At 41.8% G+C, this 142,474-nt stretch overlaps 9 protein-coding genes across 16 annotated transcripts; 4 read left to right on the top strand and 5 right to left on the bottom strand.

Moving 5' to 3' along the window:
• Window positions 1–29,371: 29,371 nt before the first annotated feature.
• On the bottom strand, window positions 29,372–38,320 carry hbp1 (HMG-box transcription factor 1). Of its 2 annotated transcripts, none has more exons than XM_076266947.1 (11): window positions 38,284–38,320; window positions 36,780–36,960; window positions 36,217–36,436; window positions 35,805–35,925; window positions 35,591–35,702; window positions 34,472–34,587; window positions 34,040–34,196; window positions 33,649–33,793; window positions 32,938–33,231; window positions 30,653–30,794; window positions 29,372–30,360 (listed from the first exon to the last, which is right to left on the bottom strand). In XM_076266947.1, the coding sequence occupies exons 1-11, from the start codon at window positions 38,296–38,298 to the stop codon at window positions 30,343–30,345; spliced, it is 1,521 nt and encodes a 506-aa protein (XP_076123062.1). In that variant the 5' UTR covers window positions 38,299–38,320; the 3' UTR covers window positions 29,372–30,342. The 2 variants fall into 2 exon arrangements, with proteins under 2 accessions (XP_076123062.1, XP_076123068.1); XM_076266953.1 differs by lacking the exon at window positions 38,284–38,320 and adding an exon at window positions 37,084–38,161.
• Window positions 38,321–39,219: 899 nt separating this feature from the next.
• prkar2b (protein kinase cAMP-dependent type II regulatory subunit beta) lies at window positions 39,220–52,816 on the bottom strand. Its single transcript, XM_076266939.1, has 11 exons — window positions 52,329–52,816; window positions 50,300–50,335; window positions 44,815–44,867; window positions 44,575–44,658; window positions 44,040–44,146; window positions 43,709–43,862; window positions 42,389–42,490; window positions 42,223–42,297; window positions 41,917–41,985; window positions 41,427–41,562; window positions 39,220–40,740 (listed from the first exon to the last, which is right to left on the bottom strand). Exons 1-11 carry the CDS (start codon window positions 52,591–52,593, stop codon window positions 40,607–40,609), a joined length of 1,215 nt encoding a protein of 404 aa, XP_076123054.1. The 5' UTR covers window positions 52,594–52,816; the 3' UTR covers window positions 39,220–40,606.
• Window positions 52,817–57,912: 5,096 nt separating this feature from the next.
• On the top strand, window positions 57,913–60,815 carry LOC143140139 (synaptophysin-like protein 1). The gene is made up of 6 exons (XM_076300964.1): window positions 57,913–58,080; window positions 58,268–58,339; window positions 58,656–58,774; window positions 59,042–59,252; window positions 59,896–60,087; window positions 60,208–60,815. Exons 1-6 carry the CDS (start codon window positions 58,078–58,080, stop codon window positions 60,337–60,339), a joined length of 729 nt encoding a protein of 242 aa, XP_076157079.1. The 5' UTR covers window positions 57,913–58,077; the 3' UTR covers window positions 60,340–60,815.
• A 690-nt stretch (window positions 60,816–61,505) lies between these two features.
• On the bottom strand, window positions 61,506–66,218 carry LOC143138136 (cadherin-related family member 3-like). The gene is made up of 12 exons (XM_076298602.1): window positions 66,060–66,218; window positions 65,694–65,850; window positions 64,474–64,666; window positions 64,122–64,281; window positions 63,858–63,960; window positions 63,345–63,583; window positions 63,079–63,247; window positions 62,711–62,952; window positions 62,371–62,542; window positions 62,052–62,077; window positions 61,922–61,970; window positions 61,506–61,831 (listed from the first exon to the last, which is right to left on the bottom strand). The coding sequence occupies exons 1-12, from the start codon at window positions 66,216–66,218 to the stop codon at window positions 61,506–61,508; spliced, it is 1,995 nt and encodes a 664-aa protein (XP_076154717.1).
• Window positions 66,219–67,250: 1,032 nt separating this feature from the next.
• Window positions 67,251–70,699, top strand: ccdc34 (coiled-coil domain containing 34). Its single transcript, XM_076300954.1, has 7 exons — window positions 67,251–67,323; window positions 67,979–68,236; window positions 68,319–68,466; window positions 68,679–68,786; window positions 69,319–69,477; window positions 69,671–69,794; window positions 70,015–70,699. Exons 2-7 carry the CDS (start codon window positions 67,986–67,988, stop codon window positions 70,215–70,217), a joined length of 993 nt encoding a protein of 330 aa, XP_076157069.1. The 5' UTR covers window positions 67,251–67,323; window positions 67,979–67,985; the 3' UTR covers window positions 70,218–70,699.
• Window positions 70,700–71,287: 588 nt separating this feature from the next.
• Window positions 71,288–75,881, top strand: rab19 (RAB19, member RAS oncogene family). Of its 3 annotated transcripts, none has more exons than XM_076266912.1 (5): window positions 71,288–71,367; window positions 71,671–71,731; window positions 72,250–72,441; window positions 72,727–72,910; window positions 75,266–75,881. In XM_076266912.1, the coding sequence occupies exons 2-5, from the start codon at window positions 71,681–71,683 to the stop codon at window positions 75,541–75,543; spliced, it is 705 nt and encodes a 234-aa protein (XP_076123027.1). In that variant the 5' UTR covers window positions 71,288–71,367; window positions 71,671–71,680; the 3' UTR covers window positions 75,544–75,881. The 3 variants fall into 3 exon arrangements, with proteins under 3 accessions (XP_076123027.1, XP_076123034.1, XP_076123043.1); XM_076266919.1 differs by lacking the exon at window positions 71,288–71,367 and adding an exon at window positions 71,376–71,570; XM_076266928.1 differs by lacking the exon at window positions 71,288–71,367 and having other exon boundaries at window positions 72,185–72,441.
• Window positions 75,882–75,970: 89 nt separating this feature from the next.
• Window positions 75,971–79,777, bottom strand: hdhd5 (haloacid dehalogenase like hydrolase domain containing 5). The gene is made up of 8 exons (XM_076266903.1): window positions 79,477–79,777; window positions 78,695–78,898; window positions 78,430–78,542; window positions 78,168–78,261; window positions 78,028–78,061; window positions 77,720–77,894; window positions 77,411–77,599; window positions 75,971–77,308 (listed from the first exon to the last, which is right to left on the bottom strand). Exons 1-8 carry the CDS (start codon window positions 79,600–79,602, stop codon window positions 76,915–76,917), a joined length of 1,329 nt encoding a protein of 442 aa, XP_076123018.1. The 5' UTR covers window positions 79,603–79,777; the 3' UTR covers window positions 75,971–76,914.
• A 251-nt stretch (window positions 79,778–80,028) lies between these two features.
• ccdc77 (coiled-coil domain containing 77) lies at window positions 80,029–84,383 on the top strand. The gene is made up of 12 exons (XM_076300943.1): window positions 80,029–80,118; window positions 80,799–80,876; window positions 81,013–81,196; window positions 81,293–81,435; window positions 81,598–81,694; window positions 81,817–81,892; window positions 82,160–82,248; window positions 82,407–82,555; window positions 82,780–83,026; window positions 83,263–83,388; window positions 83,607–83,759; window positions 83,901–84,383. Exons 2-12 carry the CDS (start codon window positions 80,839–80,841, stop codon window positions 84,045–84,047), a joined length of 1,449 nt encoding a protein of 482 aa, XP_076157058.1. The 5' UTR covers window positions 80,029–80,118; window positions 80,799–80,838; the 3' UTR covers window positions 84,048–84,383.
• Window positions 84,384–85,326: 943 nt separating this feature from the next.
• On the bottom strand, window positions 85,327–129,612 carry ankrd26 (ankyrin repeat domain containing 26). Of its 5 annotated transcripts, none has more exons than XM_076266861.1 (41): window positions 129,530–129,612; window positions 127,145–127,444; window positions 125,400–125,514; window positions 124,631–124,804; window positions 124,014–124,120; window positions 123,462–123,599; window positions 120,632–120,789; window positions 120,415–120,450; window positions 116,331–116,367; window positions 116,160–116,232; window positions 116,020–116,080; window positions 115,724–115,911; window positions 109,231–109,402; window positions 108,897–108,961; window positions 108,717–108,813; window positions 107,562–107,723; window positions 107,422–107,466; window positions 106,769–107,071; window positions 106,446–106,544; window positions 105,854–105,921; window positions 102,218–102,459; window positions 101,342–101,548; window positions 100,997–101,024; window positions 100,757–100,898; window positions 98,882–99,095; window positions 98,544–98,727; window positions 98,086–98,232; window positions 96,847–97,815; window positions 96,550–96,702; window positions 96,172–96,347; window positions 95,671–95,764; window positions 95,308–95,334; window positions 94,749–94,826; window positions 94,382–94,516; window positions 93,190–93,302; window positions 91,077–91,221; window positions 90,407–90,697; window positions 89,085–89,320; window positions 88,509–88,755; window positions 86,354–86,399; window positions 85,327–86,188 (listed from the first exon to the last, which is right to left on the bottom strand). In XM_076266861.1, the coding sequence occupies exons 2-41, from the start codon at window positions 127,345–127,347 to the stop codon at window positions 86,040–86,042; spliced, it is 6,324 nt and encodes a 2,107-aa protein (XP_076122976.1). In that variant the 5' UTR covers window positions 127,348–127,444; window positions 129,530–129,612; the 3' UTR covers window positions 85,327–86,039. The 5 variants fall into 5 exon arrangements, with proteins under 5 accessions (XP_076122976.1, XP_076122983.1, XP_076122991.1 ...); XM_076266868.1 differs by lacking the exon at window positions 129,530–129,612 and adding an exon at window positions 128,295–128,438; XM_076266876.1 differs by lacking the exons at window positions 95,308–95,334; window positions 129,530–129,612 and having other exon boundaries at window positions 127,145–128,438.
• Between the last annotated feature and the right edge of the window lie 12,862 nt (window positions 129,613–142,474).

The following is a 142,474-nucleotide window of genomic DNA, read 5'->3' as shown; positions in this document are numbered from 1 at the left end:
AATTCCCCTCGTTGAATGTGCACGTAAGCCAACAGGGGATTCGAGCCCTTTAGAAGAATAGGCCAAGGTGATCGCCTCCACAATCCAGTGTGATAAACACTGCTTTGTGATAGGCTTACCTTTGTGAGGTCCAGACCATGAAACAAACAGCTGATCCGCTTTTCTAATTGAAAGTGTCTTAGCGAGATTCTCAGAGCGCGCACAGGACACAACATATGCAGCCGCCTATGTTCCTCCGAAGCGAACGGAGGCAAGCTCTAAGGGAAGGCACGAGTAGGACGAGTCCATGACCTTAGGAACCGGGTTCGGTCATAATGAGACTTTAGAATCTCCTGGGCCAAACTGCAGACATGATGGATGCACCGATAAGGCGTGTAAATCACCGACTCGCTTGGCTGAAACCAACGCCAAAAGCAGTGCTGTCTTAAAGCAACACCAAAGAACTTTCCCTCTGTCGCACGCACGCTATTTGTTTATCGTTTATCCAGCACCGGCTTTGCAAATAACAATGTCCACAGACAAGGTAGAATATGTTGCATGATTTATAAAAGTACAATGTATTGCGACATCAGATGCAAGTCAAATTTGTAGTTTCTTATGTCTCATTCCCTCGAACTACAGATCCGCTACCCGATCTGGCAAACATAGTGCGGTTATAGCCGATAGAGGGCCACGAAGCGAATGCAGTATTGCCGTTCACCCTGTTACGAGTTGATGAACCACTGAAACGATTGTGGAAACATTATTTTAAGGTATAAAAAAGTCTTTGGTGTGGCTTTAAGCGAAACCATTTTCACATCCACCTCGCCAGTTTTTGAGGCCAATTCGGAGCTACCAGAATGACCGTGAAGTTCTCGTCCCTCACCCTGGCTAGAGTGGGGGGTATTAGAGCTAACGGAGGGAATGCATAAAGGAGGGTGCGCAGCACGCTTGTGCCAGCGCATCCACTCCCAGCGGGGCTTCCGCGTCGTTCAGAGAGATATACAGGGGACATTGTGCATTCTCTCTGAAGGCGAACAGGTCCACTAATGGGCGACCGTAGCATGACCAGATCTGTTTCACTATCTCTGGGTGGAGTGTCCATTTCCCGTAGCGAGGGTGATCCCGCGTTAGCAAATCCGCCCCTTGATTCATTACTCCGGGCACATGCGTTGCTCTGAGAGAGAGAAGGTTGGCATCGCTCCAAATTATCAGTTTGTGTGCCAGCCTGTGTAGTTGTGGAGAGCGTAAGCCTCCCTGCTTGTTGATGTAAGCCACTACAGTCGTGTTGTCCGTTCTGACCAGGACATGAGTATTGTGTACATACGGCAGAAAATGCCTCAGAGCTAGGAAGACTGCCATTAGCTCGAGAAAATGTATATGAACCGAGCGTAGACTTGTATTCCATTGGCCATTCACAGATCTCCCTTCCAATCTCCCCTCCCAGGCCAATAAAATGTATTGATTGTGTAGGAGTCCGTACACTTTTCTTTAAGTTGAACTTGAACCCCAGCAATGACAGGTGTGTCATTAGGTGTTTGGTATGTGCGACTGCTTCCTGTTGCGACCTCGCAGCTAGGAGGCAGTCGTCCAGGTATGTTGCCAGACGAATTCCGTTTCTCTTGAGTGGTCCCATCGCAGCCTCCGTACATTTGATGAAGACACGCGGGCTGAGTGACAGGCCAAAGGGTAGGACTAAGTACTCGTATGCCACTCCCCTGTAGGCAAATCTGAGATATTTTCTGTGAGGGGGGTGTGTCAGCATTCAAAACCTGTATTGTCTTAGATGTTTGTTTAACGCTCTTAGATCCAATATAGGCCTCATGCCCCCTCCCTTTTTGGGGACGATGAAGTACCTTGAGTAGAAGCCGCTTTGGCTCTGCGTTGGAGGTACTACCTGAATTGCTCCTTTCTCTAGTAGAGAACTGATCTCTGCATCTAGAAAGTGAGCCGCCTCCCCCACCACTTGTGAATGTATTATTCTTGAGAAACGAGTGGGGGAATGTGGGAACTGGAGTCTGTACCCTCTTTCGATAGTTTTGAGCACCCAGTTTGATTCCACACACGCTCGCCAGTGGTGCACTCGCTGTGCAAGTGAGCCTACTGAGGGAGTCGGTGCGACGGTTGAAGCAATGCTGCCTCCCTGTGTCAGGCCGCATTGCTGCGTCGGGGCAGCCGAGAGTATGTGCGCAGCCTGCCCTGCTACAGGGCTTATGAGGCTGTTTACGATTTTCATGTTTTGCAACACAGAATCTAGTGCTTCAGTAGCACTATTGAGAAGATGTCGCTGTGCGAAGCACATGAGGAATTGCGCCAGTAGCATCGCCGGTTCGAATACGGCATGATGCCCTGGCCGCCGCTGTCACCCATTCATTTGGGGCAGCCCTGGCCTACTGGTTAACGTGTCGGACTTGTAACCGGAGGGTTGCCGGTTCGAACCCCAACCAGTTGGAACGGCTGAAGTGCCCTTGAGCAAGGCACCTAACCCCTCACTGCTCCCCGAGCGCCGCTGTTGTTGCAGGCAGCTCACTGCGCCGGGATTAGTGTGTGCTTCACCTCACTGTGTGTTCACTGTGTGCTGCGTGTGTTTCACTAATTCACGGATTGGGATAAATTCAGCCAAATTTCCCTCACAGGATCAAAGAGTATATATACTTATACTTAGCCTATACTTAATGCAATTTCACTCAAGTGTGATCTGTTTGAACATGATGCCATTTTTAAAGGCACAAATAAGCATGAAATAGGCACTATTCTCTAGGTACATCTGGCTGAGAGTCTGGTTTAGTTTAATGTTGACCTACTGAATCATTGTGTAATTGCTTTGTTATTATGGCTCTATAACTGATCGGGTTTACTCTCTTTACTATTATTAATGTAAATTGAGCAAAAATGCAAGAATGTTGAATAATTATATGGCCTGAAAATTTGATTACGGTAAGGTGCATTCATTGCTGCTGTATGGCATAAACTGTTACTATTTCTGTGTAACCATTTGTTACTCTGTTGTTAACGTCACATCTTGAAAGGTTTGAGCAGTTACATGTAAATAGCACCGCAAATGGCCTTAATGGCCTTTCAACAGCAGCACAAGGCATTAGGTTTTGATATGCTTTCAGTCTTGTGGCAGAAAAAAAGACATCAACCTCTTTGGTCTGTAAAATGCAGTTTTCCACTGTGTGACTCAGTGAAAGGGGGGCATCTCACATAACTGCTGTGTGTATAGATCTGTCTCTACATTTTCACATTTGCACCATTCACAATTCTCTCTCATTCGCCTGACAGAGAACAGGGAATAATAAAAGGTGTGAGCCATCCAAGGTGTTGGAGCAGGTGTCCCATACCATACTGGTGGGTGAGTCAGTGGGGGCTGTAAGATTAACAGTTCCCACAAAACCTCTGAAACAGTGGAGAGATCCCAACATTGGTTAAAGCAGACACTTTTTTTTGCATTTAATATGCCTCTGTTTCCTTATGGGTTCGAAGTGAGAAACCTCTGTTTGATTTGCCATTTATCACTGGGCTGCCCCTGGCTTCCTATCAACCTGCTGTGCCCCCCTCACCACTCCTCTCCTCCTGGGTTCACGACTGAGCCATATCCAAACCTCACTTCAAGGTTGAAATGTATTTGTTAAATAAGAGATGATGACAACAAAGACTTGTCCCTTCGAGTTGATCTTCTTCTTAGAGCTGCCACACCCTGTCTGTTTTGTTCTAATTGCAGGAGTCCCTGAAGGTTAAGCCAAACTCAATTGTCCCTGAGCTGAGTGGTTAAGTTACCGACAAGCTTTGATTGCCTCTGAGCGAAGGCCTAGTTCTAATTCAGACAAGCTATATAGTCCCTGAGCTATTGTAGCTGAACCTCAAACCCTCAGTTCCTGAACTAAGTCAGCTGCTTAGAGTATCGGGTTTGGATCCTTTATTATTTCAGATAAACCTTTGACGACAGAACAATAATCCTCTGGAAGGGCATATTGCTGATTATAACTGGTTAATAACTAATTGCCAACATATGTGGCTAACCTTCATAGTAAAATTGGCCAAGGGATTATTCTAATTGAAAACAACTTCATCAGTGCACAGAATCTACTTAATACACATTAACTGTGAGACAATGAGGTGAAAACAGGTACAGACCTAGTGATTTCCCCAAGGCGGATGATTAACTGTTGCTGTGCCAATTTTACCATGTCACCATAGCAGCCCATATCTCCATTTCAAAGTCTCTTTCTTTCTAAAACGGGTGCATCTCCTTTGATCCCTGAAGCGTTTCTTCTCTCTCTTATATCAGAAAAGCTGAACTGAGGGCATATACATATATATCTATCTATTGCCTGTTTTTTTTGTGGAACATAGTGCTCGATAAGATGTCTGCAATATCAACGTGGGGCTTTCATCGTCATGGCGCTATACGTCTTCTGGAGTGGTCATGACACTCTGACAGTGCTATCCATCACTGGGTAATTAAGATGCAGCATCAGCCCAATGAGCTGCTGTTTGCAGGCGTAGGCTGCAGTGGATGACACAGTCATAACACGTTTTCTCCTCTCCCTAAGTCTTTCTCTTTCCCCCAGAATCAATGATGGAGAACAAACCAAAGGCTTCAGATGTAGTGGGAACCTGCAGGATGTTCGATATCAGCTATAGCCTGTTAAAGTCTTATGTTATTTGTCTCATTTCCTCTAGAAGACTCTTCCCTCGATCCTGAGTGGCCATTGAGTTTCTGCTGATAAAGTCTCTATGACAAAAAGGATAGATGGAGCATTTGTTGTATTTCCTGATGCACACTATAAAAAAAAAACAATCAAAAATAATGGCATGGGGAGGCTAAAAACTGGGTTTGAGTGAGTCATGACAAACTAGCCAGTGGGACATTAACATTGTTTTTCAATACGTTTGGTGAAGATGATGGAACTTATCCGTATATGGGTAACAATCTTCTTAAACTGGTAGCATTATACAACACTAAACCACAATTAAACAATCTGACTGTGCCCAATTTCCATTCAAATCTAACAAATGCAGAGGGAAACATCATTTTATAGAGAGGGAAACGGACAAATTAAGACTTCATAAATGAAAATCTTGAAAATGGAAGGAGGCAGAGCTCTCTGGCCTGAACAGCTTCAGCCACGGCGCAGGAAGGCGAGGAGTCTCCAGAAGGCAGTTACAATTTGCTGAATTAAAAATACATGAATCTTAACTGCGCTGCTGGTGTTGGCGTTTATTGATGAATAGCATAATAAAATGAAATTACTACCTTTTTAAAATATTTAAGCAGTGAGGTTATCAAAGTTTTAATGTTTTGTAAGTGGAACTGCGATATCATCAAGAAGCGGCAAGTTATTTAAAGGAACAGGCCGTCGGTGAAAAATGGCATTTGGGGCTGGAGAAAAAAGCTCCAGTCTTGTAATTACAGTGGAGTGGGGGGCTAGTGTATTGAACACAGAACCAATGTACTGAACTGATATAGAGCATGTGATGTTACACAAGACAATAAGATACATTAGGCCTATATAAAATAATATGTTTAGGTTGAGATTGGAACATCTACTAAAAACAAATTGCCTTGTGGAGGTATTGTACTGTGACACCTGAGGCCATCTTCCCTTCCTCAAGTAAACACATGACTGAATGTCCAGATTCAGAGGTAGTTGTTAGCCAGTAGATTCATTACTTGTGCAAAAATGTTGTTCTTGTCTTAGTCAGTTCAAGGAGTCTGGGTTTTGGGAACTTTCAGTAATAGCTTACAGTGCTTGAGCATTTTGTGTCTACTTGCCCAGTTTTTTTGAGGTTATGTTTCAACTTTGAATAGCCAGACACAGAGCTGTGCTTCCTTCTTGGAACATAACGGAATGTTATCTCTTAAATACACAAGATCAGGCTGAACTGAGTATACACTTTGAGGTGAAATAGAGCCCATCTGAACATGCATGCATGGTGTTGATTTGTCGTCACTGTGTAGATTAGAATTAATTGAATCAGAGGACCATATTTGTGGCCAATTTCTCAAAAAAGGAAATGTTTCTTTCAGCCTAATTGTTTTGATTAAGTGTCTATATTTAAATGTAAGCTCTCCATGTAATTGTCTTTAATGCATTTTTTAGGTGCTAGTTGTGATGTATGGTAATTGTGTGTAATACTCCTTGTGGATGGTGTCCTTCTTGGTGCGGGTCCGGGAATGTTACTTGTATAACAATAGAGATGTCACTCATCAGATAGTCCAGTATACAATATAACACTGAACATATATAACTATCTTTTTATTTCTGTGGTTCACTGTCTCCCTGAGAAATGCCATAATTGTTTCCTGCAGGTAATCCAAGGACAGAGTGGCACTGAATAGCCTGTCAACATGTACTGTATTTCAGTAGGAATGGCCCTCCTTGATCAGCTTTTTGCCAGTAAGTATTCTTAGCTTTTTTTTATCCCAGTGACAAAAAGATCTAAATTCTCTCAACTGGCTTTTGTCTTCCATTGTCACCCTCAGGAGCTCTGTGAGCCAGCCAGGAAATAGGATATCTTTTCTCTTACCTTGCCACTCTGCTGCAAAGCATCCAATTAGAGAAGGGAGGAAGGAGTGGTAGACTGAGAGAGGGAATAAGTGCAGTCAGTGTATAAGTGAGACATGGGGCTGCCGAGAAGGAGATCACTGTTGAACCATGTCATATTAATGAAAAACAAATTCAGACTGAAAGAAAGAATAAGGACTATCGCAAAAAAGGACAGAATTGTACAAGGAAAAAGGTGAAACATGATAGAGTGGGGACACCAAGACCCCCACCCCGATCCCTGGAGTCCTCCATATTCCCAGTTGCCAACTTCCCGGCTGTCCTCTTCTGCGACTTTCCCATGCTTATTTTCTTAAGATGAGTTGCCCACTGGTGTCTCGGTCCCCTCGGCGTTCCCTTCAGTGCCTTCACCGGCTGCCTCCTCTTTGTACCTGTCAGTGGCAGTGACCTCTGAACTCAAGGCAATTTGCAGCACAGCTTAAATGTCAGCTGGCTACTCCCAGCCTGTTGATTATGGAGGAAGTACAAGGAGACAGGGAGAGAGAGAGAGAAAGAGAAATGAAGGGAGAGAGTTTATGTGTGTGAAGGGGGTAGTTGCACTTAAGAATTCCATCAGCCATTCATTCCTAGGCTTCTTGTTATCATTCCATATTATTTTTCTTCTAACCGAATTTGTGCATCTAATTCAGCTTGAACCATTTAATGTACAAACCTAATTCAACCACCATTGCGTAGGTCTTGAAAAGGACAATTGAGCAATTTTCATTTTCTATACTTTTTGAGATATTAACAGAAAACAAGCTGATTTTTTCCTCATAGACTTTGCATTAGCATTATAACATCATAAAGGGTCAAATTAATTTGCACCTGTATCAACTGTCAGCTGCTCAACTAGGCCAACTCTCTCTCTCTCTCCATTCTACAAGGATATAAGGCACCTTCCATCCAACTTTCTCTCCAACCATCTTTCTCAAACTATTCACCCATCCACCCATTAAACTATCAACATCCATTAAAAAATCTGCCTCAACATCCATTAAACTTTCTGTCTATCAACATCCATTAAATTATCTACATTCAACTTTTAAACTATCTAATTTTAAACTACCAACATTCCAACAACAACTATGTGTATCATTAAACTATATCAACATTAAATTATCTGCCTATCAACATGCATTAAACTATCTGTCCATCAACATCCATTAAACTATCTGCCTATCAACATCCATTAAAATATCTACCTATCAACATCCATTAAACATTCTGTCCATCTGTAGCGAAGGGAGAGAGCAGTGACCCCACCCGCTCTTGAACCTGGTCCCCGGGGCACTAATCCTGCAGCTTGACCACAACGCCAAAGAGCCAGGCCCGTGTGTATGGCAGTCAGAGTGCATACTCAACTGTAGTGACGGTACTCTGTCACACCATCAACATTCATTAAACTATCTGCCGTGCCTATCAACATCCAACAATCTGTCTATCAACATCCATTAAACTTTCTTTCTATCAACTATCCAACAATCTGTCTATCAACATCCATTAAACCAGGGGTTCCCAACCTTTTTTGCAGGTGACCCTATTTGTCACAAAATGTTGGCGACCCCAATCATTCACAACATGTTGTGAGAGAGAGTGCATATCATCTCTGCTGTAACATCCAGTTGAGAGCGGTATTTTTTCCAAATGTCCCAGCAAGCTAATTTGTTTGTTTGACTAACTTGTCTGGTTGTTTTGCTACTTTGTTTGGAACGTTGATCAAGCATTATAACCCATGATGATCTCATGGATGTTTATTTTACATAGCTATAGATTGTAATGAAGGATCTGATTAGTTACTTAACTTGGATATAATGGGGGTTTTCATATATTTTTATTTTAAGTATATATTGCTATGTAATGTACTGGTGAACTATAAATGCAATATCTCAGCCGACCCCATTTGAAGAAACATCCATTAAACTATCTGTCTATCAACATTCATTAAACTATCTGTCTTTCAACATCCATTAACCTATTGCCTATCAACATGCATTAAACTATCTGTCAACGTTTAAACTATCTACATTCAACTTTTGAACTATCTACTTTTAAACAACTTTCATCAACCACCATCATGTCTATCCTAGCAACACCTTAGTAACCATCTCTTCATTATCTGTTTCAACTATACAGTGCATGATATTTTCATCTGCATTTTTTGCATTTTCATGCACTGGTAATTCCTTGGAATTACATTTCTAGTTTTAGTCTGCCATCTATTATTCACTAGTGCAGTGCACGTTCAAACATGCCATTCCTGAAGAAAACCCATAGCTCAATTACATGCCCACAGGTATGCCTGCTTTAAAAATAGGATGATCGGGAAACATCATTCCAGCTAAGCATTCAATAATGAATACGGAATATTATAATATAGCCTATAATTAATGTGGCCTCTATTACATGTGTAATAAATGTAGGTCTTGGCTGCATGTGACATTTGTACAGATCAGAATGACATAAGCCTAACAACTGTTTTGAGTTAAGTGTGTATAGCTTACTGAATAACTTCCTAATGCTATTCGAAGTGTCAGTTTATTGCACATACTTTTATTTTGAGTGGTCACTACATACCCGTGTTTGATGGCGTGATAAGTGACGTCGCTCAGTCTGCAACTTGTTGTCTAACGTTAGCTATGTGGCATTAGCCTATCGCTCGTTTCAATTTGGGACCTTGCAGTCGGAATTGTCGTTTGTTTAGTCAAAGTCTCAAGTCCAAAGTAGCCTGGGCTATTCGAAGCGTCAGTTTATTGCACATACTTTTATTTTGAGTGGTCACTACATACCCCGTGTTTGTTGGCGTGCAAAATCCGCATAATCATTTCATGCAAGCAAACTGCATACAGGGAGTCTTTATTGTTGAGGTCAGACACGATAATCATCTTGCATGTTAACCCACAAGCGGTTCCCGAGTATTTTTTTAAATTGCGACTGACTATCATCAAAGTGAGACCTGTCAGTACACGATCCATGGGGTGGAGCTCCCCTGAAACTGGTCCCGTTGGAAACAGTGCAGTGCAGCGATAAACGTCCTACATAAATAAGCATATTTTGAAATATGTATTCAGAAATCTTCAAAATCTAGAGTGCACACCTTTGTGCCACGCGCGAGCCAAAATCTTAGGTCAGTCTGACAAACGGTCAGCGAGATATGCGTGCCACAGACACACAGACGCTTCTTGCTTTATAGATAGATAAGCTTTCTTATTGCTGTGTCTTTGAGTATATGTCTTTACATGCCCATTTCCGATAAGAGATGGAATCCTCGCTGGCAAATGAGGGGAGCAGATGTATAATGTATACATCATTGTATAACGTAATTTCATCAATTCTGTGTAAGTGTAAAAAAAGTCATATAAGCTTTTATCAGTTACAGAGAGCTTTCAAAGGCAGCACACATCGATAAGCAGGAAAGGAAATAATAGCAGTGGTTTTCCCATGAGGAATAACATCTTTATTAGATACAATCTAGCAGTTTTAGGCTCAACATAGGATGCCTCCAACAGCTCAACTGATACTGATAAAAGTTTACTAGTCAATGTTGGTGATATAGTTGCTGATGTTGTCCAGTTAATGCTTTTCAACAGGTGTATTTATCTGTTCTTGCTGTAACCATATATCATCATTAAACACTAAAACTAGATGAACATAAAGCCATACGTGCAAAGGTGGCATGTAGAATAAGAATTCACAAATCATGTAGAGCCAAATAGCTGCTCCCCTGCACATTCTTTCCATATTTTCATCAGTGTATCACACTATTATCCACCATCTAATTGCCCTTGTGTGCATGGATGTGTCTCATTCATCAACAGATGTCAGTCATGTGTATGCAGATACTTTATTAAAATACTTATGGATGGTTTCCTAATACAAGATACATGAATTACATACATACTACATACATTTGATTGTCAAGTGCAACTCACACACACACAAACACACACACTGCTCTGCCTGAACTGATTATCAGGGAACAAAGACTGCACCTAATGTCTTTCCCCCTAATTATTACAGCTAATTGCTTCAAATGAAGAAGCTTCTGTGAAGATGCAGGTTCTGATTAGTGACAAGCCACTCTGTGACATTTTCCCTACCTCAGTACTCTCCTGCTTTAATTGTTTTTTAATAGTTTTAATCTTAATCTGTCTGTGATTCTCTTGCTGCTATGTAATTAAAGTCAGATACATTTGGACTGTTTTTACTGTCATTAACATGACATCGTTCAACGTGGATCCCCTCCTGATGAATGGGAGCCCAATGTCTCACTTGTACACTGACCACTCCTACAATGCTGAAATAACAGAACATTACATCACCCACCCACACACTGGACACTGTACTATTAGATGCATGACTTAATGCACCTGGCAGAAGCACAGCACTAGCCTGCTTTCTGTCCATCTGGCACCTGCACCAGCCAAGTGGCACCAGAGCAAGGGTGTCCCTGTATCTTCAAGCAGCTTTTCAGATAACCTCTCCTGACACTTGTAACAACCTAACACACACACAATTCATTTCCCTCTCTCCCTTCCTCTAACTCCTCTTCCTTCCTCTCCTGACACTTCGAACAACCTAACATGCACACACAATTAATTTCCCTCTCTTCCTTCCTCTACCTCCTTCTACCACTCTCTCCTTCTACTACACTTTGACTATAACTTCTAACTCCTGCACTCCCATCCTTTAGTAATAGTAGATAGTAGGTCTCCTCTGCACTCTCCCATTGGTTGGTGTAGAGAGGCCTGTTCCCATTGGCGGTATGGTGTGGCTATTCTGTTCCCATTGGTGGTATGGTGTGGCTATCCTGTTCCCATTGGCAGTACGATGTGGAGAGGCCTGTTCATCAGTGGCACCCGGTGCACATGGTCTTCCCTAAGACGAATTAACAGCAGAGAACCACTGACCGGTAGGCTGCCGATATGTGTGCACGACAGATAACTATATTAGAGGTGTGTGCGTATTTATGTTAATATTCCTCAACATGAATAAAGTGAAGCAATGTTGAATTGATGAAATGCTGGATTGACTTTTCAATATTTTCTTTGACAGTGCAAACTGTCTGGCCAGATGAGAGGAAACGCACTGAACAAATACACCGAATGAGGCACACAACAGAATGAGGCACACAATCGCATAACCAGCTAGAGCAGTGTTTCCCAAAGTCTGGGTCGAGGAGATTTTATTTGGGTCGCCAGCACAATTTATGTTGTGTTATAGGCCTAACTGATACCATTTGTCATTTGATACCAGGAAAGCTAACAGTTTTCTATTAGGATGTAGATTGTTAACTACCACAGTCATGGTTTTGTCATAAAAGCTCATGAAACTGGCGCATGAAACTGGGGGACGAACGCATCGCAGAGGGGGTGCCAGCATGGATATCTACCTCTCAAAATGAAACCATTCTGTGGGGCGCCTGCCATGTGCCTCGCAGTTGCAAACTGCAAGGCACATGAATCCGCCTATTTGCACGAACATTAATAGATACCAGCTTCTCAACTTTACCGATTAAAATCTAGTGACCGTGCTGTCAACTAAAGCAGACATCCATAGACCGGACATAAGGCCATTCAATTTGCATACAGTTTCGATTGCAGATGCAATCTTTAAAGTTAATAGCAACCTCCTCACATTCTTATTTCTGATTTAAAATGCACAACAGTGCATTATAGTCTACAATTTAAAATGGGCATTTTAAACACTATTCCTCTCGTTTTCTACCTCGCTAACTCCAAAGTAAAGGCACATTCTTCCGGCTATTGTGCAAACGCCTCTTGTTCTGATATAACGACTATACAATATAATATAATACAACAATACAATATAAGGACTTGAGTTTTTTGCTGTTTACATTGGAATTGACGTCCACAGTGTTATGGACACATTTGTCTGCAACGCAACGTAGCCTACAACATTTTATTTTTAGAAATACAGGAACAGCTTACTATGCTGACGAATGACGACTGCGCAACATGCGAGAATTTCCCCTACTCTCGGATGTGCATTAAAACGTATCTTTTCAGTAGTCATTTCCAACTTTTCATGCTGATGGTGCTCAAAATGCAACACAACCGTCTTCAAAGCAGGGATCCTATAGCAATGTATGGTTGGGGGAGGCATAGAAAAGTTGGAGAACCTGTGGCCTAAAACAATATTGGTGGTTGCAGGGCAGATTTGAAGTGAAATGGGTCGCGATGGTCTGTCATTTTTAAAAAGTGGGTCGCCAGAAAAAAAGTTTGGGAAACACTGAGCTAGAGCCCACACATATGGCATTATTTGTGCCAGACAAGGACATTTGTGTAAGTTGAAGAATACTGTCACGGCCCACAGACTCAGGACAGGGAGGTAGAGTTCAAACAAGATAGTTTTATTTTAAAGGAAAATCATGAAAATGGGTTGTCAAACCCAGGCCAGTATCAAACAGAAGTTCCACTGGAAACAGTAGGCCAAGGAGGATCCAAAACACAGAAGATCAGCAAACTTAACGGAACAAGTCCCATAACACAGAAGATCGACTTAACTAGATCCAAATCCGGAGGCGACTCGAGGGGTCAGACCAGGAGGACGCTGGAACAGGCGAGGGGAATCCAGGAGGAGTATTCCTTGTGAGTAAGGCGGGTGGATAGCACCTTGGTGTCATCTCTGACGAGGCCAGACAAAGACTGAGGGGAGACTGGGGTTTAAGTAGGGAGTGAGGCTGATTGGGAACAGGTGCAGGTCATTAGTAAACTGGGGAGTGTGAACGAGTGAGGGGAGGACGAGGGGGCCCGACGCCGAGGTCGCCCTCGGCCACGAGGGGGCGGTCGACTGGGATGCGTGCGATGGAACTCGGTGAGCATGGAGGGGTCCAGGATGTCGTCACGGTTGACCCAGGAGCGATCTTCAGGGCCATAGCCCTCCCAGTCGACCAGATACTCCAGTCGACCTAGGCCCGCCAGAATCGTGAGATGAATTGTGGTCCCCTATCCGACTACTACATCTTCAGAGATTCCAAAGTTTCTGAAGACGTGCGTGAACAGTGCTTCGGCAGTCTCTGTGGCCGTCGGGAGACCCTTCAGGGGAATCTGTTTGCAGGCCTTGGAAAAACGGTCCACAATGACAAGGATGCAGGTGTGGCCCTCAGATGGGGGGAGATCGGTGGCGAAGTCGACAGAGGCAACAGCTTCCCTGCAGGCAGGTGACGAGGGGTTTTGGCCATGGCGCAGTCCACACAACCAGCTACGTACCTACGGACGTCTCTCACCATGCCCGGCCACCAGTACCGCTCCTGAAGTAGTGAGAGGGTGGCCATGATCCCAGGGTGTCCGGTGCCAGGTGAGGAGTGTGCCATGGTGAGGAGGTGAATTCGGAGGCTACGAGGCACGTAGGTGCGATTGTCTGGCTTGTTAGGTGGCACAGGCTCAGTCTCCATAGCTGCGGCGATCTGATCATCGAAGGTACATTGGATGGGACTCACCACCACGCCAGCTGGTAGGATAGGCTCAGGCTGTTCAGGGTTGTCCTCAGGGTGATAGATGCGAGACAGGGCATCAGCTCGACAGTTACGTGAGCCTGGCCGGTAACTGATAGTAAAGGTAAAACGTGTAAAGAAAAGGGCCCACCTGGCTTGGCGAGGTTTGAGTCGTTTTGCTTCGCGGAGGTACTGGAGATTCTTGTGATCAGTCAAGACCAAAAACGGGTGACTGGCTCCCTCCAGCCAGTGACGCCACTCCTCCAGGGCTAACTTGATGGCAAGCAACTCTCTGCTACCGATGTCATAGTTGCACTCTGCAGGGCTCAGCTTCCTGGAGAAGTAGGCACATGGATGAGAAGGGTTACCATGGTATTGGGACAACACAGCTCTGACGCCCGTGGTGGAAGCATCGACCTCGACGACAAACTCCTTGTTGGGGTCAGGGTGACGGAGGACACGGGCTGAGGTGAAGGCCTTCTGGAGTTCCCGAAATGCCTGGGAAGCCTCTGAGCTCCAGGAAAGGGTCTTTAATTTTCCTCGGAGCAGAGTAGTTAGGGGAGCAGAGATCTGGCTATAGTTCCGTATGAATCTCCGGTAAAAGTTGGCAAAGCCCAGAAAGCGCTGAAGTTCCTTTATAGAGTGTGGAGCTGCCCAGGAAAGTACAGCCTGGACCTTCCCCTCATCCATGCTAACTCCCTGGGAGCAGATGTTGTAGCCTTGGAATTGGACGGTGGGTTGGTGTAAGGTACACTTCTCTGCTTTGAGAAAGAGCTGGAATTCATGCAGACAGGAGACAGGACCAAGGAGACGTGCTGGATGTGGTCATTGAGATTAGGGGAATAGATCAGGATGTCATCAATGTAGATTGATAGTATATTTTTACTACCATATTTCTCTTAAGACTCAGTCAGGATGAATGGTCAATCAGTAAACAGGCTTTATTCTTTACAATGATGTGCATCAAGGGAGAGACACAAGTTTCACCAAGAGGGTTCACCCGTATCTCTAACTACACAGAGGTGTATACTAACTTTATGTTACAAACAAAAGGAGTGACCTCTAGGTCCAACCCAGTTTTAATATGCAATAGAAAGGGAGGATGAGGATTAGGCCTTCATCAGGTCTGGTCAGCTTCTATTGTCTTTTAATTAAAACTACCCCCTTTCCTGGGAAGTTCCTCAGAGGCCTGGCCCCTCACTGTGTCTACAAACATTAACATTTCACCCCTGGTGATAAGCAAAAGGCCTCTAGACAGGCTTTCATTGAATTCAAGGATAAACAAAGGATGTTTGCATAGGACAAGGACAGGAGAAATACAGTAGACTATAAAGCTTATTCACAATTCTTTCAAATCCCCCTTTTCAAGTCCTTAAAGACTTGAACATCTAAACTTGCTAAAATAAATTATGAATCAGCTTATTAACAACAGAGGACTTTTAGGGTGTGGAAGGAGGTTACAGATCATGGGAGAATAAAAATAACAACAGTAGAAAGACTGACATCATCTACCATAAAAACAACAAAACCACTCTGACATGGCAGAAATTCATAAAACAATATTCAAAACATTATAAAAACAGGACTGTGATTGTAGATCACTAAAGAAATTAAATCTGTGTTACATGTGATAGCAATAAATGTATGGTTAAAATGGATAATAATTTAACTTCAAGACTACTTTTAGTTAGCCATGTAACCCTTCATGGTTTTAAACAAAGACCCCATCCCCTCCCCCAATGGAATGCTAATGTGCTGGTTTAAGGCCTATCACTTACACAAGACAAAGGATGCTACCTTGATATAATGTATCCATGTATCATGAAATGTAAATGTATTCATGTCTGGTATCATTCTGATAGTCTCATTACAAGGATTTTAATGATGTGATTGTGAGAATGTTTGGAACATTCTATAAGTGATATTTCTGATATATAACATATCTCTCCTCATGCTATTCATATAGGTGTGAAGTGGGTGTGAGTAGGTGTGTCTGATACCAAGTGGAGAGCCAACCAAGTGGGATTGTTCTTGGCACCATTTTGTTCTTTGTTTAAAACATTTAAAAGTAACTAAACTGAAATGAGATTTAGATTTTGGATTGTCAGACTAAGGATGTAGAGCGGAAGAGAGTAGAAGTTGGCTATAGGCCAACCTAGGCCTTTCAGGCCTGGGCTAGGCCTACCACAGACCATTTTTTGTACCCTCACTGCTTGTAACAGAATAAACCTGATTCCTGAGTTTTTCCTGAAGTTCGCCAGTCTAACATCAATATTAAGTAATTACTCACCACAATTACTTTCACATGTATAAAAAGTTCCCTTTGGTACAAAGCTATTACCATTGGAATTAAGTTTCCACATTCACACATGCTCACATATTCATTCATTCATTCATTCAGGGCCCATGTTGACAATAGCAGTGACAAGACAGACAAGACAAGACAAACTCATTATGTTGCAACACATAACACTGAACATAGAAAACTCCATCTTTGCAGATGGGGCAAATATTACTTGGATCCTGATCATCCATCATAAGTCTCCATAATTTAAAAAGTTGCATTATCAATCCAATTTCAAACTAGTTGTAATTTATCAATTTGAAGAACACAGTATCATACCAACTCCAATGTCTTTAAACGGTGGAAAACGTCATTCGACGCCCAACTATTAATATTACGCTTTCAGCTCAACATCTTTATAGGCTACTTCAAACTGTGATCTTTCAAAAAAATATATATATATAAATTCGTAATCTAAAGATCCTTTTCATACATCCATTATGACCAGCAACACATTCTTATCCTATTGTTTCAGGTTAGAGACCCCAGGCAAGCAGTCCCCAATATAGTAGCATTTACAGGAGAGTGGCCCTTTATTCCAACTACCCAAAATATGGCTTCAGAGAAGCCCAACTAGATCTCACAGAGACCACTCGTCAGTGTGTATGGCCATTTACAGAGCAAGAATGCTCTAACGCCCAAAATATGGCTTCAGAGAAGCCCAACTAGATCTCACAGAGACCACTCATCAGTGCGTATGGCCATTTACAGAGCAGGAATGCTCTAACGCCCAATATGGCTTCCAGAGTGGGAGCCCAATATCCTCCAAGAGGTCAACTGTTAATCCTCATCAGGATGACTATGGGACTTACTCACCAGAATCTCACCACCAGAAAACACAAATGCTCACCTTAAGAGTGCTGTCAACCAGGATGATGAAGATGTTAGCAGACTTGAATCTCAGTAAATCCAAAATTGTAATCTCGGTGGAACCTCCATAAAACTGATGGTAATTTTCATGTACCCCAGTTATCTTGAAACTCAGTCAGGATGAATGGTCAATCAGGAAACAGGCTTTATTCTTTACAATGATGTGCATCAAGTTTCACCAAGAGGATTCACCCGTATCTCTAACTACACAGAGGTGTATACTAACTTTATATTACAAACAAAAGAAGGAGTGACCTCTAGGTCCAACCCAGTTTGAATATGCAATAGAAAGGGAGGATGAGGATTAGGCCTTCATCAGGTCTGGTCAGCTTCTATTGTCTTTTAATTAAAACTACCCCCTTTCCTGGGAAGTTCCTCAGAGGCCTGGCCCCTCACTGTGTCTACAAACATTAACATTTCACACCTGGTGATAAGCAAAAGGCCTCTAGACAGGCTTTCATTGAATTCAAGGATAAACAAAGGATGCTTGCATAGGACAAGGACAGGAGAAATACAGTAGACTATAAAGCTTATTCACAATTCTTTCAAGATAATAACAAATTTATTAAGGTAATCTTGAAATATTTCATTCATGAAACCTTGGAACACGGATGGTGAGTTCGACAACCCATATGGCATCACGAGATACTCGTAATGACCAGTAGGGGTGATGAAGGCTGTCTTCCACTCATCACCACGGCGAATGCGCACCAAGTTGTAGGCACTTCGGAGGTCAAGTTTGGAGAACAGCGTGGCTCCACGCAGCTGTTCCAGAGCTGCGGGGACAAGAGGCAGGGGGTAACGGAATTTGACAGTGATTTTATTGAGGGCACGGTAATCGATACATGGTCTAAGACCTCCATCCTTCTTGGCCACAAAGAAGAATGAAGAAGCAGCTGGAGACTTGGAGGGCCGGATACCCTAGCCTAGCTTGAGGGCTTCATCGACATAAGCCTTCATTGCTTCCTGTTCCGGCAAGGACAAAGGGTAGACCTTCCCCCGAGGCAGAGGGTGCCCGGGCAGCAGGTCTATTGCACAGTCCCAGGGTCGATGTGGAGGTAGCTGGGCTGCTCGTTGTGGACAGAAGACATCACTGAAGGAGGCGTATGCTGGTGGGATGGTGACTGGACGACTCTGCTCTGGACTTTCAATGGATGTGATGTTCACCGGGAGATTTGGGCGTTGGCTGTGAGAACGTGGGAGTTGTGGGAAACAGGAAACGACAGTTCTTGCTCCACTGAAGAATCTCCCCAGTAGACCAGGAGATTGTAGGTGAATGCTGAATCAGCCATGGGCGCCCCAGGATTACCTCTGCAGTTGACTCTATGAAGAATGTGATGGATTCCACATGAAGACTTCCCACCCACATATCTAGGTTCTTTGTTTGATATTGGACCCGCTTGCGGGCTAGGGGCTTACCTACTATGGAGTGGACGTGGAAGGCAGGGATGCAGCAAATCCGCGGGAGTTGGAGGCGTTGGCAGAGGGAGCCCGAGATGAAATTCCCTGCGGAGCCTGAGTCAATGAGAGCAGAAGCCATGTAGGAGGACATAGAATCAGCAAGGATGACAGGTATGACTAAAGGCTTTAGATGAACACTGGGAGTACGGACTGCACTCACCATTGGTCGAGGCGGGCGTGTGGGGCATTGGGCGATGAGGTGGCCTGAGTTACCACAATATAGGCACAACCCCTGAGTCAGACGTCTGCATCTCTCTGATGGAGTGAGCTGCATGGTGTCCACCTGCATTGGTTCTGCGGTGGCCCCTGCTGCCTCTTCCCCGGCACAGGGAACGTGGACTGATGAAGAGGTGGAATGGAGTTCGCGGAGGCAATTCTCTCTGCGATGTGCAACATGAATGGCAAGCTGGATGAATCTTTCCAAGCCTATGGCATCGTCATAGGATGACAGTTGGAGGCGTAGAGTGGGTTCTAACCCCTGTCGCAACGCAGTGAGGAGGGCAGCTTCATTCCAGCCACTGGCAGTGGCAAGGGTACGGAAGCAGAGGGTGTAATCTGAAATGGACGTTCGTCCCTGCCTCAGTGCATGCAGCTCTGCTTGGATGGTTTGGTCTCCCTCAGGAAGGTCAAACACCTGTTTGAAAGGGGCCACAAAGGCATCCACTGACTCGGTGATGGGTCTAGCTACACTCCAGACGCCTTTAGCCCATTGTAGAGCACATTTAGAGAGTAGGGAGATGATGTATGCAATGCGGATCGCTCTGTAGGGAACCTGTGGGGTTGCATCTCCAGGGTCAGGGAGAATTGCAGGAGGAAGCCTTTGCACGCCTCTGGTGATCCAGAATAGGCTGTATAGACAGGGCAAAACCCAGAACGATCTGATTGTCACCAAACTTTTCTCAATTGATTCTATAGTACTTTTTCGCGTAGAATCCATTTCTGCTTGGGACATTTTTATATCACGCATAGTTAATGAGATAATTTGCATATTTGAATACATTAGTGAATAGAAATGCATAATAAAGAAATGTATTGATAATATGGCTGTAAGTAGATGAGTTAATGGCTTTATGGCCAAATAATATTCAAATTGTATCAAATATAACAAATGATCAAACAAAAGTATGTTTTTAGGTGGGATATTGCAGTTACATCATGCAAATTAGATTTTTTTAACTTATTTTGTTCATGTGCCACTTCACCTTTACAAGAACATCATGGCAAAGCAATTATGAATGTTTTTACGTAATTAGTGCAAATATACACTCTGTGCATTATTTTGTGAGAGCTATTTTGCATATGGGTATCATTTTGTTGACTAATTTGCATGCAAGAATGGGTCTGTGAGGAAATATTCGTATTGTTACAAATATTGTTTTCATGCTGTGTTGTAACTGATCTTTCCCTCCAGTTGTCCACTTAATTTAGTAATAGTAAAACATTTATAGAAATAGTATACAGTAATAGTAAATATCCATTTTTCATATCACGCATAGCTAATGAGCTATTTTGCATATCTTGACTAATTAGCAGAAATAAAGGGTATGGATTGTCCCACTTATGTTTGGGTGACATTTAAGATTGATTAAAGAATATTCTATCTCTTTCAGGTGTAAAGGTATCTGCAGTGTAATATTGTACACCCAAGTTTTTGACATGCGCGTCTCTCTTTTATTGAACAATGCGCTCAGGGGTGTGGCAATTAACAACCTAAGGTGTGGCCTGGCGCAAGATCTAAAAATCGCTATCATACACTATCTAAAAAGCATTGCACTGACCAAGAAAAAACTGGTCTTTAGCGAGGTGCATATGGAACACAGCTGAAGATGAACTGTCACGAGATGTAAGCAGCAACTCTTCTGCAGGATAAATGTCCTTTAAATGTCCTTTTGGTTTTATGTTGTCATTCAAACATTATTGGGGTAAGTGTTGCTTTTTTCAGGCTATGTTTTCAATGATAACCCATTGTCAGTCAATAGTGAAAGTAATTAACTGTGTATCACTTTTTTGTCTTTGACTATGACACCACGGTGAAGTTAGTTTCACTTTGCCAATGAGTTCAAATAATAGACGAGTGCAGATGCGTGTAGGCTATACTCTGCTAGGTTTCAGTAAAGCATGGTTTAGTGAAATACCTGTTCCATACGGTCTCGGGTGCAAGCAGATTCCTTCAACTGCGCCGCTGACTATCAAAATACCGTTGTGCTGTTTGAAGTTGCACTGCTTGCTGTTATGACAATGACATGGGAATGACAGATGTCAGTTTCATTGGTTTAAAGGATGTTAGTCCCCCATGATTCTCCTCACCCATGACTGTGATTAAGAAACATACCCATGACTGTGATTAAGAAACATAAGACCAACATTTTTGGTCTAGGCGCCGACGTTTAATAACAAAACCATCTCCAATGTGGACTGGACAAACCCCGAAATTTGTTTAATAATTTGTTTGACTATACGCCAGTGACCATGCCTTTTAGATCGCCAAAATATAGCCCAATATTTCATTTTGTCCAGTGTAGTCTCTAAACGGCTGTAAGGGAAGGCAAATGATGGGTAGCAGCTTTCATGGTAATATACATCCACAGCAAACACATCAAATGATTTAAATCCACTCAAAAGACTTAGGGCCCTATCTTAACGATCGGAAACACAAGTAGCATATCAAACGCAAAACGCAAGTAGCTTTGTGGGTGGATCTCTGGGCAATGTTGCTATTATACCGCCGGGATAAATGACTCTTGTGCCCGACGCAAATCTAAAATGGGTTGGTCTGAAGTAGCTACATTACTCATAGGTGTGGTTTGGGCGTCACATGCAATAAATCAATCAGAAAGTCATCTCACATTCCCTTTAAAAGCAGGCGTGCTTGTCCCATGGCGGATTGCTATTATAATGACCTACGTTCTCGTCAGGGCCGTAAAAGACAGAGAAATGGCATTGTATGGGGATGGGAGAAACCCACCCAAATTAGCTTTGGTTAAACAGGCGTGGGAGGAAATTGCCACAATTGTTTCCATGGCTGGCATTTTTCTTTTTGACAACATGTAAATAAAGAAATGTCACAAAGACACCCTCTCACTGAATCACGAGGTTATGAATGCATGGTGATATTTTTGCAATGTAGTCTAACATTAGACCGAGATTACTTTGCTTCACTCTACCTCACTATAGACGATGCAGCTCTTCTGTCAGATAAGCTCTCCTCTTCCATGCTGCTGCTGGGGCATTTGGGTTAAATGGCATCGGCACATGCAGTTCAACATCACGTCTCCTTAAAGGCGCTCTAAGCGATGCTGGGTAACGTCACTTCTGTTGACTTTCAAACAAAACAGAAAGCTAGCTCGCTACTTCCTCCCCCTCCCTCCTGTGCTGCTCCCGTGCAATTGAAACTCTCCTAAATGCGCATCTCGTCGGTGATTTGCTGGAACAGTTTGTTATGTTTTTATGGCCTAGGTTTGCCCAGGTTGTTTTTGTTGCCATTTTTGGAGCCTGGGCTGTCCACAGAGATCGTGTTTTTTACAGTGTATTCAGGACACAGACAGCTAGCGGTTGGTTAGGTGATGTTTGCTGTACGTGACAAAAAATATTTTAGCCTAAAAAACGTGTGGCATCGCTGAGAGCACCTTTAAGTCCTCTAATATTTCCTCATTTATGTCATCAGCACATCCATGATTAATGGATGACACAAAGAATGCTGCGACTTTTCGCGGACTGAACTGTAAAGTGCTATCCTGGAGTTCTTGCGAAAGCACAATCTGAATTGTCTCTGCGAGACACTCTGGCAACGAGTATTAATGCATGTTACTTTTACCCCTTGCATCGCAAGGAACCAATCACGTCGGTGTATCTGATATAGGGGGGCCCTGAGGCAAGCTAAACAGATGACAACAGTGCTGCAACAGTCAGTAAACATTGGTCGTAGTGTTATCCAAGTGCGTCGAAGTCCGGAATCAGTAAACATTGGTTGTAGTGTTATCCAATTGCGTGCAGTGAGATTTTCAAATGCATGCTTGGTGACGCCCCTCAAGTTGGGCCATTTTCATTATTCGTGGCCAGATCCTTAATCTTTCTAGATTACCAGGGTCTGGATTTTCCAGGCTAGTAAGTGTCTCCTGACCTATCCAAACACCTGAAGCACATCTTCAGTAAGCCGAATGTTCGTTCAATTACACTGCATGTTTGTGTGTGTTTTAGATTAAATAGCATTGCCAGGAGATGGCAGACATCTGTCACAGCCTGACGGGTCAGGCGTAGCTTACGCCTACATTCCTCCTCACTGAGGGAGAGATAGGTCTGTCTGGGCCGGCAGACCCTCTCCCTCCCGCATCTAATTCTCTGTCCCAAGCCGTACTCCATCTCACTGTGCAATAGAAAAATTATGAGCAAGCGCATCTTAACCAAATTGTGGACACGCTACATTATGGCCAAGCATGCGCCCTTAAAATAGCATCTGAAAAAACGCGCCACTGACTTTAGACTAGGTTTTTCTTGGTCTGTGGCGGAATTGTTTTCTGAAACTGCAAAATAGCACCAGGGAACGTTTGTGTCGGAACACGCCTCCGCTTTTCTCTGAGCCGTCCCCAGGAGCGCAAGTTCATTCCCTAATTTGTGCGTCTGTGGAGGGGAAATTCTGCTGTATTCCACTCGAATGCAAAATAGGAATGAAACAAGCGCTTGTGTACAAAGTCACTGTGCACTGAAAATATGACCAAAAACCTTTAAATTGTCATAAGATTTCTTTGACATGTAATCTATTGGCTCCTACTATGCAAACGTTACGTTAGCTGGACATACCAGTCTTGATATGACAGCTAGCAAATTATGAATTTATGAATTACTAGAATCTATTTCTTCACAGACCTATCCTCGCATGCAAATTAGTTGATAAAATGATACCCATATGCAAAATAGCTTTCACAAAATAATTCACACAGTGTATATTTACACTAATTAAGTAAAAACATCCATAATTGCTTTGCCATAATGTTCTTGTAAAGGTGAAGTCGCACATGAAACGAAAAAGGTAAAAAATTACCTAATTTGCATAATGTAACTGCAATATCCTATCTAAAATCATACTTTTGTATGATCATTTGTTATACTTGATATAATTTCAATATTATTTGGGCCTAAAGTCATTAACCTATCTACTTACAGCCATATTATCAATACATTTCTTTATTATGCATTAATATTCGCTAATGTATTCAAATATGCAAATTATCTCATTAACTATGCGTGATATAAAAATGTCCCAAGCAGAAATGGATTCTACACGAAAAAGTACTATAGAATCAATTGAAAAATGTTTGGTAGTGACCTTAATCAGATCGTTCTGGGTTTTGCCCTGTCTAGTAGGATTAACCACGGGACTGGACGGGTTCAACGGCGGAGGAGGTGCTGGCGCCGGAATTGTCACTGTCGCGGTAGTCAGTGCCTGGCGAAGCTCATTAACCAGTTCCTGGATGTGGTCGCCAGGTTGATTGGATCTAGGCTCCATTGCCTGGTCTGGCCTTCTGTCACGGCCCACAGACTCAGGACAGGGAGGTAGTTCAAACAAGAAAATCAGGAAATGGGTTGTCAAACCCAGGCCAGTATCAAACAGAAAGTTCCACTGGAAACAGTAGGCTAAGGAGGGTCCAAAACACAGAAGATCAGCAAACTTAACGGAAGAAGTCCCAAAACACAGAAGATCGACTTAACTAGATCCAAATCCGGAGGCGACTCGAGGGGTCAGACCAGGAGGACGCTGAAACAGGCGAGGGGAATTCAGGAGGAGTATTCCTTGTGAGTCAGGCGGGTGGATAGCACCTTGGTGTCATCTCTGACGAGGCCAGACAAAGACTGAGGGGAGACTAGGGTTTAAAGGAACACGCCGCCCAATGTCAGCAGTAATATATGTTCTTACCTTAACTTTCACGAGTTGAGTCATACCTCTCCCGTGTCGGTACGTGCACTCAAACGCTCTGGTGCGCGGCGCGAATGTGTTAGCATGTTGCTATGCTAGCGGGCTCAGACGTAGCCAGACGTAGAAGTAATCAAAAACATCCACATTTTCCCAACTTAAATACAGTTACACGAGTAGTTGATTAAAATGTCTACGGTCAAACAACATGAAACAATGTGTGGCGCAATAGCACTTGGGAGTACTTCGACCTAGCGTAGTAATATTAATTAACACCTAATTGTAGATCCTATCCACCACAGAGTTTAGAATCCATGCTTGATCGGCCTCCCCCTCCTTTCTGAGAGAGAGAGAGGCACACACTAGAGATGCGCTGATGGGCTATTATTTCAACCATAACTGCATAACAAAACTTATCATCCATCCGCCATCCATCAGCACCAAAGGTTTTTGACCAATTTTCAAAACCGCACCCGCCCACCATCCGCTGGTTGTTTATATGGGTGATGCAGCGCTGCTGACGTTAGGCTAGAAAGCTCTTGCCTGTTCTAGAAAGACTGATCCAATGCAGCAAATAGGCTATATTAAAAGGCTAAAGTCCTACATTGGCTATGTTGTAGCCTATCCCCAGAATATCAGCAGCAAACTCTGTCTCGCAAAACAGTCTCCAAATAAAACGCACATCGGCATGTTGCCTATTCTGCCAGCTTGTGCAAATATATCGTCCAAAATGCTTGATTGCATTGCATTCTCCACATTTTTAGCTAAATTTTCATGTACCACATCAGCATTTTTGTTCAGTGAATCTTTTGTAAATTTCTTTACAATAGCGTCGGTCCCTTGTCAGCAGCCTTCGGCTTGCCTCTAGTCTTCAGAACAGGCTTGTCATAGTGTCACCCTGGCGTAAAGTAGCCTATAATGTGAATGACTTGTTATTTTATCAAGGATTTCTTTCTTTTTGCAAAAAATAAAGTACAATAAGCATTAGTAGGCCAGCAGCATGTTGAAATTATGTGGCAAATTGCGTTTTTTATTACAATGATAAAATTGTAAAAGGACGTGACCGAAGCTTAGGCAAGCCAGGCAATAGGCCTATAGGCCCGACGGTAATTGTAAAGCAATTTACAAAAGATTCACTGAACAAAAATGCTGATGTGGTACATGAAAATGTAGCTAAAAATGTGGAGAATGCAATGCAATCAAGCATTTTGGACGATATATTTGCACACCTGGTGTGACTGTGACAAATACATTAACCTGGTGTGACTGTGACCTGGTGTGACTGTGACAAATACATTAACCTGGTGTGACTGTGACCTGATGTGACTGTGACAAATACATTAACCTTTCTGTTGCATGTGGATTGTCACACACAAGGAATAATTCCTTTGTCCTCTGCACCTCATCAGTGGGGAGAAAGCATGTGACAAGGGCCACTGGGAGATGTGCTGCTTTTCTGCACTTTAATTAGAGGATAACAAGAGTATACCCTCTGGAATAGGCTACACACGCAGTTGGTAAGCCAGGTATGGCATCGGAAAACATTTTCTTTGTGATCCCCCATGCAACAAGGCCTGTAGGAAATGTATTTTTTTTTTGCTTATCTTTACAAGGAACATCATAGATTCAAAACAAAATAGTCACACACAAATATAGGAGTCATAAACAGACCGATATATGAATTAGAATAAAATCCGATCCAGCGGAAAAATGTAACATGGAACCAAAATGCGAAAGAAATATTATAACATTAGCGTTTTGCGGGGTTGATGGGGTCAGACCTCCAAAGTGGGGAATGACAGAAAAAGTTTGAGAACCACTGCTGTAGTGCTACAGGCGCAGTTTGTAGTAATTATTGTGACCACAGCATCCTTTGGGGGATGTCTGTTTGCCTGTTGTGTTTTTATACCCATCAGAGCAGTGCCGCCGCTACCATCACAGGCATCACACACTGTGCGTAGGGCACCAAGGGACAGAGGGGGCACCAAAATTTAGCCAATAAATAGGTTTACTGCAAACTGATTTTTAATCTTCTTAGAGAATGTTTACAATGTCAATATGCACCAACAGCATGTAGCATAAGAGCTAAGCATGCCTATGGCGTGTGTGCATCCATGAAAGCCAGTGCTTGTGTAATGGGGTTAATGAATTGTTCCTTGTGTTTGATGCTAAATTCTGCATAAATGGGGCAGGTCATTGATGGCATTGTTGGTGGCCTGCAGCAGGAAGAGCAATGGCTGCTGTAGGTGGATTGGGCAAGGGGAGGCTCCGTCGTAAAGGTCATTAAAGGTCATGCTGTATGGCATATTGCATATTGCATCCCTCCTTGTGTATGGTCCTCCCTACGGGCCATGTGCGTTTGGCACTGTCTTGTAACATTTGGCACTGACATGTGAACATGTGAAACATGTATTTTTATTTGTTCTTGAAGCATGTTTTTATTGTGTTCATGCAATATATTTATTTTGGTGGATCAGGTTTTCATGTCCTCCCGTGGGCGTATTTGTATTTGCTGACCCATGCAGGTAACCAGTGATGGTTGTTGTTTGGGTTCTATGTCTCGTGCATGCTTGAAGTTTCCACTCTGTTACGTTCTAGAATCCAGATGCTGTGCCTTTTATTGCCACGGGAGTGTAATGTTTGCTTTTTTGTGAGCGTTGTTTAGTGTTATTGTCACTGTACACAGTGATTTGTATCTGTGTATCTGATTTACTTTGTTACTTGAGTGTTTTACTGTCTGGTTGTTTATGTGTTGAATTCACATTGTATGATCACCATATAACAATGTTTATGTATTTAGATACAGATTAGAAATAAATAAATATTTTAAATATTTTATGTACACTTGCACATTCATATTCATGTTTTTATGCCACATTATACGTTTTGGAGTTTCTTGTGATTATTTTATGGACACCTCTTCATACTTTTATATTAGTGATTCTAATTGTATTGAATTTAGGAAGTTTATTAATTTATTCATTTAGTAAAGCATAGTAGTAATTTAACCCCATGCAAGAAAAATGATAACTGCTATAGATGGACCAGGTTTTCATGCCCCATGTTTGAATTTGCTGACCCATGCAGACAAATAAACCACCTCATCCACCATTCAGTCCATCAGTGCAGTCATACACAACGCAGGTTGCACTTGCATAGAACTTCAGTGTTTCCTGAGTGCTCTGTCTGGTATTAGAGAAAGCCTTTGTGGATGGACACTTTTAGATAACACTGAGGGAAGACTCTTTTGTCCATTTATATTTGATGAGGCTTTTACTCCTAAAAAAGCCCTCTTGGCCAACACTGAGTAGAGAGGTCGACACTCTGCCCTTTCCAAGCGCTAAAAGCACACGGTTCCCTTCTGTGACGATGAGAGGTGTGTTCTGATGGAAGCTGGGAAATTCCTGCACATCCTTATTTGGTCTCTCTCTCTCTCTCTCTGTGTGTGTGTGTGTGTGTGTGTGTGTGTCAGTGTGTGTGGAACCATACATGACAATGTATTTATGAGAGTGCAAAGCCCCAGCATTTGACTTGTTGTCTTTGGATGTTGGGTGGAAGTGATGAAGTCAAAACCCATATCCAACGATACAGAGACAGCAATGAGACGAGAGATCGTATTGATGCTTGTTAAGGTTAAAAATGCCCTGGAAATGGTATGTTCTGTGGGTAAGTGTGTGTGTGTGTGTGTGAGAGAGAGAGAGAGCGAGAGAGAGAGAAAGAGAGAATATGAGTAATAGTGTTGAGGACTACTGAACTATTTAAACTGTTGAAGTGTTACATAGCAACCCCTGAAAACAGTCTCTTGCTTTAAAAAAAAAAAATCCTTTTGCTAGCAGGAATATTTTATGCATGACATCAAATTACTATTTAGTTTTGCGCTGAGGCATTGGAAGTCACAGCCACATTTCTGTTCCTACAACAGAAGTCTATTGATCCCCTTTCATACAAGGATCTACAAAACAAGCGTATTCATTTACTGGGATTATACAGTGCTAAAAAACAGGCAGGGTTTTTTGCTTATTGGTAATTGGGAGGACTCCATGTCAGTGTTAGAAAATTTTTCATCCTAAAAAGCACAATAGGAAATAGGAGATATAATACATGTTATACTAGTGTCCCCTACTGGTGACATTCCGAACTGTACATTAAATAAACATGTATTTGGTGATTTTACAACAGTATAAATGATAGGAAAATGCAGACCCATACAGCATTTTCCATGAATGGAATATGGGTAATTTAGTTATATTGTTGCACTAACTGTACATCCTATACTCAACTCGATTAATAGTTCTCCTTTTTTTTCTCTTCTCAGAAACTGTACCTCGCAAAAGTAATTATGAATTTCGAATTTGTGTTCTTTCATCTCCAAGGTAGGTCTTGAGTGTTGCAAAGATTCAATTAAACCTTCAAAGAGATCACAGATTTACTGATGTGGAGCACAGTACAATAAGGACGTCGTTTGAGTTCTTTGTCTGCATGTTTTTGATGTGGCAAATTGGAGAACAAACATAGATTTCTTCTGCCCGTCTCTAAAGTGAGATTGAGCAAACAACTGAATGAGTTAGTGAGTTTTTTTTCTTCAGCCTCTTAAGAGGATCATAAGAAGACATGCAGATCAGTTGTGCACATGCTTCATCTGCTAGGTTTTTTTTTCTTTTTCTGAACGCAGACAAGTTTAGGAAAAAAGGAAAGTCCCTCCAACCTGACCAACAGCACCCAAAGTAAAAGCAAAAACACAAAATTCAGATGAGCTCACAAGTGATCTCTTCCACCTTCTGAAAAATACTGAGAACAGTATGTGAGATGATAGCAAGTTCAAATGTTTATTTATAATACAAGAATAGTTTGTGCAAGAGTTTTAACATGGAACGTGGACCTGTACAATATCAACAACGTTTTTATAAATGCAATGCAATGGCAAACCTGCAGAGCACAACATTGAGCTATACAGTTTGGCCATGATTGTGTCAAAAAAGGATATATTTCAGCTAGATATATAAAGTTTGTATTTTTTTTTTAAGCACAAAAGTTCAGGCTGTATACATTTATTGGTTTTATATAAGGTTATATGTATATAAAGTGCAAAAAAACAAAAACACTTACAGTGATGGCATGACCCTGAAGTGCTGTGTGGGAGTGTGTGCATCCACCCCATGTATATAATAATACATCGTCTTATGGCAGAGTGGTTAGTCACACACACGTATATGGCCTATGCTGAGCAGGTATCTCTTACTAATACAAGAACCTGTCAGCCTGTCAGAGAATACAAAGTTTAACGGGTTACCAAGTCAATGTGCAAGATATTGAGTTATACCAATATAATTAATATGAACAGCTGCAACAAAAGCTATCTAAAATTTCCCCTTTTTACATTTAAAAATAGACATTTGTCTGACTTCTGTCCTTCAGCATCTATAGTAGCACCACAGGATTTCAGGTTTCAAGCCTAGAAATATGAATTTACCTGAAAAAAAGTACTGAGCGATTTCTTACTTTGGAAGTATAAGGCATTTATGTCACTGAAAACATAAGAAAATATATAAGCACTGTTAGTTACTAGATTACATGTTTTCTTAATATGGTTTGCATTTGATTTTCTCTTTATATAACATTTTATCGGCATAATGTCTGGATTAAGTTGTTTTGTTTAAAACAAAGCAGGTGTATTCAGCATCACAGTTAAGTCTCGTCGATCGTACAGGAGAGAGGGGATCGGTTTATTGTTGTCCAGTTCACGTTTCCATGATGATCTCCTGCATATGGGCATCTAGTTCTGCTGGGAGCCCTGTAAAAGGGAAGTATGAAAGGAGCCATTGGAGGCATTGCACACAAAAGTGTACAAACAGATCCTGTGCATCCCTCCAGTAGACTACAGCATGCAAAACTAACCAATTACAAAACTGATATGGAACCAGGTCGCTGAGAGCGACAGGCTGACATCTGGGGGTTCCAGAAAGTATTTCTGTGCCAGTTCACTTTAGTCCTTACACACAATAGTAGTCACCTGGATATAACAGCTTGATTAAAAAAGCTGCTAGATACTTCATGTGTTCACACATAAGTAGCAGGGCTCTTACCGAGTTCGTTCTCTTGCGTTTCCAGCAGTCGGGATTGAGGCGTTTCTGCTCCTCCGCTAGAGCCTTGGCCTCCATGGTGTACATCCTCCTCTCCTCGTTCTTCATCTTCTTCCACTTGTCCCCAAGGATCACGCTGATGGCTCTGTGGGCCAAAGGGCAAAGGGCAGCAGTCAGAGGTGTGCATGAAAAATGTCTCTCCTCTGCAGTGCACTCAATTAATCTGTCCCTAAAGGTCTATGTGGAAACAGTATGATGCCTAGGCCTAATAGGCGAAACAGTCAAAAACAACATCAAGATAAAAATCTTCACATTAATAAAGATCACTTCTAATGATGTCTTTTAAGTTTAATAGCCATGCTGCCTTAGAATAGCACCACTATTTTAACATCCAGTAAATATTTTTGTCAAACGCCAATGGCTACATTATAAATCCTTAGTTTCAGCATGTGATATACTTAATAGTGTATTGCCAATGTACTGAACACATAAACAATAAATGTTAATATAAGAATTAAATAATGGCTGCACAGATCAGTGGTCTCTCTCTTCAAAGTCTGTCTGTCTCCATTACAAAGCCCAGCTACTTAGGCTCCAAGTTTCTGTTTACTGTGCAGTCTCAGAGGTCTTTGACCAAGCCTGCTGTCTTGGCTGTGTGAGCTAATGGCTCTGCAGCATTCCACACATACAGCCCATGAGTCTTCAGAGCCTTCATAATCAACATGTCACTCTAGCTTTCACTGTGCCGACAAGCAGGGTAGTCATGCACACACACACATGCACGCACGCACACACACGCACGCACACACATAGACACACACACACACACATCACTGGAGTCTGGTCTATTGTATATGTAAGGGATTATGGGACAAAAATATGTGTTGCTTGTTTGCTATGAGATATCTGAGCTGCCTTTCTAAATATCCACACGATGGTTCTTGGAAAACGCCTCATATCCTTGTGCTGTCAATCACCAGCTGGCTGAGAGCTACTCCCCCTCAGGGGTGGTATGAACTCTCGAAGAGCAATGAATGAGGGAACCCCAGTTTTCAGCATAACACTTCATCCCCTGCTGCCCTTAGGTCACTGACACCTATCCATCAATTTGACATCTTTGAGGTTCAGTATCCAAACAGCCTCTCTTAGCTTCTCACTGGTTAAAGGTCATGGCTCACTCTACAGTAAAACTTCAGGAGGGTGTATGGTTTTCTTACTACAACTCTGTGTCAGCTTGGTTTAGAGAAGATAAAAATGACACAACATTTTGCATTAGTTTTTGTCTTTTACAACAATACAACAATCTACTTACCTATGAACTGAGCATAAGAATAAGATACATGAAGAAGAAATACCATGCCCTTCCCGTGTACAGTAAGTGAACTATGACTACACAGAACAGACTCTAAAACCAAGCTGAGCATTTTTCAGTGACTACCAGAATATCACCAGAATATCCAACTGAGGTGACCCTCACTGACACTGACACATAGTTTTCTAAAATAAATGATCTGAGTGAATTTGGTCAATGATAAGTAACACTTTATTAATACTAATATTACAGTGGAAAACGCTAGTCATCTTCTTTATGACAAGGTCTTATTTTTTTGTACCCTGGTACGAGAGGCCTCTCTCCATTGAGGGCTGTTTTCAGTCATTGTATCCTAATGGGTGTAGGGTTCATTTTGAAGCCACTGGACACTGACCAGTATGGGATTTCTATGCTAAGCTGAGATATTTGGCTTATGCCAAACCCTGTTGGCAGTAAAGCAGTAATGTATTTTTCCCTTGATGAATCATTTTACACTTTCTTCTTGCTCCTGCTTCAACTATTCTAGGTGTGCTAGCATTGCTTTTACAGTTAGTATTGCTTTGTCTAGCCTTAGCACTATCTGCATAGTTGCAACTACATAGCAAACAGTAAACTCATAATTTCAACGCTATTGCGCTTAGCCACTCCTGCTGCTCACTGATGGATGGGCTGCTCAGAATGGCTAATTCTGCAAACATCTGTTCCAAACTGTAATCCCAGTGAGCTGGGAGAAGGAAGTGGATAGAGACAGTTGTTTTATATAAGAGAAAAAAAAACTTCTGCTGGGTTGGGCGAAACACTGAAAAATATGAAAAGTGGCATGACTGTTAACAAGCCTTGTCAAAACCCTTCTAAATGAACTTATAATTATGACAATTGGGAATAGTGTTTCCTCTCAGGCTGGCATCCTCTCCTTTGTTAGCTGTATCTTAGAGAAGACGCAAATGAGCTCCCCGTGGGAGTTTGAGTTACTTGCCTGTTGTCCTTGCCAGGATACATCTGGGTGTACTCCACACGATACTTCTTGGCGAAGAGCATAAAGGCGTTCATTGGCCGCTTGCATTTGGTGGGCGTGGTGTTGCTGCTGCTTGTTCCTGAGTTGTGGCCGCGATTGGATTTGCTGTGGGAAGCACCGGAGGGCTCCTGGTCACGGCCCAGCTTGTCACAGTCTGGGCTGACAGCGCCCCCACTTGACTGGGAGGCCCGGCGCTGGCGAGCCATGCTACTCAGGACGTACACAGCCGAAGAGTCCAGAGGGGTGAAATCATAACTGTATCCACATCCACACACACACACACACACACACACACACACACACACACACACACACACACACACACACACAAGTACTGTTATGAACTGTTACTCAAGTTCAGGAGTTAATTGTCACTCACATGCCTATTACTGAATGGCAGTGCATGGCTCGTTACTGTAATTAAATGGCCAGAATGAAATGTAAGTCTTGCACCAATATACCCTCTACTCTATTCATAACATACACAAACAAAACAGGTTATAATCTCATCTAAAAGGATAACTGTACCACCCTGTTAAAATGCTGATAGCAAACTGTAAGTCAAACATTAAAATCTCAATCTCCCTCTCTCTTACAGACACACACACACACATATACACACACACACACACACACACACACACACCCCTCATTTCCCGACCCACTCTGTACCTTCTGAATGTGTCAAACACAACAGAGTCATCACAGTTGATGGCATCTTTGTGCCCTGGAGGTAGACACAGGTCTCCCACCTGCACGTCATAGCAGGGGATTCCATACTGCACCACAGTAAGGCTCGGGTAGAAGGAGGACCACCCTGTACAGACAGCAAACACACATACACACACACACACAGGTGAGACTCGCATGAGAGTCACAGACAGCAAGCACTCTTTATTAGTTATCACCTACTTACACTACTTACTGCATTCAGTCAGAGACAGCAAGCACTCTCTATTTGTTATCACCTACTTACACTACTTACATACTGCATTCTGCACACTCACAGAGTCAGATACTAAACCAAATCATCCATGTCACTTCAGAGACATGACTCCCATACCTTTGTTTTTCACATAGAAGGGGTGGTCTAATCTGCACTCAGTGGTTAAAAGGCCATCTTCTGGTGAGCCAGGGTCAAAAGTCAATTTGAGTGCAGATTGGCCAAAGGACACAATCTCCTCAAATGCCACCAACTTCAGACCTTCTGAACCATAGCCCTGCAAAAACAGGAAATATACCAAATGTATTGAGGGGGGACGTTTTGCTCTCAAGCAGTAGATGTGAATGCAATTGGTTTGGTTCTTTCTCTTCTCTCTGGGTTTTGACTTTTCAATAGACTGCTCTCTTAATGGCTTGTCATGAACAGTAATGCATCAATGAATCATGCCTGAAGCTAATTTTAGCCAACAGCACTTCGCCACAAGCCTCTAGAGACATGCACTCTCAAATAATGGCCATTTATTGCAAGTGCTCTTCAGCTGCTGTTCTTTACCTTTGGAGAGATGGATGACATTCCTCCTTCGTCATCTGACTCGTCGTCTGAGTTGCTTAAGTCTTCAACATCCTGCCACTCTACATTGGAGCCCTTATGGAAGCGCAAACGAGTTCCTGACAAAGGTTAAGTTTACATGTGTTATCATCATTATATACTGTAATTGTATACAATGTCTCAACTGACAGCAGTCCTTGTTTGGTGGAGATTTTCATAGCAGAGGACAGTTGTCTACGCTAAGCTACATATCAAATGAACACATTTTCTGCCTATTTCAAAATAAAATCTATGATTCCATACATCGTTGTCTCTGTACTTGCACAATGACAATAAAATTTAATCTAATCTAATCTCAAAATAAAGAAAAACATACATAAAACACATCAAATTTTTACTTTATTACTTTATATTAAGTATTTACATGTATATGTCAGCCTCTCCAGGCAATTGCGCAATTCATGTTTTGAGTTGCAGTACCACAGTTAGAACAATAGGGGGAGCTGTTTGTATTAATATGATATCAGTTCATAAAATGGCTGATGTTCATTCAATCACTCCCACTGTACTGACTAGGAGACACAAACAACAGATCAGCACATTTCCTATGTTCTGTGGTCCAATATGACATGCCTCTGATTGCTCACACATTTTTTTATCAGTTTAGTTTTTGAAAACAGGTTTAACCTTTAAACCTTTACGTCCTATTACAAGTCAGGGGGAGATCGACGCTGAGGATTAAATGGCACTAGTAACAGAGTAGTACAGAGGCACTATAGTTTGCCTGGATATTGCGTGTTTTTTTCCACATTTGTGAAAACATTTGTATAATTAGGGTGAATTATAAAGGATATGTCAAATCTAGAAACACCCAATTCACACTGTAAAGTCAATTACATTTTCGTCAATGCATTATTATTTTAAAGGCAATGTTCCTTGTGAATATTAGGATGATTTCAAGGGTCTGGAAGGTCTCAATATATAGGTAATAAAAGTATTATAAACATAAATGTAGGTTAAAAAGTCAAACTTTCAATTTGTTACTACAAAACTCCTTTGCCAATTTAGTGTGCCCATGTAAGTATATGTTTAAGAGGGCCCCATTGTTGTGCCATTCAATACCTTTTAGGAAGCAATGCCAGACTGTGGAGGGCCAAGAGTGAGACCATCCCATGTCATCATCGTCTGATAACGAGGACATGCAGAAGCTACCAGACTCTGACTCGCTGCTGGCCTAAGGGGTGGCATTCAAAGGGACACAAATGTCACATTTACAGCACAAATAGTGTGAGAAGGGTGGATGGGGGGGTGTTTGTGAGGGGATGAAGGCTTGTACCCTGACACGCCTGCGCTCCCTCATATGGGTCCTTGCCGGACTCGGGGCACTGGAAGCCTGGGGGGGCCGGGCGTAGGAATGTAAACTGTTACTCGTGGCAAAGATGTGCACGGGGGAGGATCTGAGGGTAACAACAAACAAACAAACAAACGGAAATGAGACCAAAGGTATGATAAACATTCCATATGCTTACCGCCATACCAGCCAAAGACTGTCCATGTGTATAGAAAATGCCATGATGCATTTAATGTCTATGCACTTGAAATAACAATTGTTATGTGATCGGTTTCAGTACCATGCCTATGTGACATATGTATCCTCAAGTGTGCTGTGCATGGGTGTGGGCATGACACCTTACTTTATTAATTGACGTAATTAGCCATTATAACTCATTTGTAACTGTATGTATGACCTGTTGTGGGGGGCGTTCTGCAGCAGGGGACTCTGTGGGCTCGTGGCGATGTTGGCCAGCTCTGCCAGCCAGTTGGTGTTGGTGTGAGGGGAGGAGGCTCCATCCACCCCTTTGCCCCAGGCCTCCCCAGGGCCTTCCTGGTGTGACACGCCTGCCTCGACCTGGAACACGCTCGGAGTGGCCTGGTCCTCTTGCACCTCCTGCAGCTCCGGAAGGTCATCTGTACAGTAAACACAGAAACAGCTCTTCAGAAGTTCATATCCACAAGATTTTGTTATCTTAAAGAAACACACCAACTTCTTGGGTTAACCTAACTTAGCATAATTCATTGGAAGACCTGTAGCTAAAAGGGAGTTATAGGCTAACTGGTCTAATCCACTTCCAGTGAATTATGCTAGGCTAACGGCGTCAGACTGGGTTATTGCACATACAGAGAGAATGTATCAAATATGCAAATATTGTTTTCTCTGATAAGAACTGTATGCTGAGCCATATTTATTAGGTCAGGACATGCAAACATTCATCTGATTGATTGATATCAAGAATATTATGCAATAGCCTACCATATTCCATGTGACTCTCAGTGGAAGGGCATCCTGGAGAGGAAGGCAGATCTTCGTTGCACTTTAGCATGTCGAAAGCCTCATCCATACCTACAGTCTCCACCTGCGATTCCAAAACTCTCTCTGGCACCGAATGAGTTTTCATTTCCCACACCATATTACGCCATGTCAGTTTGCCTGACTGACGAAAAAAAGACGTGTGAAACATAAGTATAATAAACGTTAATGTATTAATTTACTTATTTATTGTATTATTATGTCATTAACGACTGAAGACCACGAAAAAAATCGCAATTGCACGAACCATATCGAAATATCAGTGTTGTTCAGTGATAAGTATCATTGCTTTGACAAATATGCGAAATGACTTCAATTAAACGAATGAAAAGGGCCTCAACGACAATTTGTTTGGGTAAGAAAGGGCAAAACTCTGTGAATTAAGTTCTTTGTTTGCGTACGTTCTGTCTTCGTTTCGAAAAAGAGCTGTCATGTGACCTCTTGCATGCAAGGCTTGTTTATAAACTTTAAGAACTTCGCGCATGCGCTTCCCTACTCATTCATTCATAACTGCGTAACAAGACGAGATCAATAACAGTCGGATTAAACTGAACATTCGAGTGAAATGAATTAGCCTGACATATTTTCGAATATATTTTTGCTCAACAATATTTTTCCACAGTCACATTTTACACGTCGGTTCAATTTCTAACAACAACAAAAACTGAATTGATTCTGGGCAGGTCGAATCCTGTCGAATGAAAACATTCACATCTGTCAATCGAGATACAATGGAAAAATAGACAATACCGACGACAACAGTTAATATTCTCGTGTAACACTGAGAGTTGACTGGGTCGATAGTAACATTCATTCATACATTACTAGTTTTCACTGAGCAAAGGGCGATTAAATAAATATATAACGTAGCCTAATATACGAACATAGAAGCAGTCCAATCGTAAATTCAACGACGGTGTCATGTCTTTTGTTCGCAAAATACATGACTGCTTGTAATCAATCCAAACCGTATGTTAGATTCAAACAAGTAAAAAAAACAATTGTTGCTCCTTGAACAGGCTATTGACAAAAAGGAACGTCCAAATGTAGGGGCGAGCTTCTAACTTGTAAACAAAAGAATGTCAACAAGTTGAGACATGAGCACTCTATAGCCCCTTCGTTCTAAGCCCTGAAATGAATGAAACAAAATGTCGAAAGACATTTTAATGGACAACAAAGCGTATCAACGTATTTTCGAGATTGCAGGTCGATTAACTACCTGTCCAACGAACTCGCTAGCAACTAACTAGCTACAACCAAAACAACAAACGTCACAATGAAAAAAATCGATCTTAATCAACTTGTCATTTGCCATCGACCAAAAACATAGCAGTCATTTCAAGCAACACATTTGTCATAACCTATAACTTAAATTCTGATTTCTCATTTCGGTTAGGATTGTCATTCTTTTGTTTAAAAGAGATCTATTGCTAACTTTCTTACTTACCAAACCTGTCGCCATTACCGAGTATCTCTGGCATCCGCTGAAGGGGTGGGACCGATTACTTTTAGAAACACTACACCATTGGATGACGTTAGCGTCAATAAAAAAGCTACGGATGGCCATTGGTCTGTCCGTGATACATAACATAAGACATGCTGAGGTTTGTTATTGAAACAGTCATTGGTTGACTGTATACGCCCGTTAGATTCATTGAGACCTTTATTGGATGATGCTTCTGCAAGCTTTTTCTTTGTTAGATCAACCGACTATAACATCCTCATATTAAATGTACTTAACTTAAGGTGTATCCCATCAGGCAATTGCAGGAGAGTGACAAAAGAAAAAGGATTTTTTTCAATAGAAAACAAGTTTATTTTCATGGAAAGTTAAATGTAACTGACAACATATTACACTCTGGCATTATTAAGAGACCTCTGTAGACCTTTGAGCTTCATTACATTAAATTAAACAGCACTGCCAACACAAACCTACAGTAGTTCCATTGTAATAACAAGATTTCTGACAGAAAATGGTGGTTCAAAACAAGTAAATAATTTCAAAAGTCAGTTAAATTTTAGGTTTCAATTCAGTGGCAGATTAACAAGCCAAGTTCTAAGGTGACATGACAACTGCACATAAAAATAAAGAAACAGTTTATCAGTGGGAGTTGCTCTTCGATGAGACGACATGCCCTGAAAAGCAACACGTGAAGGTGTTGTGTTATTTATATAGAGGTAGACGATAATAAATAACCTTAGCAATGTCCTCGAATGGAATGGCTACAACTACAACCGCGTTTTTAAGACTGGCCACAGAAATGTCATAATTTAATACACTGAAGACAATGGGCAGCAGTACTGGTTGAAAGCACAGTAGAAATGAAAACTAACAACTCTACAGTATTGCAAGTAAGAAGCAAGGTAATAATACCTCAAAGGCAAAAGGGACATACTTAATCTTTATGGACAGATATGTTCATTATTACATGAGACAGAGACAAGCTATATTAGCTTGTCATATCCATCTCATGCTTGTCTGCAGAAAAGCACTGACACACACTGAGAGCTGTGTTTAACATATCAAATGTTCCAAGTCCTGTGGTAATGTATGTGTGGTAATAAAGAGGTGTGTAAAACATTTAAAAAAAGTCTAACAAGGTCAGGTGATGACAACACTACGCTATGCCCTTATATTTAAAATGTAATATGAAATATTTTCACATTTTTAAATAAACAAACTATCAACAATAACAACTCTATACTGGTGATATATGCTAAACTGGCAATGATAAGTCAAACATGACATTTTAAACATAAAAACTGACTAAAGATAATGTGCAATCACAACAAGTACCTGTCTATGAGGCTAGCATCAAAGTGCAATATAAACATGTTCACTTATATCTCCCAACACAGTCTTTTACCCTTTTTGTTAACTTGTTGAGCATTGTTACTACCAATTCTCTTCCATGTCACATAATGTGAAACTATTTTGCAGTATTCTTGTTCAGATATGTTGGAATTCATAAGTGACAATTCAAAGTAAAATGAGCTCAAAAGCTGAAAACAAAATATTTACTTAACTGCATTTGAGGTGCTTGAGATTCAAAAACCACAAAGCACAGTGTAAATGCACTGCAGGTAATGCAATTTGTCTCCAAATTAAGATCTCGCCCATAAACAGGGAAAGCACATTTTCATACATGGATGTTATATCAAAATGTAAGCCATAGGGCCCTTGTAGATTTATATCTTTGTAAAGACAAACTGTTGCAATGAAGATTCATCCCCAATGCAAAAAGCTTGGCAGGCAAACTTTGAAGCATGAAGATCACATAAAACAACAAGCGTTTCACAGAGTTCACAACCTTTGGCACATGAGTTTGGAACAGAAGGAAAAAATGATATAGATCATGAGAATGAGTAACACCAACGGTCCTGAAATACAGAACTGCCCTTATATTAACAAGTGTCATCAGTTAACAGTAACATAGTCGTGTCTATGTGATGTTTCATGAAAATAACATAGTGTGAACTGTGAACAAGAGGTGAAAACATGAGCATTACATTGTCATACAAGCATGGTGGTTATGCTCAAAATGTCAGAATGAACACTGCCTTGTGAGAAAATTCCTCTGTTTTCTGGAAGTACACATACATTTTGAGCTTATCACTTTTAAATCGCTATCTTTGATGTACACTGTTTCACATTGTGTGAATGTAAAACAATATTTGCAAGAGTAAGAGGAATTACAAGACATCTGGCACCCGCACTATGGCCAAAATCTTCATCGTCAGCTTCTTTGTCCTGGTTCATCTCTTTAAACTCATGCATCTTGTTCCTCAATATCTGTGTTACTTCCAAACAGGGTTACCAGTTGCTCCTCGTAGTTTGCGATATTTCTTTTCATGATATCCATACAGGGGCCGAGCAATCTCTCAAATGCCTTGACATCCAACACTACAAAAGACAACAAAAAACGTGAGAACATTTAGGACATTAATTCCTTGAACCCTTGAATTTGTATTTAGAGCTTCCTTGCTTTAGGAATTGCGTGAAAATACGCCAGATTTTTAAGCAAGCAACTGTATCTTTGACTTTCTATAATAGTCAGTATAGGGATCTATAATTCTCTGACATCACTTATAAGAGAGGGTAAAAGCAGAAGAAAGTAACATGCGCAGAAGAAAGTAACATGCACTATACCTAAGCATTTAACATTCTCCATGGCGTATGCAGAAGAAAGTAACATGCACTATACCTAAGCATTTAACATTCTCCATGGCGTATGCAGAAGAAAGTAACATGCACTATACCTAAGCATTTAACATTCTCCATGGCGTATGCAGAAGAAAGTAAAATGCACTATACCTAACCATTTAACATTCTCCATGGCGTATGCAGAAGAAAGTAACATGCACTATACCTAAGCATTTAACATTCTCCATGGCGTATGCAGAAGAAAGTAACATGCACTATACCTAACCATTTAACATTCTCCATGGCGTATGCAGAAGAAAGTAACATGCACTATACCTAAGCATTTAACATTCTCCATGGCGTATGCAGAAGAAAGTAACATGCACTATACCTAACCATTTAACATTCTCCATGGCGTATGCAGAAGAAAGTAACGTGCACTATACCTAAGCATTTAACATTCTCCATGGCGTATGCAGAAGCTGCTCGTGGCTTGTTTGTGACTAGAGCTAATTCTCCAAAGTACTGTCCCCTCGAGCAGGTGGCGATGTCCACTTCTTCCTCTTCTGTGTCCTTTTTTGTCTGGTGGGAGAAAAAGTAACCACAGAGCTATAAAAACAAGCTTAAAATCCGCAAAGATTCAAATACTGTGCAGACTCTCCCTCTGATGCACAATTTCAGATTTCTTCAAAAGTATTTGATAGAAATTCTTATCAGGGGTTGTGTGGCCACCATTAGATTAACTAATATACAGTTTGATAGATACTTGCTCATAGTGAATAGATGGAATGATTACACACTGATTCTATTTTACTTCTCAGTGTGGTTCACAAGTATTTGGTAGGTGATAAATATAAGAAATGCTTTTCGACATATTCTTTTTTTAAGATTTAATGGTCATTCTGTCAATATACAGTTAGAAACTTTCAGACTTACCCTACTGTGCTTCATTGTGATTCTCACACGGCCAGATTCCACAATGTAGAAACTGTCAGCCATATCACCCTACAAAATAATGTATCAGTTATAAGCCATAAGGTCTCAAATATTTACAGTCCATCCATACGTCTGTATACACATTACTCATCAGAACACGGACACAAGCAAGCACCTACTCATGAAAAAATCTAGAAACAAAACATTGATGATGATAATGTTCATCAAGTGAAATTCAATAGATGGAGCTAGATGGAGCTTCCTGGGATGTCGCTCAATAGTTAAATCAACTCCACTTCATCATACCTGAGCAATGATCCGCTCTCCACTGCTGTAGACTTTAGTGGACAGAACGTCCACCACTTTCATCCTCTCTGATACCTGCCACAGACACCAGTATCATTCATGACATTCATGGCAGGCAAAAACATAAAAAACAAACAAGAGACAAGGAAGAGACCAGCAGCCATACCTCCAGAGACGTGAGCAAAGGAAGAGTCTCAATGAAAGCTTCATACAGTCTCCTCTTCTTGGCATTGTTCTTCACAATGATCCTTCTGAATGTTAACCGGTCCTGGAAAAATGATTAATCAATCATAGAATCAGCATGGCAGTGATCAGATCCAGCAGAGGGAGCTATATTATAAAAGAAGTGATTGAAAGATTACACCACACTGACTATCAAAGAGGCTATTCAGGAAGCAAAGATTGTAGTCAGAATTATATTACTTTCATAAACGCCTGGAACTACAGTACATTGATTTGTTCTCCAAATTCTATGAAATGACCAATGATTGCATGACACCACATAAACATGCTTTTCAAAAAAAATAAAAATAAATCAAAATCGCTGACATGTCAAAATGCAAGTATCTAGATTTAACATTATCTACATCAGCATTTCCCTAATTTTTCCTCTTGCGACACACTGTTTGCTATGAGAAAATCTCACAGCACACCACCATGATATGAAACATCGTCTGTCTGTTTGTAGCCTAGCGTCTTTCTGTTGCCCTGTTTTATTTGTTATTTTGGGTGGGTCAGGCTCATGCTCAGGCAGATTGCCTTTCAGCTATTTAGCATGAGACTAATATAGCATGACATAACGGGCAACTTCAGCTACAAAGCATGACATAACGGGCAACTTTTTGCTACTTCTGAATCCATGCAGCTATGTTGTTCTGTGTTTGAGGTGTTGAGGTGTTTGATTGGCAGCTAGTTGCACGTGAGTGCAACATTCCCTGACCAATATGAATCGTATCAACAAAAGATGGATGAAACAGCAAAACGGCAGTTTGAATACAGTCAGGATTAAAACCAATTTCGTGAAATATGATTTCAATAGCTTACAGTTTCAGGTAAATTGTCAATGATCGTTAAGGGCAAAGGAAAAAAACCTCATGGCACACAATTTGGAAAACACTGATCTACATATTGCAATTACATTAGCTACTGCATATCGGAGGTATCTACATAAGAGTGACATGATACTGTCATGAACACATGACTATTATGACATGAACCATAACCCTATAACTTGTCATGACAAAAACAGAATGACACTTAATGACAGAAGTGTTATGTCATTAACGTTTATGACTTGTTTATGTTCATGACACGTTCATGACATGTCATGTCACTTTTATGTAGAAACCTTCAAGTAAAGTGTAACCAAAAAATGAATTGCATTCATTTTAAGAGAAGAGGAACCTCATTGCTGTGACATGATGCATGCTAACTAAATTGTGTGGACAACTAAGGACAACGCAGCCAGCAGGGCAGACGACCTCACCATGCACCAGAGTGCTCCAGGCGAGGTGGCGATGATGGTGGCTGCCCTTGGGGTGTTGTACATCAGAGCCAGCTCCCCAAAACTTCCACGGTTGTCATAGGAGCCCACTGTCCGCTCAGCGCTGTCTGCTCTCACTACGATGTCAAACGTCCCTCTGAGACAGGACACAAGACAACAAGGAAACAAATGAGTTAAGTAACAGTCCTGTCGCCTCCTTAGGGTTGAGTTTGCTTTGCATAAAGGACTGCCCATGTATCACCATGACAACTGCATACTGCCTTACATCAGTCTTGTTTTGGTGTTACACAAAGTACACAACAAAGGCACCTACCTTTCGATGACGTAAAAGTTATCCCCATCGTCATCTTGATCGATGATGTGTTCTCCAACTTCCACTCTTTTCTCAAACATGGCGTCCAGGACTTGGGACATCTGCTCCTGTAAGCGTGAGACAAAAAACCCAGGCATCAGCACCGAGACAACTGTTTATTTTCTCTTCCTACAGGGAAACCATACAAGTCAAGCCCTGGCGCAGCAGCACTGCCATCAAACAAACAATGCACTCGGGAGCACACAGACGGCTTCACGGACGAACCCAAAATATGCAAACCCATGGTTAATTAAGCACGATGTCTAGCGTGAAAGCAACATATTCCAAAGGTTGCACAGGTCACTGAGCCCTGGTCATTAGCCGGCCTCCCCCGCCCCAACCCCCCCCCCCCACCATCGCTCTCTACCTTTAATGCTCTTTCATCATGTCTGAGTGTGTAAATAAATATGCGTCGGGGGCCGAGAGAGTCCTCTGGCCTCTGGCTGTGTTTGTGAGAACACTGGGTCACACGCCACACATACGGACGAGCTCTCACCGGGTCGAGGTTTTTGAACAGCAGGATGTCTTTGCATGCCTCCTGCAGCCTGTGCCTCTGTTCGTCTGTTTTGGGGTGCGTGGTCTGGGACAGCACAAAGCATTTTGTAAAATATAATGAAAATTCAAGAGGGAATTCTCTTGTTAACATATCATACAGTATATAAGGATTTTAATTGTTTTAGCATGTTTTCTGATATTCATTTGCATACAATACTCGCTACCAAAAGAGGGAGCTCACCCTTGGTTCCTTGTCATCATCCTCCTCATCCGGGTTGAAGGCCTCTGCACACACTGAAGGATAGAAAATACAGGCTGTAGACTGGAGTGCAATGACAGGGAAATGAAAGCCTCTTTAAACAAACTAACACTGTTTATCAGGTATAATTACATGGTGCAGTAATACTGAATTGCTACAATGATCCACATCACACCAAACTAAAATTGGGCCGAATTCATAAACACCCTTGCTGGGTTTAATACTGTATGTCCATTCAAAACAAAGTTCCCTCTGCCACAGACCACCCATTGGTGAATTGCACTGCGTACAGTGGCCCCATGCTGCAGTCCCTGCTTAACATGCTGGCCTCATCTGCCCCCTCACTGTCACCCGGGCCGGAGTGAAAAGACAGGAGCATGTCGCATCATCATCCGCTAGTGCACAGGCTATGCAACGCAGCAACACTAGGGATCACTAGGCCCACAAACAGATGGGAAACAACCTACTTGTCCTGTGTACAGTTGTGTGGTTCTGCCATTTTGCTGACTGGTTAACCCTTGCAAGTGGAACCATATCTGAACATTATGATTCATCAATATTTCTAAGACACAAGACACCCTTATACTTACTGTTAGAACAAGAGATATTACAGCATATATTTACACAGTGGGATAGTTTCTGTTGTGCATGCTTGCCACAATACATGTCTTTGCCTGTACTAAACATTGAGCAGATTTCTAGCTACTGTTGACCTGCTATTGTTTTTATTTGAGACAGACACTGAGATGTTGCACACTTAGTCGAAAATAACAACAATCTCTCAGTAGTCATAGAGGGTCACTGTCCACCCACACAAGGGCTGTCATCTGGAGGCTAGGAGGATGAGTGACAGAGTGACAGAGAACACCAGTGGGGACATTTAAACATGTCCTCTAAACCTGTCCTTACCGGACATTATGGCTTTCCCTGATATCAATTTCTCCAAAAATCTGAAAAATGTCTGACAAGTTGCTGTTAAACTTGATCCAACTTTTAGCGGTTTCCTTTAAAATTATTTTTTTGGTATATTTAACATTAATGATAATAACAGTACTGGTATATCTTTTTTTTAACAAACCTATTATTACCAATATAACAATACAAATTGAGAAACTACAAAATTAAAACAAATACAAAACGTCTACAATACAAACACATTAACATTAAATAACATAGAAATACTAATTCATTTTTACATCATCTAAACAGGCTTATCCAGTCCAGAGGGACTTCCTGCACATTTTTTCATAACAAACGGATACAAATGTGGCATCATTTCTACTTTCACAATGAATGAGAGTGCCCAGACAAACATCTGTAAGCTTACTGAGGAAAAACCTTTTTACAAATAAGGGACCATACTCACACCATGAGAAGAAAGGGTGCAGCATTCAGTAAAATGGCTCAATTCTATAATTAGGTTATGTTGATATGATTATGTATACAATGACTGATCAAAGGTAGTAAAATGTTTTAATTTTAATTTTTTTCCTGAAACAGACAACATATTATCTTCCACATTTATGAAAGCACAGATCTAAGTGTTTTTTTGGGAACCCTCCAGCAGTCTGCATATTATTGATGGCGTCGAAATCAGTTAGTGCTACGTTGAAATACCCTGGAGTTCTCACGGATGGCTCCTGTTCTTCCACTATCACTACCACTGTTTAGGTTGGCAGCAGCAGTAGCCACACTGTCTCAGGCAACAACTCTCTTTCTGTATAAAGATTAGGGGGCCCAGCCCAACAAGCACTTTGTTTGATGTCATCCCACAGCAGCCAGTATGAATGTGCTCCCAGGCTTTGCAAAGGTAAGCGGTTTTGCTGAATATTCAGTAATGGGTCAGGATTATGGTGATTCATTTTTTTTATGAGCGAACGGAAGTGTAATCAAAGGAGAGGATGAGAGTGAAGACAGTCTGTGGCTAATCTGATTTACAGTTCAAATGAACAGAGCTTTTATTTGATGTAATGATGATTTCAAGTCTCGTTCACACACACTTAAGTCCAACTGAACAGACGTATAACTTTGTTATGTCAAAAAAAAAATTGTAGGATGACTCAAATCGAATGAGTATGTCAACCAAGTATTTGGCTCAGAGGGTTGGAACCCTGTTAACCCTGTCTCCCATTTAACTTATTAACTGTGCAAATCCTGCACATTTCATCATCACACACTTCTCACTATATCCTCTGCTTTGTCAGTACAACTGGGAACAAATGTTTGTTTACTGAATAGAAAAGTAGCAGGTCATATCACAACAACAAAGAGCAAATTATATGAAATAGAAATAGAAAAACAACAGAAATAGAATTGCCAAAAAATCATAGCAGTCTTCAGCAGTTTATTTACTTGGTGTAGCTCTTGGGTACACTGTTGAGAAACAATGACTACCCCAACAGACAATATCCTGAAAGACTGTAATAGTCATAGAGTGTATAAATCTATGGTAGTCCTCCAGCAAATTATGTTAAGCTGAGTATTATGGGAATGGGTGTGGCAGGACATTCCTAAGGCATGGAGGGAAACTAAAATTGCATATGCATCATAACTTGTGCTTTGTTAAATCTATGGTGCATTACCATCACTTGAATAAATAAAGCATAGCTGGTGTTGTCTCTTCCATTATTTAAATATGCCAACTTTTAACTGCCAACTCGGTCTCATAAGACTTTAAGCCTCAGTGTTTAGCCTACATCAAATCACATGACTAGTTACAACTAAATGCAGCCACTCAAGAGCAAACATGTTCTCAGACCCATTACATGGTCATCCAACCTTTCCCCGAAGCAGTTCCTTCAGTTCCTAGGATGCCTCCATTTCTAATTCTGTTCCTGCTGCATCTGCATCGCATTATGCACAACATGCATTCTTCTTCACTCACGTCTTAGTAATCCATCCCCAAGTTGGCAAAATAAATGAGGCTCCATAAGATTATTGTAATTTATTTGTGCTTTTGTGTTACACCAAAAAAATGGTATGTAAAATATTTTGTACTTCAAATCCAGCGCAGTGATGTCACAATATAAAAGGTCTGATCTAACACTAGCAAGCAAAAACAAAACAAAACAAAAGACTTTGCAAATACAGCAACACCACAGTTAACATTGAGTAAAGATTCCTATGCATGCTAACTTATGTTTTTTGGTGATAGAGTTTTGTCACTTTTTCACACACACACAAGATTCATATCCTGGAGCACAGTGCATACCCTAGGCAGCAAGACATGACAGGTGTGTCCTCACAATATGACCATATACCATGATACATAATTTTCTGGAACATAAAGCTTCACAGCTATAAAACAAAGCCTACCTCAGGAAGTATAAAATGTTGTGTAACGCTGCTTCAAACTCTTTCCCCATGAGATAACCACAACTCTTTCAAGCCTGGCTCAGGCTCATCAACCACCAACTAAATCGCCAGTTAACAACACAGCACACCAAGTTACCACTAGGCACAACCCTTTTATGGGGTGGTAACTGGGCATTATGGCTGGCATAACTTGTGAACACAGCTAAGCCTACGACTGATTAACGTTTGCTGATATAAATGTCTTAATTTAGTTTGTCCAGTAAATTCTATTATTGTTATTATGAAAGAATAAAAAATATATATTTCTATATATTTTTTGTGGATTCACATTTCATAGTTGGCTTTTTCCATACCTAATGTAGGATTTCCATGACAACTAACCATCCTCTTTCCAAACCTGGCACTTTCAACTTTCGCTGACTACACTCACATACAGTAGGCTCCTGCGTTACACCCTGCTTTGTATCTGACCTCACAGGTCTGTTCATGGGCGTGCACATATGCACACATGGGACATACAAAAGCAGAACAAATCAACACACAGGCACACACACATTCTTCCTGGCGTGCACCTGACAAAGTATGCACAAACATATGGTGTGTTCTACTTTTGATAATTTTGTAAATAAATGCATTTGATTACGTGTGTTGTTGTTTCTATATAATGTATAGCACACAAGTTAATGCTGCCAAAGACCTTTAGCCTTTTCCTGAGCAATTTTGGTTAAAGTTATTATAGTTCAGTATATTTTATGAGATTGATTTCAGACTGATATCTTATTTTGTCCTATATGGTATACTTCCATGTGTTCAACTCAACTGATCTGCTGTTGTGTTGAATAGTTGATGCCCACTCATATATATGACCATGTACTCCGCAAACAATTATTTACCTTAGCAGAATATGGTTATGGTTCTTAGCAGATGCTTTTTTCCAAAGCACATACAATACTAAGAATAAACATGATCATTAGCAGTTTAAAGTAGTCATATAGCCCAAACACAAATATTGCACATTTTCTGCAGTCAATGTGCACAGTAAGCAATGACCAAGCTGCTGATGATATTGACATCAGGCAAATTAAAATTTCCATCGTGACTACCATACTTTTAACTTAAGACAATTGAAAACATCACACCAATTCTTCGTCCCTGCATGTTTCCGATCAAAATAAGCATCGCTCTTATCCCATTAACCTGGTTGACCACGGACATCCTCAGTAACTGCTGTTATCTAGTATCACTGTTACTTCACAGTGTGACTACCTATAGTTTTGTATGCATGTGGTTTGACACACATTAATCAAATCAAACTTCTAACAGCTGAAATGTTTCATGCTGACGATTCTCCTGCAATATTAAATGTAACGATCATGCCTGTTTCTGACATAGCCTGGTTAAGGCCATAACATACTGTATTCCCATAGCCTGGTTAAGGCCATAACATAACATACTGTATTCCCAGGTCAGTGTCCACTGGGACTGGAAAACAAGAAACAAAAAAACTAAGACTTGAGTCTTGTTGTTGTTGTTGTTGTTGCTGCTGCTGCTATACCAATCAGAAAGCAGTCAGGAGTGGTTGAGGACATGATAAAGAGGTACTGCTTTCATTGGTAAACCACAATCAGCTGTCAAAGAAGGTAAAAACTATTCACATACCGTATTTATATTTGCTTTATCCAAAACTATATGGGATTTTAAGTTTACATAATCACAATACTCAATCTAGTAATGAAAAGTCATTCACAATCCACACATCCAATTTTAATCCAATTAGACCGCATAAAATGCAATCAATGTGTCCTGACTTAACCAGGCTTCTACAGATGCTTACCTTATCAAACTCCAGCATTGTTTCACTTACCTAATACCTACTAATGTGAAAATATATGTGAAATATACTGTCAAAAAGACAAACTTTTTGAGTTTGTACTTTACAGACAAATACTTTACAGAGATATATTCAAAAATTGCACCAACTGATAACAATGATCTTCTTGTGTTCCTTTTCAGATGAGACCACCTCATAAATGTAACAGTTTAGATAGTACTAAAGTGAAAGAACACTTTACACAGGCAACAAGATGATGAAGAATGCTGATTAAAAAAAGACCAGAGGAAAACAAATAGGCCTAAAGGCTTAAAGTCTCACCTGAAGCTCTTCTTGTAAACCTGTTGATCACTGGTGCTGCAAATACAGAGAGTGAGAAAAATGAGCAATGTACAAGAACTCAAAGAACCTAGAATGTGTGTTCTAGAATGTGTGTTCTTTGTGGCAATTTGTGTAAACACCTATCAATAACAGTTTTGTTGATCACCCTATGGATAAAGGCTGAATTTCAATGTTCAACTTCTAGCGCTATCTGTAGTCTGTATGCAATTGGGTGATTGGGGATAGCAATCCACAATTCTCAGGTATAGGGGGAGAGGAAAAGACCTGTGAACTTGTATGCCAACTGCTAACAAGAGCTAACAGTGGTTTGACAGTTCTACAGTACTAAAAGCTTGGTTGATTGGTCAGCCAGCCAAACCATCACTTGTAAAAAATATTGTTCACAAAAGCACCAAATGGTCACTACAGGGCAGGCTTCCCTCAGCAAGCGGACATTCCCTACTGTCCTTGCAGAAAACAGTTGGCTGACCGCACTATGCCAGGTAGTTTCCTTTGGGTACAAGCCTGACACAGAAACGGAAATTAAATGATTCACACTCCCTGTTGAACAGTGCAGTAATGCTATTTTTATATCAAGCAGAGATCCTAACATACTTTTCCACACATACAGTACATGATTTGATCCAGTGCAGAAATGATTGTGAATGCACTGACTGTGTGAATACAGAATATATATAACCTGCTGGTCAGAATGCTGCTGCTGGCCATATCAGTTATTAGGCTCTGAAGCATACTGGACACATTCATGTTTGCTGTTTTTTTTTATTATTATTATTATTATTCAATTCCTAAATATTGTCTTTCATGATTTACTGTAGGCTAATACAAATTGCAATTGCCATGATGAAACACTCCACTGCCCTTTTAAGTTGATATGTTTTTTTCCTGAATTACAATGTGAATAATTCGAAGGACAAACACACATCTGATGTAATGCACTCAGCACTGAGACAATGCCCCTCTGCATGAAACATACATGAGCCTGGTGGCTAGTCATGAATATTGTGCTAGCCAGATACGGTAGCTCCACAAAAAGGTTCAAAGGCAAACGCTATCTTAGAATTTGTCAGGCCTATTTAAATTACACTGCTAAACCCCAGTGTGGTGCAATATAGATCTCCTGTCATTCAATTTAAAACATCTAATTGTCAAAGAGGCATAGCCTAAGTCAGGCCTGCTGTCCAAGGCTGAATGGCAGTATCAAAATCATTTGCAGATATTCGTCGGAGCAGCAGCCAGAGCCTAATGTCATATGACAGTCCAGTCTGGTAGTGTAAATGTAAGGTTAACATCAAAGCCATATTAGTCCTGCTGTTTCCAGTCTTGTTATTTGCATTGTAGACTACCTATTTTTCTACTGTGAAATGAATAAGTAGATGAAAGGATGCGGATGACGGTCGAAGGAGGAAATAACATGCTCTACAGATGTAACGTTAACCGTGGAGGTTTTGCCACTGCCACTGTCACCTTGTTCATAATGAGCCAGATGGAATTCAAATGCTTTACGGTCACATATGATGCAAATCAGAGAAAGCAGGATTAGCCTGTGGAATCCAACCATTTCTTCTGGCATGGTATTACATTTACCGATGAATCCACTTAGAGAATCAAATTCAGTTAGGTCAAAAAGAGGGCCTACTAAGCCTGTAGCTTATGCATGGTGCATACTGAAGAAGGCTATGATACATCGGGCTGCGATGACCATCGATGATTAATGCTCTTGCTCACGAAGACATGCCAAGACCCAAGACTAGACAAAACAATCTTCTTTTAGAACAACAATTGCTGGCTTCATGCCCACCTTGTATTATTGGCATAAATGATTGTATTTCATGGCACGCGCACATGCAAGGGTTAGATAGGCGAAGCACAATATTGAGGAATCAGTCGGCTGCAATGATCTTGAATGGAGCTGGCAAATATCAATTTTGAGGACCCATCTTCAGAGGTATATACTTATTATGATAGCCGACGATAATCATAGTATGAATCGTGGGGTATTTGTTACCTACGAATTCCTCGTCGTCATCCTCCTCTTCCTCTCCATTTTCCGAATCGATTTGCATGGCTTCTTCGATAAAGTTGACTGCTTTCCCAGATCTTGAGGCCGAATTTTGGTCATTGTCAAACGCGGCCCCCTTGGTTTCACTCTCCTTCAATTGCGTGAAATACTGCAAGGCAAACTCTAGTAAGTCTCTTGGCTGATTCCTTAACACTTCCACGGTAAAGCTCTGCAACAGCTCCGTCAGTCCTTCTGGGATTTCTATACTCATTCCTGATGTGAGTCCAGAGAAATCCGAGTGAAATACAGTGTCCAATGCAATATTGTCTCGATTATCCTCACGTCAAGAGTACAGAACGTAATTTACGACGAAATGGAATCAGAACACAAACATATATGAATTTTCATCATTGCCATGCAGCTAGTCCCATTTGCTCAGCGATATCCCGCAATTTACTAAAATGAAAATGGCAGTGAATTCAGTAGCTAGCATCTTTTGCTGCTGGCTACAGGAAACCCACGCATGTGACCTGCGAAACCATGGCAACCACCCATCCAAGGATTGCGTATGCGTTCCGCAGCAATGGCAGAAACCGCTGCTGCAGAAATATATGCTGCGAGTCGATGTAGCGAGTTTAAATGCATAGGTCCTAGGGTGATTCTACATGGGAATGTGCTACCAGACATCATATCATCATGTTGTGAGTGCATTGGCTACTAAACAGCTATTCTTTGAGTGGATAGCAAAGATGGAAAAAAAGAGCATGCATTTTAGGCTTCACTGCATCTCCCAGGGACGTGCTCTTGAGGGGCTGTTGCTCTCATCTGCTCAATTTCAGATGTCATCTATTACATATTGCCCGATTTTATTAAATATTGCTTTGAAATAATAATAAAAATATATGGAATTTATTTAACCAACAATATTATTAAGTAGTAGCTAGGCCTAGGATATTGTCTCTTCTGATTGGTCCTTCATTAGGCCTAATTAGGCTACTTGTTAGACAGCATAGTAGGCTATGTTGGCCTATAAGTAAATTTCAAACAAAAACTCTTTGAACCCAGATGAGTTTATGTAGGACTATATAGGCTACATGAATTTCAAACAGTAGGCTAGTTTACATTTGGATGCCAGTCGAATTTAGCCCCGCCCACAACATTACAACGTCAGGCTACATTTTAATATCACCCAACACCAATACAAGTATACCCAACAAAATACCCAACACCCAACAAAATACAAGTGGCCTGTTTGATTGTATCATACAGTATCTCATTTCCATGATTGAACAGCACAGAATAATAATAATAATAATGCATGCTTTATTACATTAGCCTAATAATGCTTTAATGCATTATGCATGGACACTTTCAGTCATACAGTTTGACAAAAGGAGGCAGCTTAGGCAACTGTTGAACGTTTGGGATATAAACACATTGGACCCAATTATAGAAGAGCTGTTAACAGCACAGCATGAGTGTGTTTTTTTTATGGCCTGAGCACCCCATCCCTGCGTTCCACGGTATGCCCACAGAGTAATACAAGTTTGGATGATAAAAAGTCATTAGATCTAATTTTAACAATTGTGGGCAATTTGTATTAACACAACAGAAAAACAAAAGAATCCCCCCTCCAAAGGTGCTGCTCCGCTCAGCCCAAATGGGCTGTTGCTCGGGCAACATCAGCCCAGCCTTGTGTACATCCTTGCAGGCTAATATTTCCATCTGAGGGAGTATGCATTGCTCATATAGTCTAACGCAGGCCTGCACAGTAAAACTGCAATAGCTATTCTCCAAGAGGAGATACTCCCTCTGACTGCCATATGACAGTTTACATTGCAGTTTGGCAAATCAAGTAAATCATACCGTTTATTAGATACCTGAACTGGGTTACAATTTCTTCTTGCCAACCACTTCCTGCTCTTGACCTCACAGCTAGTTTCCACATATTCTGTCCGGCATCTTTTGTCCTGTGTTTGTTATTTTTTAAATGTATTTGTCATCTTGGTGTCACTGGTACGCTGGCGACTACGCCGCTCCGTCCGGCATCTTTATTTTTTAAGCGACCTTGGGTGTCTTGAAAGGCGCTTTATAAATCAAATGTATTATTATTTATTATTATATTAAGTAATACTTGTCTTAATGTCAATCTTACAATTTCCCCATGGAGAACATAGGAGCGAGAATGTGTGTGTGTGTGTGTGTGGGGGGATTGGATACAGCTGCCAAGAGAGTGAAAGAGTAAAGCTTGTTGGATGGCATGCTGTAAAGTCCCAGTAAATTCTGCGTACACTTATCCACTGTGCTGGTTTTCTCCTGTCCTTTGATACCACATCTCTTTCTCACTCTCTTTCTCTCTTTCGTGCTCTTTCTGTCGCTCTTCTTTCTCCCTCCCTCTGCGGCTGTGTCCCATCCCTTTCAGTGTCCCATATCTGTCATCATTCATCTCGTGGAGGCGTTTTCCCACTCAGGCATAGTGCAGAAAGGGACGTCTCATGGACCAACCTCTAATACTTTGCTTACGGTCCATGCCAAAGGGTAAAAGACAGAGGGAGAGAAGAGGTGTTGAAGAGCGTGTGAACATCCTCCTGGCGATGAGATACTGCTCTAACTGGAGCACACTTCCTGGGGATTCACTGGCCATGTGCATTCTATCATTTAAGTAAGATATTTGCTTGGTGACACTTTATTTATTTATTTTTTCGACAGGCAACACACATGCATCCTTGTTTTGACTCAAAATGAAGATGAATAGTTGAAAAGATTATGACGTTTTTCATATAATTGGGGTCAACATAAATAAAACTTAAATCTTCATGAAGAAATAATGGGTTTTATATTTCAGTCATATTGTATCTATCAAACGTTATATACTTCTAATTTTGGAACTGTACATGTGGTGTCCTTACAGGCATAATTTGAATGAATAGAAACTATATTACATCTTTTCATTTCCAATGCTCCATGGCACATTATCAGAGGTCACTAAACTCAAAATCTACGTGAAATAATGTGATCAGTCCACATGAGTTCACAATGAGTGTGCATAATTTATCTCCATCTGCTGGTGAAGAATATGAATGCAAAAAGAAGATGGAAACAAACAACGAAACTGCCTCTAATTATTTAAGCCTTCTTGACCACAGCAACTACCACTGTACCACTGTTTCTACAACTTCTGCTACCTCACACAACCCAACAACAAGAAAAATCAAAGTAATGATTACATCTGTACAAGAACAGATAAACGAGCCATGCACTGCCAACCACCATAACCACACACGTCATCTGCAAACAAGTGTATGGGGCAAGATCAAGAGACTTGCGTCATTATCTTGTGGCTGTATAGTTGGTGTCAAGGACAACAAGGTTTATGAACATCAACAATTGTGATGAAGGACATTCAATTTCTGATTCCACCAGATGGCACCGTACATTGCAGACGGGTGTTTAAATAATTAAATTAGGCTTTTTAAAGTTCACCTGCATTGACGTGCATTTGCTGCCGTATGACATGGATATACTTATGTAATATGTGTTATGTCTTGGGTGACTTCAGAAAAGAACACAAATCTTTCAAATGCCAAATGGCATGGGATTTTACTGGGATGTAGGGGGAGAGAGGGTGAAAATCAAGTTCAGCAGATTTAATATTTTCTCTGTGGCTGACACTGCATAAAACTGGCAAACGAGTGATAATGGGAATAAGCTTCATTTTGAAGTGCTTATAGACAGTAGCCTAACGTTTGGTTGCAAGGTGACACGACCTGTAGCTGAACAACTAATATTCTTTATCAGCCATGTGGGGCTATAGGGACAGGACATTTCATGTGTACTGTTGTCTCAGGTTATCCAAAAGTTTTACCAGGGGGCAGTGTTGTCTTCCCTACATATTTTTGCAATATTATGCATTTTGTTGCAAACAATTATTTCTTTCACAAATATTCTGGAGGAATTTCTTTGAGAATATTTTCATCCATGAGAAAAAAATATTAGAGATTATGCATGCATATGAACTCCACTTTACATGATCACTGTGCATTTTTCACAATACGTTGAATATCAATTTTTCCTATTCCAACATTCTGTAGGCCCAACTCTAATGATTCAATTTTGTATGCATTAAATTGAGCGATCTGTCTCACATTCTTACTCCGAAAATGCCCACCCGTTCATTCAAAATAGTTGACGACATGTCGTGTGAATGTCCATGAGTCAGGTTACCTTGTCTTTTCAGGGTTACAAAATCATGTGATGAAAGCTAAACCTAAAAAGTAGGGAGGCAGGGCCCTTGAGTCCACTGTAATCACATCAAATCACATGGCTTGAGCTAAGGCACTAAGCATGTGACTCTGTTTTAGGCCTTTCTAAACCAATAACTAACAAGGATTATAGCATGGCCAATTAGATGAAATCCTTTGAACCAATAGCTGTAGTGGAGTATCAGCCCCTTTAGGGTTAGTTGTTTCATAAACAGACAAAACAATAAAAGGCCCCAGAGGTGACATCTTTAGAGCTGCATCTTTTGATCCTTTTAGACTATCCATGTGAAGGTTAGTACCCCATAGTGTCATCACAAAATTCTTGAAAGTTGAAGAAGACCGGGCGAAGTATCTAATAGAAAGGACAGCAGGGTCTTGAACATAAGTTGCACGACATTGACTTTATAAGATTTGCATTTCCTGTGAAGCCAGTGCCTATCACCACTCATTGTGGTCTAGAACATTCCGCTGGATTCCACCAGGGCAAAGGGCCCATTGAAATTATATTTAAAGTCACTGATTAATTCAGCTACCACCAGTCTCTGTAGCATAAAGCTAAATAGAGACAGCCCCAGTCCCGTCTGATTACAATACAAAAATACCCTTGACCTGAGAGCCCCATGTGTCTCCCAGATTAGCTGAGAAGTACACTCATGTAAAAGTTCTATTTAGCATTGTTCTGCTTAACCTATTAATCACAATATAGCTACAAGAAATGGTATTGCATGGGATTAAATGTGTTATCTATTTTTTTCTTTACCTTACCATATTTGTGGTAGGCTACAATTATGCCTCAAAAACATATTTCTTAACAGACCTTTTTATTGTAGGCTATGTTCTGTGAGTGAGCAACAATATTGATCTGATATCCCATGCAATTCATCTGACTACAGGAGATAGTTAAAGTTTGGTGCAGGTGTAATTATGGTCTCTGCCTGATCTTTATAATTATGCACATATTTTTGGACAATGAGGAAAAGCCAGTATAACGTGTAAAGCTTTGCACTGATCATTTCTGTTATTTCTACGAGAAATGATGTACAATATTTAACAAAACACATTTGCTGTAATAAAGATGGTTTTCTTAGAGACATGCTTATCACCTACATGGCTAACATGATTCCGTGTCTGTATATTTGTTAATAGGGGTGGATTAAAGGTAGGCTAATAAACTCGAATCTAGGCAGGCTACCTCAACATGCTTTCGGTCCTTCGCCTTGTGATGTGTTCCGAGTCAGGCTGAGCTGTTGAGAGAGCGAGCAACAGTCATGTGCTTGTCAGGACTAGTCCTTTTTTTTTTTTTTAGCAGAGCTACACATTTCCACGGATGAAAGCTGCCCTGTAGTCTGTGTATTTGTAAGATTTTGTAACGCTGTCAATTGATTTTTAGTAAGGTTAGGCCTACTGTTCTAAAAACAATCCAGCAGCGTAAGGCAACCCCTGCTTGTCGTCGTACAGAAGTTTTGAAGGAAGAATTTGGACGCCGTAAAGTCATGGTTAGTAACGTATACATTTACGTTTCTTCTCGTCTATTTTAGTTATTTTAAAGATTGCATGCATATTTAACATGCCATACTCTAAGGCAAACAACAAATAGGCCTATCGTAAATGGCACACAGCAGCAGACACAACAATTGAATTCAGGGGTTATATGCTTTCACACTTAATTTCAAAACTTTCTAGATGATGACAGGATTTCGACTAAACCTGACTCCGCTGAAAGAACCACTGGGATTTATCAAAATTTTGGAATGGGTAAGCTTACCATCCTTTCTGAAGCACTGTAAACATTCAATTTAATTGGGCCTTATCTGATTCAATGAAGTAACCAGATTAGTCTTGGAGGTCGCGTGTTGTGTTAAACTTCCTTCTAAGATTTGTATTAACTGAGGTAGTCTAGTTTTAAAATCTTTGTTCTCTTTTTTGTTTTGTGCTTCATCATATTTAATCACAAATAGGCTATAGTCCAACAGGCGTACAATATGGACGGAAGTATGAAATGTAGTTTGAAAGTTTAATGTAGTTTGAAAGTTCTGTTTTCTATTTTGACAAGTGTGGTCATGTTTTACAGTTAACTGCCATTTTTGCCTTTGGAAGCTGTGGAAGCTATAGTGGCCGGAATGTCATTTCAGTTTTCTGTGGAGGTAGTAGAAATGAAACATTGAATGTCACACTTCACTATCCTTTCAGGTAGGTTTGTGTACTCACCAATAAATCAGATTGGGAACTCATTTCTTTGCATTACTTGTTATGTTCAGACCTAAATTATGGGCTATGTTGTCACATCACATCACATCACTTTCTGTAACTGACACTGCAAGAAATTGACATGACTTGCTCAAATATAGGCGTTTACTGGTTTACCTGTGTGTGTGTGTGTGTGTGTGTGTGTGCGCGCGCGCGCGTGTGTGTGTGTGTGTGTGTGTGTGCGCGCGCGTGTGTTACCCTTTTCTCCAGGCTGAATGAAGTGATGCTGGTGGGCTCCAATTCCACGCTCTGTGGTCGCACTGTTCAGGAGACTCATCTTGTTGGTGACTCGGCCTTCTCCGCTGAAGCCTTTGTGGCCGTGGCCATCGTAGCTTTCTGCTACTGCATGGCAGCACTGCTGATCTACTTGGGATATATGGACAGCTACAGGGATCCCCAAGGATCATCATGGCCACAAACTGTAAGACGTTACCTAGACATTTATATTGTGGATTCAGGGGTATTATTGATACAAGTTAACAAATAAACACAATAACTAAGTGGCTAATGAATGGATGATGAGTTGCTGTTAGACCACATCCTTGCAAAACAACAAAATGTATATAAGTATAAGTACTGTATATATACTCTTTTGATCCCGTGAGGGATCATGGTCTCTGCATTTATCTGTGAATAAGTGAAACACACACAGCACACAGTGAACACACAGTGAGGTGAAGCACACACAAACCCAGAGCAGTGAGCTGCCTGCTACAGCGGCGCTCGGGGAGCAGTGAGGGGTTAGGTGCCTTGCTCAAGGGCACTTCTGCCGTGGATGTGGGCATAGGAGAGCAGTGCTCAACCACTTTCTTCGCCCACATTTTTTCCCACTGGTCGGGGATCGAACCGGCAACCCTTCGGTTACAAACACAAAGCCCTAACCTAACCTCTGGTAGCACCACCGTTTTCTTTTGTGAACAGTCAACCTGTGATTTTGAGTTCTTGACATTTAACCTTCTGCTCTTCCTTGTGAACTGTATTCATTAGCATTATCACATGATCTCACATCAAACATTAGCACAAGTGGTTATATGGACCTTTCTATCTCATCCTTTCCCTGGCAGGACTTCATTCTGACGGCCGTCTTCGCCGTCCTGTGGCTCGTCTTCTCGTCCGCCTGGGCCAAAGGCCTCCAGAACGTGAGGGATTCCACCAGCACCGCCGGCATCCGGTCCACCCTCTCAGTGTGCCAAGCGCAGGGTGTGTCCTGTGAGGTCACCGAGAGAGCCAGCACGCGCACCCTCAGCGTCTCTGTGGTGAGCCTTTCAAATGGATAGCACTGAACTCAATGAGCATTTTACCATCAATGATTGAACCACTCCTAAGAGTCATTCACAACTCAGGAAGTATTTAAGGCAAATGTGTATCCTTTACAGGTATTTGGCTTCTTGAACCTGGTCCTATGGCTCGGTAATGTGTGGTTTACCTATAAAGAGACTCCCTGGCACTCTCAGACTCCTGCGGCAGAAACAATACCGGTCCGTAGGCAGGTACCTGTACCCATCTGAAGGGGCTGCTCTGAGATGCTACAATAACTCCAATGACTGTTAGGGGAATATGTCCTCGTATTCCCTCAGAACTGAAACTGTATTCTTATGTCCCTCTTTCCTAGTGTATGTGTATATATGGCTGTGTGTGAGGGATATATTGTAGATGTAAATAACAGAAAGATCTAATATTACCTCACATTTAACTCATGTTGTATAAGAATGTTATTTCTCCCTTACTCACTTTTATTTAGCTTACTGATGACTGCCGGGCATTTTTGTCCATAAAGCTGCAATGAGAAACTGTTTGTTACTTTTCTAATGTCACTGGTGTTTTTTAGAACTGTACGTGTGTCTGCATGGGGAGCTTGTGTGGTATCAATGATGCCCTGAATTTAGTTTTGTTGTGAAGTTAAGCACAAATGGTTGATGAGTTGGTTTCAGGTTACAAAACAGAATTTGATGCTTCACGAGAAAGCTTTTCATTGGTTAAAAAAAAAAAACTGACATAAAATTGTTGCCACACAAAATTGGTGACACACGTGCTTTTCCAAATAAATTCTATAAAGAGAAAGAAAGATTACATTATTTTCTTTGAAAGTCAAATACAGTAGACCAGAGCTTTCCTCAGAAAATGCCTGCTTTCCCTCTATGTCTATTTCTGTCTCTAACTGCACAATCTGTAGTAAGCCTATGGACTGGATTGCAAGCCGTTGCACTGTTGTTGTGTTAAGTGTTCTTCATGTTTGTCTTGTGACTGTTGATCTTCAATTTCCCTGGAGGTATAAAGAGAACAAATAGCATACTATCTGAAGTTATGACTGCAAATAACCCTGCATGGTTTCACTAGTGTCTGCTGCTTCAGGGAGCACAAAACACACATAAAGAAGGTATACTCAGGCTCCTAAACATGAAATTCTGTTTATTTGTGTCAAACACACACACACACACAACATAGTGAAAGCTAATGAAAGGTACTGTTTTGTTGTGACATTTCATAATATGCCTACTCTATTAGAGGAATCATTCTTAGTGCAAAAGAAACGTGCTATGGTACCTCAACAAACTGTATTCATTTAACCTGATTATACTCTCATTTGTAGTTATAGGCAAAACTGAATTAACCTTTGCCAGGATACTGAATACCAATCATTGAAATGCGGAGTGATTCTGTCAATGCCACTTGACTACACCTCTGACATACCCTCAGCTGTCAGTGGGACCGTGCCTGGCTTGACTTTTGGTCTAGACCTCATAGGCAGTTGCACAGCCTGGTGCTGACCAGAGGTCAGTGACGTCTGCATCGAATCCACCGACTGGGCAGAGCCTAGCCTGGTAGCGTTTGAGGATTCGGACTGGGCACTGCCTGGTGGTTGCGCTGGAGTGCCCGCCCTCTGGGAGATGACCAGAGTGCTGCTCTCTGGCTGAGTCTCTGGCGGGCTGGACACAACAGTAGTGTCCTTCCAGCGACGGGCACCAGATTTGCTGTTGTATTCATACACCCTCTTCGTGACTAAAATCAAAGAACACCAGAGAGTGTCATTAACACTCAATGCCATTTTGAAACATGTTCAAGTTGGTTCAATGATGAATGAACCATCACCTGGATCGACTTCCTCTCCATCAAATACGGTGTTGATCTTGGTCACCTCCTAACAAAGACAGGAGAATGTTAGAGGGATCTTTACATATGACTGATTCTGAACCACAACTGACCACAAATATCCACCTACCGTCAATACTTCACGTTTTGGAGGATCTGTGGACAAATAACATAAAGAGCAATGTGTCATGAACATGAAGTTATGCTCAACAGTATTCAGTTAAATCTTTCATAAGTCACTATCAACATAATGAAAACATACCTTTATATTCAATGCTGTGTATAAAAAAGTCAAAGAATCAATTCACATTTTGTTATTTAGATAAATAATAATACAAAATCATAATGAAGAATAACTTTATTCTGAATAACTTCAGATGCAGGCTACTCAAAACAGTTTGATGAGGGAACTCACAGGGTGTCTTCATCCTCCATGTACTTGGACTCACAGCAGTCACAGGTGCAGTTGCACTCTTTAGTTGAGAGATATCTGAAGCATCTATACAGCAGATATGCCAAGATGCCCACGAGCAGAAGTGCCCCCAGGACAGTGACGAACCACACGTACCAATCATCCGCATCAAATGTGTTCTGCGTCACAGCGATGTATGTGATACGCGGCTGTAAAACAGATCCAAAAGCACGTGTCTGTTATTACCATCACCCCTATACTCCTATACATCAGTCAAATTCACATGTTACGTGACAGTACCCAAAATACATAAAACCCTCCATCATGCGCAGTGAAAGGCGAATACAGAGACACAAAGCGATGAAGTAAAAACTCACTGTTGTTGTTGTTATGGTGGTGGTGAGGTCAGGGTCCACCACCCGGACGTTGATGATGATGGTGCCGGTCCGGGGGGCACGGCTAGCTCGTAGGTTGCCGTCGGAGATCAGCACGGTCAGACTGTAGAACCACAACTTATCTAGGCCACTGCTGAAGTCAAAAGGCTCCCTAAAAATCAGCCGTGTGATGTTTGTCCCCGCGCTAGGAGAAAAGCCAAAGTGGTTGTTTACATTGGTGGCCCCTGCAAGATATGGAGGAGAAGCTGATTATTGACATGAAGATGCTTTTTAGAATAAATCAAACTGCCACTGAGACATTACACACTCCAATATACTCTCTCTGAGAGAAATGGATTGCAAGGTCTAACCTGAGATTGTGTAGATGAAGGAAGACGGAGGGGAGTCTCTGTCTGTGCATGACAGCATGAAGCCTTGGACACTGGATCCTGGACGCATATCAACGGGGACCACCAGGCTGGTTTTGTTGGGACCACACAATGGTGGCTCATCATTTGCTTCTGTGATATTGATTGTGACCTACAGTACATGGATATTACCGGTAACAAACAGAAAATGTTTTTTTGTTTTCTTCACAAACTCTTGTCACTATCTAATGTCCTATCTTGTGGCTTACCACAGCTGTGGCTGAGAGAGGCCTGAATGGGTCCCCGTCCACCACGCGGATGACCAATGTGTGTGACGGAGTGACCTCATAGTCAGGGTTGGTGAGCAGGCTGATCCTGCCAAGTTTGGGGTCTACATGAAAGATGTTTGTCAGACCTCCACTGCCCCCGCCTGACACAAGTGAGAACTGGATATCTGTTGGGGGAAGGTCCTTATCCGTGGCAACAACAGAGCCAATTACAGCGCCCCCTGGAGAAGGATGTGAGTTACTGTAAGAGTGACGCCACACTGTAAAATTCAGCAGCTTACAGCATGTAAGGAGTAATATATGCCTTACGTCCAAGTAGCTCAGAAACACTGAAGAAGTATGTTGTGGAATTGAATATTGGGGGGAATTCGTTGACTGGTGTCACACTCACAAACACATAAGCATCACCTACATAAAATGCATAACTTGACGTCAAGAAAAGGAGTTATATTATCACACACACCTGTGTAACTGTAAATAATGTGACAGACTCACCCTTTAATGAGGTATCATTCTTATCTGTTGCCACAACTAAAAGGTTGTATTCACTGGCAATGTTTACGTTGCTAGGATCCTCAAAGTTGAGACTTGAATTTAGCTGCAAGAACAAGAATGCAACTGACTGCAGATTTACATAATGATTCAAATGCAACATAAAATACTGTATATGCCTACTGATGCAATTTAAATAATAACAATAATGCTCTAATTCCCAACATAGTACTCGATTCCAAATATGTTAAAATGGGCCTGTCTTACCACAATGGCGCCATGTGAGGTGAGGGCAAAACGTTGGGTGCACCCTGTGCAGGAGAAGCTGGTGAAGCTGTATTCCCTAAACTCAGGTTCCACGTCATTATCAGTGCATGTGACTGTGGCAATTAGAGCCCCTTTAGCCTCTGTCTCTGGTACTTCTCTTCTAATCAATCACAGCACAAAACACAGATAACTAATGGAAGATAAAGTTATACTCTACAAAATGTGTAAGTAATGATTCACTCTCACATCTTCATTTGAGACAAACAAATAGCATAATACAAAGTCTTTGCTGGGAAATAAATCATATGATGTAATATAAATATAACATCCAGCAAACCATGGTCAGTCTCACCGTGGTTTGTCAGATGTGCAGATAGGTGGGTTGTCATTGATGTCCAACACTGTGACAGTCAGGATGATGGAGCTGAAGAGAGGAGGGCCAGGGGACCGGTATGTTGCTGTGACAGTCACAGCTACTGTAGGGGTATTTCTGAGTGTGTCACTGTCACGATCCATTCGGTTTGCTATGGTGACTAACCCTGTGTCTGCAAACATAGAGAAAGAGAGGTGATAATGAATGTATTCTTACCATTTGTTTTTTCATTTTTTCATACCCACATGTTTAAAATGCCCTACATCCATTTATCTCAAGATAGTCATTCGGACTGATGGTGTAGAATATAAGTCCAACATAAAGAGAGACGTCTGGCACAACTGCAGTGATGTTGGCCACAATATGTCCTGGGCTAAGCTCTTCTGGGAGAGTGAAAGATGTGATGGTGCTAGAAGACAAAACAAAAAGAGTCTAATTTCAAATGGCATGAAAATCTATTTGAAACTGTCTTGTTACAGTCATTATCACTTAATAACAAACTACTTACTTTAAAAAAATGGGTTTGTCATCATTGATTTTCACTATATTGATGATTAGTGGTCGCAGTGCTGTATTGTTCCCATCACTTACTGAAATGTTGAGTGAGTAACTGAAGAGAAATGGAGATATAGACAACGCACATTACACACTTCGGAACAGTCTGATAGTACACCACTGCACTCATGTGAAAGAGATCTGTCTGATAGTACACCACTGCACTCATGTGAATGAGATCAGTCTGATAGTACACCACTGCACTCATGTGAATGAGATCACATAGTTACCTTCTTGGGTCTGTTAGATAATTGAACTCCTTTGTTGTAAAAACTGTGCCTTTACTTCCATCAACACTGAATGCAGGGTTCACAGGAATGAGACTAAACTGATTGAAACAAGTAAACAACACAATGAACCGATATGATCAAGCACATTATGAACTTACATAACAGAGTATAGTGTAATGGACATAGTAGACTGACTCTGTTACATTACAAGGCTAAGTTATTTGACACCAACCATAAGAGTTTTGTCCTCTGGATCAGAAACACTTGGTTCATAAATCTGCCCTGGAGGTGTCTTTTCCAGGATATACAGGACTGATGCTGAAATATAGAGACAAACCAAAGCTGTCAGCTGTCAGGCTTAACAGAACCTTTTCTCATGATTTATATTGAAAGCCTGTCCAAAGTCTGCTGTACCTTCATCCAGGAAAACTGGAGGCTCATCAACATCTGTGAGAAGCACAGTCAGTGTTTTACGGTCACCATTCCCAAAGGAGCCAACTGCAAGGATTTCGAAAATGAAGTGATTGGGAACAGTCTCAAAATCCAAGTCAGGGGAGCCAGTGACAAAGACCTGAAATGAACAAATTACCATATCTCTAAGCATCTAACAGGCATGTTTTGAATGTTAAAAAATATCTCATCAATTCATTACTTTCTTACAGAAAAGTGTACATTTAGGCAATAGCAAATGTATGCCTCACTATACATGAAGTATGAAAAATGGACCAGGCCAAATTAACAAAAACAAATTGCAGCACAGTAAAACTGAATATATCCGACCTTAGCTTGAGTGGTATTCTCCATAGACACAGCAAAAGCATTGGTGAGAGGGTTAAAGTTCAGTAGTCTGGGGAATCCTGCTGCCATGCTCTCTCCAGCAGAGAAGGACATCTGGAAGCTGAAGACCTCTGTGCCTGCAGGACTGTTCTCTGGCAACATTGTAGTCGCTGGCAGTCCAATGATTGAGACTTCTGAGAAGGCACCTGTGTGGTATGGGATGAATCAAACATGTTGAGTTTAGATGAGCTTGAGATTAGATAAATTATAATGTGTAACCAAAGATCCATCTTTAAATTATAGGTCTGCATAACACAAGGAAATCCTAGAAAGCCCATTAAACCATGATCACATCCACAGGTATTTTCCATTACTGTCTGCCAAACTTTTACTCACCTGATATTATCCATATCCCCAGAATCACCACTAAAGCATGGATATTTTCTGACATGTTTTCTCACAGGTGAAATTCACCTAACATCCTGTCTGAGGGCCTCTTATCTGTCTGTGCTGGTGTCAGACCACCTACCCAGGCCATCTCTCATCAATCAGCCACATGTGGACTTAGTCCCCTGTGTGTTGTCAATCTGTAGTTGTTAGATACAGGCTTTTATGGCCATCACTCAAGCGTGTCAGGACCATAGACAGTAAAAGATAGGACAAACTGTGCTTTATCAGTGAGGATAGCCTAGCCTACTGCTAATGAATTTAGTTTGCAAAGAGCGTTTTGTGAGTTAAATATTGTGATATGGTGTAGGCCTGGTTTTACTAAATTGTGTGCTTATTTTACTAAATTAAAACAAAAGCACAATTTAGTCAAATGATTTAGTAAAACAATTTGTGTGTCGCTTTGAACAAAGGCGTCTGCCAAATTCATAACCATTCCATAACCAAATGAGCACACAATTTTGTAACAACAAAATCTCATGCCTGCATTGGTATGGAAATTTGAAGAATTTGAAAAGGTCATCTGGCACGAAAAGGGCAAAACGTTTATAATAAACTACTAACCTACATAATGTAATGGCCTGAAAATTCAAACAAAAATGATTTATTAGCCTAGCCTACTATTTTTTGTGTCCACATCCAATTATCTCTATGGTTACAGTAGCGTCAAAGGCGCGGTCAAATGCTAGACGATCGCGGATTTCATTGGCTGAGAGAGCCTTGAGTGCGCGTGGGGTATTGTGGGTGTTGTTGAGAAGGTAGGCAAGAGGCAATCCAATACAACAACATTACTGGGCTGTTGTACCAAAGTTTTGGTCTGGTAAGTGAATTAATATGAAACTAGCGCTTGTTTGAACTGTTGTCATGTTGTGGAAATGACAATTATAGCCACTTTTTCTCCTACAGCTAACTTATGATAGATAACTTAGCGGCTCTGCACTGCACGCACAGTAACGTTTCCGCACCTCCTAGCTAGCTAGCTAGCTCGTAGTAGTAAAGTTAAGCATTAGTTAGCTTTTATTGTCAACTACGAGTATACATCGGCATTCGCATTTATTTTGTGCTCGTGTTGCACGATTTAGGGTCTAAGTTAATAGCCTGGGGTCACTTGCTAGTTCTGTAACATTAGCTAACTTGGCTGGGCGAGCGGTCGGTCTGTTGTTGAACAACACCAGAAGTTGGGAAACGGTTTGGACAACAATAACGTTAATGGGCTAACGTACATTCCTGCGAAATGTTGTTTCAAAAATGTAGTATGTTGGGTAACAAATTGTTATTCCCTGCTGTCATAAACTAGCTTCTCTCTGAACCTGAACACCATTGCTCAAAATGTCCAAGATGGCTTTCCATTCTTATGAAATCTTGTTTATTGAAGTTTTCAGTCTGAAGTACTTTGTGCAGCACATTGCTAGTCCTGCAAGTGTAGCACTGCAGTCTTATGGCATGCTTAACAGTGGTTCTCTCCTCTTTGTTAGGCTCATTATGTCTGTGTTTCTGCCAACCACATCCAAAAGCCTGACATCAACTCCATTGAAAAGCAAAGACAAAGGTATTTACAGGAGCAAAAGTGTGGAGTATGACTCCACCGATGATTCCACCTACTCGTTGTTGTCGCCAATTTACCACGATAGTTTTGAGGGTTCAGATGATGACCCTGAGGTGGAACAACTGCAGAAGAGGCTGAACAGCCTGGCAGCGTCAACTGAGGATATCAGACACCCTTCTCCGCAGAGGTATTGTTTGCAATCCACACATTAGAGGATGTTCTCTGAAGGTCATGCATTTGCTTATGTTGAGCTTTATGTTCTGTTATAGGAATGGGAAATTGCACATTCAAAGGAAAGTTGCAGAGGTAAAGCTGGAGAAATCCTCTGTTTCACTGCAAAACCTAAGTGCCTGGGAACAGTGGCTGGTCACCAAAGCAAAAGAAGAACGTCTCAAATTAGAACAGAAAGCTCTGGAGGTACAGCTAAATATTATTTTGTAAAGAGAACTGTAGAGTTGACCAATGACATTTTGGCAAAAGGTTCTGCTCTAGTAGTCACTAATGATTGATTTATTGTCCCTCTTTATTGATTTTAATGGATTACACTCTTCTTTTAATAGTAATGATGATAGTGATAATAATATAAACTTATTTATATCTGAACAACCTTTGTCTTCTGTTCATTTTAGGAGCACACTCTTAAAGAGAAGAAGGAACAGGCTGAAAAGGAAAAGAGGCGAATGAGAATACAGACAGAGAACAAAATACAGGATTGGCTGAAAATGAAAAGAGAAATGGTAGGGGTGAGAGTGAATGTGTCGTTTCAGTGTGTCATTTTAGCAGTGTGTTTCATGAATGTGAAAATTAGGAAGTAGTGCCTTCCATGGATGACCTACAGTTTTTTAAGTGATATAATTGTTTATCAAACAGAATGCATGTAGTCATGAACTAACGTGGCATAGTAGTATTCTTAGCATGCTAGATTCAAGATACCTAATAAATTGTGTTTCACACATCCAACTAGAGCAAATAAATAGGGGCATTTGTAACTAAGCTCAAATAAATAATTTAATTTAAACATTAACATATTTTAAAAGGAACAGTCCCTGATATGCAGGTCACATTCTCTGGTTTACAAAACATAAAGGTATCAAGAGATATATTCAACATCTTAAGAAGAATCTGTCAACTGAGTGTAACATGAGTTTAATTTAATGTTCATTTTAGTCCCAGATCAAAGCTTGTTTGTATTCCTCAGTGTCAGGAGTTTAATTGTGTGGTTGATTGATTTAAAACAAAACTAAATTAATTTTTTTTGTTATTTCACAGGAAAAACATGAAAAGGAGTGCAAGGAACGTCAAAAACAAGAGGAGGTTGAAAGAGAAAAACAGAAGCGGAGAGAATTTGAACTCAAAGCACAAGAGAAATATAAGGAGTGGTTGCTCAAGAAGAAAGAAGAGGAAAATGAGAGAAAACAAAGAGAACAGGTGACTCATCAGTTTGACCTCATAGGACTGAAAGGATAAATGACACAAGAAGCTTGTATTTATCTGCTATAGCTGTACATGACTAGTGAAATATTTATGGCTGACATGGCTTCAGTTCACATCTAAAGGTGATGTAGATAATCTGTGAGTTAAGGTCTGCCTGACTTACTCCCCATCATGTTTGGGCCAATAGGAAGAGGCAGCATTGAAAGAGGTGGAGGAGAAGGAGAGGAGGAGGAGAGCAGAGGACACATTTCAGGAGTGGCTCAGAGCGCAGAACAGAAACCGAGTCAAGTGCAACACGCCCTCCCCTCAAGGTGCATAGAGGCTGCAGAGTGTGTGTGTGTGTGTGTGTGTGTGTGTGTGTGTGTGTGTGTGTGTGTGTGTGTGTGTGTACGTACATAACTAATACATGGATGTGTTTTGTAATATTTCTTTAAAATAATGCTTGAAATAATAATCCAGTGATCCATGTATGTTCTTCTTATGTTTTATTCACATTCATTCACTTCTGGTGAAAAACTATTTCTGTTATAGGCTATGACAACCTGAACTATCCAGCTCCCAGTTTCTACAACCCCATTCCATGGAAGCCCATACCTGTTCCACCTCCAGAGAAGGCTCCCCGGAAGAGAACCCAACGCCGCAAACCGCTGGGACCACCCAGGCACCAGTCCTCCTCTCCATGTCTGACATTCCGGTACAAAGACACTCTGAGCTTTGCCAGCAAGAGGCGATGACACAAAAAGGGTGCCTCTCCTCCACAAGACTGCTCTCTGGTGGTTCAGAGGAGAACTCAGACTTTCCATGAAGAGATCCAACGGCACAACTGAAGGCACAGTACGAGTTAGGGCTGAAGAAGAAGTGTGGAAATTGACAGTGGTTGTATTGGTTTTCAGGGTTCTGTCCTGAAAGCTTCCCCCAGGTTTGAGATAATTCCGGTGTTTGAATTGTAAATTATAAATCAGGTTAGTGGACATGAAATGTTTTAGTTAACAGCCAGTTAATTGTTAATTGACTATTGAATGAGAGGCCGTGTCTAAAGGTCTTGTTTTGGACAAAAAGAACAGACGTTTAAGAATTCATATTAGTTTGCATTCAGTTGTATATGTTGTCACATTTTTACAGTTTTTTTTATTTTGAATACCTTGTTTTACACAACTGTTTATAAAAAAGAAATTTTAAACAATAGAGATGAAATAAAGAAGTTTAACAAGCAGTACTAACCTGTTCCATGAATATTCTCTGAATAAATGTGTTAAAACCATTACTAAGTAGTCTGAATAGGATTGGTCCTGAATCCATGGCAAGAGATGGGGGAAAAGCTAAGTGGCTATCCCACTTGTTTACACAAGTCAAGGAATTTCTTATTAATATTTCATGTGTTACACATTTCCAATTCAAGTTATAATCAAGTACATAAGTGGAGAGACAATTCTCTGTATTGTTTGCATTATGTGGAGTCATTGTATGACCCAGAAGGTTTTGATGCCAGTGGCCTTTAAACACACAAACCAAAAAGCACACTCTCACTCACACTCATATTGTGTATTGTTTGGTGTCTGTCAGTGCCTTGTGCCTCTCTGCACTAAGCTGACGACAGAGCAATGAGTGGGAGGGGGGGGGGGGGGGTCGCTGACACACACTCAATGGCACAATGTACTTCACTATCATCTCTGCTGCACTCCCCCCAGGCACGCCAACTTCATGTTGGCCCATGCACCATTAACAATCACAAAGGTATTCTTACAACTTTTTTCATAACTGGAAAATCTGGTAATCGTAGGTGTTCTTTCCTTTTGATGACTGTGTGTGTTTGCGATGAGAGTGCTGAGAGCAGCGGAATGTGCTCTGGGTCAGCTCCTGGGGTGGTTCTGAGCGGCGAGCGAGGTAGGAGGCAGCCACAGGATTCCTTGTGGAATGCATTTGAATTCTGAGTAGCTGAGTCCAAAGGTCGCCACTGAAGACAGTTAGAGTCGTGTGTACACTAAACATGTGCAGCCCTGGAAGGAGGAGCTCAGTTTCTTATGTACTCGATGGACTTAAGAGTCATGTTGTAATTTATTTCAATAAGCTGCTGGAAATAATAACAGGTACATGTTTGTTTCTATTCCACTGTTTTCTGTTTGTCTTACACTTTTTTCTGCTCCTTTTTTTGTTTCACCACACCCTTGGTCTATTGTGAAACTACAGCTCCCCTAAGATGCAGTGGTGCAGGTGGATGGGAAACCGAAAGTCAAACACAAGAAGCCAGGTACAGTTGAGGCGGGGGTGACTTTGTTTACATTTTGAGTGAGTCCAAGTGGAAAGGATCTACTAGAGGGAAAGTGACATTGGCCACAAAATGGGTGTAGTTTTTGCCAGGGCTGGAAGTGGGGTGGGGAGATTTTCTGTGCCAGAACATTATTGTGTGCTCCTTTTTTAAGTAAAAGGGGAAGAGCTGTGTTCAGTGAATGACATTATTTGAGATTCTGGAAGAGGCACAGGAGAATTCTCAAAGCGGCGAAAGAGAAGAAAAATAGTTTTTTTTGAGATGACGATTTAGACTTTCGTCTAGCTGAATTTCATAGGTACCTCGTTTAAACGTCACATGATGGATTCAAAAGAGAACTACACGTTTGAGGAAGTATTACCTAAACTGTGTGTGTGTGTGTGAGTTGACACTTTGAGATTACTGTTGCTTGGTACTCCTGGGCATGTTCAACAGTGCCCACAGCTACTGTTGAGTAAGCAGAAGCAGAATCGACATCATTGTTCCCCATGGCTCTGCAGCCCACGGAGATGGAGCTGGACGAGGACTCCTGTGATTTCCTCTTCAAGATCATACTCATCGGAGACACCAGCGTGGGCAAGACTTGTGTGGTCCACAGTTTCAAGTCGGGATTGTTTCTTGAAAGGCAGCAGAACACTATAGGAGTGGACTTCACAGTTCGAACTTTGGACATTGATGGCAAAAAGGTCAAGGTTGGTTGTGAGAAACATGCTAATAGAGAATCACAGTGGTTTTCAACTGTAATGTCACAAAAAAAAGATTTTATCTTTTTTACTTTTATTTACTTTTATTACTTGTATTATTAGTTATACTGCCATTACCACAGCACACAGAGAATGTTCAAATAATTATTCACTATTTTACATGCACAGTATGTGGTCTTATTCTAGTGATTATGTGTTTAATCTGAAAAATGTATATCTTCACACAGAGAAAGAACAATTTCATGCATGCTTACAGTCCTTTGTTGTAATTAGATGCAGGTTTGGGATACAGCAGGACAGGAGCGCTTTAGGACCCTCACCCAGGGCTACTACCGGAATGCCCATGGTGCCATGATCGCCTATGACCTGACCCGTCACAGCACCTTTGAATCCCTACCTCACTGGATCCAGGAAGTGGAGCAATGTGGAGCACCCAGCATAGTAGTCATCTTCATAGGTAAGGATAATTAAATTAAAGATTTGATCAAATCTTTATAACGTTATAGGTTCCCTATTATTTGCCTGCGGTTTACTACAGTATTCAATGCAATGTTATAAAGGTAACAGTTGAGTTCATGTTGGCCCACAATGTCCACACTCACAGACTCACACACTTTGATGCACACTCACAGACTCACACACTTTGACACACGTTCCAACTTAGTTTGTTAGGGCTTAGGGCTGTCTCACTGTCAAATCATGAAAAAAAAAGCGCTGTAAATGACCACCATGAAACGGAATGCAATTACATTATTGAGTATAAGTTAATACTCTTGATCCCGTGAGGGAAATTTGGTCTGCATTTATCCCAATCCGTGAATTAGTGAAACACACTCAGCACACAGTGAAAACACAGTGAGGTGAAGCACACACTAATCCCGGCACAGTGAGCTGCCTGCAACACCAGCGGCGCTTGGGGAGCAGTGAGGGGTTGGGTGCCTTGTTCAAGGGCACTTCAGCCGTGCCTACTGGTCGGGGTTCGAACCGGCAACCCTCCGTTTACAAGTCCTAAGCGCTAACCGGGTGTACTACGAATCTCGATTAGTGGGTTAGCGAGGTATGTTGCGCTCAAAGCCAGGCTATGCTGTGACACGAAAGTGGATATGTTTTAGTGTCGCTATATCACCATGGTATCTTATGCTGTCAACCAAACCTGGTCGGGAGGAGGTTATGTGCTAAGTTATAGCTCAAATCGTTTAATCTACCGCACACTGACCAATCAATTGTCTTAAAAACGAAGTTATCTCACGTGTAGGATTCTGTCATATATCTCACTGGAGCTCCGCCTCTACTAACATTTTGGATCTTGAATGCGCTTTAATAGTGCTGTGCGTGCAAATATCCCACTATGACGTGCATACCATACAACAAGTGATGACAATTGATGTATTTGATACGGAAGCTTATTGCTGCCAGACTAAAATAAATAAAAAGGCTCAGTATTATGTAATTACGTGAAAAGTTTCTTGTTATAACAATATCTTTTTCACGTTTTTACAAGATATTGATCACATTTTTACATGAAATTATCACGTTATTTCAAAATAACGAAACTAAACGAAACAAGGCCACGAGAGCTCATGGCTGGCATAAATGATAACTAGTGTCTATGAACTTGCACCCTGACTGCTATTACAGTGCTGCTTGATGAGTGTTTGTTTTTGTGCATGTGTGTATGAGTGTGTAGGCTAGTGTTAATTTTGTCACCTATTTTTAATTTAATCTTAGTCTTAGTCTTGTGACGAAATGTTCTTTTTAGTCTTTGTCATATTTAGTCATTCAAATATCTAGCAATAAGCTTCCGTAATTTGATGTTATAGGTTAGACACAAAAAAAGACCGCAGTGTAGATTAAGCTATCGCTCATGAATGCGGAAGTAATTGTTTTTAAATAGAGGCGGTCTTGTGCGTCTCCACGTTACACGATTGGCCAAAGTCATCCCAACACAGAGAACGCGCACAGATCTGAGCTGAAAGCCTAGTTTGACAAATATCACATAACTGCAATCGTAGTATCACTTAACGTATACCCCTGAGTCAAGGCTTTGTCAAGCCTCGATATGTCTACATAGCCTAGATCAGTGTTTTTCAACCACTGTGCCGTGAGAGATCATCAGGTGTGCCGCAGAAAATTACCCAAATGTCACTCACTGGTCCAGAAAAGCAACTCTCATTGATTGTATGATTGCACTATTTGTGGTATGCAGGCATTGAACAACGGGGGGCCCATATCACATACAAATGAAACAGAGTGCTTGTTTTATTGAGCAGGTCTTGCATAGAAGCCATAATAAGGCCATATCTGTGTATTATTTGAAATTTTAGGCTATGGTATGTTTATTTTTTCTTCACACAGGATGTTAGTGTGCCGTGGGACATTTTAAGTGTCAAAAGTGTGCCGTGGCACAAAAAAGGTTGAAAAACACTGGCCTAGATATGTCTAACGTGCTTCGTAGTATACCCCACAGAAGGCCACGGCTGCCCCCTGTAAATAGCATGCAACATGTTTTTGGTGTTTTAATTTAACACAATTTAATAAGGCTGATGTTCAGCCTTGGTTTTAGCAGTTTAATTGTACATCCATTAAGGTTAAGTTACACATTACTTTTGTGGATAACAACACTAATTCTTCACAGTCTAGTCTAGTTTCTGATATGGGGTAAAGGCTTTCAAAAATAAGAAACCATAGGAATGTATTCTGACCCTATGACAAAAAAAGAAGTACTCTTGAATAGGGCACTTACAATAATAAAGCATTTACACGAGTGGATTAGTTATATATGTTTCTAAACTATTTGAAATGTGTCTCATAGGCAACAAGTGTGATCTTGAATCTGAACGTCAAGTGTTGTTTGAAGATGCATGTACTTTGGCTGAACAACGGGGGGCACTAGCCGCACTAGAAACATCTGCCAAAATGGACCATAATATTGAGGAAGCCTTCATCTTGATGGCAAAAGAACTCATTGTGAGAAGCGGAGGGGTGGTCAATCAGGAGCCCTACTCGGAGTCCCCTTACCCCTTGCTGCATTCTGACTCCCACACCATAAACCTGGAGGAGTCATCAGAGAATAAGCCATGCGGCTGCTGAGAACAGGTCAAACGCCTGAGACATGGAGAAGTCCTCGGCATGACGTGGTTGTTAAGTTGTTTTCAGTTTTGTGCCACTTAATCTGAGGTTCTGCAATCAAGTGGAAGAGTTTGACTACTATACTTGATGTTGCAGTGGATTATGTATACATTCATCATCAGAGGAAGGACGTTTCTATAATGTTAGCAGTGACTACTCATAAACACTATGTATGTACTTTGTATTTCATGTGTTTTTCTGATTAATTCATAATATTGGTTCACTTTCAGAATAACTTTTGTACAAATAAACAAAAGGCCAAAAAAGAAAATGTATCTCTTCAAGCTGTATATTGACATCAGAACCTGTAAGAAGCCGTTGTCTAGTGTGTTGAGAACTAGGCTATTTAAATGAGACACGTGGCAAGCATAGCATCTTGCCAAACAACTTACTTGAACAGTGTGTATTTATTCAACAACATATTTTGGAGAAAATCTATGGCTTAAAAATATTTCAGTACATGTATAATGCATAACATAAAAGCAATTCAGAAGTTCATATGGTTATGTAAACCAATAAAACTTGTAAAAATGAAAAAACAGGAGACTCATGTTTAACATTTATCACCTTAAAAACTGGGCAATAACATGGTAATGTGCAACACCAATCAACAGACTGAGTAGGACTTACTCTCCTGTTTGTTCTCAAGCTTACAATTAAAAAAACCTGCAAACATTCAACTGAACTGAGAAACAATAACTCTGTACCATAACCACATAGTGTGTGTCATACACTATTTCCATAAAGCAATAACATATTATATACATTATGTAAATGTATTTAACTTAAAAGTGTATCTGTGCCAGACGACTGTGTAGGAATCCCTGCAATGTTGAGGTTAAAAAGGCTTTCATCAATCTCCCATCTCTTAATTGGCTCCATGGACGGAACACTGAATGACCACAGTTTAACATTTATTTAAGATTTATGGAGTCGTTTGAGTAATATGTACACAGGGATGTCTGACAAAATGTCAATCCTATGCCCACATCAGATTTTGACAGAGTATTGAATGATGAAAGAAATGCGTTATGACCTACTGCTCTTTGATCTCTGTTCTACTGATTTATGACAGATGATCAAGGTTCATATTAAGATACTGGAGTTGCATGTGAAGTTAATAGCCTCAAAGGCCAGTTTGGCATATGCGAATATACTCTGGAAACCAGTAGACATTGGCCATATCTCTCATCATTTTGTAGCTGCTATACAGTAAAACACGGGGAGGTGAAAATCCCTCAGATGTCACAGTGAGGCCTCCATCTGCTCCTCTTTGACAGTAGGCCTTGACAGTGTTTTTTGTGCGTCTGTGCTCATCAGAAACTTACGGCTCTAGTCCAGTGGGCAGCTCTCTTGCTGGAAGACCAGCTCCACGGCCTCACGCACGTCCTGCACAACGAAGGAGGGCTGAGTGAGGCTGGGGTCGAAGCGAAAGTCACGGTGGCCGTGGAAGATGCGCTGCTCGGTGACCGTCTCGTCCGGGTCCGGGGGAAGGTCCTGCTGGTCCCGGTTGTAGACCCCCGTGCAGACCAGGATGGAGCTGCAGCCTACGGGCAGAGGGTCGTCCCCCACGTCCCCCATGGCCACGTCCGGTCCCGCTACTTCGTCCATCTCCTGTCTCGGGTTTCCCCCTCCCTGAGCCTGCATCTGTGCTCGGACGCGGCGAGACGCTTTCAGGTAGCGGTTGTAGAGGTTGGCTCCATAGATATCGGCCATTGGGTTATCACTGGAGGGTATAACAATACATACTTGATGATAGTACATGACAAATAACAAAACAGTTGGCATTTCAGTTTCATGATCAAACTCAAAGGCACACAGCACTCACCCAATGGCATACAGACGCTCAACCGGCGAAGTCCAGCCGAGAGTCTCGGCCTGCTTGCGGATCAGCAGCTCTGCGTAGTTGTAGGTCACCACACTGGGCTTCCCTATCAAAGCCTCGTACTTTAACTCACGACCAGTGACCTTCTTGTAGATGCTCTCTAGACAGACGAGGAACATCCCATGCCCAAATCTAAAGAAAGGCAAACAAGCTATGAGTCTGTAACTGACCTCATTGGAAGGCAGAGAAGTGGACATGGGCACACTTGCAAATCATGCAACAAGTGAGGTGATTTGAGATCCAAAGCCTGACCTTGGGTTTTTGGCCTCTGCCATCCACAGGAGATCCATGTTACAGGCTAGCACAGGGATGTGAGGATACTGCAGAGAGGTCACCGTATTCCCAGGCTTCCCATTAGTGAGGAGAACATCCACAATCAGCTGAAGGTTCGTCTCCCATCTGATGGGCTCACCAAATAGAATAACGGCTGGGGGAGGATAGGGGAACAGATAATAGGAGCCTGAGTGGATCACATATCTGAACATAATAACAAGAATACTGTCTGTCATAAAGTGCATTTATGACAGAATGAGAATCTGTATAGCCAAATAGCAGCATACCTTCTATTGGTGGAAGATCCCTGGTTTGAGGTACCTGTAAACATTAAACATGATGGACAGTTAGACATGTATAATACTGAAGACAATTTAAATGGAAGAATGCCTCAGGATTTTCAAATGAAAGTCCCTGGGACACTTACTGAGTTCTTAGGTCTGCGATGGTGATCCACCACATCAAGAAGGGGATACGATTCCCGAAGCATATCTATGGTCACAACATTTTGAAACCCGAGACTGATAATCTTTCAGTTAAGACTAAACAGACAAAAACAATGTTCACTTAGCCAAGAACAGTGAGACTGTAGTAAACGACGATTACCAGTTCCTAATTAAAGTATATTTATGCTCATGATTGTGAACAACAATACAAATATGGCTATATGGTGGAAGCTTAGAGGATACTTGTTGGCCACCTCCAAGATTGGTCCCTGGCCAGACACAAGCACGCATTTGTCATGAAACTGACTGAAGACTCTCAATGGGCTGTGGGACAACATGACTTGATCTGGAGACACCTAGTCATTTAAAAGTAGAAAAAGTACATCCAGGTTACAATGATGAATTCAGTTAATATTGCATGTACATCAATACAGCAAAACCGTGTCATGGATAAAAAAAATAAAAAAAGCTTAATCAAAGGCTAGCTAAGAACATGAAAAGGACAGACCTCAACTTCAAGCAGGTGAGACAGTTGTTCAGCCTTGGTTTGCCTAACACAGTTCCCTGCATTTGTCACGAAGACAACAGGGACTTTGTATTTCCCATCTCTATCCACCAGATTCCTGAAACACTGTTTGGCTGCAGGTATGGGTGTTCTTCCACGCACCAGAACGCCATCAATATCAAACAGTAGTCCGAAGGAGGGGTGACCCTGTGATAGGATTTAAACAGAAAGTAACCAGATCACTTTTGGTCAACAAGACACACGCTTCAGGGTCCAGCACATATAAACAACGCTGGAGAGATACTGCACCGCTGAGAAATGGTTTAATCACTCCACCCCGTGACATAATATCATCCGAGGCCTCTGGCATTACGCGTTCTCTGGGTTTAACCGTTTAGGGTGACCTCGGAGCCCGAAATCAGTAACCGGTCTTTCAATGGGAACAGGGATTCGGTGCCTGGCCAAGTCCTGACAAAAAACATTACAACTCTTAATGACAGCCAACGACATAATGTCACGATGTAAGTTAACAGTTGATCACATTTAACAACAGCAAAGCAAGACTGATGTGCAATCTGTGCTTGATGAGTCTAGTGAGATGGAATACATTACTAGCTGCCTAAATGAAATTACCCAGCTGTGGCCCACGTTATACTTTTATGCTGTGTCAACACAATGATATACAAGGAAATGTTTAGCTGAGAAAGCTGTTAGCAATGCATTATAAGCAATCCATAACCAGTCAGTAAACACATTTATCGTTTCGTTAGCTAGCATCAACTTACTATAACATTACTGTAGAAGCGTTGAGAGGCAGGTGACACATGGACAGGGCTCCTCCCCAAACTACTAGGGCTGAGAATTCGCCAACCCAATTTAATAAAATTCAATCGAGTGAAAAACTCTGCCATGTTTCCAACGTGGCTCACCCGTTTCAGTTTACGGGCTACCCTAACGTACGAAGTGCATTGCCAAACAGAAAATAACTAGCTTCAACAAGCTCCAGCCGCATGTATTTAAAAACATCCTATGACTACACTGGGTTGCATTGCGCAGGAGTGAAACTGAATGAAGGCTGAAGGCTGACTGCGCAAAGTATACGCTACCACGAACCACAAGGTGATAACACGCACGATGGCAACATAAATGTCTACCACACTCTTACTATTGCTTCAAAGTTGTTCACTCTGCTCATCAACTAAAAAACAAACAAAACAAAAAAAGCGTCTATAGTGTAGTGTTAGTCATAGTGTTTTTGTTTTTCATTTTCTAAATTACAGAAAATACGAGGGCCTTTAATCTATAATTTCCGGAAAATATATGACAGTTTCCGGCGTTTTTGTTGTTGCCACTGGTTGTTGCAGTTTTGCATCCTCTGTCCATGGTTGCATATTGTTGCATAAACGTTCAGGGCAGAAATATTAAAGGTAGGATGATATTTTTCGTCTAGAAGTAGCTTTTGGGACCATGACAGCTCTTTATGTTTAGGTTAAGGAATAAGCTTCACCTAAAGAACGTCAGTATTTCAAACATTAGGTTGAAGCTCCTGAGCTAGTGTAGGGTGGCTAGCTAACGCTTTAACAGTAACGTTAGCAGTCGCTAAGTAACGTTAACGTCAGGTTTGTCCAAGTGGACAACTTGATGTGTCAACTTGGTTGGTAACTATTATGCGGTTCTATCATCATATGTCCATAACCACATCATGGGATATTTTTGTCTACTTTAAACATGGTTAATTTGGTGAAGCTGCGCTGTAAACCGTTTAAACCTCCCGCCCCTGTCGCGTAATGCTTACGCTAGAGAGTGATTTGTAAACAAAGAGGGCTTCAGATAGTGACAGGCGGTTTTCTTCAAAAATATGCAGGAATGAGTGACATGAGTAATCTTAAATTACACTTGTATCCACATTTTATTGTTAACGCAAATATCTACATTTTTGTTTAGCTAACCAACGTGCAAAAATTATATTTCAAATATTCGCATGCCATGTTAAACGGCCAATGACAGTTGATTGAATTAAATAGATACATAACGTTACATACTGGAGCCTTTTGAGAAAACAGCCTCATGTCAACAATAATGGTTTGTTTGATGGTGTTACTTACAGGAAATTCTGCATGTGAATTGTTGCACATTCACTCTAAGTGATGGAATCACCACCAACCCGAGATGCAGGTCCCAGCAAGTATGATGGTGTCCTCTGCATTAATTTTTTATTGTAGAATGTCGTACCTGTGTGTGTGTGTGTGTGTACTCACCATTGTAGGGCTTCCTATACAGACACAATGTCTAATATACTGTATGTGTGTGTTTGTTTGCAGCTATATTCTTAATCAAAGCCAGGAGGTTGACTCACCTCTGCCTCCAATCACTGAGCGTCTGGCCTACCTCAGGCCATCTCGTGAGTTGCTGGAGTTCTACAGGCAGAAGGTGGCTCAGTTTGATGGGGAACATGAGGACCTCCTGCAGATGCTGGAGAAGTACAGAAGCTCCACAGAAGATCAGGTGCTCTATTTCAGCCTGAACTTTGTGTGTGGCCATGCTATGTGTTTGTGTATAACATTTTTGTGACTAGAAATGTGTATGTGTGTCTGCATACAGCATAAACTCCAGTGGGAGGTCCGACAGCGCGAGGGAGAGATTGCGGAGCTTCAGAAGGCACTAAGCGACATGCAGGTCTATCTCTTCCAAGAGCGAGAACAAGCACTACGCTTGTATGCAGAAAATGACCGTCTGAAAATCAGGTCAGCTCTTTATAGTTTGTTTTTTAGTGTTTCATCATACACCATGGTAACAAGTAGACAACGTGTGTTTAGTGGCAACTTGTTCCATGGTGTTTCTTCAAATATACATCTTAGTATGATTATCTTAGGTAAGTTGCCTATATACAACTTTACCATCCACAGAGAGTTGGAGGACAGAAAGAAAATCCAGCATCTTTTGGCACTGGTGGGTCCAGATGTTGGGGAGATCACTTACTTTCACCGAGAGCCTCCAAACAAGGTTAACCATGAAAATCTCACTTTCCATTAAGCTGATATGGTCTTCAGTGGATGAACAATAGAATACTGATGAAAAGTTATACCACCTCTTACAGTTGCATGTTTTTTTGTGTCTTTGATTAGATCACAATTCCTCAGAAGAAGGTGCAGCCAAGGCCTCAGGATCAGTGGAAGGTTTCAAAATCAAAAGCTGCTAAAGGTTATTTTTTGCATGTCTTTTATATTTTACCCTAAAAGCATCATGTCTGTAGTCACATTTACCAATCAAAAATACAGTGATCCTGTTTCACAAAAGGTATCATACAAGTCTTGAACTCTGCTGTTGATCAAGCTTTGGAAGTAAAGTAATATTAATAGGCACTAAATCCTATCCTAATCTGTGAGAAGTAGTTGATGCTCCAAATCTTCTTATAGCACCATAGCAGCAATCTCTTAATTTTGCTAATGCTCCTGCCCCCCTATCTAGAAGCCAGTAAGAAGCTCTCCAGAGAAGGAGTGGAGAGTGGCGAGACTGCAGAACAGTACAAGAAAGACAACCAGACCTTGCTGCTGCAGGTATAAGGCAGCACTCTCTAATGCATGTGTAAATATTTTTAAATACAGAAATACCATGTCCTTGGTTGCATAGATACAAAGAAGTCTTCTGTTGCCTTATGCAGCGTATCATTTTAGATGTAGTGTAATGTTAATGCTGCAATCCTGGTGATGTCCAGGTGGAGGCGCTCCAGGCCCAGATGGAGGAGCAGACGCGTCTGGCTAAAGAACAGGTGGAGTCGCTCCTGGAGGACCGGCGCATCCGCGTGGAGGAGGTTCAGGTTCAGCACCAGAGAGACCAAGACCGCATCACGGCTCTCACTAACAAGTAAGTCATCACCCCTTTGTCAGCTGTCCTCTGACCTCACCTCACTGTGCTTTATTTGCTGTTGCCACTGATAGTGGAGCATATCCCTCATGGGTGTTGACAGGGACGCGGTTTGTAACTTGTGGCAAATGTGTTCACTAATGTAATATAACATAAGTGGCTGCATATAATGCTAACGTTCCACAATGGTCTTGGATTATGGATTTACCATAATGATCTCGCAGGCTCCAGCGCACACAGACCCTGCTGTACGAGAGCACCAGGGACTTCCTGCAGCTGAAGTTCGACAGCCGCACCCATGAGAAGGGCTGGATGGTGGAGAAGGACCGGCTCCTGCGGCAGCTCGACACCTGTCACGAGAAGCTCCAGAGTGGCCGCGGTGGCCTGGACAGACCGGGACGGGCCACAGCACCTCAGCGTCTCGCCCAGGCACCGCCAGAGTCCCAACAGATGCATCAGGAGGAGATTCGGGTGAGTGTGCCTCAGTCTGGGACACCACATTTGGAGAGACATCACAGTACATGGTCAGTCTTAAACTTTGTGTACCATGGCAACCATATAGAAAGGACACTGTTCATTAACCAGATCTGCATGACCAGCTGTATATGAGGTCAACTTGAATGTTCCTTGTAATATACGTACATATTATGAAACAAAATACATATCTTAGTGTGTGGTGTTCAGCTGTGGAATGATTTGTTCCCCAGGCACTGAGCGAGGAGCTGAAGCAGGCCCACAAACTGGCAGACATGTACCGCGAGCAGTGTGTGGGTTTAGAAACAGAACTGGCACAAATCAGAGAGGAGGGAGATGTGGGTAAAGAAATCTTTCAGGTGAGCCAACCAGGTTTTACCCCACCATAAAGTCAAAGCACAATGTGTGTTGTGAGAGCAATCGATTGTGTCTTTGTTATGGGTACGGTACTCACTGACATTGTGTCTGTATATAGGAGCGGTACTCACTGACATTGTGTCTGTGTATAGGAGCAGTACTCACTGACATTGTGTGTTTGTATAGGAGCGGTACTCACTGACATTGTGTGTTTGTATAGGAGCGGTCCACTAAGATAGCAAAGCGTTTGCAGATGATGACTCAGCGTTATGAGGCCCTGGAGAAGAGGCGAGTAATGGAGGTTGAGGGCTTCAAGACGGACATCAAACACTTGAGACTAAAACTGAAGGATGTGGAGAAACAGCTCTTTAAGGTAGGATGGCATATCACTTTTGATATATTGAGTGATGTGACCACAAATGTGAAAACAGTTTTATTCAGCTTACCTGTATTGAACTTAAAAGCCGTGCACTGGTATGTTTTACCAATGAACCCAATAATCTGCCCTGTTTAGGTGACTCTAAATGTGGGGCCAGATCAGGACCTGGCCATTCTACATGAAGTACGACAGACCAACGCCCGCACCAAAAAAGTACAAGGAGAACTGAAGACTCTGAAGGCCAAAATCTACGGACTGGAGAACGACCTCAGATACTGCTGAGGAAATTAGGTCAAAGACAAGGTGTCCGTTATCTGCAGTTGAAGGGTCAAAGTAGCTATCAATTAGCAGTTATGGATAACATATCCAACTGTGTATCTTTTATTAAGGATATCCTTGCCTGAATATACTTCCAAATGTGCCTAGTCTGACTGAAGGAAACTGTGGGTAGGTTAATGCTGCTTTATGTGTAAACAGTCTCCATGGTCATTTTTTAATGCTTAACTTAATTATGATTACAAATCATATTTGGTTGTGTAGATAATGCTGCGTGGTTTTATATATTTGAAGTATGTATTATGATTTTCCATATTTGTTAATAAAAGTTTATATTTTAAATTTCTGTATTTTTGTAGTTATATGTCCATGATTTTAGCCTTTGTTTTTGAAAAAGGACACTTAACAGGGCACATATACTACCTTTAAAGGCAGTCTACAATTCTAGCAAAACATTGTTGACATGTTTAGCTAGCCAAAGTACATCCTTCTCTTCCATGCCCCTGCTGCAGGACTTACTGTATTATGGCTCCTACACACAGCTGCGTGCGTTGCGTTGCTGGAGACGCATCCCATTCACTTTACATGGGCTCACGTGACGCGTACCGGCAACGCATGCCAGTGGGTGTTCCCGGCGGTAGCTATGCAAATGACTTTTAAGTATAACCGTAATTTGATTGGTTGGTGCTGTCAGTCGATTGGCTTGATTGGCCGGTGCCGTCTGTCGGTGCAGCAACAGCTGAACTTCTCAACTCGAGTGGAGGGAGAAACGCGACGCAACGGACCCACAATTCAGTTCGGCAACGGATGACGTGAGCCCATGTAAAGTGAATGGGATGCGTCTCCAGCAACACAACGCACGCAGCTGTGTGTAGGAGCCGTATCACCTTTCCTTCCGTCAAGGACGCTCCAGTGTACCATATGCCAATATAAATATTTAATATATAAAGGAGATTTGAACGGAAGCATTGTGGCACCTTTCCTAAGCATATAGAGAGAACCAAACAGGTCTTATCACTAACATATCTGGATCATTTCCTACTACAAGAACGTTCCTAAGCAAAAAAATACTGAATGCAGCTGGCGCACGTCGGCCCACGGCGCATGTTTCACATTAAAGAGCCTAAACTGTGTTTGAATCCTTTAGTATTTTATTCCCAGAGCACAAAAACAGCTATAGGATTGTAGGGAGCATTTTGCTGAATTTGAAAAAAACTTGTTAAGGATTATATAGCAAACTACTTTGAAGACCATGGTGACCTGACGGAGAAAGAAGTGGACACGGTTTCTGTAAAGTATATCTTTATTAGACTGCTTAATACTCCACACTCTAAAATACTGAAGAGCTCAGGATTTAGTGAAGTTTAATGATAGGCATCAATATTTAGTCCAAATATAGAATTACAGTAACAGCTTATAGTACCCTGGATAACCAGATGATCTAGTCATGTCTCATTCAAGTATATCTTCTGTTTTTACAAAAAACAGGCGTTTTCAGATTGTTTTTTTCTTGACCATAACACCAACTCACTAGACAAAAAATATATTGCACCATAACAAATTAAGTCCCAAATATGATTGGTAACTTGGCATTAATATGTATGGTACACTTATAATACTCATATTTACTACAAAAAACAATTAAGATTTTACACAACCACATCAAAAGACAACCATAATAACCATCACAGGTCAAATAAAAATATAATGAAAGCATCAGGAGTTCAACTCCACACGTACCTATAGCAGTTTTTAAAATATGGCTTCACAGACAATACACTAAACATAACAACTCCATTTCACCCTTTGCTCCTGAGCATTTTAAGTGCAATGTGCATCATCTTTTTTTCATCCTCTTGTGTAAAAGCCAGAATAAATAACCACACACGTACAAAAGGAAATGTAGTGGCAATGGGCAGCTAGGCTTTGGCCTTGTCTGTAGTTGGGTGTGTGTGTGTGTGTGTGTGTGTGTGTGTAAACAAGAATCTCAAGGGGGTGTCAGATCATGTAGTTCTTCTTGAGCACCTCTAGGTACTGCTGCGTGGCTCTGCTCACAGGGTCCTGGTCCAGCGCCAGGCTCTTCTGGGAGCCACAGGCCGAGCCCACGGGGGACAGGCGTGGCGAAGCTCCGTCCAGCTCTGCGGTCGCTGTGGGCAACAGAGCAAAGGCTCAAAACCGGCCCAATCTTGTAGCTCATAATACATAACGCTTGCAGCTACCGTCATGAAGCTATATTACCGTCATGAAGCTATATAACTCGATCATGGAGGAATCTGTAAATGAATGGTTTATGGTATTTTCCAAGCACTCACCATGGTCCAACTCCTTTGATATGTTTTTCTCCAATTCACTCTGCATCTGTTAGGAAAGAACATGCATTGACCCATGTGCACAACACAAGGACTTGACAATGTCCCACAAAAGATCATACTTTTGTAGGCTGTAACAGATTCCAAACTCTAAATCGGTTTTATTTCTCAAAATAATCTGTAGGGACTGACTTGGGACACTCACTTACTTCAGCATGAAATGAAGTGTTTATAACAGAACAGAAAAAAACAGAAGAAAAGTCAAATGATTTGAGGATGAAACAAAATTCCAATGAGTGATGGGGAGGGGCACTGCAAATATGAAATCAGGGCCGACTGCATGCATGTCAGCTTACTGGTGACCTGGTGATGTAGAAATCTAATGACCTGGTGATGTAGAAATAGTTTTTTTTTAATGCCATACAGGTATAGTTATCATGGATAAGATCTCATGTACTGAAAAGATGAAGGAAAACCATGCAGAAGCATGTGGAAAATCTTCCCAGGTCACTTATGGAGAAGTTAAGCATCCTGACCTCAGAAAAGAACATGCTCTTCTTAATTGCTTTAATCCTGTAGATATCCCAAAGGCAGAGTGACTGAGGGCGGCATTCTGAATGTGTGCAATGAGTCATGCTGTTTGATACTCAAGTCTTCACTCCAGCAGGAATTCAGCCTCTTTCGAGGACAAATGTACAGGTGCGATAAACACGATGTTCAGTTTGTCCCATTAGCTTGTTTAGCGTTTTATTTACTTGCTAAAGCCTCTGAATTCCATATGCTGTGTGTGAGCAGTGCCTTGCTGCTCAGCACAGATCATGGAAGCACAGTGGCATTCTGGCATCTACAAGTGAACAAAGGGATTAGCCACACAGTGGTGTTTGTGGTCGGACATCTCTCTTCCTGCTACTTAAGGAGCGACTTATCAGCAAAGCTAATTGCAAATGCAGCGCCACTGAGGTATTTTAGAGTGCAACCTCCCATCACTTAGGGGGAGCATGTTGCTCAAAGACAGAGCTGTTGGAAAGCCTTAAATGTATCACAATGTCAAATACTCTGATACTACACTACTCTATCATTTGTTTTCCCCCAACTCCACAGTTTAGTAATGTACCTGAAGCAATCGCTGACAGGTTTTTTTTTGTGTGACTTAAATGGGACTTCTGGGGATGATAAAATGTGACATATGAATGGAATATTGACACATTGCCTGTTTTTGAATCTGGGGTACCCAAACTATTAAAATGCAAAGACTTAAAATCAACAACCACTGAGGAAAGGGACAATGTGACCTACAATGGCTACTGTGATCATTCTAATGCCAGGTGTACCTAGACCTGTAACTAGGTCCACAAGCTAAACTGTAACTACACTGGCACCATGTTGAGATGGAGTGTTTGTGCAGGCCAAGCGCAGGAAAGGGAGAGGAGTGAAAAAGGAGAGGGGAAGCAGGCCAGTCTGCTACACGCCACTACACACCTGGTCATGAATCTGGCTGAAGTGAGGAGAGGTGAGAGACAGACTTTTGAGCTAGGAGCTGAAGGAGCAAGAAACAGAAGAGGTTAAGCATGGTGTCCTTTTACAGGACACTTGAGTACAGAAAGAGAGTAGAGTCAAAGAAGCTGTGTGGAGGAGAGTAGAGTCAAAGGAGCTGTGTGGAGGAGAGTAGAGTCAAAGGAGCTGTGTGGAGCAGAGTAGAGTCAAAGGAGCTGTGTGGAGGAGAGTAGAGTCAAAGGAGCTGTGTGGAGCAGAGTAGAGTCAAAGGAGCTGTGTGGAGTAGAGTCAAAGACGCTGTATCGAGAGCTGTGTGCTAGCTAGAAGTGTTAGCTATGTGCAGAGAGACACACAGGGGGGTAGAGCAGGAGAGATCCCCTTACTCCTTGTAGACAGAAGTTCTAAAGTTCTACTAAATATTCCTGAGTTTGAATGAATTCATGTTGTGATTCACAGTGATTGTGAAGATGAACATTAAATGGTAATGTATGAAACAAAACCATGTCTTGTAACAGGTCATTAAGCACAAGACTATAACTGTGTGTGTGTGTGTGTGTGTGTGTGTGTGTGTGTGTGTGTGTGTGTGTGTGTGTGTGTGTGTGTGTGTGTGTGTGTACATCTGAGTGCATGCTTTTTATATGCGCAGCCAGTCACAGCAACTCACCTTAGCCAGATAAGCTTCTACTCGGCTGGTCTGGGGATCTACGGTGCCCAGCAGGGTCCCCCCCAACCCCAGGCTCCTATTGAGGGGCCCCAGGGCGCCCCCATAGGCCCCCAGCGACCCAAGAGAGCCCACCTCCACCGAGGGGGCCCCCAGGCTGCCGTTCACTATGCTGCTGGCGATGAGGGACTTGCTCCGTTGTCGCTCGCTCAGGAGCTTGGTGTTGGCCTCCGCCAGACGCTCATTACATCTACCATCACACACACACACACGCATTTAAACTCACTGTGCTCAGAGTGCATGTTCACTATACTAGAAGTAACAGAAGTGTCAGGGCAGAGGACATGCAAACATTACTATAAGGAAACATTACAGGCCTAATTATATGGCACACACCACCTTAATGTACTTAATATATGACAACATATCAGTTCCTACATCACTGCCTTTAGTAAGCTATATTATAAAACCTGATACCAGATAAGGAGGATACCTGCGTCAGCAAGTAATACTGCAAAAAGCTGCTCGATGTGACTTAAGCTGCGTCCGAGTGCCTGCCAGCCACACACACTCACTCACCGATCCAGCTTGGCCGCCAGGGACTTGCGCAGACGCAGCTCGTCAGCGTAGAGTTGGCGGTAGCGCTCAAGCTCGGCGCGGCTGGACTCGCGATGCATAGCGCTGTCCTGCTGGGTGCTCCGCGTGCGCGCCAGCTCCACTTCCAGCTCCTTGATGCGCTGCTCCAGCTGTGTCCGCTGGCTGGCCTCGTTGGCGGCCTTGATTTGTTCCAGAGCTTCCTGAGAGGCGGCCTGGGTCTGGACAGACCAGGGGAGACGGTTACAGACATGCTCCTACAGACACACTCATCCATTCTCTTTACACTTCAGAAAAAAATAGGCCTATGTGTGCCTGGAGTGGTCAAATGCAATGCATGATCACTGCTAAGAAGTGATGATTCCAAACATCAATACTCCAGACAGCTGCTTGCACCAGTACATTATCGTAACACCCCCAATTACCTTACATTTTTCAGTAGCCATAGGTGTGTAGATTTGAACAAAATCTGGTTTGGTTCTTAACGGGAGCATTTACTGCTTGAAATATCTGATTTTGTTTACCATGCTCGGAGTTATAGTGCTGGCCTGATGGGTCGCCTATTTACGCCGTTTCAACGGCACATGATCGGTTAGACCGAGAATTCTCATCATGAAATTAAAATTCCACTGGAGCTCCAACCGGTTGTGTACACGCAGCCTTACAACACTGTTTACAGCTCTTCGAGTCACGGTAAAATGTCATTTTTGGTACATAGCTAATTTAGATACACCTATGGTGTGGGTGGTTGCGTTTCTTTAGGAGTCCGCCGTCTTGGTTTGTATAGAAATGGATATTAAGTGACACATACATGCAAGATGGCGGAAATACGGGACCGACGGTAATAGGGGGAGTTCCAATACATTAAAAGACAATTAGAAAAGTGGGCCATGTTTGTTTACAGGCCATTTGGTTCCAGCATTATGTATTGTTAAAGGAAAATTCTGGCTATTTTTCACAGATATCTCCGTTTCTCGAGGTCACCGAGTACTGTCGGTATTAAAAAAACGAACAGCCAGGCAGCTACAATGCTACACTCTGGGGGCAGCTACAGTGCTACACTCTTGGGGCAGATACAGTGCTACACTCTGGGGTCAGATACAGTGCTACACTCTGGGGGCATGATTTTAAAGATGCTTGGCTGGGGGCGTGATCTAAAGATGCTTGGCTGTAGCAACTCGAGCTGGGTAGCACTGATTTGTTTTTTGTTTTTCGTACCGACAGCCCTCAGTGACCTCGAGAAACGAAGATCTGTGATAAAATCACCGGAGTTCTCCTCTAAGGTGTGTGCATTGGGGAGACGATACCTGCAGAAAGAGGTTGACCTCCTCCAGCTTGTGACGGATCTCCTGGCGGGCGCGCTCCTCGGTCTCGCGGCGGTACTGCTCGGCCTGGCTCTGGTCCATGACGCCGATCTCCACCTGGCGCCGCAGGCCGGACAGCTCCTCCTCCAGCTGCCGCTTGCTACGCTCCAGCCGCTCGTGGCTGCGGCTCAGGCCCTTCAGCGCGGCCAGCTGCTCCTTCAGCTCCCCGTTCACCTGCTCCAGGCGGCTGCAGCGCGACGCCTCCTTCTCCAGCTGCAGCTGAAGCTCGTCCACCTACCGGCAGCACAAGGAGACGTGGACAGGACACGAGAGGAGACCATGAGGCAGAGGACATACTGTATAACAAACCCAGGGTATGTGGGTATTAAAGCCAAAGAGACGCTGTACAGGTTTGGCCTGATTAAAGCACCAAATAAGTCATGGGGGTCAGGGAGTGATGGTCAAATACTGTTGCAAGAGACTGTATATAATGTAGCATTAATAATTACTTGTGCATGATGTGGATGCAACACAATTATTCTGGAGTGGCAAGTGAAAAACTTTAGCAAATGGGAGATAAAGCTCAAGGCTCAGCAGGACTCCGATAATTAGCCGAGGGTAACCAGTAACAAAATGCTCAGCACAACAGCTCAATTTCTCGACTGGCCTGCACCTTGGCCTTCATGCGGCTGATGGCGGACTCGGTGTCCGACTGCCTCTGGCCCAGGTCCCCCCTGAGAGACGTGAGAGGGGAGGCCAGCTCTCCACCATCCTGCTCTCGCAGCTTCTTCTTAGCAGTCTTTACCAACGTCCTCAGCCTGCAAAGCAAACACACTGCATTAACACAAAGACATGGTCATTTGCCATTTATACCCTCAATGCACGCTGACTCTATCCAGACTAGATGAGATGTTTCATGTAAGCTTTAATGTTTTAAGTCCAATTCAAGGGAAACGGATTGTCTGCCAGTCGTTATCAGAAAATAAGTCCTGACAGGGAGAAAAGGACTCCAACGCAAAGCGAATGTTGGGAAGGTCTTTAGGCATTAACGGAACTTAAAAAAGATAAATACATAGGCTAAATTGCTGTTCAGTCTTATTGGATGCTGTGCAAAATCTCATTGTCAGACCTGCCAACCTTGAAGATTTTTTTTTGAGTAGCACCTTGAGCCGAGAAAAAAAGAATTGCTCACGTCGGCCTTCATGCATGCAGCCAAAAACAGACGTAGCCATACTCGCAAGACACGTTTTCGATAGCGACCAATCTTTAATGTTGAATATCTACCTAAATGGGATCCAATGTGTTCCTGAAAGTGCAAACTGAATCTTTTACAGTATCTCTATAATGTTGACAATCTGTTTTAGAGCCTAACAATCCTGACCTATGAAAACCACTTGTGTTGATAGGCACTGATGTGGGTATGTTTTCCATTTTCTTTTATGTGGGCCCTATTCGATCATGCCTGGTATTATACCTCTTTTCAATCCATTATTAAAGATTTATTTTGTAAAGAAATACATCTATCACCCATGTTATGCCAACATAGCCTATCTAATTCACCTGATGTAGGCTACAGTAGATAGAGGCTTATGGACATCTGCTGTTGTCAATGTGTAGTCTATCCCTTTACTCACAATAACCTACATGTTTTGTTTATTTGTAAAAAAAAAAACATGAATTGTTCAATTATTACCTGCTGACTAATGCAAACTACTGATTGCTTTTAAAGAATTTCACTTGCACGTGCACTCAAGTTTCTTTCAGATCGCGGTGTCTTTCTGCCATCTGTGAGGCTGCAATGATTAGGCCTACATTATCACAACTAGTGATAGGTGCGCGATTTCCGTCTGTAAGCCTATTATTTGTTCTCACTTGTTTTCACGCTAATAATCAAGAAGAAGGATCCATATGCTCCAAAGAAAAAAACAAATTGAACACTCATTAATGTGTTCCTTGGTCCACTTTCAGACTCGTTGTTAATGGCTGCATTTTGCCTTGGAAAAGTCCGCGCTCCATTAGCGCCTTAGTTATTAAAACTTTAACCATCAGCGACACATTCAAAATATGCTAACTGAAACAACTCGTGAACAAGTAATAACTTTCCAAGACATAGTCAAACTATTAGGCCTAGGTGAATTTACAATCGCACTCAGTGGAATATTTTTAGTTTCACAGCAAAACGGCAGGTAGGGGAATGCGAATTTGCGAGTGAACACTTGTTAAACTCACCTCATCAAGTCTTTCATTTAACCCACTGTTGGCTGAAGAAAAAATAACATAAAGAGAGGCCACTATGCTTTGCCTGTCATTCCCACTTGTCACTTTCTCCCTGTATCTCACCCTCGCATGAAATATATTAGCGGGAGATTCACACGCTCAAGGAGCTTTCCGGAGAAGTTGGATGTCTGCTCGTTTTGCGTAGTTTTAAGTAAAAAATCATATTTTGATGTGAAAATACGTGGTTGCTACGCAAAATGCCTACAGGTTGGCAGGTCTGCATTGTAAACAGACAGCTGAACTCTGCCCATGACACCAATTTACTAAACAAACTCTGCCCATGACAGATCTAATACATACCACCAAAGCACAGGGACACACTACAGATCTCTTCACACAACACGCCACAAGGCCACTGTGACAGGAACAAGAGGAGTGGCACACTACACACAAGATTGTCTACAGGTGAGCTGGTAGTGGCTCCCACAAACACTGGGGCGCGGCACTACACACGAGGACGTCTACAGGTGGGCTGGCAGTGGCAGGGTTCAAAGGCAGTAAGGTGTCACCTGTACATTTCTTTCTGGAGTTCGGTGTTTCTCTTCATCTCCTGCTCCAGCCGGGTATCCACAGACTTTTTCTGCTCACCAATCTTCTTGGCCTTCTTCTTCTCCAGCTCCATCTGCAGCACAGACAAACCATTAATTCCACTCACCAATAATCACCAGTAATCCCTTCAACAATTTATCTAATGAATACTGAGTACTGAGTATAAAATACAACTCTAAAACCGATAGTTCCGGTCCTTAATGATGATTGGCTGGATCACGTTCGATGCCGATACACAACTCCAAAAGTTGACCAAGTTTCGTTTTCTATTACTGCGCTACCACAAATTGATACAAGTTGCTGCATCTCAACTATGTTTAGCAATCACTCTAATAGAGGGAATATAATTCCTGGTGGAAGAATAATTATCTATGAATAAATCGTTCAAATCTCTCGTTGCCATTCATTTATTTTTGTGCCAGGTATACAGTATGTGGTAACCATTTTAGAAAAGCAATAAGCCACTTGAGTCCGTAGGTTACAGTGATTTTAGAATCACTCAGCTGCTCGTCGTGCCTAACAACGCCCATTAGCTGTGACCTACGGCCTCTAAGGGCTTATGGCTTAATTTGATCATCAAATATGATTTATATTACACCACATGCAATTAAATGTTACCTGTTAAGTTCAAGAGCTTCACCAACAAGCACTCTGCCATCAAGTACATGCTCTGTATTCCTTCCCATGAGTCTCTTTGGTCAGTACTCACCATGAGTCTCTTTGGTCAGTACTTACCATGAGTCTCTTTGGTCAGTACTCACCATGAGTCTCTTTGGTCAGTACTCACCATGTGTCTCTTTGGTCAGTAAAAATTACAAAGAAGTCCGCACACTAGAGCTCCATTAATTTTTTTCTTTTTATTCACCACATGTGACGTTTCGGGACACATTGCCCAGGGCAGTGTGTCCCGAAACGTCACATGTGGTGAATAAAAAGAAAAAAATTAATGGAGCTCTAGTGTGCGGACTTCTTTGTAATTTTATTGTCACTTTTTGAGTCCAGCACCTACCTTTTTTAACATTTAGATGTGCGCACCTTTTTCTACATTATTGGATCTCTTTGGTCAGTACTCACCATGTGCCTCTTTGGTCAGTACTCACCATGTGTCTCTTTGGTCAGTACTCACCATGTGTATTTTTGGTCAGTACTCACCTGGGTGCTGAGCTCTCCTTTCTCCTTCTCCAGCTCGGCTAGTCGGATGCCAATTCTCGAGCGGCTCTTCAGCTCCTCCTCCCACAGAGCCTGCGAGTCCTGGGCAGTATGGCTCAGCAGACTCTGCTTCTGTACCTGGGAGCAGGTGGGCAGTGTTTAATAGGAGTGTGTAGAAGGTGCCCTTTAAGTCCACCGCTTGGTGTCCTTTTTACTGATGTGCTGCAGTGTATATGTGTCTTTACCCCTTGGTAACAATACGATTAAAATACCATACAATTCAAAGGTACTGAGCTGGACTAAATTGGGCTGATCTGAATGCCACCAAAAGAACCATTTTCATAGCAGATAGACAGGAAAAGACATGCACCTCACGGTTAAGTTGGTCCTCCAAGGTCATCTTGCTGCTCTGTAGATTTGTCACAAGATCCTCCAAGCGAGTTCGTACCTAAGAAAGAGGCACAGAAATAACGAATGAACTTAAGTCAAGGGTAGCTACACACTGACCCTGTGACAGTTGTCAAATCTAAAGAACATAGACGCATGCTTTGTGCATAAAGACAAATAATTAAGTCTAACTGAAGGTCCCAGGAGACAAATAAAGAAAGGGATGGGATCGATAGGATCATTCAAGGTCTACCAGGAGTTGGTCCAATTTATGAAGAACAGCCACCACCAAGAGGGGAAAAAATAAATAAAAATCACCCAGTAGGGAAAATTCAAAGTCATGGCAATCACATTATCAAACTACAATGCCTTTGAATTAGTTCCCGCACAAACAGAGACCAGTGTGCATCCCTGATTGCTTTAAGCCAGTTCAAATACACGTTTCCATTTACAGAAGGGTTGAAAGGAGAAATCAAACACAGCAAACAAGAAACTCAATGAGAGGATGAGCTAGGACAAGCCACTACATCTCAGATACCAACCCCTCCTCCTGCTGAAGAGTCTGGTGGCTGTGAAAAGACAATGGGTCTCCATTTCAATACATTCCAAAAACTCCTCAGCCAGTTCTCTGCCCATATCTTCTATTTTAATTGAATGAAAAATCAGAACGGAACTGATCGACGTATGACTTCTTACCGAGGACTTACCTTCTTATTCAACCTAACGACGGAGCACGGCATGTTAACACCGAATTAAGCCTTACTTAATTACCTTATGGCTCAACCACTCACAGCAAAAATTACCACTAATAAAAGACCGCTAGACCATCTACGAATGTAGCGCTAAAGGGTATTAAATGAAGATGACGACAAATAGAAATGAGGAACAAATTGACGGACACTCACCGCTGCAGCTTCTTGGGTTCCTTTCTGTAGCACCTCGAGGCGATTGGACTGCTGCTTGGCGGCCGCCTCAAGCCTGGCATTGTCAATCTCCAGCCTGTGAGCGTGAGGTCATAATTACATTAGCTAACGCTAACTAGCACTGACGCCCCAACTCTTCACCTCACCTTAACCACGTCTGGCACAGGTGCCATTTTAGAAGGGATTTCACTGGGTGCTCAGGTGACTGCCAAAAGGGTTTTCACTCATCCTGCTAATTTTAGACCTGTCGTCACTGCACGAAGTAATTTGTTGACAGTGACCCACAATGTCATTCAAAGACTAAACTGGCAGAACCAGTTATGACAGACTGAATATGCAAAAAACTACGTACATGTGGGTGATGAAAAAAAAATAGTTTACCATGATTTTAGTTCCTATTCATCTTGATTACACTGAACATCATATAAAGTACTTGATTAATGTAAAGAGGTACAGGAGTGTGCAGCAGCGTGGTAGCTTCACCTCTGCATGGCCTCCTCGAGCTGCTTGATGGTCTTCTCCGAGGCAGCTGAGGCGGACAGCACCTCCTGGAGTTTCTGTGATGAGGCGATCACCTCGCGCTCCTTCTCGTCCAGGCTGCACTTCAGGCTGTTGATGCGCCGTTCAGCCTGCACAAACTGGTCTTCACTTTCCTGAAGCTGAAATGAGGAAAACACCCAACACAACTGTCACATGAATGATGCAAGAGTTGTCCTAATACTAGTGGTAATGGTGCAAGAGTTGTCCTAGTGCTAGTGGTAATGATGCAAAAGTTGTCATACTACTAGTGGTAATGACAGCAGGAGCAACAGCAGTAGTAGCTACAACAGTAGAGATAGTAATGAAGAATTTTTCAAGTACCTTGGTCTTCAGTCGGTCCATGTCTTTCAAGGTGCGCGCCTTCTCCTCTTCTAGGTCGCTGCGATAACGTGTGTTGACCTCAAGTGATGCCTCACACATTGACAGCTTTTTCAATGAGTCAGCCAACTCCTGTTGCAACTGCCTTAGAGCGGTCTGAAAAGGAATCATGACTACGATTCAGCTTGGACCATCATGAGCCTCAAAGCTTTCCAGCGTCAGAGTATACACAAGATCACAAAAGGGGTTTACAATACAGCGGTCAAACACTAAAAGAGCAACTATTGTGGCTATCTTTACCTCTCTGTCGGCCTTCTCCTGGTCCAGTTTGTGGTTCTGGTCTCGAAGGTCAGCGTTCTTCTCAGCCAGCTCTTTGCTCCTCTCTTCAATCAACTGCACCCTCTCCTCACAGTCCGAGCGCAGCTTGTCCAGGATGTCGCTAAATCGCTCCTGTGCGTCCGTCACTGCCCGCTCCTTGACCATGCCCTTGCTCTGCACCTCCTCCAGCTGCTGGCGGAGCAACGCGCCCTCGCTCTGCGCCTGGGCCAGCCTCTCCTGCGTGGCCTCTTGGCGGGCGCCGGCCCGCGTGGCCTGCTCCCTCTCGGCCTGCAGCGCCGCCTCTGCCTCGCGTAGACGCACCAGTGCCTGCTCGCGCTCCCGCGCCGCTGTGTCCAGCAGCAGGCCCTTCTCGGTGAGCGCTAGCGTGGCGCGGTGGCACTCGGTCTCCAGGCTGTTGGCGCGCGCCTCCGCCTGGCCCAGCTTCTGGGAGAGCTCGTGCACCGTGTCGCGGTGGGCGCCCGCCTCGCCGGCGCGCTTCTCCAGCGCCCGCTGGCGCTCCTCGCGCTCCCGCTGCAGTGCCCGCTCGGCCTCGGCCCGCGCCGCCTGGCACCGCTCCACCTCCTGGAGCGCGCCGGACAAACGCACGCGCACCGACTCCGCCTCCGTCTCCAGCTGCTGCCGCGACGTCCGCTCCTGCTCCAGGCGGCCGGCGGTCACCTGGCAATCGGCCTTGAGGGCGCTCAGCTGCCCGTTGTACTGGAAGACGGCCTGGGCCAGCGCCTCCTCGCTGAGCTTCAGGTCGCGGCGCGTGTCCTCCAGGCGCTCGCGCAGCGCCTCACCCTCCTCCGACAGACGGCCCTCCTCCTGCCGGCTGCTGGCCTGCTCGCGCTCCAGCTCCGCCCGCAGGGTCAGCAGCTCCTCCTGCAGTGCGCCCACCTGCGTCATCATCTCCCGCTCACGATCACTGGCCTCCGTCAGCTGGGACAACACCTGAGGAGCACACGGGTCAGCAAAGGTCACCTCACCCAAACACAAACATACACAAACCACCAAAACAAACAAATGCATGATTACACATCTCCGCTTTGGAATTACAGACCCATCCCACATTTCTGTCACATTGCACACCATACAGTTGGTGCCTACTGCCATTTACACACACAACCTGACCTTCATCAGCTCTAGAGTAGAGATGGGATCCAACTTTTCAGGCCTCTGATAGGTTTAACGACAGCACTGGAGCGAGATGTGCTGACTTACCTCTTTGCTTTGGACGACGTTCTTGCGGTTCTCCTCCTCGATCTCCTGCTGCTTGCGGCGGTGGCTGTTGAGCATCTCCTCCTGGAGAGCACGAGCGCTCCGCTCCTGAGCCAGCTGCCTCTGGGCCTCGTTACGGTCATCCTCCAGCTGGGGACAAGAAACCCCCATCCAGATCATTACCACTCCAGAAGATCCACATCCAGATCATTCCCACTCCAGAAGCCCCACATCCAGATCATTCCCACTCCAGAAGCCCCACATCCAGATCATTCCCACTCCAGAAGCCCAGCCTAAACCATTCCAAACCCATGGTCAAATTGCACCATGTCAAAACCCAGTTCCAACAGCACGCAGAAAACGAGACTGACTCCCTTGGACCGAGAAGGGAGGCAAAATATGAGAGAAACACAAAGAGAGCTGACAGAGTGAAGAGAGAGAGAGGTGCAGGGGTGGCGTACCTGTTTCATGCTGTTGATAAGAGTGCGTTTCTCCAGCTCCAGGTTGCGGATGGTGAGCTCCACCTTCTGCTTCTGCTCCTCCTCCAGCCTCTGCTGCTCCTCCTTGCGACGCAGCTGCTCGCGCGTCTTGTCATACAACATGGAGGCGTTGTGGTGCTTCTCCTGCTCCTGCTTCAGCAAAAATCTGCCAGAGCGCCAGGGGGAAATAGAAAGTAGAACATGAAGGGCTACGGAGAGATGGGGGAGCCTGTGGAGGATTCAACTCCGGTGTTCCAAAATAAATGTTTAGAATATGAACTATCAAAAACTACAGAGTGTAGTTGGAGGCACTGGCTGACCTGAGGTTGTTGAGCTCGGTCTCCAGCTCCATTTTGAGGTGCACCAGGTTGGACTGACTGTCCCGGGTCTCCTCCAGCAAGAGGCGGAGTTCAGTGCGCTCCTGCTCCAGCTGACTCATCTTCTCGGCCAGCCGGCTGTGGCGACTGCGCTCCCGGTGGATGGTGTGCTCGTACTCCTGGAACATGTTCTGCAGCTTCACCATGCTCACAGAGTCTGGAGCCGAGAGAGGGAGAAAAGGGGTAGAGAGGGAGAAAGAAAGAAAAAGATGGGGTGAGTGAGTGGTGATGGTGAGTTGGGGAGTACACAGTAAATGTAAGTTGTATAATAATAATAATAATAATAATAATAACAATAATAATAATACTAATACTAATACTACATTTTATTTATAATGTCCAGTTCCACTGTATGTACGATTCAGTACGATTTGATGCGATTCGATGCAGTTCAAGAATGGAAAGCATTCTGAAAGATTTTTTATCATTTGCTCATGGTGCACATTAATTTTATATTATCAATTATCATGGTCATGGTTGTCAATTAGGCAAAAAAAAAAATTGTGAATATGATTATCTAAACTGAAGTTTGTTTCATATACTGTATTGAAATGAAAAAAGAATAGTCTACATTTCAGTCAAACACAGCAGCCAAATACAACATAAAAATACATTTTTATAGACTTTATAGATCTTTCACAGATTTTATAGAGTTATATCTGATTGTTTTCATGGAGCTGTAGCCTTGTTGAGGTAAGACAATACCGAAATAAAATTGCTTAAGAAACTCTTGGCCTTTTCTCATATAGCCTAGCCTACCCTACAAGAATAAAATAGGCCTACAAATCAATGAACTCTCTGGGCTTATTTTGTTCCAACAGTAGACCTAATGCAGAAACCTATAATGCCACAAGTCTGAGTGAATATGAACAAAATCATTGGCTAATAATTTGTCCATCGTTTTAGCAGCAAGGGCCAAATTATTATTTAACATTAAGGAAATCCCTTCATCAAAGGTAAGGCTACTCTACAGACTATCGTTGCTGTTTAGGAATGCTATAAGTGTTTAACTTCGCGCTGGATTTCGAAAAACAAAAGCCGACCGAGTGCAAGTTGTCACATGCTTAAGTTGCAGTAGATGTATGGGTAATGAGGTCATTTGACAACTTTGGGCAATGAATGTAACCAAAAACGAACTGCATTACCCACAATTCCGTACCACGTGTAGTTTCAAAACCGGAAGTGGGATGAACGCGCTGCTTGGAACGTAAATGAGAGTCTGAGCGAGCAGAAAAGGTTGTTAACCGATTCATAACAAGTAAATCGATATAACGACCGGTTCATTTAATTTTTTTCCGATACGGGGCTTCACGTATCGATGTAGCCGTATCTTACACATTAAAAACGGATACCGATACGTATCGGTTAATCTTTACACCCCCTAGCTACAATGCACATAAAACAACATAAAACTAGCATAAAAGGAAAACATGGAAGTGATCTACATTACAGGCCAGAAGTTTGGACACACACCTTCTCATTCAATGCGTTTCCTTTATTTTCATGACTATTTACATTGTAGATTCATCAAAACTATTAATGAACACGTGGAATTGTATAACAAAAAAGTGTGAAATAACTGAAAACATGTCTTATATTCTAGTTTCTTCAAAGTTGCTATTTTCTTTTTTTATTTAATACCATATTCAGCAAGCCGTAACTTGACAAATATTCATCTGTGGGCCAAATAACTTGGCATTCATTCATAGTTTTGATGCCTTCAGTGAGAATCTACAATGTAAATAGTCATGAAAATAAAGAAAATGCATTGAAATGAGAAGGTGTGTCCAAACTTTTGGCCTGTACTGTATATTTTACCTATAGAAGTGGAATCGAGTTGTTTGATGAGCAAAGACGCATGGCGGTACCCAGACGAGGGGGAGTCTAACTCCTCAGTGCCTGTGTCTGAGGACTGAGTGAGGTCATCCAAGTCATCTGCCATGTCCACTTCACCGGCACTCTACCAGGGTGAACGGAGAAGAAAGCGCAATTACAAGACTGTAAACAGCAAAAATGACATCCTTCCAAGTGAAAATTATAAATCTGAACACGATTTACCTTGATGTTCTGTGCTGGAAGTGGTGACCTACAAAGCCAAAAGGGAAGAACAAAATAAACTGGAGTCACTATGGGTACACAATCCTCCACAAGGAGTCGTCCACTAGGGAGGGCTGTATGAACACGACGGTATAATGCAGTATCTCTTTTAGAGAGCTCATCACATATTTGTGACTGCACTCTTCAAAGGGTTAAAAACCCATGAACTGAAAAAAGGTTAGTCATGCAATATATTTAGAGAGTTAATTAGTAACCAGGTACTCCTGATTAAGCCCATCCGTCGAGCGATAGATGTGCACGGTCAGTTAAGACAGAGTGTAAAAGAGTAGCATACTGCATATATACCTTCCTTCATCTTCCGACACCTCACTTAAAGTACTATCATCAAACACAGACAGGCGGTCTCCATTTAGGTGGGCTGTGTGCTGCAGAGCCCTGGCCTGCTCCATTGCATGCCCCTCCGGGCTCCCCTGACTACCTAGAGCCTTGAGCTCCTGCTCCTCCTCTGCACCGCCACCAGGCTGCTCCTCCCGTGCTGGGGACCTGCCAGTGCTGGGAGAGCACACACCTCACCGTGAATGGGACAAAAGCACACGTGCGACAGCGTGCACACACACACACACACACACACACACACACACACACACACACACACACACACCTCACCATGAATGGGCCAAAAGCACACGTGTGACAACAAATGGTCTATGTTGCCCGAGCAAAAGAGGTGCGCTCAAATTTGGCAAACAGTGGCGAACAACCGTGGTGAAGATGTTTTCTTTGAACAGTTAAATTTGAACGATTTGGTGTTCCATTGTAACGGTGATTGCATTGTTAGCTTTGACAAACTCATGTCCAGTTCCACTGTATGTTCGTGGAGAACTACCTCCGCAGACTGTTTGCAACTGTTCGCAAACGTTTGCCGAAAACTCAAGGCTAAAGAAAGGCAGAACACTGTTTGCAAATTTGAACAAACCTCTTTTCTAAGTTGTCAACAAGTAACAGGCAGGGAGGTGGGGGGGGGGGGGGGGGGGGGTGTACAACAAAGCCAAGATAAAGTTTCTAATGGGTATACCTACATATAGGTTTTAACAGCCAATAACATCAGTAAGTTAAATATCGCCACGCCAATTGCCCCACCAATCAAAGTAGCTGGTCTATGTAATTTTACAAACTCAATAAAAGGGTCAGACTCGGAAACCTACTAAGGCAATTCCATACCTCCTTGGACTTTTTGTTGTTGAAGTCTGAAGTTTTTGCGCAACACTGTCCCTTATTTTAAACTCGTGCTCCCTTGGATTTCCTGCTGCTCCTTCTTGCTGAGGTTTTGGGTTTCCAGGGTTGGTTTTAAATTTCATCCCCTTTTCCAGGTCTAGTTCATGTTGTGCATTTGATCCCTTCACAGGATCTTTCAGGATAGAAGTATCATTCTCCTCCACCATAGCTTTAAACTCTTCAGAAGTCTGAACAGGTGGGGGAAAGACAAAGCAACAAATCAAATGTTTACATAATGCAAGGTATTTCCACATTTTATGTACATCAACATTAGTTTGACCAGCCTTTAAAATGTACCAAGATTGTATCAATTGTTTTGCAGAACAAATTCCAAACATTTTATTACTTCATTAGAATATTAAAGTTTGGTAAACTCTTTGTGTGATTATTTTCTCAACTGGTTCTAATAATAATAATAATTCAAAAAGAAGTTCCACACCAAGGATTACATCAAGCTTCTTTTTAAGGATAACAGACCACCTTGGGTCTCTTTTTTTAAGAATTAAAAAGAAACTGGTAATCCATTCCAGATCTCAAACACTTCAACCCACATCAACAAGGGATCCGAGGTTGAGGCAGCATGCAATGAACCAACTCACAAACAAACACACACGCACACACAAAGAGAGACCTGCTACTTTACGAAGGAGACAAGTGGAGGTGATGCTGAAATGCAATCCATAAGACATACTAGAGGCAAGGTGTGAAAGACCGCACTGAAGTCATTACGGAAATCTGACACCAGGGTAATACTACGGCGTTAATGTGTAATGACTTGACAGGCTTGAGCAGAGATGGATGAGATGAGATGAGGTAAAGCTCGTGCCAGATAACAGCACACAGCACGCAGATGTGACACTGGGAAGGACAACAGACTGGTAGGATGAGAAGAAGAAGATGATGACTTAATGTTGGTCCTGATGATGAACATGAGAGTTTTGGTTGTTGTTAATGTGAACAGACTGAATAGGAGTTTTTTTTTTTTTTAGGTGAACACACAGATGAGCGTCTGTGGCCTGAGCTTGCACCCTTCTCTTTGATGTCTAAAAAAAGCTATGCAGTGAGAGTCGGAGAGGAGAAGAAAATGACCATGGAAACGGGCATCACCACCATCACCTTTTTGCGAAGCTGTGCCCTCTCCTTCTGCATATCCTGGAAGACAACCCTCAGCCTCCCTACCTTGTGTTTGAACCTCTGCAGGTCCAATTGCAGCTCTTCTTCTGAAAGGCGGGAAGGAGTCGAGGGCCAGAGTGAACTGGTAGAGTGCACCACTTGGGGAACCTCTTGGCGGGGCCCACTATTCTTCCTGTCAGTCTCTAAGGTTTGTCTGCTTCGGTATTCCACAGGGTTTTGTGTGGATGACCTGTGGATGACCTGACTAGGAGTTGCTCTGCTTGAGGCACGATTAGCTTTACTCTCACTTTTGGTCAAAATAAGGTCATCATCGTTGTGCGGCTGTGATCTAGGCTTCACCGTCCTATACCCATCACTTTGGTTTGTGTGATGCACCTCTGATTCAGCCTCAAGGGTATGGCATCTTGGAGGATCTGGGGACAGCAGACTGATCTCTCGGTCTTCTACTGGGGCTTTGGTAAGGGCTTCCTCCCCTTCATCCTTGCAGACCTCCTTCTCAGGAGGTTGTAAAGGGCGAGGGGACTCCTCGGACTGTGAGTCCTCTTGCCCAGAGGACTCCCTCTGTTCAGGAATGGGGTGGAGCATGATGCTTCTCGCTCTGGCTATGGGCCTTGTGATCACTACTTCATCATCATCATCCTCATCACTGGAGTCCTCTGCAGCAGGACTGACTCTGACTTCAACCTCACCATTTCCTTCCTCTTCCTCCTCAGTCTCCTCTTCGGCATTCACAGCTGAAGTTGCTACCTCTTTCATAATCTCATCTTCCTCCTCACTTGGCTCCTCTTCTACAGTTCTGACCACCACTGCGGGCCTATTTTCTGACTCATCCTCAAGTTCACCGGGCTCATCTGCTGACGGGACCTCTATGGGTGCTCGGACTTCATTCTCAGGTTCATGTTCTGCCACAGCCACATGTTTCAGATCCTTCTTCACAATCCCCTCTCGTTCCTTCTGGTTCCCTTCTCCTTCTAGAGTCTGACCAGGGGCATCTTCCTTACATTCCTCCTCCCCCTCCACAATGGACACTTCTGATTTGGGTGTACTAGGTGCCATGTCTTTGTCTTCCGCAGCACATCCCTCAGGACTACCAGATTCGTTTGGAGTCAGTTCGCCAAACATCTCTTTTAACTCAGCAGCCACATTTTTGTACTGTGATTTTGTTTCTCGTTTTTCAAACTCCACCCAAATCTTTTCATAGTTTTTTTCCCAGGATGCATCTTGCAGATCTTCCTCCTCCCCACCAGTTTGGGAGACCATTGGAGGAAGCTGGCACTGGCTTAGATTTAGACCAAAATCTGATGCATATAATGCATCTGTATCCTTTGTTGGCATGAGTAGACAAAGAAACACAGTTAACACTAAAGGAACAAATCAAATGGTCTAACTGATGCTACAATATGTTAATGTATTGAAATGGTCATGAAGGCAAGGCATCATGGAAATCATTACGTGGCATGCTATCCACAGACAAATAACTACACCTACAGAGGAGTGGTGAGGTGGGGTTGGGGGGGGGGGGTAGTTTATCAACCTTTTGTTCTTCAACCAATTAAACCCATAATTGTAAGAAGGCTAACTAATTCAGTTACATTCACAATTCAATGCAGTGCATTAGGATGTTCATAATTTTCACTGCTTAAGAGTCAAGCAAAACCAATTTCTTAACATTACAGATATTCTAGAAACAATATACAAATACAATAGCCTACACAATATTTTGCTAATTTGTTCACTGTCAAGTAAAGCTAAAAATAGTTGCCGATTCTTAAGTTTAAGGAATTTTTATGTATTTCCTTTAAAGAATGACACAAACCGATCAATTGATTATCAAAATAGTTGGCGATTAATTGAATAGTCAACAACTGATCGATTAATCAATTAATTGTTGGAGCCCTATTCTACAACGCATGGAATTTGATTGTGTAGGCTACACAATTCAAAGAAATAAAAGGGAGACCACCAAATTTACAGTCTAATGAAGGACCATTTTTGCATTGCGTTGCTCATGTAGTCTCCGCCAGAGATACCATATCGGAAAGACCAGAAGATATCCACCTATGCTCCTGATAATGCACACTCGAAATGGTAACGCAAATAGCAGAATAACATTGTCGATTGATCATATTATTTAAAATTATTTGTATGCACTCCTCTAATTATGACAGTCATGAGGTCCAAACCAAACTATTGTGCACATTCCACACAAGGCCTCCACACAATGCCGCCGAGGTGCGCCAAGTCGCCAACACTTTCTGGAATCTAATGTAATCAAATGCTAAAAGACGGAGTGTGGCTATGTGTGGAGGTCTTTTTCTCTAACATAACTCATTCACACATAAACAGACTTCTCACAGATGCAGACTTAACATGTACTCAGCTCACATGCCACACAGTTTCCAGGTGTGAAAAATTTACTTTGCAAATATGTAGGATACATGAACATACTTGTTCAGGATCTTCTTCAATCCTAACATCACTGGTCCCTTCTTCCACTGGTGAAGGCTCACGAAATGCTAGAAAAAGTAGTCATTAAATAAAGGCAGAGTTCAAGAGTCATTCAACTTCAAATGAGGAATACAACTTATTCAGTGGTTACTGGACCAGATCTGGTCAAAGAAGCTATCAAAATCAGTTTTCTGTTATACAACAGATAACATTAAGCATACTGGATTAAATTACACTCCATTAAGTTAACAGCTACATCTCTAATAGAAATACATCTCTAAACATTTTCTACTTGCACAATTCTTATTTAAATCTAAAATTAAAATGCTCTTCTTTATCCTGTCTCAAGGTTAAATAATGGTCGTCAGACTCAGAATGGCTAATGAATAGTTAAAAAAGCAAACCTTTTCCTCGACCTCAACGGAAAATGTAAAGAGATCAAGGAAAGATATAAAGAATTTATGAGGACTTAGTATAGCAGTGGTCTTTTCCTAAGTGAATCCAACTGCACTCTCAGTTAGATACATTTCAATTTAGGTCATAATTTCAGTGCCTTAAAAATATGCTCCAAGAGCCGCTCGGTATAAATTACCTGGTGTCAATATTGCATCTGTGTTTACGGTTTTTGGCAGTGGCTTTGCTGTCTTTGTTGGACTGGCAGCAGCAGAGCTTTCGGAATCCCAGTCAGACCCTAGTAAAAAATTTACATGGGAATATAATTTCTCCAACTTGCTATGGACTTTATTTGTCTGCCTGAAGTTCAATGTTTAATTTATTTCATCAGGGAATATAAAAAGTACAGTTTGTGATGCAGTACCACAACCTCTTATAAAGGGCAAATATTTATTTTAAGAGAGGAAAACAAAAAATTATCACAGGGCCCTGGCAACTCAACACATCAGGTTCCATCCTCACCCTCTTCACTTTCAGGCCTGGGGGAAGCTGGCTTCAGGGTGTGAATCTGTGGTTTGGGCCGAAGGGGAGAGAGGGTACTACGAAGACGTGGACTGGGCAGTGGTGAGGTTGCAGATGGAGAGGCTCTCCTTTTCTCAGGGGTCAGGCTTCTGTGCACTTCTCCTGGACCAGGAGGGCCCGGATCCTGCTCCTGCAGAACAGATAGTACTGGGATGGAGGAAGTATCCCGCTCCGGTTCCTCATCCAACCGGTAAGATGGGCTGGCCTTACTAGCAGTGCTGGCAGAGTCCCAGTCGGAACCATCTGTAATACACAGGTAATGGTGAGAATGTGACAACACTTGATCACTTGTAACTTGTAAGAAGTTTCTCAAGCTGCTATGACAACTCTGCATGATAGTATCTTTGGGTACATCACTATATATAAAGTCTGCTTCTAATCAGCTACTAAGCACAACCACAGTAAAAAGCCACAGAAGCATTAAGACGGCTCTGCTGACCTGTAGTACATTTGCGCTTTTCTTTCAGACAAAGGGAGGAAAAGAAGTCAGGACACTTGTGACATGTGACATGACACATTTCAACACAAACTGCTATGAAGTTCACTGAAATGTTATTTATAATCTGATGATACCTATAGAACCTACAACTTACCCTCTAGATCATCCACATCTCCAAGTCCAAGTTCTTCCATAAGGTCTGGAAAAAATAAGACACAATTTGCTACCTTTGTAAATACAGGAGTAAGGAACCGACCAAATGAAAGACAGCCCTGCAACCCAACAGAGACATACCCGTTTTTGTGTCTGATTGTCCTTTAGCGTCCATTAGCTTACTCAGCACAGAGACAGTCTCTCTCCTCATCACAGCAGGTTGCTGAGGACAAACTGGCACTGTATCCTCAGTACCTTCACATTTGTCTTCCTCGTTGACATTTTCATGCCCTCCCCTCGACTCTGAAAAATAGAATCACATTTAACACCATGTGTGGAAATGCTTAAGACTACACTGACTCAGGAATGAAAGAACACTTGCATGAGGCAGACAGGCAGCAGATGCAGGCTGGCATGCCGGTGGAGGGAGGTCAAGCTCTTCTTTGCAAAGAAAAACAGCTTTGCAGTAAATACACAGAGCTTATGCTTAATGCGCTGAGTGAGGGATGCACAAGTATGACACAGAAGCACAAATATGCACAAGATCCACACTTTTTCGAGTGTACCCAATGGCAAGTATTCTTTTAGCCCCATTACCCTGTTACTTCTGACCCGTGAAGGTAGTGAGGAATTAACTTCTTCTTTTAACTGTCTTAGAGCTTATGTCAATTCATTCACATCAAAAATGCTACCATTAAAGAGTAGAGAAGGTAACACTCAAATGGATTTCAAAATGAGCAGCCCAGGGACAAGAACAGTGCAGAACAAGTTAGCAGTCCTTCACATGTATTCATGCAACAAACAATGTATATGTATGGGGTTATGGTGGCTTATGGTTAGTTTTTCTGCATGGTTGATGTTTTTGCTCATGGTTAGTTTCATGCAGTCACTTGAAGAAAATGGCCAGAGCTGAAATGCTCCTACCCTTTTCCCTCCTCCTTGCAGGCCTGCCTATACCTCCCCATGTGTTTAGATAACTATTCCTTGATTCTCTAATGAAAGAGGGAATGTATAACAGGTCTACAAAAGGATAAGTTGAGTAAGTTAAATAAGAAGCATAGAGGTTAAAATTTACATTTTTGAACTTTTGACACAATAAAGAACTCCTTTATTAAAATATATCTTGTCTTTTTGAATTTAATATACACATTTAAATACATGTGGCATGAGAAGATTGCCCACTTTATGGTGTTAATCCTACACTTGCTTGAAGCATGGAATGAGAGCAGAAATGATTTGTATTATAGGACTCAAGAAGCTGATTTCAGAATAATATTGTGCGTAGGCCAAAATTACCTTCACTATTCCCTGAAATATTGGACATGGTGCTGTGTGCCTTGGCAGGAGCGCTGGGACCGCGGCCATGTTGTTTCCTTGGACTCTCGGAGGCAGACTGAGAACAGAAGGTAGTGAGAGGTTGGGGCATACTACTAGAATTATTTCATGACGAATAATTTGATGAAAGGAGATAAATACCTCAGAGTCCCAGGGAGAATCATCATCTCCATCTCCTTTTTCCAAACCCAACTCAGACAGAAAATCTAATATCAAACAAAACCGTGATGTTAGCAGAATAACAGACAAAACCTTCTATTTCCAGGAACATTCCATTTCTATCTATGAAATACATTAATTTATAATTTATAACACTAAGTTACTAAACATTCTTTGCAGTTTGCACATGATGAAATACTTTCAAAGAAAGATGTTACTTTATCCTTATCAAAGGGATTGTAATATTTTAACACAGATTTTACACAATATTGGCCACTATTTCTGACAGGCATTATAAAAACACAGAATGAGATACCTCTCTGTTGGGGTTTTGGAGAGGCTTCATTCTTCATCACTGAAGTGTCGGTACCACGTCGAGTTTCAGTCTCTTCCTCAGGGTTTGACTTATCTCCATCTTCTTCTTCCTCCTCCTCATCTTCCTCCTCCTCTTCTTCTCCATCATCATCCTCATCCATGGACACATTTTCCTATTTGGAGACAATTACCTTGTTATAAATGAATGAGAAAATAATAAGAGGTCAAACGTTACACTTTGTAGCAGTAACTAGATGTACCGCAGAGTGGTACAAAATATGACCGCCGCCCAGTCCAGCACATTTTTTCCACAAAAATAAATCACGCTGAAAGGCCTATATGATTCTAACTGTCTCACTAAATTGCATTATCCACACTCAATTCTCACTGGTATCTGCTAGACAACAAGTACCAAAACATGATTAGTTCATAGATTTCACATGTAAAATTAATTTTTACAACCTCACCTCCATCTTGCCTGTTCATAATTCTGAGAAATTCTTGAATTGTGTGCATGTGTGCATGTACATGTTTATGTTATGTGTGTGTGTGTGTGTGTGTGTGTGTGTGTGTGCGTGCTTGTGTGTGTGCCTGCGTATGTGCCTGTGCATGCAAGCGTACATATGTCTACTGTGTGAGTATGTGTCATACGTATGATTACTGTGAATGTATGTGTGTGTGTGTGTGTGTGTGTGTGTATCTGTTTGTGCACATGTGTGTACATGAAATGGGTTAACATGACCTCTGGAGGCAAACATACGGAAAAAATGGTCATCCTAGGCCCTACAGTTCTCAAGATATTCACAGAGAACTGTGTCTGCCCTACCCTCCTTTCGGGGGGTCGAGTCCAGCGGGGGGTGCTACAGATCAAAACGAAAAACAACGGTTCCATGCTATCCTTGTGGGGTTACATGCCCACCAAGTTTTGTGTACCCCGGTCTTTCAGTGTCCCGGGAATCCTTGTTGGTGTAGGTCACTAAATGTTAGGGCTGTAACTAGGGGTGTAACGGTTCATGTATTCGTATTGAACCGAAACGGTACGGGCGTCACGGTTTGGTGCATGAATTTACACGGAGAATACACGGTATAAAAATACATAAAACTCGTGTGTGGATTAATTAATGTCATGCGCAATTACTGTTAAGTAGCGAGAGTTACGGGAGTTCTTTAGCGACACCTAACGCTAATCTGTAGCCTCGCCTTAGCTCTGAAGCTCTGATTGGCGCCTATGTTTTTTTTGTCAGGTCGTCGGTCGAGTCCGTCAGTCATTAGCAGCACTAAGGTTAGACCCACAAGAGTTAGAGGATCCGCTGGTCTCTTTAAGATCGCAAGTTTGAGAACTTCAGTTACAGTAACGTTAGTACAGGCGAAAGAGTGGTGGATAAGATGAAACTGTGTGTCGGCGTTGTTCAGCAGTTGTTGGGTATATGAGTGGAAAAAATGCTACACATATTCGAAGCCATCACCCAGATGATGTAGGCTACCAATCACTGAAACGAGGGGAAAAAACTTCCCCTGCGCTTCAGCAGCCTTTGGATACACATACAAATAGGGCCAAAACATTTCGTAATGACAGAAAGCTATGTAAATCGCGTGGTACCTTTATGTTGGGGTAACTTGTAACTTCTCACATGAGGAGCTGGTAGTGTTAAGTGCATAGACAGCAAAATAAAGTGACAACGCTTACCAGGCTAATAAACAAACCATGCTACAGTGAGTTGACGTCAAAGGGCAAAGTCACGTGACTTCTAGTTGTAGTCTGTTTATGAAATGAAAGGAGCAATTTCGTTTTTTTAAAAAAGGCAAAATAGTGTGATATTTTCACAGTTAGTAGGCTAGATTATTACTTTACACACAATAAAAAAAATATTGAGGCAAATTGTAGACCCTTCCATATACAACTAAACACAGATGTTGAAGGTCTTGCTTAAGTGGATTTTTTTAAATCATTTTTCTATGTAATTTGCACTTTCAGAAATAAGAGATGCTGTAGGCCTATTTTCAGTTTTATAGCTGATTGTCTTATTTTGTTTACAAGTTACAGATGGAGTCTGGGTACTTATTGTACTGTTTAGCCTACATCTTACACACTTCAGGCTGTTGCAGATAGCTCAGGGAAGAGACTGTATGACACTAGGTGGTACAGCCTGAGACATGTACAAAAAAAATGCTTTCTGCATTTTTGTTTTGCTTTTCCCTCCATTGTACCGAACTCGTACCGAACCGTGATGTCCGAACCGAGGTATGAACCGAACCGTGACTTCTGTGTACCGTTACACCCCTAGCTGTAACGATACAAACCGAATCGTGAGGTTGGTGTATCACGATTTTTGACCCACGGTTTGATACGAATCTCGATTTTTCTTTTTTTTTTCGGGGGGGGGGGGGGGGGGCTAGACATTTTATTAAATAACATTTTAATAGCCTCCCTTAGAACACCAGAGGATTACAATATAATATATCTATTATTTTATATCTTGATATAAAAATATTTTTCTGAATAACTTTATGCAGATTAGCCTATAGCCTAGGCCTACTATTTTTTATTACAACTCTACCTCTTTAATTCAGCTGTCTGGTTGAAGCCTGGAAATATTGTAAACAAAGTAGCACATAGCTTAGCCTATCATAGTCTACTGATTGGACTGTTCAGTTTCCCCATGTGTGTTTAAGTTTCAAGGTAATAGGCCTACTTGTTCTCCTTGGGACAGGCCCTTTTGGGAAACGTTGGTATTGAGATGATCAGTCAACTTCAATGCAAGAGTTTTAAACAAATATGTGCAGCATGCTAATGATGCTAAGCGGATTTAATAGTAATTTAGCTAGTTGTCTATGCGTCCTTGCTTTCACGATTGTGAATGTTTTATTTAAGTCGCGCGTGTTCATTGAGCAGGAGAGGGAGAGAGAGTGAGAGGGAGGGAGGGCGAGAGAGAGCGGGGCAAGGAGAGGGGGTTTACTTCTATACTGTTTGGTAAAGTTGTACACATAGTCTACAATGAAAGCAAGGAGAGGTATGAAATTATTATTTATTTATTTTTTGGACAACGTAGGCTACCGATAAGTAAAGCGGGAGTTGTGGGTTGCTTTTGCGGCCGCATAAGCTGCAAAGCACAGCGTGAAACACTAGAAAGGGTGTGTCGCGATTCTGCCTTTTCACACTGCGACACAGTATCGTGGATATGAATGTCGCGATTTCGGTTTCGAATCGTAAATCGTTACAGCCCTACTAAATCTACACATAAATTATTTTATTGTAAGGCCCCCCATGAACGAAAGTACACAAAACTTGGCATGCATTCGGAGGGTGTCATAATGATCCTACAGTTTTAATTTCGTGCAGTTTTGACCTTGTCAGCCAGAGATATTGTGATGAAAACACCTAATTTTTTGCTTTTCAATTTTTAACTAGGTGGCGCTATACAAGAAATAAGTGGTAATGGGATGGGTTGACATGCCCCCTTAAGACCAACATACATAAAAAAGGTGGACCTCCTAGGCCCTACGGTTCTCGAGATATTCACAGAAAACTGTCTCCGGCCACCTACAGGCCAGTTGGTGTATAGTAACATAAATTAATTTATTGTGTGGCCCCCCATGAACGGAATTCCACAAAACTTGGCGTGCATACAGAGGGTGTCGCAATGATCCTACACTTGCGATTTCGTGCAGTTTTGACTATGTTAGGTCACAGATACCTGCGATTACAACACCTAATTTTTACTTTTTTGTGTTTAACTAGGTGGCGCTATACATGAAATGAGTGGTTATGGAATGGGTCGACATGGCCCCTTGAGATCAACTTACAAAAAAAAAATGGTCCTCCTAAACCCTACGGTTCTCGAGATATTCACAGAAAACTGTGTCTGCCCTACCCTCCTTTCGGGGGGTCCAGTCCAGCGGGGGGGCTACAGATCAAAACGAAAAACGATGGTTCCATGCTATCCATGTGGGGTTACATGCCCACCAAGTATCGTGTACCCCGGTCTTTCAGTGTCCCGGGAATCCTTGACGGAAATTTGGGCATGCGAAAAAAAAAAAAAAAAGAAAAAAAAAAAAAATCTGACTAAACCTATATGACCGCCGCTTCGCTGCGCGGCGGTCATAATAATTAGACCAGATTTTTGTTTAGGGCAGGCCAGACATGTCATTGTACGCACATGCACACAGGTTGGTTAAGTACGCATTTTGTTATTTGACCAAACAATTGCCAGTTATTTGTAACAAATACAATTGTGTATGAGTAAGATGAAAGAGTTGGAAGAGCTGGAAAGAGAGTATTAATACAAGAAATAATAATGAATAATGACTTAATAATGCTCTTTGCTTGTCTTGTAATACCTGCACTGATCCTGCCTCAGAGATATTAATATCGGCAATAGGTTTCATTCTTTTCTCTTCCCATTCCAACTTTGCTTCTTCCTCCTCCCCTGCCACATCATGCAAAACTTGGGGCCTGGTGTCCTCAAATGGGACTGTTACTTCGACATCATCAATGACTTGGGGCCTGGTGTCCTCAAATGGGAGTGTTACTTCGACATCATCAATGACTGTCCGAGGAATCCGTTCTTGTTCACTTAGCCCATCAACAGATGCAGGAGAATTCTGTGCTTTAGTTGTTGAGAGTTCAGATTTACTGATATCTGGGTTTTGCCCACACGGACTAGCTCTACGTGAAGAAGCTTGGGTGTATTCCTTGTCCAAAGGCTGTAATGTATTCACATTGGCTCCTGCTCCTTCAAACACTGCAACGATTTTCTTCACATTCTTCACAATTTTCTTCAGACTTGAACGGTCTGGCCTAGGTGCTTTATCATCAGAATTTGAGTTTAAGCTTTCATTATCCGACTCATCCTTAGGACCAAACAAATTTGGATTTGTTGGAGTAATGTCCATGACATCACCCACATCTTCTGCCAGTGCATCTACTGTATCGTCAAAATCATTTACTTCTTCACAAACCTTAATTTTTCCGCTTGTGAAGTCATACTCCATCTGTTGCACCTCGCTGTCAGAGTCCTCACTCTGCCCTTCCCCATGGTCATGCAAGGCCTGATTTTTCATTTCTTGAACATCCTCAACATCTTCAGAAATCATTGACACAGGCATGCAGTCAACTTCATCATGCTCCTCTGTTTCCCCATCTGGCTCATCTAGAACCGGAGACACAGCGCCTTTAGGAATGGCCTCTAGGCCCTGCTTAAGTTGACCTTGTTCATCACGTTGAGGAGAGGCTGAGAGTGTTCTATCTCCCTGTTCTGCACCACTTTCATCTCCCCAACTGTCCTCCTGAGACCCACTCTGTTCGTCGAGTTTTTTGAGCAATGTAGCTAGAAAGTTTACTTTTGTGCCACCCCCAGACATTTCACCGTCACCTTCTTCATCACTTTTCCAGTCTTCTCTTGGAGAGACAACTGGAGATCTTGGTTTATCTAGGCTAAACAATGTTTTTGGTTCTGCTAAAGAACCCGCACCAACTGATATATCCTTTGGTTTCAAATCATCACACTCCAAATCCTTTTTGTTATCATTTTCTGCATCCCCCTCAGAGTTTTTGGCATTTTTTGAGCTCTGTCTAACCATTATGCATAGCTCTTCGCCTGCCTGAGGTTCTACATCAAGGAGATCAGAGTCAGTGTGGGGATTTACCGGATTTATTTCATTCTTCCCAATTCTCAAAAGTTCATCATCTTCTTCATCATCTTCCCAGTCATCATCTTGCTCTTCGTCATCACTTCTCTTTTTCTGAGGTGTGCCACACATGCTGTGTGTTGGTGTGATATCTGCAGAGGAGCCCCGATTTGATCCTTGGTTGTCTGAAAACACTTCATCACATTCGTCCTCAAAAGAAAGCCTTGATTCTACCCTAATGGCTGAGACAACAAAATCCTCATCTAAATCGATATTTCCTGCAATCCCACAATTCTGACTGTCAGTCAACATATCATCATTCTGTGCAATCGCAGCAGGTGAAATTCTTTCAGAAGCTTCCTCTGTAGTTATTTTTTTTGTTTCTTGGACATCTTCATGACCTTTCTCAATTTGTAAAGAGGGGATAGCTTCAGCAGGTTCTGGGGAAGATTGTTTTGGCACAGCTACAGTTTCTATACCACTCATTGCAACATTTGCCTCTTCCTTTCCCTCAACGCCCTCCTCTTCCTCTTCTTCTTCACAGTCATCTTCCTCCTCATCGTCTTCTTCTTCCTCCTCCTCTTCTTCCTCTTCGTCTTCATAATCTTCGTCGCCATCCTCCTCCTCATCATCATCATCATATTCTTCTTCATCATCCTCATCCTCATCTTCCTCTTCCTCTAGGCCTTCCTCCATGGAACCACCAGATTTCTTGCTGCCAGAAGGCTGCTCTGAGCCACCAGCCCCACTGGCTGTCCCATCAGGATGAGATTGAATATGATGTGGGAAAAGGAGAATAGAAAAGCAGAGTGTGAGTGTAAAAGAAGGAAACCAGAGGCCGAGGGAGGGAACTACAGGAACATTACCTTTTGGGATTGGTTGACAGGGAAAGAGGTCATCTGGGGAGGTTTGGAAAAGGGAGAGGGTGCTACTGGGTGCTTGGGAGTGCTGTTCAGCAGGGGGGCCCTGAGAAGAGGTGGGTTTCTTTCCGCTCCATCTACGCTCCCATGCTCAGACTCATCCCCACTCCACAATTTGTCAGGATCTGCCAACACTACGGGGTAGGGACAAAACATTAAAGCCACAGGCACAGTCTACAGGACACCTACATCCACAGGCACAGTCTACAGGACACCTACATCCACACAACACTGATAGTTACCTTCAGTGTGGTCTTTCTTCGAGGCACTCAGGAGTTTCTTAAGGTTAACCTTTTGAGGTTTCTGCAAATAGAAACAAGAGTTAATCCACTGTAAAGTATCCTACTGCATAGTAATTCATAAAAATTATTCGTGGTCTGACCTTTGGACTAAGATCCAATGCGTCATCTTCATCTGAAGATGGCCATGAGTCAGCAGGGCCGCTTTTTGATGCTCTTTTTGGACATAATGGTTTCATAATCAATTGGATGTAACAATTACACAATAATTACATAACAACGCATGTGTCAAAACCCTCTTTGAAAACCCTTACCTACTGATGGAGTCAGTTTGAGAGTTGTCTTCAATATCTGCAAACATAAATATACTCTGAACTTAATCATATCTTCTCAGGAGACACAGTTAGAATAAAAAATGAACCAACATTCTATGTAAATGCAGTGTTTCCCCTACAATTTATTCATCAGCGGCGCAGCGCCGCTCCTGGAATTCAAGCGCCACTGCAAAAAAAGTTGCCTAATTTAAAAAAATACACGCAAGTGAACTTCAGGAACAGCTGCCGTTCGTTCAGTTTTGATGTCAACAAATAATAGTAGGCTAATGTTGAAGGCGCAGTCAGGGATTCCACAGGTGATCACGCTTGTTTGTGTTTATGTTTAAGTTTATTAGCAAAAGCAATTTTGTGCAAAAAAACGTAGCCTACATTATGTTAACCAAGGAACCAAATTAAACACGCCAGCGAGATAGCTCGCCCCTACCTTCAGTAGCCTATTCCCAGATAAATTCCACGCATTGTTTCGTTTTTGTTTGTGATACAGGTGTTACATGGCAACTGGCACCTGTTAACTGGCTGCGTTGGTGACGTTTCACAAGTGATAACGTTTCTTTGACAGATTGCATATTTGTCACTTTCTGATGGAAACTGGAGACGAACAAATACAAATATGCATGACATATTTAAATGTCAAAATGGCCTGTAGTACGCTACATGCGCTGGACCATGAATATGCCACCAAAAAAAATACATACCTAAATAGCCTAATAATAACTCCACGTGGGTATCAAACCTGCTTCCTAAATGAAACCTCGTACTTGGGCCACGAACCAGCCGATAAGCCATCGTGAAATTTACTTGACTTAGGCTATGCAGGATCGATTGAACTGTTCTACCCTTTCATACTGGAGAACCAACCCCTTGAACTCGACCCCTTGGATCTGTTCTCTGGACACAGATAAGCCTTCACACATACACTGACATTGTACACTCACACCACCTTACCCAGGTATTTCTTTTCTTTTGGACATTTGAGTTTTTAAACTATTGATTTGATACTTTGCATTTTTTAAGAGCTCTTTTCTTATTTTATAGGGTTTTGTATTTATTTACTATTTACTAATATTTCCTCTTCTTTTTTCTTAGAGAAAAGATATACTTGTATTTAATAAACCTGCATTACCGTAAAACTCCAAATAATAGCCCGGGCTTTTATTTTCCCAAATCGCCAAACTGCACAGGCTAGTATTAGAGACAGGCGTCTATATGAGACAGGCCTTTAATTCCCTTTACACAAAACTTTTCCTCTGCAAAGATGGAAAATATTATCGAATTAATTATTTAATCTTATGTCTACCAATATGACTAGGCTATCTGATGACAATTACGGATCATCATTCATTTAGTGTTGAGATTTTGTTCATTGTGAGATACAGTAAGATCCAAATAGCGGGATAGCCAGAACAGATGAACACGTTTTAATTAAACGTAATCTACAAAGAGATCGTATCACACTGAAAGCTCATATTTTGTCACTAGCAAATAGCCTATATCGGTCCTTTGTCAAATACAGTTGCATTATCAGCCCTGACCAAAACTGTTCAGGAATTATTTATGCAAAAGTGGAACAAGCTTAATGTTTCATTCTCCCTCCTTTTCGGCACAAATGAAACAGCATGAGAGAGCATGAACCATATTGTTTCTCCCGTCAGTCTACATTCAAATCATAGCCTACTTCCAGGCTCGCAGGAACATATTTTTGACCAGGGGTGCTGAATAACAAAATAATCATGGATGTCCGACGATTTCTCCCCCAGCATATGATTCGAATTTAGACAGCTAAATACGCCATTTCACCGCCGTGTATGAGTAGGTCTAAGAGTGAGAAGTTTTATAATGCCCTGGGCAGCCACATTCCACTGCAACTATGCGCAGCACTTGCCACTCCGACTCATCAATAAAAACTGCGCGCACACAGCAGTCCCATAGAAGCGCACTTGACTTTACATCATTAACCTATTTCAGTAGGTTATATAGCCAGAGAATGTCCGTAGACGGGCTCTGATATAGCATAGTCTAAGGTAAATTCCTTTTCTGACTTGTTTCTCTTTATCGCCATGGCATTTAGAATAAAGAATAACGTTCTGGATTTGTTGCCAGCATAAAAACAAGCTTACCATCGGCCTATCCGCAAATTTTAAACACAAGGGATGAATTGAACGATGACGAAGTCGGACATATAGGCAAATTTATTTTTCCCCACCGCAGTCTTTTAATGCCATCTAATCATAACGTGCGCAGTCTGCGCCATACTTAAGCCCAAATCACACCCAAGATTCGCAACGAGATGAGCAGCAACTTCATGCAACATTCTAAAACCTTGCAACTGTGACCAGACATGTGAATGCTTTGCGACGGCTTGTAACGACGTGCAACATCTAATTCACACTGCTGTAACCTCCTTTCTGTAACAGTTTCGTGTCATTGCGAATTTTTAAACAGGCGATCTGACAGGAAGAATATTTAGAAGATTAAATACAACCCGAAACTAAAAAACAGACCAGGCCTCTACTGGAGACCGGCCTTTAACCCAAACCTGTAGCCACGCCAGGCATTTAAAAGAGACAGGCGTCTCTTAGGGACTCGGCGATTATTTGAAGTTTTACGGTATTTATTTATACCATTTTACATACTGGTGTCCCTGTCAATTTACTCCCCCCTTAATGCCGAACCTAGAACTGGCCTAAACCTAACCGTAACCCATAAAAGCACCTCCTTTTACTTTAAAGTACAATTTATTATTAAGTAGAGCAGAGGGGTGCTACACACATATTCTTATGCACCATGCACAACAACGCTACTGAGTATAGAGCTAAATTTGTCTCAATAATATTTGTATATGCGCAAAGGGGGATCCACAAATATTTCTTGATTTGCATGTGTGTTTTGATATCTACAAATTAAAAAAAATCATAATTGTAACTCGTATATTGATTTTTACAAATATAGATGTGCATTTGTAAATAAAATGTCATTGTAAAACCGAAAACTTCATTTGTGAAATGTGATTCTGCATTTGTGGATCACCAGCACACGCATTCTTCGCTTTCCAAAGTTACATGTTTTTGAGACGTTCTTCGCATGAAAGTCGCACAAATCCACACGTAAAAAATCATATTTGTAACTTGTAAATTGTTTTTCACAATTGTAGATGTGTATTTGTAAATGAAATGGCATTTGTAAAACTGAAAATTGCCTTTGTTAAAATCTAATTTTGCATTTGTGGATCACCAGTACACGCAGTTTTCATTTTCGCATTTGTGGATCAGCACACGTGTTTTTGAGATAATCTTTGCGGCAGAGGAGCCACCAGATCCACAAATAGCCTACCTCTAATTCGCCTGCTGACAGACTTTCTAATCCAGTAGATGGTAGTGTTGTTCTATGGGACTCATAACACACAGAGCTAGCGAACCTAGTTGTTAAATCTTACAAGTAAGCCTTAATTAAAAAAAAAAAAGGACATCAATTATTTTTTAATGCATCATGTATCGTAAATAAATAAATGTTATTATATAAATAAATGTCTTAACTTATGCACAGCACTGTATATTCTAAATAGTAATAGTTTGTACAGTGGCCTACAGTGTACAGTTATACAGTGGCTAATTACTAATAATGTAAATGAAAAAGGTGAAAGAAAAACATGAATAATCCTGTTCAAGTACTGCAATAATCATGCTTTGTAAATGCTTGTGTTGATGGTTATGTCATAATTTGTAACTCAATCTGTCCATTTCTTTCACAAAATCCGACAGAAGTCACCATTTAAGGAGTCATTTTTTTTTGGGGGGGGTCAACAGCACCGCTGCTGGAAAAATTTCTAGGGGAAACACTGAAATGCAAATATGACTCTCTGCACACACATATCCTTCTAAGGAAAACTTAACCAAAACCAATCCCTTGTTAAAAAGAAATAAACAAGAATTCAGAGCAACTAGATCAGATATTGCATAACATCTGTACACACACACTAGAAGTCATGTGTTAAGTCTGTGTAAGGTCACACTGCATCTGATCTAGTGCTTCTGCATCATTCATATGCCATAACTGCCAGTAATACCTCTCCCTGCTGCCATTGCTCCTGACAACTGGAGCTCTACATCCAGTCATGTGGCAGTGCATGAGGGATAAATGAAACGATTTCAGGTACAACACACGGATACATGTACGACAGATGATAGAGGTCACCATGAACGTAACCAACATGCAACCAAAAAAAAGGCTTGCATGTAACAATGATGAGGGGAAAATAGAGACCAGCATCTAGAGCTGCTTACCATCTTTGTCGGTGGCTGGGCCACCTAATGAAAAGCCTGCCTCCATGTCGCCAGATACACTACCCAGCACAGATCGTTTCTTTTTACTAGTGTTGTGGTGGGAGGGAGATTGTTCATACTTGTGTTTTGTCCCATGTTCAATGATCAAATGTGAGCATCTACAAGAAAAGAATACAAATGACAATATGACTTTCTCTTATTCCTACCTGTCCATGTTCTTATGACCAATTTTACATTTCCAGGTCTTATTTTGGCAGTGGCAGACCGTGCGTTCAGTGGTTAGGCCTTCAATGATGACTATTTTTTGACACAAAATAATAATAGGGGAAAGGGTTACCCCCCGAAGATTTTTTTTGCATTTCAGCGTTAAAATGTGCAATTTCCCAGCATTTCACGGTGGGGGGGGAAAGTTTTCTCTTTCTCACGCAAATCTGTGTAGGCCTACCACTCTAGAATCTTCGTTAGACAAACAATTAATGTTCCGAGCTGAATTCGGCATTGCTTAGATCTTTATTAGCTGAATTCCGCATTGCTTAGATCTTTATTAGGCGAATAGCACCCGACAACCTTATTAGCAGCAAAGTGAATAGGCTGCTAGGCTAGGCTACTTATTTATCACCCATATTCATTAATCTGCTGCCTGCTACTGTCTGGTGAAGACGTGCAATTTAGTCCATGTCATATTGAAAGTGAATACCAAGTGCGCTCAAGTATGGGTTTGTGCAGACTATTTAATAAATATGAACTTATGTTCATGACTTGCACGCACATATGGCACTGCCACAGGTCTACAATGATGTGTTCATTTAATAGTTTAATCTGACATCAGCAAACTTGCTTCAGACTGTTTGTAGGGCTCTCCTACTTAGCTGTAGCTTTAACGTTAACGTTACAGTGCAACTGTTTTAGGTTGTGCTGCTGCTCTGATTACTCAAAAGCTAATGTGGAACTACAGTAGGCTATCCTACAGTGTTTGCCAAACGTATTTATGAGAAAGTGTCTCAACAGAAAATGCTAAGAAAATTTCTCAGCACACCACCATGATATTAAACATAAAAGTCAGAAAATGTATTGCCCTATGCTGCTACTACTGCTTGTTGCCTATTTCATAATGTCTGATGGCATCGCCATTGATTTCACCAATAATGTCCACAAAACACAGATATATAAATAGTCAGACTATAGCAGGGCAGGAAACCAAGGCAAATGACAATTTTCACATAGATGCCGATCCAGACAGCTTCACCAAAGCCACATCAACTCACACACAACTTCAAGCTAGCATACAATCTATAGTAACCAAGCACTGCGGTTTGCAAGCAGCACAAAAACACTTTTTATAAAGAAAAGGGCCAGATTACAAGCATGTACTGTATTACGTACTGTATAACATAAGTCTATGTTATCAAATCAACATGAAACAAAACTTAATTCACTCTTAATACACTCTCAACTTAATAAACTCAATTCCTGCATAGGCTACTGACCAGCTACGTGCAGAGCTAGCTGACATTATGTGCATCTTGCTAACATGTAGTCCAGTTGACACTGTAACTTTAAATGATATAATTTTGCTTAATGAAGGCTTATCAATATATATTTTTTAAACAAAAACGGTCAATATACTGTCCAAAGCCAATATACTGTCCAAAGCCATGCCAGTGTGACATGTACTTTTCCAGTGAATGTCAGTCTGACTGACAGAAGATGCTCACGAAGTTCCTCAAGTCAAATAGATAGCGTCAAAATTCGTGATGAACGGTTCCGGGTATTCTTTTAGAACATTGCAGGCCCAGCTGCAGTCAGACCTGCCTTCCTCGCCATAATAGGTCGATTTGATTGGCTAATCAGTCAGATGTAGCCATCAATCAACCCGAATCCAAACATATGATTTCTAATGGTTGCTTAGGTACCGAAAACGCAGTGATTCCTTGTGAAGGCCTGATGCGGGCCTTAACAAGGGAAGACACGCGATTGGATAAAAATGTATCGCACGCCCTCACTATTTGTTCACACAATCTGTCAATCAAATATAGCGGACAGCAGTAGGATATGTTTAGCCTAGTCAAGAACGATCGGGAAGGAGAAGAAGAAGCGAATAATAAATGGTAAAGTAAAATGTTATTAAAGACACTATTATTTTTCATTCGTTTGAAAATAGTTAGCCCTTCAGAGAAGGCCTTAAAGGCCCTGACGGTCCGCCACTGTTTTTTGGATATGAAACAGTAAACACTGGTGGTTCGTACTGTCTTGTTGAGTTGTAACAACCATTCTAACTCTACTCCACATCAATTTAAGCAAGGGAAAAGGAGGTTGGTGTGTAAACTTACATTTACATATTCATTTAGCAGACACTTGTCATCCAAAGTGACTTACATATGTCAATTCTATTACAAGGGACTACACTGTCCCACTCTATGTTAAGTGCCTTGCTCAAGGGCACAGCGGCAGAAGCCAGGAGCTGAACCCACAACTTTTTAGGCTACTGCATGCTAGTCCAGCTCCTCAACCACTATGCTAGCACCACGCCACTAAGCTACCACCGCCCCTTAGATCACTTGCTGGTTATGCTGGTTGGAGTTTCAGTTGGTGGGCTGAACTAAGTCTGAACAAAGTTTAAAAATACCACACAACAGTAATAATAAAAAAAAACATGTCAGATCAAAACACAAAGCTGTTGTTCATATCCTGTCCCCTGTTTACTAAACAATTCAATTTGGAATGAAAAACGTAATATCAGACATGAAACTGATAAAGACTGTTTATATGTTCTGCAGATGTCCAAAAGAGATGCATCACAAAGATGATCATCTATGATAATTTGACTTACGCATGATGTCCATTCATTACTGCATAGTCATCAGATGTCCACCCTTTATCATCCTTTATTGTGATATCAGCATTGTATTGCAGGAGTAGACGAACCATACTAATTTGTCCATTGCAAGAGGCCATCATCAAAGCTGACCTAAAATGGAAGCAATCTTAGGTGATTTACATTTCAACCAAAAATTGGGAGAAAAGCAAACATCTCTTGTCAATAACTAGGTTTTCATTAACCCTGAAAATGGAAAAAGGGGAAATGCATCACATGAATTTACCAAAATATGTCAAAAAAAAGTTTATACGTTTGCATGAGGTGCAATGACAAAATGCAAGCATTTATTATGATAATTGTTGAAAACGTCCTCCCAGAAGTTGCTGTGGCCACATTCTGTCACCCTCTTTTTATGACTACCTTGGCTTTTAGTGGACGGAATTGCAATTAAACTAGAAAGACTACTGTGAGAAGATAAAGCCCACATTTAATCGCATTGCCTCACTTACTACCATTCACAATTCTGCTGTTTCGACTATGGAAAGCCAGCTATTGATGCCTTACCTGTGCTCCAAGTTGATGAGGTCAACATCAGCACCCTCCTTCAGAAGGAGCTCTGCCATCTCAGGATGGTTCTCCTCCACAGACAGAATCAACGGAGTGTTTCCATCCTAAAAACCAACAGTAACAATTACTCTTCAGCCTGATTACTGGAAAGCATGCATTTTGGCAAAGGGTTTGCTTAGCTGAAATTCAATTATATGCAGAGGTCTGGCTTCTTAAAATAAGACTTAAAGAAAGTACAAAAATTAAATAAGAACAACCATCTTACAGTTTCACGAGGGGCAGAAAATGCATAGGACTACTACAAAACCATACAGCGTACAAGCTGTGAGCTGATGCAGCAAAGTCTGTTCCCTGGGAAGAAACTGATGAATCAATATCTCAAAATAATCTACTAACGTTCTATTACAACTAAACCTTCCCTGGATAAGCAAACAGAAAACCTAGTTACTCTGCTCCTCCTTCATTCTAATCCTTTTTTCACACTAGGTATTCTCCAACTCCAATCCCTGCTCTGATCTTATATCTGATAGCCTCTTTTCAATCCAGGAAAAGTCCTGGATCTGCCTAATCTGGAGTCCTGCTGAGGTGTCCTCTTCCTGAGCCTCTGCCCTTACCTTATTCTGTGCGTTGATGTTGGCCTCGTGCTCCAGAAGCAGGACGGCGACGGAGAGTGAGGGGATCCGCGCTGCTAGGTGCAACGCCGTGCTCCCCTTGATGTCCACGAGGTTGGGGTCAGCCTCATGCTCAAGGAGGATGGCAACACAACGATCCTGCTGGCACTGCACCGCCTGCCAAGCACACGGGTTACAAACACGTGCACAACACCAATAACAGAGAGATATTAGCACTGTACAATATCTAAAGTTAATGTGTAGACACTGAACACTGAAGTTTTCATATTCACAAGACTTTTCACGGATCATCATTGCCCTTGGACATTTTCAGCTAGTTTTGGAAATTGGACTAATCACCTTAGATCACCTTTCCCTCTTTTTAAATATATTTTCTTTTTTCCCCCCACTTTTTATTTGTTTATTTGTTTTGTTGTCTGTCTTGTATGTCTGGTGTCACGGGTATGCTGGCGACTACACCGCTCCGTCCAGCATTTTTTGTATTTGTTATTTTTTAAATGTATTTGTCATGTCTTGATGTCATGGGCACGCTGGCGACTACGCCGCTCCATCCGGCATCGTTTGTCTTGTTGTGTGTCTTGTTTGTTGGAGCGCTTTGGGTTGCACTATGTGCATGTTAAATGCGCTTTATAAATAAAACTGACTTGACTTGACAAGTTCCATGCAAGTTTGACAGAGGAAACATAGCAGAGAACTATGCAGGTTATAATTCAGCAGGCTTATTATTTTCTTTGTTTCAGTTAAACCATACCTTCATCAAGGCGGACCGGTTTTGATTGTCACATAGGTTAAGTTTCACTTTGCTCTCCACCAGGAACTGAACCACTTCTGCATGTCCATTGACACAAGCAATATGAAGTGCAGTTCTGTGGAAAGATTGGGGAGAGAAACATTTAGGAATGTCTAGGTATTACTTAGGCACTGCATTACAGAATGCATAAACTGGGTTCAAAAGCGGCCACTCTACCGAAACGGCTCTGCTGTCTGTAACAGAAGCCTTAAAAGAAGCCTGGGCGACCGCTCGGTCATCAGTGCTCTTTCTGCTTGACTTATCAGCTGCCTTTGACACGGTTAATCACCGCATCCTTCTCTCTATACTCTCTAACATGGGAATCTCCAGTTCTGCTCTCTCCTGGTTTGAATCCTACCTCACAGGACGCATCATGGCTTGGTCAGCTTTCTGCACCTCACTATCTCACCACAGGGGTCCCCCAGGGCTCAGTGCTGGGCCCCGTTCTCTTTGCTATCTACACCACCTCCTTGGGACAGATTATCCGTTCGCATGGCTTCTCATACCACTGCTATGCAGACAACACAGAGCTCTATCTGTCCTTTCCACCTGATGACCCCTTGGTTTCAGCACAGATCTCGGATTGCCTCTCAGACATAGCTACATGGATGAAGGCACACCACCTCCAGCTGAACCTCTCAAAACTGAACTGCTGGTCCTCCCAGCTAAACCTACCATACACCACGACATCAACATCAAATTTGACTCCCTGTCTGTTTCACCTACCAGGACTGCAAGAAATCTAGGAGTTGTTCTTGACAACCAACTAACCTTCTCAGATCATGTTGCCTCAGTCGCCCGGTCATGCCATTTCGCACTCTACAACATACGGAAAATCAGGACTTACTTGACTCAAGATGCTACTCAACTTCTGGTTCAGGCAATAGTGATCTCACGACTTGACTACTGCAACGCCCTCCTGACAGGTCTCCCAGCCTGCGCAGTGAAACCCCTTCAGATGATCCAGAACGCGGCGGTGCGCCTGGTCTACAACCAACCCAAAAGGGCACGTTACCCCGCTGCTCATCCAGCTACACTGGCTACCTATCGCGGCCCGCATCAAATTCAAGGCTCTAACCCTTGCCTACTTCTCATCTGTTGTTCCTTGTTGGTGGAACACACTGCCAGTTCCTACAAGGGCAGGGACATCCCTCTCCATTTTCAAAAAACTCCTGAAGACCCAGCTCTTTAGAGAACATCTCCTCTCATAGCACCACTTACAACAAGTCTTGCTGATGCTAGCACTTACCATTTGATTTTTTGAGGGTCTGGATTTTAAATGTTGGTTACTACTGTTGCTCAGATACACTACCTAGTGTGGGATAAGTGTATAGTCTGTCCAATGTGTAACATTGCTGTAAAAGTAAAACCTAGCCTACTTGCTCTGCTGCTTAAATGTTTTGTTACAATGCTGTTTTTACACTTTAACTACAACAGCTGGGGGGCTAAATGTAATTGAACCGACATAGCCAATTACACAGCTAAATTACTTAAGACTCAAGTTCCCCACACTTTAATCATGCATTGTGATTGTGTCATGTCCATTTAACAGCAAAGCTTTGCAGATAAAACGCTGTTGCTATGGCTTTGAGCAGCATGCCAAACTATAAAGGGTGACTGTGAAAGTAGGCCTGTGTCCAGGCTCCACACTGTAAAAACTGAAGTAATGCTGATATGCCTAAATAGATGAAGAAGAAAAAACTTACCTATTTTCTTTGTCAAGCTGGTTTAGATCATTTTTCTTCGCAAGCTGTTTTACCTTCACTACATCACCAGCCGCGGCAGCCTTGTGCACTTTCCCCAAATCCTTCTCCTTTAAATCATAACCGACAGATAACACACTTGTCGTGTCTGATGCATTGGGGGAGAAGCTTTTCTTCTTCTTGGTGAAATGGAATATTTTCTTCATTGTGCAAGACTTCGCTGACTGCAAGACTGCATCGCCTTGCAGGAAATCTACCTGACACTCGGGTGCAGAGGGATCACCTTAGGAGTCTGTCGCATCCCTAAAAATAAAGCGAGAAAAGCGGCTTAAGCCCATTGACAATGTCTCTGTCATGTGCATGACAGATCGAAGTCGGAAGACTAATTAATACAGGCTATGCAAGCTTACAAAATCACCATCGAATATAGCTATAGCATTTGTCTCACTTGCCTAACCCAAACAGATGGCAAAGCAACACTATGCATTACGTCCAAATTGACACATACGATGCCAAATCCCTGCAAACGGTTGTATCAGGCTTTACGTTCTCTTATTTACCTTACACATCAAGCAGCGGGCAAATTAAAAGTAATGTTAGTTGATAGTTTAAATTATCTTGACTAACAGCGGTTTCGCACATTCCGAGCAGATTAATTTGCTGTTACGTTACCATTTGCCATCTCAACATTTTGCCTTTTTGTCGCTTTTATTTTGCAACAAATGTTAACATTAACACAAAAACGTTACAATACATCAATGCCTTGTCTAATTTTTACAAAGGCAGTGGTGATTAATAAGGCAGCTGTTTTGTAATTTATCCTAACGTTAAATGTTCGCAACGTTACAAGCTAACGTTAACCCTGAGGTACCAAAGCTTTACCATTCATACGTTAACGCTAACGTTAGCTACAAAATCAGTAAGCTATGGTTACCAAGAGGTCTAGCTTCAACGCACTGCAAAGGTAACTTTAAAGATTTTGCGAGATTACAACATGCTAACGTTAATTTTAGTGGCAACATTACGTTAAAAGAAAGAGAATGACAAAGCGCTGGCCAGCCAATTTTGGTTAACGTTAGGCAAAACGTACGTTACGTTACCATTAACGTTAGCTAACATAACGTTAACAGCTTAAAGTTAGTCTCAACCTTACCTTTAAACATAGCTGACATTAGTGCAACATGTGTTTTCCATAATCTCGTGTTAGTCTTAGCGCTTAAATTCTAATACAGTGTACAAGTTACTAACTTCAACCTATCTAATTATTGCTAGGAAAAGTTAGGTTACGCGAGCTAGATTGAAGATATTGAAAAGTGCATGCAGGGCGACGTAAAATTGGCTACGTGAGCCGATTTACAGTTCGTAACTATGGCAACCATGCATGAGCGGCCACACTATGCAGGATGTAAGGTATTCCATCATGCAACTCTTTCATTCAAGGTATTTCGCATTTTGGGGCACAGGTAAAAAAATAAAACTTATCTCTTTCGAAGAGTATAAATGCATACAGTCCAATAAAATAAGCACCGGAACTCTAGAAACCTTGTAAACATACCGTGCAATGATTAGCTATGACCACCCACGTCACTTCACCACTATGCAGTAACCGCGACATTTAAATCTTTGCCAATTAACTATGGCACATAATGGGCCCAACGTCGAATGAAACAGATATAGCTTCTATCTGCAAATGTCAATATGTTACATGAACGATACGTGACCAATAACGACTGTAAGTTAAAGCTGTGTTGACTCTTCGGTCAAGAATAGTAGTAACGTTAGCAAAATGAGCTAAGGTGACGTTAGATAACTTTAGAGCTAGCCAGCAACAAACGTTTACGTTAGTCTAGTATGCTAGGTCTCTGTCTGTGCTAGGTGCTCTTTTGCTTACTTGACGTGGCTGACTAACAGGGAAAACGTTATCTAGCATTTTTAGCAGATGCATGCATTTGCTATTAGCACCAGAGCCCGTTTAGACATTCTCTGTTAGCACGATATCTATCCTAGCAACCACGACAGACGCCTTGCTCAAATCTGGCTATTCACAAATTAGCTTATCCTAGCCGGCTAACGATGGTCATCAGTTTGACCAACCAGCGTGTTAATCCACTCTTGCGTTAATTTATAACAGGTAAATGAACCAATCCAACTAATGTTAACATGGTTACGTTACACGTTTCTGTTTACAAAGCGAAAACCAAAGTATGGCTGGCTTGACCCGTCCACGTTAGCCAGCTAACTTTAGCATAACAAACTAACGTTGCCAAATCAGGCGAGCAAATGTTGCATCCAAATAAACTGTTGGCTAAGTTCCTCTTAGTTTGAATAACAATTTAAAAGTGCAAAGGTATGATAAAAATGAAAAGCATATCGACAACACTTAGTTACCCCATTTAACTTGTGTGCTTTTCAAATAACGATGCAGACCACTGTCTCTAACGATAACTGTTAGATTCTTGCTTGCATTTCTTTCCATGCTTTGGAGTAGGAAGAGTTAACGTTAAGGCTGTTTATGATTTTGTTTTAGCAGCTGCTTGTCTGAGCGTGCATAATTTTGCTTTCTCACCTACCCCTGTCGTGTCACAGTAGGTCGTCCATGTAGCCCTAATCCAAGTTCTTTTAAAATTGGGAGAATAATAATAATAAACAAAACTCTCTCCAAAGTTATGTAAAGTACTTGGCAAGTTGGCCTGTGTTTTTCCCCACGTTGTTTGTTTCAGTTGTTTCTCACCATTAGATGGCGATATAATCATTCTTATATCAGAGCCCTTGTATACGGTTGCGTTTTAGGATATATATATTTTGTCATTATCCACATAGTTGTACATTTCGCCAAAATACTATGGATATAGACTCGGCCAGTATTGTTGAATGTACACTCCTCTATTTTAGGTGGTGTGGATATTCTATAAATATTTCAGCAAAAAGAACAAGTCAGAAAAACCAACAGATGGACAGCAGACCTCAATTGAAACACAATTCCAAAGCATAGAATTTCAGGTATTACCCCTTCTGCTGTTTAGTAACAGTAGCCTATGTAGCCTAGGCTATATTTTATCTGTTCTATGCTTCCAGTCTTAATGCTGGTAACTTGTTAATCTAAGCACACCTTTAGTGGTGTTGAGGTGAATGAGATGCCCAGCTTGTGGATCAGGTTGCTGTTCAACATCATCAACTGCAAATTTGCTTCAGATACTGCTATAACCAGAGAGAAAATGTACTGCAAGAGCTGTTTGTGAAAATCTTAACCTTGTGACTACTTTCTAAGAACACTTCTTGCTGAACATTACCTAATGCCTCTCTTTTTTGACAAGGAAGATCATAGATTCAAAACAAAATAGCCACACACAAACATAAGAGTCATAATCAGACCGACATATGAATTAAAATAACATCTTATCCAGTGGACTGAGAGAGGACATGTAGGGACGAAAATGTGAAAAAAAGTATTTTAACGTTACCATTTTGCTGGGTTGATGGGATCAGGTGGGGCTTGAAAATTCCCCATCAAAGTGGGGGATGACAGAAAAAGTTTGAGAACCACTGACTGATGTACAGTATGAAAGACCAATGGATGCAGGCAGGGGCCAGAGAGTCTTTTATTATACATATGACCAAACATTACAGAGCCCTCCTATGACCAAACATTACAGAGCCCTCCTATAAAATTATCAGTTCATAAACCCATCTCCATGTCTCCGGTTTCTGCATTCAAGAGAAGAATGTTGTTTTGGTCTATGTGTTTTCTCCAAAGTCTTTTTTTGCACGATGAACTCCCAAAGAGTTGTCACAGTTGAAGAAACACCTGTAATCTAATGCCTCATGTCAGATTTGAAAATGAGAATCATTTATCAAAGTTATGAGTTATTGAAGATTGGTCATGTTAACCCTTAAAGGTGTAGGTTTTTGAACATTCTAAGTTCCGCAACAATTGAAGGTTCTAAAATTCTACGTTGAATTCAATGAACCCAGATATTCTTTAGAACGTTCATTTCTCAACATTCCCGTCACACTGGTGTGACTGTACTCCCATCACAGATGATGACCAAAAGATATAAAAAAAACTTGGTGGTGAAAAATGAGTGAATATGGTGTTTATGATGTTTTGACATGACAAATAATGGACACTGAGGGTCTCTATTCAATAAAGTCAAGACAGAACATGATATTGTTTGAATCTCCAGCTGAAAACTGAACATCTTCTAAGTCGAAGAGAATGCATGGAGGCTGCTTAAAGCAACACCAAATAGTTTTTTGTACCTTAAAATAATGTTTCCAAAATTGTTTCAGTGGTTCATCAACTCGTAACAGGGTGAGCGGCACTTCTCAATTCGCTTCGCGACCCTCTATCGGCTATAACCGCACTATGCAAGTTTGCCAGATCGGGTAGCGGATCTGTAGTTCGATGGAATGGGACATAAGAAACTACAAATTTGACTTGCTTCTGATGTCGCAATACATACTTTCATAAAATCATGCAACATACTCTACCTTGTCTGTGGGGCATAAAAAAAAAAATTCTTGGGTTCCGGTTTCCGACCGACCCTGTCAATTTATGTGCGACCCAAATTTATTTTATGAGCTTGGGGAAGAAATAACACTAAATATATTAAATAAATCCACAAATAAAAGGCGAACTATAATTTCATTAATTACCCCTTGCGTTATGTATAGGGATGAGCGTATTCTCTCTTTTACAAAGTAGCCTATGCACAGCTGTTCACGAAGACGATTGTTTTCGTCACTTACCAAGGCACTCGCAATTTTGTCCAAACACCGCAACTTTTTCGAAAATTTGACCAATCATCGTAGTTTCACCGTGAAATTTCACCTACCACAACAGTCCCTCGCGCAAAATATTGAGCCAGATGGCACACTTACTTCTGCACCTTTTGCATATGACACCAAAGACTGCCCTAACGTGTTCGTTCCTCTACAGTTTTGATGACAATAAATAGAAGGCTAACGTTAATGATCTGCTTACTTGCATCTCTCAACCTGGTGTTGCTAACCTACCTAGGCTATGAAAGTAAGTTAATTAAGGCCTACTTGGTTTACTGATTTTTGAGTAGGCTATGCAACCCATTGGCAAACGTTTACCTGGATATGTCCTTTTAGCTTATGTCATGTTTGCTAGCTTGTGGGCTTAGTTTGAGTAGTGCTACCAAAATCATAGAAATTAATAAAATTGCAAGACATTTACCTCTTCTATGATCGATCCAATAATGATTTCATTCGAGTTGTTTTTTTTAACATTTATTTTAACTAATGACATAGAAGACATTCCCAATTGCATCCACATATCGTAATGCACTATGCAAAAAGTGATTTACACTCGTAGCCGAACACAGTGAGATGCAAGCCTTCCAATCCACTCAGAAATGTACTTAGGCTACTCTCACGTCCTTAAAGGGGCAGGCAGTCAATTAGACGTACACCACCAATGTAATGACATTAAACAGAAGTGTAGTCAAATAGTTTAAATCAATATGAAATTACTAGATACTTACTTGGCTATTAGTAATTATGCAGGCCACAGACTATGAATTATTAAAAAGATATGAACTTAATATGAATTACAAAATATATGAATGTATTGAAACATATGACATGATGCCATCTCTTTAGGTGACTGTCTTTTTTGGACAGTTCTACTATAATGCTTTGTGAATGACCTCAGTCAAAGCATTTTCACAAATAAAGTAGGCCTACTTTGATTTTCTGTAATCCTTACTGTTTACCTTTGATTATCCTTTTTAATAAGCATCAAGATTATCAGTGTGATTTTGGTCTTACTAACCTTAATTGCCCTAAATTTAAACTATTTTTGCAATTTTCACTTCCTCCCGCAATTCTCCACAAGAAACAGCTAAAATCACAGCAACTTCCATCCAGGCATTTTAGGTCGCAACAGTCTCAAAAAACCTCGCGAAATCCTGGTGGGATTGATTTCCTACCTATCCCTTACTGCCACTGGAAGAAAAAAAAAAAAAAAAAAAAAAATTCCCTACCGACCCATGGCCTCAACTGACAACCAACAGGAAACAAACCTTTTTTTTTTTTATGCCTGGACATCGTTGTTTCCAAAGCAGGTGCTGGATGAACAAATAGCGTGCGTGCCACAGAGGAAAAGTGCTTTGGTGTTGCTACAACTGAACTGAACTAAAAAACTGTTTTATCAGAACATCTGGGTTGCAGGGGTACCCCAGCCCAGCAATGCTGTCCAATATGCCCAGAGGACCAGGAGCATATGCTGGCCGCAGTCCCACTGGCAGCTGAACAGGATTGGCAGCCGCATGGTCAGTGTGTGGCTAAATCACGCCATTAATCTGTCACTCTGAGGATGGAGTGGTGTGGTCTGGGCCTTCTTAACACCCAGCCACCAGACTTCATTGAACACTACAGCCTTGAAGTTCCACCCCACGGGCGCCCTGCAGATCCTCAGGCACACCTACTGGCAGAACATTGTGCTGACAAAGTGATCAGTTGTGGTACCAGCATCTTGGTCCCAGACTGCATATCTTGGGCAGTATTAATGTTTCACTTAATTTTGACTGGGGAGGCTACCCACTGCTCTTGCAGACTGAAGATGGCTGCTTATTGCTCTGGACATGTAAAGAAGGCTGTTCAGGCCTCTTAGTAGCTGCTTACAGGTGCAGTTGTACTTATATTGCTTAACTATGCTGGTGGCAAGTCTCCAGCCACCAAAGCAGCTGTCCCTCGGGTCCTCTGCAACCAGGTGAGTGTGTAGATCAGTGTGTAGCAGTCAATGCTATGCCATGGTCCACCACCATCACCATGAGAGATGCAGTAGTTTCATTCAGGGCGGGTGAGTGAATAGTGTAAGTATGCCATCACCCACCTGCATGCTCTCCCTGCTGAGAAAACGCTGCCCTGATGCCTATATCATATCGCTGGCATTAGTGTGGAGGATGAATGTCAGCAGAGGATAAGGAAACACCAGCGCAGGAGCCTCAGCCAGTGAAGCCTGGAGCTGGTCGAACTCAGGGGTGTAGTCTTCTCCCCACTGCAATGGCTGTCCTTTCTGTATTAGTCTATGCAGAAAGTTGGCTATCATGAAAGAAATGTTAATATGAAGCCAATAAATCCAGCAATCTCCTGTTCTAACCATACTGAGACCATTCTTTAGATTTATTTGATTTTTTACACACTCCTTCATTCACACTGTGAATGGGAATCAGGTATATTTTATTATGATGGATTGTTAAAGATTAACACTCCTCTGACCTGCGCCCTGCCTTGCTGATGTAATTTTCATCATTACGGTGGCTTGCACCCTTCCCCTCTGGACATGGTACATGTGGATTTGTTTACAAACCGACAAAGATAATCTCCGAAGAGCCATGTTAACTGACACGGTAATATTACATGATTTCAGGCTATTGCACAATTGCAGTAAAACAATTTGTGTTTTCACCGTCAGGGAGAGCGAAGGCTGTTTCTCCGTAGACGGGTAGGGTATGGCTGGGAAGGCTCGCCATTCTCCCTATTACTTACAGGTATAAAGGTATAAAACTTATGAGGTAAAATTATGATGTAAAAAACATGCGTATGCGTTTAATCAGCTTAGAATACCTACAAGTCACCCCTTTCACCAGGATTCCTGTGGTCAGTGTGTGTGCCAGGTATGCCTGCCATTACCACCTACCAGTCTTGCGGGAAACAGTTGATAAATCCAACACCAGTGGATAATTGTAGTTGCCCAGAGCTGTCTCTTGAGAACAGTATTCTTATAAATGCCCAACAGTGGTCTGGAGAAATCCAGTTAAAAAAAAAAGAAAACAGAAATATGTGTCAGCCAACAAAATGAAAAAGGCAGGAGTTCTCATTAAATTCCAATTTGCTGTCTTTTCCATCAAAGGAGACTGGGTGGGCGGCATTCAAAGACTAGCGTTAAATATGACACCAATAAGCACAAAATGCCTTTTTCAGCACCTTGAGACCAGTGTTGATTTTGAAGATAAACTCCTTTTCATATTATGATGTCTTCAGACAGATACCAAATCAAAATAGTTTTGAGAATAAAAGAGAGGGAAAGGGTCTATGGCCTACTGATGACCACAACTGTCAAATTAATCACTACACAGTACTTGAGCAGTGCAATATGTAAGTCTTTAAAAATCCTATGAACTTTTAAGTCTTTCCACATTATCAACAATGCCAGCCAACAACTCTCATACCAATAAGGCATAAATTGCATTTAGATGTGCAGATGTTTGAAAGAAAATTGAGGAGGAAAGTAATATTTCACAGTTGGTTTTCCACTCAGCCATAATTCTCTTCAAAAGACCACACTCTCACTATAAAAGAGAATGGGCCTTCACCTCCAAATTGTTCTCAGCTGTTAGCATAATAGCCTACATAATTTAAGAAAATAATGTTTTAGAGCCAAAAACGTGCTGTTTTGCTTGTCAGTGTCGAAATAGAAGTTAGACTGCTCCCAGAAGCAAAGTTAAACTTCCTGGTAAAATGGATAATATGACAAGGACAAGATCAGTCTCCGTTTCACAATTTTTTAATAATTTGATTTATTTAGATCTCTTTGCTTAAATGCTGGTAAAATACTTCAAGTTAGCTTATAGGAAGACCAAGTTACGGGCAGCAGACTTGCCACAACATTTACAAACATTTACTGTCTTATCTTCAGCCTTTAAAGCGTCAGCAAAACATATTAGCCTAGGGCCCTATTTTTGACCTGGCACATGGTGAAAAACGGGTTATTTTCTTGGCGCAACTGTTAAATTCTTATTTTGTGGGGGGCGCTGTGGCGCAGCAGCCTACATTGTTCGTACCATACACGGGTCCAAGTGCCCACGGGGACCCAGGTTCAAGTCCGACCTGCGGTCATGTCCCGATCCCACCCCATCTCTCTCTACCATTCACTTCCTGTCTGTCTTCACTGTCCTATCATAATAAAGGCAAAAAGCCCAAAAAATATACTTAAAAAAAAAAAAATCTTATTTTGCACGTCTCTTTTTTTGAGCAACGCGTCAAGGGGTGTGGCAACTAACGACCTGAGGAGGGTTCTAGCGCCATACACTACCTAAAACGCATTACGCCACTGACCAAGAGAAACCTGGAGGGTATTCCAGAAACGAGGTTTAACAAACACAGACAAAACTTAACCTCGGGGTTGTCTGAACCTGTGGCGACTAAACCCGAGCTGTCGGTTCCTAAACGCCGGTTACCAGTTAGTTCAATCAACCCCATGTTAGTTAACCTAGTTGTGCGCATTCATGGCGAATGGAGACATATTGAGAGTCGAAACCATGGCCCCTATTTTCCACCCTGGCGCATGGCGGAAAATGGGTTATTTTCCCAGTTATTATCAACAGTGATATGGGCGGGTGCACAATACAATTTATAATTTATAATTAATAAAGATATTACGAAATACATCTCACAATGAGTAGTTATTCACCATCATTTACAAATTGGTAATGACGGAGAGGCAAATATGTAGCACAGCTGAAGACGCACCGTCACTAGATGTAAGCAACTCCTCTGCAGGATAAACATGTTTTATTCAGTCATTCGAACATTATGGGGTAAGTGTTGCTTTTTACAAGGCTATGTTTCGGATGGTAGCCCATTGTCAGTTAATAGTGAAAGTAATTAACTGTGTATTTACGGTTTTGTCGTTGACTGACACCACGGTGAAGTTAGTTTCACTTTGCCTATGAATTCAGGCTAATAGACGAGTGCAAATGCGTGTAAACTATGCTAGGTTTTAGTAAAGCGTGGTTTAGTAGAATATCTGTTCCATACAGTCTTGCATGCAAGCAGATTCCTTCAAATGCACCACTGAAAATTCGCCCAAAACACACCCATGACTGATTAAAAAACCTAGGAGCGCCTTGTTACGCCATCCGCCAGGCGATTGATAACGAAAACACTCCCAATGTGGACTGGACATCACACTAAATTTAAATAAGCTTTTCGCCAGTGACTATGCGTTTTAGACTGTCATGATAGGGCCCTAAATGTTGTTTGTCTATAATAAAGTGTGACAAAAAGTTTGTTACTAAAATTTGGTCATTGATTTGTGTTGACTTTCATTATGTCTCTTTTATTAGGCTAGTATATTTACAGGTATGTCAATTTAACAATTGTTGATATCTACAATCATGATATTATTTACATAATTTTAATACACAGTAGGCCTACATTGCTGCAGAGTTAGTGAGGATGCATCATTTTGATTTACACTTTCTAGCAAAATGTTGCAGGGCAGTTAGTCATGGAAAACATTCGATCCATCAGCCATCCATAACAGTGCTATTGGCTTGAGAAGCCAGCTATGCATATGACCAGGCTGCCAGGCTGATGACTCACTCAAACAAATATTTTCATTGGAAAGGAAAGCTTTGGTAAACATCAGGCTAACACATTATGAGCTATGATGGTTTACTCCAAATGGTTTATTTGATATGGAGAATAGTGAAAAAGCAGGGTCAAGAGGGGAAACATAAATAATGCATCAAAACATTAAACCTAGTCTGAAGTTGTTGAATTAATGATAATTATGTGCCTTTCAGCAGTCTCTTTTGCTTGCCACCATGATAGGCCTACCAGTAGGGCTGCACGATTATGACCAAAATGATAATCACGATTATTTTGATCAATATTGAGATCACGATTATTTATCACGATTATTAATTAATTTTAGTGACAAATTTTTTTTTTCCCTAAACATATTGGACTTGCTATCTGGCTCACCCAAATTCTTCCCCTCACATTTACTCCCCTAAATTACTGCAAATATAAATTTGACTGCGACTTCCAAACTTCCAAACAACTTCCAAACAAATGTTTTGTGCGTGCTACTTTGTTAATATTTTGGAAAACGCCCACCGGGAATCCTCCCAACGCTCCCCATTAGCCACTTAAGCTCTGCTTCGTGTTCATGAGTTTACTGTAATCGTTAGTCCAGGGGTGTCCAAACGTTTTGACTGAAGGGCCACATTGGGTTTTGAAAATTGGCCAGCGGGCCACACACAAATAATAATAATAATAATGTTTTGTATTATTTAAATGACAAAATAATTTTGTTGTAGAAAATTTATTTCTTAAGAAATACTGTTAATTTGATGCTGTTTAATTCATTTATAAATGGTGCACTGTCACTTTAAGACTCTGCCAGCTCCACTCAAATATAGCCTATGGCTAGTGCTGTGCCTATGGCTGTGCCCTCTCACAGTTTATAAATGGTTAGTAATGGGAACTACTGTTGCCATCGCCCTTTCTCCCACGCTCAAATGCGTCCCCAATTAAATGGACTAGCATAACGTAGTTAGATCTGCTGCAATGGAGGTTCTATGTCATAGCCGTGGGAAGTGGGGGTGCGGCAGCACCCCCTGCAGGAAAGCACGCATATTTATGTGTCATACCACTAACGATCAGAAAAAAAAAGCTCTCCGTCCCCCTGTCTATTATTCTATTATGCACTAAAAAATGTTAGGCCTACATTAGACCTGGGAGATCTAAACAAAAACTAAACAAATTAACAAAACAAACCTGAGGGAGATATCCTATGACGCTAGCTTTATGATACGACAATATGCCATATTAAGTAGCTGAATATTACCGTGTTTCCCAAGGAGCTGAACACGGGCCGCCTCAATCTTCAGCTTAAAATTATGCATAGTGTTATCGGGGAGTGTCGGTGCACCACGGTGAAAGGTGGCATGGATATTGAGTAAGCTCCATCCACAAACAAGAGCTCTCTTCAGCGAGGTAGATGAACTTATTCATCTGTGTCTTTGCGTGCCTGTTTCAGTGGCCTCCTCAGAGCGTTCTTTCTCTTATTTTTGAAAGTGTAGGTTAAAGGCTACTGTGCGTTTATGATGTTAGCATTTGTTGTAGGCTATATTTGTGATATGTGGATCAATTTAATGTAGGCTAGCCTATGAATATTGCGTTGTGTAGGCCTATGTTATGCATATGTTTTGAGTCAATGAATGTGTTCTGTCTAATATGCTGTGCGATAGGGTCTTTAGCCTGTTTTGACACCCATGTCAGAAGCGTCAATAATTATTACGTTTTATTAATGTTGGTGTTCAACAGTTTTATATTTCACGTGTTCACCGTCGATTTCGGTGCAAGGCTACAGCAACTTTGTTACCTTACTAGTGTAGCGTCAGATAGCAGACGGTTAGGCTACTTTGTTTGCGTTAGTATCAATCTGTGGTTTGCGACATTTTGTCGCATTTTTTCTGTAGTGTAGCCATAATGTTCTTGACAGTGATGTATGCCTGTGCTGTGTATCATCATGCAATGCCAGTATGCTGTTGTCCATTAACAGAGAAAAGCGTTTAAATAAAATACAATAACTTTTTTACCATTTCAATAAAGCCTATTTGTCCTGGCAAACTACCCCCCCCCCCGACTACAGCACCCCCAACCAAAACTCACTTCCCACGGCCCTGTTCTATGTATCTCGATGTGACAAGCTGTTTTGACATTGACATTGTAAACGTTCTCTAAGAAGAGTGTAAAGCAGTTTGCAGTAGCCTAAAGTTAACCACAACGTCGTCTATCGCTGGAAAAAAATAGCGAGCGGCCTGGCGGGCCGGATTAAAGTGCATGGCTGGCCGCAGTTTGGACACCCCTGGTTTAGTCATTCGTTGATATGTAAAACACTGACGTGTAGGCTACATTTTCATTATTGTTCAATCGTTTTGAGTAGGCTGTGTCTTGAAACGCATTGTAGGTTGCACATGTAGCTTATAAAATACATGAATAAAATTCACGGATCCCGTCATTAGCTCAACTCTTATTACAGTATCAGAGGAAGCAAATAAGGACTAAAAGTTAACGTGATAAAAAAGGCATGTGTGGTTTACGTCATGTGATGTGTTTCACGGTATGAGTTGAGAGCCCTGCTTTGCTTATATTTTTGGTTAACTTAACTTGCCTGAAATCCGAAATATTTTCGAACAATGGATGATCCGCTTCGAGGGACAAGCTCTTGGCCTTCTGCTGTGCCACACATTTGATTTTTGATCGTCGTTTATTGTATAGTCTAACTAGCCTACTAATAGTTAACATAATGTCACTAGTCCACACAGTGCATCAGGCTGAGCAGTGCAGGGAACAGCTGTCATTGGTAGGCTGCATGCAGGCACATGGGTCAGACAGGTTTAAGGAGCGCTTGATTTGTTTTGTAGCGGAGCGTTCTATGGGTTGCCAGGTTGGTTCTATGGGTAGAGCACGCATTTGAAATATCGCTCGATCACGCAAATTTGATCGTGGGAAGCCAAAATCGTGATCGTGATTAAAATTCGATTAATTGTGCAGCCCTACCTACCAGTTAAAAATGTCCTTTTTCATAGAACTGATGCATATCAAGACATTCCAATGGAGATTTAAAAAAAAAAAAAACATACACCATAGTGCAAATTAAAAACATTGTTTGAATGTTGAAACAAAGTTTGAGTTCTTTTTAATTCCTCACAGACTTTGCAATAAATAAACATACTAATATAATACCAGATAGAGAAGGGAGGAGGGACTCATTTGCCAGTGTTCATTACTACACCACCTTCCGTGTGGTTAATACTCCCCGCATATCACTCCTCCAGTTATAATTTAGACCAGGGGTGTCAAACATAAGGCCCGGGGGCCAGATCAGGCCTGCTAGCAGGTTTCATACAGCCTCCTGATTCATACAGCCCCCAGATGTTTTGGGTAGGAAGGGAAAATTAGAAAGAAAATATATTCACATCCAGTTGTCTTCAACAATTTGGCATTAAGATCAATTTCCAAAAGATGATTTTTTATTCCTCTTTTAGTCAACTTTAGCATGGGTGTTTTAATTTATACAGCACAATAAAATGGTGACCTGCCGTCGAAGGCAGCGAGTTGAAAAATTTGGGTCCACCTAAATTTTGTGCTGGTGCACCTAAATAAAAAAAAGTTAGCCGCAGCAGTGAAACCAATGCAAAAAATTAGTCTGGAGCACATCTCCATCTTGAGTGAACACATCTGATTGTCATGACAAACCCAGTGGCTGCGTCACACATTGTTAGGCACCCACGAGAACTGGTGTGTCTGCACAGAGCCAGCGTGATGAAGACCACACGCAGACGTGGGCAGTATTTCAATTATATGTATTTAAAATATGTATTTAATTACTTATTTTTGCGTATTTTGTATTTTGCAGGATTGGAAAAACTCAAATGTAGTTTGTAACAAAATACTTTGAGGGATTGTATTTGAGTATTTCAACTACTTAAATACTTCTCAAATAAGCCAAAATGTCATCACTCAATTAAATACTACCCGCTATAACCATGACAATAGGCAATGCTTATCATAAAGCCAAAGGCCAGAATCTTGGTGAATCTGGTTTTAAGAATAGGCTGGGTGCCTGGAGATATCCTTTGGGCAATTCCCTATATTCAACTGTAAAGTTAACCTAAACATTTCATTACCTTTTTGGAAGAAAAGCATGAAATGTTTACCCATTTTCCATTTTTCTTACTGTGGTATGCCACATTGTGACCAACTTAAAAGTGTTAGATCCAACTTTCTTCTATTACGATCCCCTCTGAACATGTTAGAAGTTGAAAAAAAATGAAAAGAAAAGTCAATTGTGCTAGCCAAAATGGTCAACTTCATCACCCTTCTGTAAGGACAACATGGTGTGTAAACCGAATTTGTTTGTTTATGTCGATTTTTGTCACCCTGTAGACAACTTAAAGCCCCTTAGAACCCGTACACACCGCCGCCGACTTGAGTTTCCAAAGATTCAGGAAGTCATTCATTTTCAATGGAAGCCGGCTTCTCTCAGCTGCCAGAAGCGGCAAATCCGTCGGCGTCGTGTTTTGAGCGACTTGAGCGTCAAGCAGAAAGTCAGTCAACTTTATAGTAATGAGCTATGACGCGGTTCAGCGACCAACGACCAGCAACCAATCGAATAGAATAAAGTCTTAAGATAGAACATGATGGAACGTAAAATGCTGTCACGTCAGAGCGTCCAAAGCTTCCCTGTACTTTTTTGACAAGCGTCCTGAGACAGGGCGACCAGAGCTTCTTTGGAAGCTCAAGTCGGCGGCGGTGTGTACATACAGTTAGAACATGTCAGGAAGTTGAAAGAAATTAAAAAAGTAACTAGGAGCTTGAATTGTCAGGTGTGTTAAATGCTACAAGACTAGAATTTGAAAACGATACAGATAAGATAGAAGAAGGGAGAATATTAGGACCACGGCCTTTGACCCCATGACCTTGAGTATCTAATAGCTGATGTTCATTCTTACTATAGGACAGTATTAAAACTTGGATTTGACATGAGGATTTATGTAAGATTAT

The sequence above is a fragment of the Alosa pseudoharengus genome, unplaced genomic scaffold (assembly GCF_046254945.1).
Source record: "Alosa pseudoharengus isolate Yale_2024_CS ecotype anadromous, Long Island Sound unplaced genomic scaffold, YU_APseudo_1.1 YU_APseudo_1.1_scf_10, whole genome shotgun sequence".
NCBI classification, from domain to species: domain Eukaryota; kingdom Metazoa; phylum Chordata; class Actinopteri; order Clupeiformes; family Clupeidae; genus Alosa; species Alosa pseudoharengus.
The sequence above is the reverse complement of the archived record's forward strand: the minus strand, read 5'-3'. Positions and strand labels throughout refer to the sequence as shown.

Bases quoted from the DNA above. Each gene is read 5' to 3' on its own strand.
- hbp1 (XM_076266947.1), bottom strand. The intron at 34,197-34,471 runs GTAAAGAACAGC...CTGTTTTTGCAG, and splicing joins TGTCATCCATCTCTCCAAAG to GGCTATGGTTCAGAAGGTCT. The intron at 33,794-34,039 runs GTATGGGAGTCA...CTGTCTGTACAG, and splicing joins CTTCTATGTGAAAAACAAAG to GGTGGTCCTCCTTCTACCCG.
- ankrd26 (XM_076266861.1), bottom strand. From the start codon at position 127,347: ATGAAGAAAATATTCCATTTCACCAAGAAGAAGAAAAGCTTCTCCCCC. The intron at 124,805-125,399 runs GTATGGTTTAAC...TGTGCTTGGCAG, and splicing joins ACCGGTCCGCCTTGATGAAG to GCGGTGCAGTGCCAGCAGGA. The intron at 120,451-120,631 runs GTAAGCAGCTCT...GACTGGATGTAG, and splicing joins CCCAGCCACCGACAAAGATG to AGCTCCAGTTGTCAGGAGCA.
- hdhd5 (XM_076266903.1), bottom strand. From the start codon at position 79,602: ATGGCAGAGTTTTTCACTCGATTGAATTTTATTAAATTGGGTTGGCGA. The intron at 77,895-78,027 runs GTATGCTGCTAT...ATCCTCCCCCAG, and splicing joins GGATCTTCCACCAATAGAAG to CCGTTATTCTATTTGGTGAG. The intron at 77,309-77,410 runs GTGAGTGCTGTG...TATACCCTCCAG, and splicing joins GAGCGTCTGTATGCCATTGG to TGATAACCCAATGGCCGATA.
- ccdc77 (XM_076300943.1), top strand. From the start codon at position 80,839: ATGGAATCACCACCAACCCGAGATGCAGGTCCCAGCAA. The intron at 81,695-81,816 runs GTTAACCATGAA...GTCTTTGATTAG, and splicing joins ACCGAGAGCCTCCAAACAAG to ATCACAATTCCTCAGAAGAA. The intron at 83,027-83,262 runs GTGAGTGTGCCT...TTTGTTCCCCAG, and splicing joins TGCATCAGGAGGAGATTCGG to GCACTGAGCGAGGAGCTGAA.
- rab19 (XM_076266912.1), top strand. From the start codon at position 71,681: ATGCAGTGGTGCAGGTGGATGGGAAACCGAAAGTCAAACACAAGAAGC. The intron at 71,732-72,249 runs GTACAGTTGAGG...ATGGCTCTGCAG, and splicing joins AGTCAAACACAAGAAGCCAG to CCCACGGAGATGGAGCTGGA. The intron at 72,911-75,265 runs GTAAGGATAATT...TGTGTCTCATAG, and splicing joins CATAGTAGTCATCTTCATAG to GCAACAAGTGTGATCTTGAA.
- LOC143138136 (XM_076298602.1), bottom strand. From the start codon at position 66,218: ATGTTGCCAGAGAACAGTCCTGCAGGCACAGAGGTCTTCAGCTTCCAG. The intron at 63,584-63,857 runs GTGAGTCTGTCA...ATCCTTCTCCAG, and splicing joins GAATGATACCTCATTAAAGG to GGGGCGCTGTAATTGGCTCT. The intron at 62,543-62,710 runs GTGAGTTTTTAC...TCTGTTTTACAG, and splicing joins CCACCATAACAACAACAACA to CCGCGTATCACATACATCGC.
- prkar2b (XM_076266939.1), bottom strand. From the start codon at position 52,593: ATGAGTATAGAAATCCCAGAAGGACTGACGGAGCTGTTGCAGAGCTTT. The intron at 50,336-52,328 runs GTAACAAATACC...CTGTATTTGCAG, and splicing joins TGACGACGAGGAATTCGTAG to CACCAGTGATCAACAGGTTT. The intron at 40,741-41,426 runs GTATAGTGCACG...TGTCTTTTGTAG, and splicing joins GGAGAATGTTAAATGCTTAG to TGTTGGATGTCAAGGCATTT.
- LOC143140139 (XM_076300964.1), top strand. The intron at 58,340-58,655 runs GTAAGCTTACCA...CATGTTTTACAG, and splicing joins TTATCAAAATTTTGGAATGG to TTAACTGCCATTTTTGCCTT. The intron at 58,775-59,041 runs GTAGGTTTGTGT...CCTTTTCTCCAG, and splicing joins ACACTTCACTATCCTTTCAG to GCTGAATGAAGTGATGCTGG.
- ccdc34 (XM_076300954.1), top strand. From the start codon at position 67,986: ATGTCTGTGTTTCTGCCAACCACATCCAAAAGCCTGACATCAACTCCA. The intron at 68,237-68,318 runs GTATTGTTTGCA...GTTCTGTTATAG, and splicing joins AGACACCCTTCTCCGCAGAG to GAATGGGAAATTGCACATTC. The intron at 69,795-70,014 runs GTGCATAGAGGC...TTTCTGTTATAG, and splicing joins CAACACGCCCTCCCCTCAAG to GCTATGACAACCTGAACTAT.